General features: G+C 34.0%; 8 protein-coding genes, 2 long non-coding RNA genes, 1 other non-coding gene and 2 pseudogenes across 12 annotated transcripts; 5 read left to right on the plus strand and 8 right to left on the minus strand.

The window, feature by feature from the left end:
• Positions 1–7,028: 7,028 nt before the first annotated feature.
• Positions 7,029–12,249, minus strand: LOC122281957 (FAM10 family protein At4g22670-like). Its single transcript, XM_043093848.1, has 11 exons — positions 11,967–12,249; positions 11,796–11,847; positions 11,549–11,704; positions 11,362–11,449; positions 11,177–11,257; positions 11,007–11,071; positions 10,318–10,458; positions 9,306–9,422; positions 9,015–9,215; positions 8,676–8,733; positions 7,029–7,371 (listed from the first exon to the last, which is right to left on the minus strand). Exons 1-11 carry the CDS (start codon positions 12,074–12,076, stop codon positions 7,274–7,276), a joined length of 1,167 nt encoding a protein of 388 aa, XP_042949782.1. The 5' UTR covers positions 12,077–12,249; the 3' UTR covers positions 7,029–7,273.
• Positions 12,250–21,330: 9,081 nt separating this feature from the next.
• LOC122281906 (non-specific lipid transfer protein GPI-anchored 7-like) lies at positions 21,331–25,107 on the minus strand. The gene is made up of 3 exons (XM_043093771.1): positions 24,640–25,107; positions 23,957–23,995; positions 21,331–21,689 (listed from the first exon to the last, which is right to left on the minus strand). Exons 1-3 carry the CDS (start codon positions 24,959–24,961, stop codon positions 21,601–21,603), a joined length of 450 nt encoding a protein of 149 aa, XP_042949705.1. The 5' UTR covers positions 24,962–25,107; the 3' UTR covers positions 21,331–21,600.
• Positions 25,108–34,361: 9,254 nt separating this feature from the next.
• LOC122280740 lies at positions 34,362–36,469 on the minus strand (annotated as a pseudogene).
• Positions 36,470–47,575: 11,106 nt separating this feature from the next.
• Positions 47,576–53,171, plus strand: LOC122281238 (annotated as a pseudogene).
• A 425-nt stretch (positions 53,172–53,596) lies between these two features.
• On the minus strand, positions 53,597–58,143 carry LOC122281237 (hsp70-Hsp90 organizing protein 3-like). The gene is made up of 7 exons (XM_043092592.1): positions 57,062–58,143; positions 55,115–55,403; positions 54,645–54,730; positions 54,287–54,510; positions 54,116–54,182; positions 53,976–54,035; positions 53,597–53,880 (listed from the first exon to the last, which is right to left on the minus strand). The coding sequence occupies exons 1-7, from the start codon at positions 57,953–57,955 to the stop codon at positions 53,767–53,769; spliced, it is 1,734 nt and encodes a 577-aa protein (XP_042948526.1). The 5' UTR covers positions 57,956–58,143; the 3' UTR covers positions 53,597–53,766.
• A 3,648-nt stretch (positions 58,144–61,791) lies between these two features.
• Positions 61,792–61,865, minus strand: TRNAN-GUU. The gene has a single exon. It is a non-coding gene; the product is annotated as a tRNA-Asn (tRNA).
• Positions 61,866–63,035: 1,170 nt separating this feature from the next.
• LOC122282702 (vacuolar-processing enzyme) lies at positions 63,036–66,116 on the plus strand. Its single transcript, XM_043094684.1, has 9 exons — positions 63,036–63,351; positions 63,487–63,651; positions 64,006–64,162; positions 64,289–64,374; positions 64,472–64,671; positions 65,068–65,116; positions 65,233–65,439; positions 65,539–65,745; positions 65,831–66,116. Exons 1-9 carry the CDS (start codon positions 63,124–63,126, stop codon positions 66,011–66,013), a joined length of 1,482 nt encoding a protein of 493 aa, XP_042950618.1. The 5' UTR covers positions 63,036–63,123; the 3' UTR covers positions 66,014–66,116.
• Positions 66,117–82,350: 16,234 nt separating this feature from the next.
• On the minus strand, positions 82,351–83,516 carry LOC122280568 (auxin-responsive protein SAUR36-like). Its single transcript, XM_043091525.1, has one exon. It carries the CDS (start codon positions 83,007–83,009, stop codon positions 82,497–82,499), a length of 513 nt encoding a protein of 170 aa, XP_042947459.1. The 5' UTR covers positions 83,010–83,516; the 3' UTR covers positions 82,351–82,496.
• Positions 83,517–83,970: 454 nt separating this feature from the next.
• On the plus strand, positions 83,971–85,900 carry LOC122280569. Its single transcript, XR_006229941.1, has 2 exons — positions 83,971–84,488; positions 85,233–85,900. It is a non-coding gene; the product is annotated as an uncharacterized LOC122280569 (long non-coding RNA).
• A 19,086-nt stretch (positions 85,901–104,986) lies between these two features.
• LOC122280726 (NAC domain-containing protein 7-like) lies at positions 104,987–110,316 on the plus strand. The gene is made up of 4 exons (XM_043091733.1): positions 104,987–105,620; positions 107,507–107,693; positions 107,821–108,092; positions 109,288–110,316. The coding sequence occupies exons 2-4, from the start codon at positions 107,531–107,533 to the stop codon at positions 109,888–109,890; spliced, it is 1,038 nt and encodes a 345-aa protein (XP_042947667.1). The 5' UTR covers positions 104,987–105,620; positions 107,507–107,530; the 3' UTR covers positions 109,891–110,316.
• On the minus strand, positions 109,088–112,906 carry LOC122280727. The gene is made up of 2 exons (XR_006230016.1): positions 112,641–112,906; positions 109,088–109,910 (listed from the first exon to the last, which is right to left on the minus strand). It is a non-coding gene; the product is annotated as an uncharacterized LOC122280727 (long non-coding RNA).
• Positions 112,907–128,991: 16,085 nt separating this feature from the next.
• Positions 128,992–131,760, plus strand: LOC122282855 (protein YABBY 4-like). 2 transcript variants are annotated; one of them, XM_043094909.1, is made up of 7 exons: positions 128,992–129,336; positions 129,487–129,642; positions 129,755–129,872; positions 130,733–130,781; positions 130,910–130,985; positions 131,157–131,231; positions 131,310–131,760. In XM_043094909.1, exons 1-7 carry the CDS (start codon positions 129,244–129,246, stop codon positions 131,319–131,321), a joined length of 579 nt encoding a protein of 192 aa, XP_042950843.1. In that variant the 5' UTR covers positions 128,992–129,243; the 3' UTR covers positions 131,322–131,760. The 2 variants fall into 2 exon arrangements, with proteins under 2 accessions (XP_042950843.1, XP_042950842.1); XM_043094908.1 differs by having other exon boundaries at positions 128,996–129,336; positions 131,326–131,760.
• A 4,141-nt stretch (positions 131,761–135,901) lies between these two features.
• On the minus strand, positions 135,902–140,796 carry LOC122281856 (monocopper oxidase-like protein SKU5). The gene is made up of 9 exons (XM_043093671.1): positions 140,441–140,796; positions 140,075–140,184; positions 139,716–139,986; positions 139,484–139,622; positions 138,540–138,906; positions 137,885–138,250; positions 137,702–137,780; positions 136,470–136,669; positions 135,902–136,384 (listed from the first exon to the last, which is right to left on the minus strand). The coding sequence occupies exons 1-9, from the start codon at positions 140,579–140,581 to the stop codon at positions 136,282–136,284; spliced, it is 1,776 nt and encodes a 591-aa protein (XP_042949605.1). The 5' UTR covers positions 140,582–140,796; the 3' UTR covers positions 135,902–136,281.
• Positions 140,797–144,179: the final 3,383 nt, after the last annotated feature.

Here is a 144,179-nt window from a genome sequence, read left to right on the forward strand (position 1 = left end):
CTTTCAAAGTGGAAACTACAAGAAATAATTAATAGACCAGAAATGGATCACTCCTACCTATCAAAATTTACATCTCAAGTTTGCTAAATATTAAAGAATAAGTTTATAATTATCGCTAGCTCCAATATATAGTAGTTTTATAATATTTTTTGGAATGCATTTTGGAAGAACATGTTGTGAAACCAACGATGACAAATAAAATAAAAATAAACACAAGCAAATTATCAAGCATTCAATCATATGATATAGAATTAAGGTGGTTCTGTAACGTTCCTATGTCCACAGAACTACATAGTATTTTATTATGTTGAGAAATTACAAAAGACATTTTAGTGTAAAATTTTACTATTCAGAATGCTCAAAACCCTCATTAAATATATATATAGTGTCATATAGCGAAAATTTTAATTTTTATTTTTTTGCATAATTTGCTTTAGCGACGTGTCGAGTAAGTATCGAGCAAACTCACTGTCTGAGTTTTGCTCGAGCAATCTATCAAATGAGTTTTGAGTGAACTTTATGCTTAACGCTTTTTCTTATCGCAAATAGTGCCAAAAGTTTTCGGCCCAAACCGAAGCGAACATGGCACAAGTCTCATTGGAAATCCATCAAAAAACCATAACGCATCCTTGTCGGATCGAGTCATCAATTCGGACCAACACACCAACAAAATCAGGCTCACAAACCAATCAGAACATATATTCTTTCTATTAAGTGAACCCATGCAGTCTGCATGAAAGTGCGGTAGAAGAATTAGGATCGCTAATATGTGCTGCCAACCACCAGATGAGATCTTACACTTTTTTTTATAGAAGTTTTTTCCTCTTTGCCTAAGCAAATCGTGACTTTAACCACGCCAACTCGATCACATACACATGCGTGCAAATCTTACTAAAATTAAACAAACCCCAAAAATGGTTTTACTATCTTGGACACGGACCACATATGCGCGCATATGTTGATTCTGGTACGCAACATTACAGGTTGTCTTCCACGAACACATAATTCTACGTTAACTGATTGGTTTCATATATAATTAGAATCCGATTGCATGCAAAGCATTGATTCATGCAATTTTTATAATATTTGATCGTACAGATCACGAGGTTCACGACAATATATCAAATAAGAGTTTTGCAGATAAACCTAATGTATATTGCATGCTGATTTAAGGGGATGTTTGGAAAAGTTTTCATCTCATCTCATCCCATCTCATCAATTTATTTCCAAACATCATTCAAACACAAACACTTTCAAACTAATCATTACAATATTTTTAAACTAATCATTATAAGTTTTTCAAACTTTTAAATAAAAAATAAAAAACAGTTCAACTTTTTTAAATTTTAAAACAAAAATTATATTAAAAAATTATATTTTAACAATATTTTTATTCAACTAATTTTTCTCTCTCTCCTTTTCCAAAATACAATAAATACTTAACTCAAACTGTCTCACTACTATTTACAAACTATCTTATTACTATTCATAAAATTCTCATATCATGATGTCATTCTCCAAACATCCCTTAAACTTGATATAGTATGTACGTAAACTCTCAGCTTTTAGTATCACGCACGTGTCGTGCCAAGAAGCACATACACCTCGAAACATAATTCAAGTACTACAACTTATTTTCTTCAATATTCTCATCAAGTTGTTAGATTTTACTATATATATAGTATTGGTAGAATGGGGGCAGCAGATAATCCACATTTGTTGGTCATTGACTTGTATCTCTGTATGTAGGTGGGTATAGTTCAAAGTGGACCGTTTTCCCTCCAAACTCAACATATAGCTGAGGTTCGCGATTATTATGACATTAGGTGTCTCTATACATATAAACCAATCATTTTTATAATTAAGTAATTGGTAAAAGGTTGTGGATGACTCGATCATAACGATTCTCATCCAAGTTTTCTTTGCCTTAATGTAGTTTGCAGTGCCAGGTGGTGAAAACCAAATGGAAAAGTATTATATGACTTGCAAGACAGTACAACGTACAGACAATATTGTATGCAAATTCTCTTCACCTATCCAGACATCTAGGTTTCTGTGCCGTATATAGGAAACACGTAGTTTCCCTATGCATAAGGAAGAGGAATACCATTCATGTTTTTCAATAATATTTTACGTATAATGCTCGATCTTCAATATTTTACGTGCATGTTCACCAATAAAAGCCACACATGCTGGGTTCTCATGATCTCCCAACAATTCTATTAATGCAAACACGTCCACATTGTAGAAACTCTAAGATCCCAATATCGCACGCGCGTATACGTTGGCAGATCATCATGACCTTTGAAGTTTCTTTCTTTTTTCATATATATTATTATTAGATCAAAAGACTTTGTTAGATGTGATCAGAAGCTGGAGTAATTTATAGGTTTTAGATCAAAATGTTGTCTTGTCGTAACCAGGAAACAAAGTGTGGCATGTATTACTTGTAAAGGTCGAACTGATTGGTTTATTTTCTGTGCACGACACCGGCCACGACCTACATGTACGTACAGTACCTCCTGATCTTCTTTGTACATGGAAATTATAGTCAACCATATGAACGAGGATTCCGCTCCGGGCAATTGTTCTCTTCTCTCTCGTCCACAGAAAAGCTGTTATATATCATTTGCGTACAAATTAATTTACAAGGACGTCTGTGATCGATACAGGGTATATATATTTCGAAAAGATAGTTATAATTATGATTTTGTAAGCGTTACGTAATCATTTTAAAAAATATAAAAAAAATATGAAATTTATAGAAAAAAATAATAATATTAATTAATTAATTAATTAATATTTTAATAATTGACCCATTATTTTTTAAAACAACTATATGGTATTATTTATACATTTCATGACTATTTACAGTACTACTCTTATATATATATTTTTATATATATGCATACAAATAATGATTTGAGATGCACTTTAATAAAAGCAATATACTACATGTTTAACGCAAAAATTTCAGGCCACACAATATTTATGACATCAGTTAATTTTTAGTCAAACTAGCTCATCACTCTATCTACATGATTATTAATTGTGTTGGTATGTAGATCATCGATCCGTTTCTAAATTTTATTAATGGGTCCTAGCTAGCTAGCTAGCTAGATTAATGTGACACGTGAAAAATAATTAATTATTGTTTTTTAATGTATTTTAAACCAATTTGTTTAATTACACAGTAATACTTGAACGGATGATCTATCCCACTTTTTGTTGATGACCAATTAATTAAAGCCTGAATCATATCGTACTCATGCATCAGGCAACATCAAAAGCACATCCAAAAGTGACTTCCTATCCACCAAATTGAAATTTGCAAAACATTGCGATAAAATGTTATCTCCACTATGTATACTTTAGTATGAATGCAAAGTCGACAATAAAAACAAATTCCTTAAAAGCATCTATCTATAGAGTAGTTGCATACGTAAGTATAGAGTAATGCAGTCGTCATTAAGGCATGCAATTTAATTAACATATAAAAGCACTACGGAACAAAGTAGTAGATGATCATGGAGGTCTGTCCACGCCAAAACTTTAGTTTTCAGACATGGGATATAATATATATTTGGCATGTCATCATGTATATGCATGATCATATTCATGATTCCCTGTAATTATATGTTTGCCCCAAACATTTTCTGTAATTAGAAAAGAGATATATATTCTGTTTTGTAGCGATTATATATATTATTTGGGACTTATAATTAATTGTAGAGAATTAGTTTAATTATCCGAACTAATTAATCAAACACTGAAAAGTCGAAACATTCATGCATTCAATTATAGAAGAGAGACCATTTTTCAGAAATTGAAAGGTCTGATGAAAATCAATATCTTAATTAGTGGTCTAAGAATAAGACATCCGAAGGGTGGAATATCTTGATCTATTTGAATAAAACCCAGATAGACGTATTGCTTTTAACCCTACAAGACATCAGATCAGGTCGAATAAATGTCTAATATTTGGAGATAAAGGTTGGTAGGAAAGCTGAAAAGTTTGTTTGTTGTGTATTTGTTGAATTGTAGATGATCACCTGATAATGCCATGCATGCCCGTTAATCAAATACGATCATCAGGGCAAGCTAGCAGCCATAGCGCAGAGGCATATTGATATGGACTCGTGAAGCTGATCTGAACTACTCTTTGCATAAACTTTAAATCTTCAGCAGTACTAGATCATGGAATTGTCTATACTTCTAGCTTATGTCTTGATCTGTTGGCGGCAGCCAGCTTGGTCACAAACATAATAACCCCACGAAAGCAAAATTTGATCTCACGATTATTTATATTTTATCTTGATAATCATTTACGAGTTTCCGTACTCTTAATTTCCTCCCAAAAGAGTGAACGCAAAGCCCTGATCTTGAGTAAGATAGCTCACCTATGGGGCTAGCTGATCATCGCAAACACAAATCATGATGCATCAACAAAGCACTAGTTTGCGCAAAATTAGCTGTTCTCAGTTCAGATTCAAAGACAACATATATTAATTTGTGGGCAACTCCGGCAAATTCCATGATGGGTAAAAGCACAGAATATTACCAACCAACTATCATAGTCAAGATTAAATTAACTTGAGGCCAGCCGTCTGAAAACGAATTGGCTTCCTAATCAACCCAGAGACAACTGGTAAGGGGAGGCTCTTTTTACAGCTTTACATGACTACATGCAATTGACGAACGAAGGAGATCAGTAGGCATATTTTTTCTACCGAATGAATGGGCTGACAAACAGAAAAAAAGGGGGCTTAATTAATTAAGTTCGTTACATTTTTTTTTTTTTTTCTCTAGATGAAAAGAAAATTTTCCAAAAAGTGGGTCGACTGTAGAGTCATGCGCAAGGCAATATTTTCGTTGCCGACATTATGACATCCGTAAGCACTTTCTTGACAATTAAAACAGGTTAAGATGAATTTCCCCTTCTCTGAAGGCTAATCATCATTAAGCCTCATTACTTAGCTTAAAATGGTGTCAAAACTTTCATTAAGTGGGACTTATGGGCAAAGACTGTACGTACCACTTTAGAAGGAAATGACGCTCGATTGCATAGACAACAGAATTAACATTCACCGACAGCGTATGACAATAGAAACTTTGAAGATGAAGATGTAGAAAACAGTAGCTGCCTAAATGAGACAGAAAATACAAGTTGGTAAAGTCCCCACGGCCGTAGCCATCGGCAACAAGATGATGGATATAGGCAGACACCGTGCCGGGTGACCGCATGGATTTAAACAGGCAAACCAGATGTAGAAGAACGACAGCACATTCACGAATCACGGAAGAATAGTATACAATGACAGGTCTACAAGTAAATTAGAGTCATGGAATTTGATCACAGAATTAATATTCGTGTCAAATTTCCGAATCTTCTCTCTCTCTCTATGTATATATATACGTGCGTGTGTGTGTGTAAAATATAATATACATGTAGAGTCTAGACACAATATTTCCTTTGTAGGTTCATCAACGTATTTAGGGGGGCCATAGGTTGGGCAGCCTATTGGCGCCAGTGACACACACCGGCATGACCAGATTTGGGCCTATCAAATATTCATAGGCTGTGACCTAAAGCCCAAAACACGGGACAGGCTGGGCCTGTACAAACCAATCTATAAATGATCACTGCATTCGTATGTCGGCTGAAATTATTGTTGCTATATATTACAATAACGAATTATTAATTTACTGAATAATTAAGCAAAATAGTAAAGAGTTCTCTCTTCGGCTCTCAGGTCCACATTGCCGCATCCGTCATCCCTGTTTAATGTATCTCATTTCCATCGACTGAAAACGCTGACCATTAAAGGGGTCCAATGGAAAGCTACAAGTATGTCCAACAAATAGTACTGTTCAACCGATCAGCCCGAACCGAAAGTGCAGTACTCAGACCCGATCCGAAAAAGTAACTTACTGACTTAGGTTGCGTTTGGATATTTAGTGATCTCAAATGTTTTTTAAACAATAAGAAAAAATGGTAAAAAAATAATAATAAAATATTAAATAATAATAAATAATAGTACAAAACAGTAAAAAATAAATAATAAATAATAATAAAATAATAAATAGTTAAATATTCTAATAACACTCCACTACCCAAACTAAACCTAATCATTTGCGGCCAAGCATATCAACTGAATATAAGTTCAAAAAATCGATTTTCTGCAATTCCGATTTTCTAACCACACCAGTCACCAGCGGTCTTGAATTTCAGATTTTAATACCTTGTTTAATTACACAGCTTAAATTAAGTAAGATATTTTGTTAAAAATTGAATAAAATATTATTATAATATAATTTTTTAATATTAATTTTATTTTATAATTAAATTATTTATTATATTTTATGTAAAAATTTTAAAAAATTATAACAATTATATGAAAAAAATAATTTAATTTTACGTGAGCAAAGTCTCCTTTAATTTTTTTTATTTTTTTTGCCTGAATCTGCTTTTATGTTGATCCTGACAATCAATAAAAAAATAAAAGGAAGTTGTACAGTTAAACCTCAAAGCATGTTCTACCTGCCTGCATACCTCGCTATTCCCATAAATAATTATGATCTTCACGGTTTAAACTTTAAACCACTCCTTCCATATCTAATCTCGCGGTTTGAGCAAGCCATATAATATACACGAGACCGGAAGGGGATATATACGTGTGGGCTCTGGAGTAGCAGATAAAAGGCATTGAAGGGTCATGTGATGGCCGGGAAAATTGCCGAGGCTTGCCATCAATATTAATGCCACTGTCTAACCATCCACTAAAGGAGAAGGGTAATGGTAGGCTTTACCACCCTAACCTTGATCTGAGTTAATCGGATAAATTGGTACGTTGTGAGGGGAGTAGCGATGATGAAAGAATATCGGACAACCATGTTCAGGTATCAAAGGTAATTATCAAACCGAACCGGCCACAAACGAAAAGCTCCCATCTCGACCCATGTTGTTTCGGATCAGGTTGAAAATTCCGAATGGGTCAGGGGGGTGCACTGGTTAATTGTACAGCCTAACCAACAAACGCATTCTTATTGTATTAATTACGCAAACTGCCTTAAATTAACATATCGGCACGATAGATCATCAAAATCAACACTCTCGAACAAATTCTAAAATCAGAAACAGGTAAGCAGCCACCAACATTTTGGATGTTGGAATGATAATACAACCTCATGTGTATCAAAAAGATCTTGCCTGCCTGAACTTGCTGAAAGTTTATCTCCCATCCCACAATAACAATTTCAATAATAAAACAGTTTACTTTGGCCCTCCAAATTTGCTCATCATCTTTGCAATTACAGGAGCCACCTTGGGATTTGATTGATGCTTCGCAAGATTCGCAGGGTTTTTCATTACTGCAAAGACATCAGCCAAGAACAGGAAATGACCGTCAAACAAGCTATAAAGCGTTGTACATGCAATTACATTCTGAAGGAAAAGCGGGGGTTCTAAATACTATAGTCTCTGAATTCCCCTCAACACCCCCCCCCCCCCCCCTTTTTCTTTTTCTTTTTCTTTTTTTTTTTTTTCCCCACACCATGTACCCTTCTACTCAGTTTTCAAGCACGCAGAAAAACATAATTTGCCTTCGATGAGCGCATGCTAACCAAAGATTATGTTACATTCACACAAAGTACAAAATGAAAATAATCACACGTTTCCGAGTTTTAAGTTAAGGTCATAAGATTTTTACCCACTCAATATTCAGGACAACAATGACACAGTATTTACAATAGGAAAGGATTGCAAACATGTATAGTAATGTCAAACAAACAAAAATACTACAGTGTCATCTCAAGGAATCCTATTTTGACTGAAATTCCACACTTGCATTGGCCATTAATTTGATCGGATCATTCAACATGGATCAGGCATCCTCCCGCCTTCACATTTCTTCCATCTTCTCTCCTTATTGCTTTTGGGAGGAGAAACTTCCCACAAATGCTCCAACTTAATGTTATGCCGTCTTTATGGCAATATCAATATCAAATCCACCTACGCCAATCTTCTCTTATCTACTTCTTTTATCCCATGTAATAGATTAATACCTAATTCTTAAATTTTACTGCCCTAAAGAAAAGATATATATATATATAAACTGACAGTGTGGCAAATAAAACCCCCCCCCCCCCCCCCCCCCCCCCCGGGCGGAAAAAAAAAGGGGGGGAGGGAAGAAAGAAAGTAAATAAATAAAAGACAACGAATGATGGCATAAAGCCCAAAGCAAGAGAAGCTCATTTTCTCAATCTCCACGAAATGCCATTCACGAAAGAAAACTACCATCCTACCAACAAGGTAGAGTTATCATTCACACCTGCCGTCAGCTAGCATCTACCTTACAAATTGCAATGGTAAACCTAAGCTCACCTTGTTCCATACAAAATAAAAATAAATAAATAACTCGCTCCTGAAAAACTAGCAAGCACTAACCCTTACAGTACGAAAGCCTAATATCAAGCAATGGAATAAAGATGATGCACTCCCATTGAAACTTATATAGACTAGAATTTATATCTATTTAATCCAATCTTCTTCTTAATACTAAAACCTATTTGATTCAAGATGAAAAAATCTATCAGATGAGATAAATAAATAAATAACTAAGAAAAAGTGAAATAATCATAGCAGAAATCAAAGAATATGAGAATAGGAAAAGCACCATCTTGAAGAGCAGCCATGACTTCTGGATCACTAAATGCCGCCATCATTTCAGGGTCCTAAAAAATAATAAGCAAAATACACATCAAACCAGTCTCTGAAACACATCCTTTTTAAATTCTGTACTGTGCAATATAATCCTATGGAAGAAGAGAGAATATATGCAGGAAATTTCATTGCATTATATATTTTTCTGTATTTAAGCCGAAAATGAAATAGCAAAACTTAGTAATACCTTGTCAAATGTTCACACCCGCATATAGGGGTTAGCTAGAATGCATCACCAATAGTCATGAAAAAATATTTTTTAAAAGAATCCTACAAAATCCCATCAACTTACATTCAGTATTTTGCTAAAATCAACATTTCCAGGCATCCCTCCTGGCATGCTACCAGGGAAACCTCCAGGCATACCTCCTGGAAACCCTCCAGGCATGCCTCCTGGAAACCCTCCAGGCATCCCCCCTGAAAACCCTGGCATGCCTCCAGGTTTCTGACTGGAGGATGACTCTTCTTGCTTCTTGGCCTTCTCATATGCAGCCTTGAACAGAATGCACAAATAAATTATTAGATCTTATAGCAAAAAGATGGCTGGATAATTTTGTTAGGAGCCAAATGTAAAACAGGTTACCTGAGCTTCAGCACGGCGACGTTGTCTTTCACGTTCAATCTTTCTTTCCTCTCTTTCCTTATGCAACCTTTCATACTTCCGACGATGTTCCTCGATCCTATGTGCATTTGGTTCAACCTGGACATGAGAGAGAGAGAGAGAGAGAGAGAGAGAGAGAGAGAGAGAGAGAGAGAGAGAGAGAGAGAGAGAGAGAGAGATGCCTAAATAAGTCAAAAGACTAACACAACAATATGCCATGTCTAATATGCCATGTGCATGCATTGACAAATAGTGATCAGCATCTCAAAGTACATAAAATACTATATGCTTCGTATGCAAAGAAATTTGCACCTTCTTGACGTACAAAATCTTAGTTCATCTTTCAATAGGCAACATATAGCTTCTCAAACCCAAAACCCAGTCAGCTACAGATAAGTAGACAGTCCAATCCTTCTCTAAGAATGACAACGTTAAGTATGCTTACGATGCAAGAAACCACTTCATCCAAAAATTAGAAAAAGTAATAAGCCTAGACCTTCATCAAACTCATGTAGGGTAGTAGGTTGGGTCCATTAACAGAGAGATCCAAGTGGACATAAGATATGTGAGCAATAGATGAGGGTATGTAAATTACATCTTATGAAAAATATTGCATATATCTGTTGAAGAGCATCTAAGAACATTTGCGATAATATAGTCCTAATTAAATCTTTATTCTCCCTCGGTGAAGAAACATGGCCAATAAGAAAATATAAACTTCTTATCAAAAGAAAATATTAACTTCTTGCATATACATAAATAATTATTTAGCACATGTAGTCCTCATTCTTCTAATTTATAATGGACATTGAAGTGTGATTACCACGACATGATTCAACTACACAAGAAAAGAACCACACAAACTGATTTTTTCATTTTTTTTTCTATCCATAAATACCACACCAACTGATATCAACATAATGGTAAAATGCACATTCTAAAACCAAAGTCAGCTACTCAGATGATACTAATTTGAATCAGAGAGAGAGGAAACCTTCTTAAGTACGGAATTGATTTCCTCATCATAGTCTAACTTTGATGCCAGATGAAGATCCTTCGCAGCATCTTCCCACTGACCGAGCATTGCTTGCGCCATGCCACGAGTCTTGTAACCTTTAGCAGAATCTGGATTAATCTGCACAATTTAAAACTAACATTCTCAGAATAATGTACCGCACATTGCAACTAGCTATAGAGACTGGAACACAGAGTTGAATGCATGGCTTCTCTGGGCTTACAAGCATGACTAAATTAAACATACTTCCAAACAAAATCACCATAAATCCAAATAGATAACATTGTGTATAACGTTGTGCAAAATTAGTATAGTTTTTCTTTATTTTTTTCTCAGAAAAAAACAATGCACGTCACCAGATGCATTGATCAGAATGCTAGTAACAAGAGCAAACAAAATTCATTGTGATTGAAACAACATGATACATACAAATGCCTAATCATAATTTTGCTACTATTTACAAAAGTAATACAAAAGTCTATTCATCCAACAGAATAAGAATTACATATAGGCATACTCACAAATATGCTACATTTTAGATTAAAAACAACACTGGTCCTGCATTAAAAACTTTGTCAAACAGCATATATACAACCAAGTACATAGTGTGTGAACCATAGAGAGGAGAAAAAACATTTTTCATAGCGTACAACGAAAGCAATACCAACCTCCAAAGCTGCATTGGCATCACGAATAGCCGCATTTGGTTTCTTCATCTTGACATAGACACTAGCTGTAGAAAAAATCATACAAAATTAAATTAACATTTTCTAAAGCCAAAAATACCTCGGGGAAAAAGATGGCATGCCACACTCCGCATACTCAACCCAAATCTCACCTCTGGTCGCATACATGATGGCTGATGTTGGATTGAGTAAAATCGCCTCCGTGAGATTCTCGATCGCTTCCTCTAAGTTTCCTACATTCCACAAAACCACAGCATTCATAAACTGCCTCGCAACATAATTGTTTGTTAGACACAAATGTAAAATGTCTAAGTTAAAACATATACTTATTATATACCTTCAGAAATGGCTTCCATGGCTTTGGCCTTAGCAGTCTGCGCAGCATCGCGGCTCTCCTCAGAGACCTCAACTGAAGAATCTCCCATCTGCAAGTATATTGGATCCTCCATCAATGCGATACAGAAACACCCCTAAAAAAGCACAATGAAATTAAAAATGCAATTTAGACTCGAAGACAAAAATACCTTCTGCGGAGGATCATTATCAGGTTCCACCGTCTCGCCCTCGAGCTCGAGGTCGGACTCGATTATCTCGTCCTCTTCTCCTTCATCGTAAGCATTCCCTTTCCCGCCATCCGTGTCCGCCATGTCCTCGTCGCTCTCCTCCACGACAAAGCTCTTCTGCACTTCCAAGTATACAGATTTACATAGATATGGTTGCATATAAATAAATAATAAACCCCAGAAATTATAAAGAGCAATCAGAGAGTACGGATTTGGAGTCGTCATGCTTGTACGCGGAGGGTGGGAGCTGGGCACCGAGGCTGAAACGAATCGTTTTAATACCATCAAACAGATAAACAAGGATTGAAACAGAGAACTTTGGATTCTTGTTTATGCGAAGAAAATGCAAATTAGAATCGGAGTTAAAATTATGTATTACCTCTCGAGATAGTCGCGGAAGAAGGAGAGGGAAGGATCGCTGAGAACGGAGGGATTGGACTTGCACTGCTCGATGAATTGCTTGAATTGGTTCAGCTTCGACGCGTCCATTCTCTCAGCTGAATTAGATTGGATTGGGAGGCTCTTGATTCTGTGTGTTTGAGCTGAATTAGAGTGTTTCTGAGCTTTTTCTTTCGGTTTCCTTTTCCTTTTTCTAATGTAGAAGGAAAGTAGGAAGACCTAGGAGTTTCCCGACTGGCCCAAGCCCCCTTCTAGCAGCTTCTATTGGATAAACACGGATGGATAGTTTGATCCGAATTTTATATGAATTATAAAATTTTTAATTAATTAAACAAAATTCTTAAATAACCTTAAATATTTTAATATTAGTTTTCCGGTTGTGAGCATGCTTTAAATTTAGAGTTAAAATTTCTGAAAGCAACTCATTTTATTATTATAATTTTTAAAAAAATTTTATATAAAATATAAATAAATATTTTAAATTAATAATAATATTTAATTCAACTTTTAATTTTTTTTTTAAAAGTATTTTATATTATCTCATTTTCTAAACCCTTCCCAAGCCTTTTTTGGATTTCGTTTGGCGGGTTGCAGTATACATGTCTGCAAGGATCATGCATTTTGTACTTATTTCGAAACAGTCCTATGTAACTATTCTGATTTTGGTTTTTGTTTTGGTTTAACTTAAGATTTCAAATTTTATATAATTATATATTTATATATAAATTTTAATGATAATAAATAAATTTAAAAAATAAATAAGTCACAAGTTTAAATTGTTTACATAATAAAATCAAGCACATCAAAAAATTAAGTATAAGTAAGAAGAAAATAAATTCACATTAAAGTAAATCTCTTAAAAATTTAAAATTATGATTGAGACTCAAAATTAATATTTTATCATAAAATATTAAAATATATTTTCCACATGTGAATATTTTGAAAATTTTGAAAAATGATTGATTGTCATTTTTCACATGTGCATTATTTATTTGAATATTTTCAAAAATGATTAATGTTCTTTTCTACTTATGCAAAAAGTAGATGATTTTGTTTGAAAATTTTGAAAATATTAAATATGATTAATTATCATTTTTCACATGTGCGTGCTTTATTTGAATATTTTCAAAAGTGATTGATTTTTTTTACTTATACAAAAGGTAAATGATTTTGTTTAAAAAAATTGAAAAGTAAAGTGTACTCCTTTTGTCATATGCTAAAAGTAAAAAGATTAGGTTTGAAATTTTTAAAAAGTGAATAATGTTGTTTTTAACACATGAATCTTTTTAAATTGGCATATGAATGCCTATAAATAGATCATTTGAGAGTTTTAAATTCACAACACCAAAAGCATACAACATTCATTCAAAATTTTCATTCTCTTCTCTAAGCATTGAGTCTTAATCCTTGTTTATTTTGAAAAAGATATAGTTTGTACTGTATTGTTCTTATTTCACTCATTGATGAGTGTTCTCTGATAACCTACCAACTATCAACTCTTGTATCAGTAAAATTGTGTGTATACCCTTGTGTGTACAAAGTGTTTTACATAGGGAATAGTTGAATCACCACATGTAAGGTGATTGCAAGTGTAGAAGGTGTTCTATACGAATCTTTTGTAGCGGTATTGTTCAAATGTGTAATAAGTTTTTATTTCCATCTGAATGAAGTTGAATAATGAATTTGGGAATTCTCAAGGAGTGGCTTGAGATAAGGACATAGGTAGTGGAGCCAAATCTCGTTAACATACTGAATTTGTTTCTCTCTTACACTTATTTTTTATATTTATTGATGCTTTGTATTTTATTTATATTTTATATTGTGTTTGATTTATAATTGTTAATTTTTAAATACAACTCAATTCACTCTCTTCCTATGTTAGTCATCTGGGTAACATTTTGTTTATTGTTTTATTTATTTTGGAAACGATGATAGAAGGGCTTAAAATTTTTGTGGAACAAATGTATCAAAATGAAATTTACTAGGCATGTTTGAGGCACTTTTAAATATCAAAGTTTTGAATATTATACCGGATGTCCTACCAGTTAAAACACTAAAACGAAATATTTCAATACCAGTATCGTTTCGAGATAGTCGATATATAAATAAATTATATATATAAATTATATTTTAAAATAATAGTCTATATATAAATAAATTATATATAAATTATAAATAATCTAATAGAATTAGTAGTTAAAAGTAAATTTGTAGTTTGAAAAAATGAAAAAAATAAAATAACGATCGAAATACCTGACAATACGAGCTGGTACATAGGCCGTTACGGCTGATACCGATACAGTATTTAAAACAATGTTTTTAGAGTAATAAGACACTTATCACTCTTTTATTACTACTTTATCACTTGTAGTGTATTTATTTTTTTATCATTTTCTTTTAAATATTTTTTTAACATCCTTAACCATTAAGAAAAATTTTAAAAATATATAATTTTAGTGATAGTCACTTGCTTAATCATTAAGTAAAAAAAATTAAAAATTAAAAAATTAAAAAAAATGATAAAAAAATAATAAAATAATGATAAGGTTATCATTATTCATGTTTTTAATGTTCTTCTAGATGGAGTGACGGCACTTCGACCAGTTGAGATGGGCACAAATATTAAAACTGACTCAACGGTCACATATGGGAGATCTGATAGTGCAATTTTATTTTTTTTTTCTTCGTATAATTTTTTTTAGTACTTTTAAATATTTAAAAAAAATTATAACATATTGTAAAAAACTTTCTTAATTTTTTTTCTCGGCAAAAAAAAAAATATTTCTTAATTACTAAATAAATAAAATCTACAATCACTAATCAGAAATATTTTAACATTTCTTTTATATAAATAATAGAAAATTTCCTCAACAGTGTCAAACGTAAAATTGGGGTGAGCGATTTCTGGGATAGGATTTTGTCTTTTCTGTCATTTATTCTCTCTTCATAAGGGAGAGATGCCTTTCGAGATGTAAGAGATTATTTGAATAGTATGATAAAATAAGTTGATTTTAAATTAAAATTAAATAAAATATTATTAATTTTTTTTAATATTATTATTTTAAAATTTTAAAAGATTGAATTAAAATTTAAAAAAATTAAATTATTTATTATATTTTATTTACAGTCACCCACCAAATATGTTGCATCAAGACTGTGAATAGATATCAAAAAGCAGCCAAAGAGGGTATTTTTGGAAATGAAAAAGATTTTCTCTTGAGTTTGTGGATACAATATTTATTATTTATTTAATATTATTAAAAATACTTATACAAATAATAATAAATATTATAATACTTACCTTATGGGTAGACAAAAAAAACGTAGAAGATTAAGTAATCTGTTATAAACTATCTTAAATTGTATGACCACATTTATCTAGTCGTCAAGTGTATAGTGTCAGCATAGTACTGCATAGTAACTGGCATAGTAAATGACCGATATAGCACAATGCATAGTGCCAGCATAGTACTGCATAGTAATTGGCATAGTGAATGGTCGACATAGTACAGTGCATAGTACCAGCATAGTACTGCATAGTAACTAGCATAGTGAATGGCCGACATATGCACAGTGCCAGCATAGTATTGCATAGTAAGATAGTATAGTTCCCTTTGTACGCCTATATATATCGTTGAATTCTTTAAGAAATTCATAAATTTCATAACTTCTCTGAGTTCTATCTCTCTCTCCTTTTAGAAAGTTTTATAATAAATCTATCTCTCTCTTTACTTTTTCGATAGTTTCATAACACGTTATCAGCACGAAAGTTCTGACGATTTTGAAGCTAGTAGTCCTCTACTTCAAGTAAGTTTTTCAATATATTTTTATATTCCTGATTTATATATGTAAAAAATATCAAATCTTACAAAATTGGAATTCGTTGCTCATGACATTTCTGGAAAAAATTATTTATCTTGGATCCTTGATGCTGAGATCCATCTGGAAGAGTTGAACCTGGGAAATACAATTAAAGAAGGAAATCAAGGGTCCCTGCAAAACCGTGCTAAGGCAATGATTTTCCTTCGGCACCATCTTCATGAAGAATTAAAAACTGAGTATCTAACGGTGAAAGATCCACTTATTTTGTGGAATGATTTAAGGGAGAGATATGAACACCAGAAAACTGTAATTCTCCCAAAAGCTCGTCATGATTGGATGCACCTGAGGTTGCAAGACTTCAAGAGTGTAGTGAGTATAACTCTGCACTCTTTAAAATTAGCTCGCTATTGAAATTATGTGGTGAAAAAGTCACTGATGATGACTTGTTAGAGAAGACATATACTACTTTTCATGCCTCGAATGTGCTCCTGCAGCAGCAGTATCGAGAGCGAAAGTTTAAAAAATATTCTGAACTTATATCTTGTCTTCTATTAGCTGAGCAAAATAATGAGTTTTTGTTAAGAAATCACCAGTCACGTCCTACTGGTTCTATATCATTTCCTGAAGTGAATGGTACTAGATTTACATCATTCCCAGAAGTGAATGGTGCATCTTTTCAAAGAAAACGAGGGTGTGGACGTGGTAGGAAAAACTATGGAAGTGGAGGTCCTAGAAGTGATCACACTAAAATGGACAATAATATATATACACCGTACCACCATAAGTGGTTCAACTCAGAGAAGGGCAAAGGTCCCCAAAACAAATTTTTAAAGAAAGATGAAGATGGATGTCATAGATGTGGTATGACTGGACATTGGGCTCGTATCTGTCGTACAGATAAGCACTTGGTTGATTTATACCAATCTTCTATAAAAGAAAAAACAAAGAAATTTGAAACAAATTTTACTGAACCATCATATGCTTTAGATTCTATAGATAGAGAAGATATTACAAGTCTTGATGTTTCTGATTTCTTTGAGGATTCTAGTGGTAGAGTTGATCATGAAAGTGTTCATTTTTAATTAATGTATTTCCTTTATCTTATTATAAAATATTTTTATATTCTACAATGTTTTGTAGTAATGAAAGTTTTATTTATTTATACTTGTTATAAATTATTGATGATATGATTTATCTGATAATGGAAATGGAGCATCCCTGAAAGATCGTCCTAAATCAATAATTTTATTGAGTATCTCATATGAGTAATACTTGTACCAAAAGCTCATTATGATTTATGCACCTGAAGTTGCATAATTGAAATTGTGGAAATAATATATATATTTGAATGAACGTCTCGAATGTGTTCCTGAAGTAGCAATATCGAGTATGCTCCTGAAGTAACAATATAAAATGTAAACGTTCACAATATATTATAAATTTGTATCAGGTCTTTCAGTGACTGAACAAAATAATGAGCTTTTAATAAGAATCATTATTCACGTCTTACTAGATCTACATCATTCCCTGAAGTGAATAATAATGAATTTATATCATTCTATTCCCTGAAGTGAAAAGAATAATACGTTTTATTCAAAGAAACTAAGAGATTGGACGTGATAATGAATATCTTTTCGGGCCAGAAGATCGTATTGGAAAAGCTGTAAGTTTTCTCTTTGAGATGATATTATACAAATTATTGAATCAAATATTATGATGCATCAAAAGGTGATATGATTCAAAATATTTATATCTTTTCATGGTTATCTTGATCATCCAAAATCAATTACGATAAGTCGAATTATTTTCATATGGACGTCCATAAAAGAACCAGAATATTCTTTTACTATAAAGTCTTACCACCAGAAGTGGAAAGAAAAATTTGCTTGAAGCAAATAAGATGAAATTATTCAACGTTATCTTGATTATCATATGTGAACTAGAAGTTCAGATGATAATTAAATTTTGGATGCAATAAGATAAAAATGTCTCATATTCTAGCTGCTAAAATCCCAGCGAGGATTGAAGTCCCTGTAGGACAATTAAGAAATTTAGCAGTCTAAAAACATGTATAAAAGCATGTGAGACTTATCGATACAAAAGATAGAGTATCTCAAAAGAGAAAGGCACAAATAATTTGGTGCTCCTGAAGAGGTCATACCCACAAAACAAGCAATAAAGTCCATCCAAATTCTCTGTATAAAATTCTCCTATATAAACTCTTGAAGAGTGCCTCCTGAAGAGGTTTTTCATGAAAATGTCTTCCCTTGAAGAGGGACAGGTACCTGAAAATAACGAGATCTCGTTACATTTCATGGATAATGGAGAAATTATGGATAGAAATAAAATCGTTGTCGACAACGTATTTCCATATGAGATGGCAATTGACATTACCAGAAGTAATGGAGAAAGTGAATCAAGAACCGTCGAAGAATACCGACGTAAAATATTGGCCAATATTTGAAAGAAATAATTCCTGCAGAATTGATTCACTAGTAAAATATGATGCATCGGGACTTATAGTCCAAACACCTAAATAGGTGATGCTTGTTGAATGTCAGTGGGTATTTATGGAAAGGGAATAAAAATGTGATATATAAATCACGAGTCAGTTTCTCAATTCCTGCAGAATTGATATCACTAAGTAAAATGTGATAAATATGGACTTGAAGTCTAAACACCTAAAGATGTGATTTTTGTTAAATATCAGTGGATATTTATATACATGATATAAAAAGCCTAAAACTTTTAATATGAAAATGTGATATAGAAATCACAAGTTAGTTTCTTGAAAAAACAATATTGATATGATTTTAAAGTTGTTGAAATCATATTGAGATTTTTATTAGCTTGAAAGTTACCGAGAGTTTGGATATGCATGTTTAACTGCATATTTATATGGATCATTGGATCATGATATATATATATATATATGAAAATCCCTGAAGGATAGAAAATGTCTGAAACTTCTAATATGAATACATCTGAAAATATGTATTCTATCAAGTTTCAAAGATCCTTATATGACCTAAAGCAATCCAAACGCAAATGAAAACAAGCTATTATTGCAGTTTATATATATGATTTAAATGTCATTGAGGCTCCAGAAGAGCTCATGAAAACTGCACATATTTGAAATATAGATCTGAAACCCTTGCGGCTTCAAGGGGAAGATGAATGATGTTATTAGTCATGAAATACCATCTTTTAATACAATTAATATTTCAGATTTATATTATGGGTTTGATATGAAGTGTGCATTATTAAAGAAGAAATAAAGGGGAGCACACAGAACATCTACCAAAAGATAGAAACACAAATATGAATATTCGTGAAATATTATTTTATTATCTTGAAGCAAGAATTACAGAAATTTAAGGCACTTTGCCTCATTCTTTAAATGCTCTTGTTCTTCAAGAATCTGCATGGCATCCCTATCTAAAGGGATGGGCAATCGAAAATAAGATTTAAGCAAGGATTTTAAATTCCTATTCTCTTGCTTTATTGATTCTATCTTCATGTTGGACTCCAGAAGAAGTCGCTGAAGTATAGCAATATTCTCGTAGAGATTGTCAACTTCACAAGTTCTGGATTGCAGTCGCTGAGAAAATGCGACAATGGATGATGAGTATTGGGTACCGAGACTCACAAGCTCATAGATAGCTTCATTATCTGACCTATGAGTCAGATCATTATATTGCATAATAGCACCTGTGGTAAAAGCAGGTACAGCTGATGAACGAGATGCAGAGTACCTCATATATTGGCCATGAGAAGATCGCTGAGCCATTGTAAGATAAGAATACAGAAAGAGATTGCAGAGTAAAAATGCAGTATGATTACAAAAAAAAATTGAAGAAGATGAGATGCGAATGAAGATGAGCTGAATATCTCTTTTATAGAGAAAATTATGATACAGCATCTCTCGTGAAGCAAGAGAAAAGAGACGAAATATAACTTCATAGCTCTGCGGCGCCTGACAGCTGCGGTGCCTGACAGCACGCCTGACACCTACAGAGGAGTTGAAAATCCGCGGTGCTTGTCTGATCTTAAAAGGCTGGCCACCGTTTTTATTAAAAAATGAGGTTAGCGGTTTAATATTGATGAATTCTCCACTAACTGTGTTATTTACAAGAACTCCAGAAGAGTACAAATCCAGAAGAGTAGTGATGAGCAGAAAGATCCATTGTGATTATTTTATCAACATGGATCAAGTCCACAGTTAGTTGGATGTACAGATGCGAGTTATCTTTCAGATACACACAAGAAGATCATTGCAATTCATGAGAAGAAAGTTGAAATTGATATCAAGAAGGTACGGTCAAGTAAAAATCTGGCAGATTTATTCACTAAAGCACTACCAACTGCAACATTTAAGAAGATTATGCAGAACATTGGAATGCGGAGGTTTGAAGACCTGTTATCATGCACTACCAACTGCAACATTTAAGAAGATTATGCAGAACATTGGAATGCGGAGGTTTGAAGAGCTGTTATCATGCATTTTTCAGGGGAAGTAATGTCTTGAAGACTTGTGCTGATTGTACTCTTTTTCCTTCGCTAAGGTTTTATCCCACTGGGTTTTCCTTTGCAAGGTTTTAATGAGGCAATCCTAAAGCACTCGGCGATACACATGAATACTGTACTTTTTTTCCTTCGCCATTGATTTTTTCCCACAGGGTTTTTCCTTGGCAAGGTTTTAACGAGGCATATTCTTTAAATATGGTCATCCAAAGGGGAAGTGTTATAAACTATCTTGAATTGTATGACCACATTTATCTAGTCGTCAAGTGCATAGTACCAGTATAGTACTGCATAGTAACTGGCATAGTAAATGACCGACATAGCACAGTGCATAGTGCCATACTGCATAGTAATTGGCATAGTGAATGGCCGACATAGCACAGTGCATAGTACCAGCATAGTACTGCATAGTAACTAGCATAGTGAATGGCCGACATATGCACAGTGCCAGCATAGTACTGCATAGTAAGATAGCATAGTTCCCTTTGTACGCCTATATATATCGTTGAATTCTTTAAGAAATTCATAAGTTTCATAATTTCTCTGAATTCTATCTCTCTCTCCTTTTAGAAAGTTTTATAATAAATCTATCTCTCTCTTTACTTTTTCGATAGTTTCATAACATAATCCACTTCTTTGATTTTAATTGTGCGCTACAATTTTGCACTAGCAATATTTTAAAGGAAAATGATGATATGTTTGATGAATTTGTCCATTCATTTTGACCGTTTATATATTTTAATTTTTTTTTTATTATTTAAATATTAATATATTAGTATATTTTTATTTTAAAAAATATTTAAATATGTTTAAAAAATACAGAGAAGAAAAAAAAAAAAAAAAGTGACATTTAGCGTATGAGACACGCCGTGACCGATGGGTGGGAGAGTAGCATTACTCTATTTTAAAACGAGGATATTAGTAAAATTGAGTTATTGTCTTTTTTAAACGTATTCAATATAGATGTTTCTGAAAAGGAATATGAACTTTGTTTCAAATGGTATGCCAAACAAAATGCAATCAATTATGCGTCCAAACGTCGATGTCTTTAAAAATAACGCAGTAGTTACAGTAACTAAAGTTTGACATAAACATGAACAAGTAAATTATTAAGGGTAATAACACTGGAATAATCAATTAAATAACAGTACAAGTTAAACACGTAAAAGAATTGTAACCAAGATGTCGGAAGGCTGCTGCTCGATACCGAAATGATCGCAGCATTATTTTCAGTCCGATAACTGTCTCTGTTCCTATATGTAGGCAGCCTAATAAAACATCATTGAAGCCAGGAAGAAGAATATAGCAGAAAAGCCAGTCCACCCTATCCTGCCTGCTGCATCTTTTCCAGGTACTCCTGCAATGTTAGTCACAATATTAGTAGGACAAAGTTGAGTGTACAATTTGCTACATATCTATGTGGAATACGTAATTTTTTCCTGTACTTGAGACTTCAGATGTAAACATATGCAATAGAACTTGATACCGCAATCTAGTGCAATCGAGATAAGATGCCCATGAGGATCACGATACTACCAAGCCACAAGGGAATTGAATGTTTTTTTGTGTTTGTGTTTCATTGAAAAACGATCTATCTAAGAAACATTAGCAGTATGATCTACAAGACTCCTAAATGACTTGAAATTGTACTGCCTACCAAAAATGACTCTACAGTACGATCTATCTAAAATTGTAGATGTGACTTTAAACCCTTGCCTCCATTAGCCATAAATGATAAAAATGAGAAATTGCAAAGTCTGCTTTGCTTTTGAGAATGATTAAAGGGAAAGCCTCGAGAGATTCTGTACTTGGTTTATTTAAATTAGAACCATTATGGTAGAAGATCTGAATGCAAGACCATCATATTTTCAAGAGGTTATCAAAATCGCAGTTGCCAGAGTTCATTACCAGTCTTACGGAAGTGTTAGTTACCAAAAGATTGCTGATAAAAAACATAGATACTTGAAGGCCAGTATTCTATTAGTCAGTGCACAGGGTGGCAAGAGTGAGTGCTATGAAAGGCTTATAGGAGAAGCAAAATATTAGTTGTGACTCTAAATTTTTTTGATGACGAGGTATCCGAGAACTTTCACTGTTCTAGAAAGGCTCTGGTTCTCGACTAATCCCCGAGGTAAAAGACGTCTCCGCCAGCAAATTTGTCACCTTCACTACGGTGCCTTGTTTTCAAGGACCAGAGATCAACTAGGACCAACCCACTTGTAGGGTCTCATTTTGATGCCTTCCTCACCTGGATTGGGGTCTCTGAGGAGCCTTTTAACCTCCTGCTCATGAGGGTTGTGACTCTAAATAAGAGAGGTAAGCGGCCCGGGCACCCCCACCTCTCTGAATTTAGAGAGGGAAAGAACCCAGCAATTAAGAACATGAAAATTAGAAGCCAATTTATTTTTGAAGTAAAATTAGAAGCCAAATTATTATGAGATAACAATGTGTCAACAGAGACTAGGAGCAATTTCTTATAATTTTGCAAGTGTACTCATACTTTCTCGCCTGACTCCCCTTTCATGTATATGCCAGATATTCTAATAGAAATAACCAGGTCTAGCTAGTCTTGACATCCATTTCCAAATACTCGAGAGCACCAAAATCTCTTAACTTTTCTGTTGTTGTTGTTTTTTAATTCACTTTGTGCTTAAACACGAACAAGTTTTTACCACTTAGATGGCAAAAGCAGCACCAGAAAGGGAAAAGGCCATCTCATATTATTCTGAGGCAAATCCAGAGGGTCAATCTGTCACTGGGTACCTATTATTTATCTTGCAAAATGGAGAGGACCAGAGTTCTAAAATGGTCCCTTTGAGTTGCTAAAAAGGACTCTTATCAACTTATATCATCTAACCATTAAAACTTTCCTAAATTCTCACATAAAATATAATAAACAATTCAATTTTTTCAAATCCAAAAATAATAATTATATTAAAAAATAATATTCTATTAATATTTTATTCAACTTTCATCTCAACTCAATTCACTATCCAAACGTCACCTAAAACTAGCAAACAATGAGAGAGAGAGAGAGAGAGAGAGAGAGAGAGAGAGAGAGAGAGAGAGATGTTTTAACACGATTATGTATGACTCTCGTCATCAAGAAAGCACAGAAAAATAAAATCCGACCCTGTTTCCCTCCTCAATTAGCTGTAATCAGACCATAGATAATATTTTATATCATTCTAAATTTTATAAAAACGAAAGAAAAAAGAACTTCGAGCAACCGAAATAAGGGCACAATGGAAAACGTCTTCCCAGGAATTGAGGATTCAAGGCCCCAACTCCATGAGCACTTCTGAGCTGGCATCACCACCTATTCCACTTAAAACATATTTAAGGCTTAAACTATTTTTGGCACATAATTTAACAATTGAGCAGACCCATCAGCAAACTTGAAAACACCCAAAAAGAATTGTAGGACAGAGGTAGCGGATGGATTTGGATTCAACCTAACTTCCAGACTGTCCATTACTCTTGATCAGTTCTACGGACATGATTGATCAATACGTGCAACGACCATACACAAAGATGATGATATCCGCTTGTGCTTAATGGTGATAACTACGTTTATTGTTCAGTTTCTTTTAAAGCAGCATAAGCACGAAAAGAGATCGTTACCTGGGGTAGGCTGCACAGATGTAGGCGACGGAGCTGTGGCTGTGGAAGGAAAAATATTGAAAACAAATAAACATGAAATTAGTTGAAAAGCAATTTGAGCATAAGAATAGGAAAAAGCTAGGGATTCCGCTTTACAGCTAAAAAAATATTAAATAATATTATTTAATGATTTGTTTTTTTTATTTAATGATTACAGTATCACATTACAGCTAGGAAAAAACATGAAATTTGTTTTTTTTTTTTAATTTAATGATTAAAAAAATATTATTAAATAATACTGTAATTTTTTTTTCTTTTTAAAAATATTTTAAAATATTAAAAAAATAATGTGATAAAAAAAAAAAAAAAAAGGTTTGGACCTAGCCCAAGCGGTGGGTGTACCCACTAGACAATACGAGAAGAAACGTAGAAATTGAGAAATTTTGATAGACAAATTTAAGATCCAGCCTTTCTATTATCTTTAACTTCCATTTATTTGATATTAAATTTCAGTGAAATTTAATTCCTTTCGCATCACAAAAATTGTGAGGGGCCGATGCGATCTATTTTCTCGATTTCATTGGAAGAACTACGAAACGGGTGCACCAAATACCTAAAACTTGTGAAACCTGAACCAATGAAATTAGTTCAAGTTCATCAACAAGAACCCATAATGAGTAGAGGAAAAGAAGCAAAAATATTACCATTGCATTTAGTGAGATCGGTATTGACATTACAGGCACGGGAGATACGTAGAGCCTCCGCAACGGTGATGCCAAAAGACTGAAGCACGCCGGGGGCGTTGTACAGGTTGCAGAGGCAGGTAAGCTGGTTGGTCACGGCGTCTTTGATGGAGCTGCAGCAGTTGGCGGCTGGGGGACTGGTGGAATTGATGGAGCTAGCGCATGGGATCAGGTTCTGAGCGCAAGATGTGTTACCACTGTTCTGTGCCTCTGCCAAGGTTGTCATACCCACCATGAATACCAACATCATGGTCATCGACACGGGCAATTTCCAGCCACCCATTTTCTTCTTTTCCTCTCTCTCTCTCTCTCGGATGTTGTGTGGGTTTCTGTTCCCGATCAATGGGGTACAATGGTCTTTGCCCGCTTTTGTTTTCGTGTCCTCTGTAAGCTTTCCGGTTTCGCACCTGTGCCTCTCTTGTTTCTGGTCTTATATAGCGACAGGGGAATCGTGTTGCTTTTGCTTTCCCGTTTCTGTTTTTTTCGTCTGCGTACAAGTGTTATGTATTGGTTTTGAATAATAGAAGAGTAATATTAAACAAGTGAATCTGCGTATTAATATATATATTAATATTAATAATTTTATATTTAAAATTTAAATTGATATTATTTTTAATAAATTCTATTTTCTAACTAATTATAACTAAATTTTTCCATAACAAAAATTCTTTAGACAGAAGCTCCGTTCTCATGCGTATAACGGCCACAAATAAACTGATGACACATAAGCAATTTTCATTACAGAAATGATTTGTGCAATCGGAAAATGCAGTCAGCGTGCAGTCAGCTGTAAAAAAAAATTAATACAGGACCTATATGTAAAAAAAAATTATTTTTATAACTTTTTATAATTCATGTAGGTCTCCCTGAATATAAAATAATTTTTTTGTAATTTTTTTTATTCATTCCGTATAACCGACTGTACGCCGACTGCATTTCCCGACTGTATGTAGCAAAGTCCCATTCGAAAAATCAAACCCGTTATCCACTCTACCCATGCCACATCATGCCGCACGACCGTACCGACGCAAGAGCTCTAGACCGGTGCACCCGTTCAGACAATCGCACCTCTAGACCAAGAGATCCCTTCAAATTATCAAAAACTATGACGCCGTGTCTTCTCTGACTTCCTTGATATCCTACCTCGTTGAGACATCAACGATGAATTGGACTTACTTTCCTCATCTCCATTAACAAGGTGATCCTGAACCTTTGTAGGGTCTGTATCAGTAATAGTACTACTTTTGTGTCCATTAACAAGCTTAACATGGAGGACCCAAATTCTTTGCCAATTAGTTCTGATGAAAACAGAGCAAAACAAAAATCTCTAATCTAAAATTCAGATCATTTCTACAATTCATCAGAAACCCAATTCACTCAATTGCCTAAAAATTAAGAACCAACAAACCGTACCCCAAAAAATTTCAAAAATTTGAGGTTGATTTGTATAAATTACAGCCTTTTCCTAGTGCTCCGTCATCTTCACTGCACCATCCATCCCACCTTTAGTTTTTTTTTTCTTTATAAGAAGAACCAAACAAGCCTCTGTCATCTCTTCAGGTATTCAAGTCTTCTTTAACTCATTCAAGTTACCGGATTTTTTTCGTACGTCAGAACCCTACATCACAATAAACATACAAATAGCCACTTGAATAGACTAAAATTGCAATCCCAGATTTTAATTTTCTTGGTGTGAGAGAGAGAGAGGCTTCGCCTGACAGGAGAGTGAAAACTTGTCTCTATATATTGCGGTCATATTGTTGTTAAGATGTAGTATCTACGTGACATATATTTATTAGAGGCCGTTATTTGAGAGAGATCGGTTTAGCCGGTGAGAAGTTATACTCTTTGAATAATCCTATTTATTATTTGTATACACCATACATGTTATCATTTTTTTTTTCATTTTTCTATAATAAATATCGAATATATAGATAATAATTAAAATAATTTAATTAATTTAATAAAAATAAAATAAAATAAAAATAATATTAATATATAAAATATGTGATGTATAATGATAAATAACATCTTTCTAATTTTGATCCTGTCAACTTAAAGTAGTCTTGTCAAATTAAAATGGGGATGCAGTCAAAATATAAAAAATTCTTGACGAGTCCAGAAAGAGAAGTCCCGAAAGAATCGTAAGAGAATAAACTTATTTGTAAATTCTCATTTGAATTGTTTTGAATTTTATACAGTTCTAGAATGATCTATTCGAAATTATTTTATAAATGCTAGTTATTTTGAATTAAGCTAAAAGGCTCTCAACCATTTCAAGTGAAATGGATATTATACATTAAGGAAAATATAATGATAGTATTTCTCATAATTTTGCTCCTTTATTTTAACCGTTTATATTTATTTTTTATTTATTTAATAATTAAGAAAATATTATTAATGTATTAGTGTATTTTTAAAAAATATTTAAAAATATGTGAAAAAAAGAAAGAAAGAAAGTGGCATTTAACCTAAAGGGCACTACTCCGTATACATGAAATGATCAAAATACTCTATATTTTAAATTAAATGAAAGAATAATGATACTATGCCATCCATATATGAGCACCAGGTATGCCCCTAATGTAATATTGGAAAACTACGCAACAAAAGGACTGCAATTTATTAGAAAAAATCTTGCCATCTTCAGCTTTCAATCAGACAATCAACACACTATTTTTCCCAATTATTTTTGTAGGAGAGAGGTGTGAAAGTGCCACTTATTCTTTTATATTGGGCAAACTTTCTTTTGTGATAGAATATAGAGTCAGTATTCGAATTTATGATATCTATTTTGATATAATGTAAAATTATAATTTATCTAAAAAAATTAAATTAATTAATAGAAATAACAAAATTTAATTATTTGTATTATAATTTTAACAAGTGAGAGTTAGAAATTATTTCGGTATTCCAAAAAGCTTTGAGTCATCATTTGGAAACAAAATTCTAAAGCCAACAATCAGAAAAATTAATTAATCTCTATTCAAGACCATACAGCATGATTAAATGGGAGCGATTATTCCTTAATTAAATCGACATTTTGATACATTGTAATTGGGCCTTTATACTTTTCAAAGAAAATGACCAAAATATATACACACACACACATATATATATATATATATATATACTTGGTTCTCATAACTCAACAACCACATTAGAAGTTTCAAGTTCCGTAAAATATTTAAATTAATCAATCGTTGTGATTATTCAATATGCTTTGATGGTGGAATATGGTTTCGTAATTTGACATTAAAAACATTGACTAATTGTCTGTCATTCTTTTTTCTTTTTTCTTTTTCAAATAAATATGCTAGCGGACGCGCGAGCAATGGGCCTCGAGGCATATGTGGAAGACTATGGCGGAAACATATTGACCAAATACGTACGCGTCGTCCATATTCACAATCCGGCCCTAATGACGGTCTGAAACTTCTTTCTGATTTTTTATTTTTTCAAGGATTAGAAAAAGGTTTTTGATAATAAGAATTAAAGGTGCATATATGAAGCTAAAACAAATTGGCAGTCTGGAATATATAGATAGATATCATTAGATCACTCGTGTGAAAGATTGACTAAACTCTATGATTTGACGCATGATTGTCAAAGAGTCAAGACATGAGGCCGGCAATGCCTTATGATCCATTGGTTGCGGCCGGTAGTACTGTTGATTTCACAAGCAAATTAGGATCGATCCAGATTGCTTTTGGGATTTAATAATTCTAGACAGATCCACCCATCACCTAAAAGGTGTGAAATGTGAATGCATGACAAACGTACACCTTCCCAAATACCTTTCTAAAAGGTCCGAAAATCGGGGGAGAAAAAAAGTGGTAACTTGCTTTCACACAAAAGCAGTACTCATTCAACACGCACACGCGGTTATTAAGCTAGCTAGTGCGGCACGCCTGCTTCAAAGTTTCCCCATTACAAATGGTGCATGCATTGAAGCAGTTTCAAACGAACGACACGTCGTAACAGTTATTTGGACTGTAATAATCTTCGGAAAAATATAATTGTAAGTGCACTAATTTATACATTAATATGATGTGATTGATAAAAAAATAAATTTTATTAAAAATAGTATTAATTTAAATTTTAAATATAAATAAATTAATATTAATATACAGATTAATACGTAATTATATTTATATATAATAAAACTCATAATCTTCTGACTGTTTTTTTAGATAAATTATTTTCATTTTTTTGCCTAAAAGCTGCGCACGTAAATTGATGTGAACGAATTATCCGTGGTCAACAAGAGAAAACGAAAGGTAGTGATAAAATTCAACAATCGCCACCTACTTACTGCGGACTTTTAGCCATATATGTTTGTCGTAATCAGCCAAACTTTTCTCTCAGTGGGAAAACTCTTGTCTAAGTGCCTCCAATACGTGGCACAAACCATGCCTACCAGCAAGTTGTCATGTTCATGTTGACAGATTTCAATTGAGGAGCCAATGAATGTTTCTTACATCTAGATTATTAAAACCCTCAAAGAACTTTGTATTGAAACGGTCAAAAGGAAGGTTTGAGCTGGCTATTGACTACCAGGTCATACCAGGTTGACAAACTTCGATCCGGGTCCAAGAGTCCAACGACTCTAAATTAGAAGAATCATATATTCATGTCTTATCAATATATATATATATATATATATATTATATTCTATAAATTAATTTTAATCTAATTTATTAAATTTTTCGTGTCAAAATTTTAAATTTTAATATGATACATTAACATAATGGATCGTGTCATATCAACTCGTTTTGACCTATTGGTAAATATTATGAAATAAGTTAACACGATACAAAATGACTCGTTTGAAAATATTTATGTAAATGGATTGAATAGACCTGAAATTAACCCGTTTAACCAGAATAAATTTAGTATAATTTTATATAAATGTTAAAATCATAATATATATAAAAATTATAAAACTAACTATAAGTCCAAAATAGTAATCCAAATAATAAAAATATCGAAATTAAAATTTTAACAAATTTTAACTTTCTTAAAGTGTCTTAACAGGTTATAACGAGTCAAAGCAGATTGACCCGTTATTAACTTATTAAGATATCATGCCTTAACGAGTCAATCCGTTTTGACCCAAACTTATTAAGATTAAATCATAATCCGCTATTATCGTATCGTGTTCGTATTGAATTAACAAGTTGTGTAACATATTGCTATCCCTATTCCAAACCACACACGTACGTACAAGTTATCTCATTAATTGAAAACTCCTGTCTAGTCTAGCTGCGCGCCCAATATTGATGAATGATAAAAATTATATCATATATATATATATAAGTGCGTGCACGCGAAACTTTTGTAGGACACTGGTCAGAGACAGAGATGATTTTAAATAAAAGGAGAGATGAAATTTAACATGGTTTAGTAATTGCTTACGTCCACAGCTGCTGTAACTTCACTATGAAATAATTTTTATAAAAGCCTCTCTCTGTAAACTCTATCTGCTCACCCACTCTCTTTCTCTCTTCTTTCTCCCCCACACACACTACTCTGTACAATTAAGATCTCCTATTTATAAGAGAGCAACCCACTTTCAGTGCAGCAATTTGCTGCATCAATTACGTGAGTTATGTGTGTGCCTAATAAACCATAAAAATAAACAGTGGGTGGATGCCTTTCGGTGCATTAAATAAGCATATGCAATGCATGACCCACTAATTATTGTCTCCATTCGTAACAATTTCCTACTTGGAGACAAATGAGTCTACATATCTTCATAGCAACCATCACAGCAACTTCAAGTCATACATTTAAGTACGGAGACCAACTGAAGCTACACAACTTCAGTTTGTCAGCAATAACTACTTTTGTGAGCATGTCTGCTGGGTTTTCTGCTCCTCGAATCTTCTCAAGTATCAGCTATTCACTATCGAGAAGAGATCGGATAAAATGATATCGCAACTATATGTGTTTCGTTCTAGAATGAAAGGCTAGATTCTTTGCAAAAAAAATAGCACTCTGACTATCACTGTGCAGAATACATTTTTCATTCTTCATTCCCAATTCTTCCAAGAATGACTGCAACCAAACCATTTCCTTCCCTGCTTCAGTTATAGCAACGTATTTCGCTTCTGTAGTTAAGAAAGCAACAATCTTCTGTAACTTAGAAGCCCACGATACAGCTGTACCACCCAGCGTTTACACAAATCCAGTAGTATTTTTTCTGCTGTCAACGTCACCTACTAAATCAGCATCTACATATCCCTGTAGTTTTAAACCTGCTTTTGTAAAGCATAGTGACGTATCTGAAGAGTTTTGTAGATATCTTAAAATCCACTTAACTGCTTCCCAATGCTGCTTTCCTGGATTACTCATGTACGTGCTCACAACTCCCACCGCTTGTGCAATATCTGGCCTTGTACAGACCATAGCGTACATAAGACTACCAATAGCAAATGCATAGGGTATTCTGTTCATGTATTCTTGCTCTTCCTCCGTCTTTGGTGACTGATCCTTAGTTAGTCGAGAGTGACTAGCTAAGGGTGTGCTCACTGGTTTCGCCTTGTCCATGTTAAACCTTCTGAACACCTTCTTCACATACTCCTCCTGCGAGAGCTTAAGAGTATCATTAGCCCTATCTCTAATAATTCTCATACCAAAGATTTGTTTTACAGCACCCAAATCCTTCATCTCAAACCGCTTTGACAACTGCTTCTTCAGTTTATTGATCTCCTCGATACTTGACCCTGCAACGAGCATATCAACCACATACAACAGTAGGATAATATTAGAGTTGTCAAAATTCTTTATATAGCAACAATAGTCAGCCCATAGTCTTGTAAATCCATTACTACACATGAAGTTGTCAAACTTTCGGTACCATTGTCGTGGAGCTTGTTTTAGGCCATACAAGCTCTTCTTCAGTTTGCAAACTAGATTCTCTTTTCCCTTCACTAAGAATCCTTGTGGCTGGTGCATATAAATGTCTTCCTCCAAATCACCATGAAGGAATGCAGTCTTCACATCTAACTGCTCAAGATGTAGATTTTTTGCAGCCACAATTGCCAACACTAGCCTGATCGTGGTCAATTTTATAACTGGGGAGAAAATGTCTATGTAGTCGACACATTCCTTTTGTTGAAACCCCTTCACGACCATTCTGGCTTTGTAGCACTTGCTACCATTGTTCTCTTCCTTAATTTTGTACACCCATTTGTTGTGCAAAGCTTTCTTGCCTTTTGGAAACTTAGTTAGCTCCCATGTATGATTTGACATCAGTAACTCCATCTCATCTTGCATGGCTTTCTCCCACTTGATCGAATCTTTAATTCGTAGAGTTTCATCATAACTTTCCGGTTCACCACTATCTGTTAACAGGATGTAGTGTAGAGATGGTGAGAACCACTGTGGTGGCCTAATCGTCGTTGAAGATCTTCCAATAACAGTGAGTGGTGTACTTTGTTTGATCTGTGTATCATCATTCTCTTGATCCTCGTTCTGATTAGTGTTGACTCGAGTAACATCAAAGTCAACAACCTCAGGTTTCTTTGGCTGCTCCTCAGGTTTAGCTTGTGACTTAGCTTTGTATAGAATCTGCTCATTAAATATCACATTTCTATTTCTGATGATTTTACGATTTTTATCATCCCAAAATCGATAGCTAAATTATTCATCACCATAATCGATGAAAAAACATTTTCTAAATTTAGCTTCTAACTTGTTACGATCAGTATAATCTATGTGAACATATGATATACAGCCAAAAACTTTCAAATGGGAAAGATTTACCTTCTTTCCGCTCCAGACTTCCTCTAGTAGATCGAATTTTAAGGGAACTGAAGGTCCACGGTTAATCAAATAGGTTGTAGTGTTAACTGCATTAGCCCAAAAACATTCAGGCAATCCTGAATTCAGCCTCATGCTTCTGGCACGTTTATTGAGAGTTCTGTTCATACGTTCAGCTACACCATTCTGCTGCAGTGTCCCGGGAATAGTCTTCTGAAATCTAATCCTATTTGCAGCATAGAATTCTTTGAACCCTTCGTCGATGTACTCTCCGCCATTGTCTCACCTCAGACATTTTAATTTCAAGCCTATTTCATTTTCAACCATGGCTCTCCACTTCTTGAAAGTGTCAAATGTGTCAGATTTATTTTTCAAAAAATAAACCCATACTTTCTTGCTTCAGTCATTAATAAAGGAAACATAGTACCGCGATCCTCCAAGAGAAGCGACTGGGATGGCCCCCACAAATCTGTGTGCACCAACTCCAACTTTGTAGACTTTGGAGTTCTGCTATTTTTCAAGAAACTAACTTTTTTCTGCTTCCCAAAAAAGAAGAGACGAAATTTAACGTGGTTTGGCAATTGCCTACTTCCATAGCTGCTGTAACTTCACTATAAAATAATTTTTACAAAAGCCTCTCTCTGTAAACTCTCTCTACTCACCCATTCTCTTTCTCTCTTCTTTCTCCCCCACACACACTACTTTACATAATTAAGCTCTCCTATTTATAGGATAGCAATTCGCTTTCGGTATAGCAATTTGCTACATCAATTATGTGGGTTATGTGTGTACCTAATAAACCATAAAAATAAACGGTAGGTGGGTGCCTTTCAGTGTATTAAATAAGTATATGCAATGCATGACGCACTAATTATTATCTCCATTCGTAACAACTTTTAGCTACAAGTTTGAGATCACGTACGCCATGAGGACCAATTAACAACGAACGTACGTAGTAACGTACGCTTCACGTTTCATGCACATTCAAGGTAGTAGTTTAGCCGCCCATTACTGATGATCATGAATGAGAAACAATATATACGTTACAGCTAAATGCACCAAAGTTTTAGCTAGGAGTTTTAGATCACGCCATGAGAACCAAGCACAAACGCTAGCTTCTCGTTTCATGCAACTTGACTTCTGATCAATATTTTCGGATTTTTCGTACCAGACAGTTAACGTACGTACACCGGAGTCATGATAAAGAATTCTCAAAGAAAATGCTTAATTGTTAAGTACGTGGTAGTTTCCGGAGTCTTACAAAGTACTGAACTTAGTACAGGTGACGTTATCACCTAAAATCAAGTTGGAAAAGTAAAATTTCAAAGATAATATATAACAGGTAGTTGTTTATTTTTTTTTTTTAATTTTTTTATTATTTTTTAGTTAATGATTAAAAGAATGACTATTAGTAAATTATATATTTTTTTAATTTCTTCTTTAATTATTAAGGCTGTAAAAAAATATTTAAAAGAAAATAATAAAAATAAATAAAAATTTCAAATACTATATAAAGTAATACATAGATAATAGGAAGTAGTAAATTTATCATTATCTCGTACATGTATTCGCCCGGGCCCAACTGATCGAAATAATGGGATCCCCTGCCCAAAGTTGTATGCCTATATAAAGGGAGTTTTGTTACTTATTAAATTAGTCTAAATAACGTTTCAAAAAAAAAAAAAAAAATTAGTCTAAATATATCGTTTACTCAATAATGGTTATAAAAAAGAAATATTAAATGAATAGTTTTAAGGTAGTTGATCATGTAGCAGACTAATTACAACTAGATCACTAGCTAGTGCGTTTAACATGTTATATATTGACAACCTTTCTAGTCATATGCAAATTAGAATTATGTAAAATTAAATTAAAGCATCTCAAGCATTATATATTATTTAGCCAAGATCAAGAAATTAAAGAAAGGATATAACATTGAAGTACATATAATGCTTAATTCAATAATTCACAGGCAGACAATTAATGCTCGGGGAGCCACACGTACAGTACTACAAGCTGTGACACGAGAAATTAACTACGCATGCAACTACATAGTCAAATGGATATAAAGTTATTCTGTGTAGAGCTCAGATGTAGACAGCCTTGGTGTTGGAATTAAAACCGTTGGCTTCACTTTCTTAGTAACCAGACCGAATCTGTCTGATAAATCCTGCTTTGTATCCTGTGGCAATTTCCACTCGTATGCATGAAAAAATGAAGCTATTATATATTTCAGCATCCTCTCCGCTAGTGGAAGCCCCACGCATATTCTTCTTCCGGACCCAAATGGAAAATAGTGAAAATTGTGGCCAGAATATTCCACCTTGACAGAATCATTTAGGAACCTCTCCGGTTGAAATTCCAAGGGATTGTCCCAAAACTTTGGATCCCTGTGTATAGCCCAAACATTTAACAAAACCCTAGTACCTTTGGGTACCCAGTACCCACCAAGAGTGCTAGATTGGCTTGGACAACGAGGTACTATGAAAGGGAGTGCTGGGTGTAAACGCAAGGTCTCTTTTAATGACAACATCTAAATAATGTAATTTGGACAAATGGGATTCTTCCACTAAGTTGTCCAAACCCACAACTCGTGTCAATTCTTCACTGACTTTTGTCATTACCTCTTGATGCTGCATCAGCTCCGCTGCCAGCCATTCCATCGTCGTTGTTGTAGTGTCCAATGCACCTATCACTATATCCTATATATTAACACCACTCTAGTGAGATATTCCATAGAACGGACAAATATTAATTAATAAATTACCTCAAAGCTAAGATTTTGTGTCTGATAAAAATTTATACTAGAAATTCAACTAAAATCAAACGCTAGTTTTACTCCCTAGATGGGACTCAATAGATCAAGCACAAAAAAGAAAAAAAATCGGACATACCAAAAGCAAGGCCTTGACTTGGGTCATGCTAAGTGATGTTGCAGCATCCTCACGCTCCGTTAGCTCCAAGAGAATTTGCAAAAAGTCCTTCCTTTGTTCAGTCGTTCCAGGCCCCTCTTCTAATTTGGCCTTAGCCAAGTTCATCCGTTCATCAATGGCACAATCAAGAATGCGCTCACACCATTGGAAAATCTTCTTTGCTTCCTTTTCAATCCCTTGTAAATCAAACCTTGCAAGCACAGGGAAAAGGTCAGAAACATTTGGTTTTCCAAGTAGCACCATTAGCTCCCACAACATACTCTTAAACTCGGACCCAATATCTGTCCCTTCCTGATCTCCATGCCGCGTGCCACCCCATACCATGCTCATGATGGTGTTCATCACCGTCACGAACACCAATTCCCCAACATTTACTGGGGTGCCAATTTTGTCATACACCTTTCTTATGGACTTCTTGACCTCTTCTCTCCGAAGAGTAAAAGAACCATCCAGATTTGCATTACTTAGCAGGTCTCGTGTGAATATCTTGCGCAACTTCCTCCAGTCAGGACCATAAGGTAAAAGTGTAATATCATTTCCTCCATACGTTACAGCTAGACCAGCTATATAAGAGTCGTGGTTTGCAAATATTGTGTCCTGGTCACGAACCACTTCTTTCACCAGTAATGGTGAGCTGACCACTACCCACAATTTATTTCCAAGCCAAACCTTGTAGATGGGGCCGTAGACCCCTGCGAGTTCCTCAAATTTCCTATGAAGATCTGTACCCAGAAAAGGAAGGTACCCGACTAGTGGGAAACCTCGGGGACCTGGCGGCAATGGAGGTATCACCTTCCTTGGTTTCTTGGCTGCCCACAGGAACCAGAACACCGCAAATACAGAGAGTAAAGCAGTAACAATTGCTCCAGCAAGTTCTCCTTTCTCATCGTTTGCATGCCACGGCCACCACGACCGCTTGGCAGAGACGCCTGTATTCAACATGCAGAGATTAATTTGTGAATGGAAGACGTGATTATAAGAAGTAGATAAAAGCCTTTAAACTTCTTGGGATGCTTCTATGCAAGTCTGACACTTGATCTTCAGGTATGTATATATTATCTTGCCCTTGTTTTAGCCTTTATAAGAGGATACTAGTGTACTTGGCAATAGTTATTTAGAGATAAGATTTTAGAAAAGGTTTATATGATTTAGAATATAGCTGTTACAAACAATTGTACAGAAAAAAGCATCCCTATCCATTCCGCGAAAACTAGAATATTGGCTGATGGACGGTGCTACAGGCACCTTAGGCAAAAAAATTTTTTTGTCTTTTTGATTTTTTTTTTAAATTATTTTTTAATACTTTTAAAAATTTTAAAAAAATATAAAAAAATTATAATAATATTATAAAAAAATTACTTAATTATTAAAAAAAAGAAGAAATTACAAAAAATAAAATATTACCAGCGGTGGCTCCCGCTTAGCCCTATCATTTTCCATGGGCTGATTTGCATGTTTTTTCTCAAAATTGGCAAAAAGCTAGGTTGCAATTGGGGTCATCAATCATGCACCGTGGGAAAAAAATGTGACATGACATGCTATAGGATAAGACTAATGTAAGTCCTGTTTAGATACACGAGTTGAGATAAGTTTATATTAGATATTTTAAATATTAGTGAGATTTTTAAGTTAAAATGAGTTGAAATAATTTATAAAAAATTATGTATTTAGATAATGAGAAGATGAGATAAAATAATTTTTAATTTTTTATATTGAAAAAGGTGTCAGTCCCACTACTTTATAAATAGCCAAATAGTATATTATTTATGTATAGTTTTGCACTGTTTACGTATTGTTCACTATTAGTTTTTACTATTTATTACTGTTTATTTAATATAATTTTACCATTGGCTATTATATATTGATATTCAATTTATTTATTTGCAATCTTATTGCTCTATATATAATAGTCAATGGCTCTAATAATGTATACGTATCCCAAGTAATATAAAATAGATATATATATATATATATATTTTATTTATTATAATAAGAGACGGTATAACCAGTCTAATAAAATAAAAAAGAAAAACAAATAATAAAAGACGGTAGAACCTACACTTTGCATAAATAAAAGACAGAATATGATAAAATAGATTTCATTAAAAATATAATATTTACAAGAAGATTTATTCTCAAAGAAATTGAGAGTAGTTGACATGAAAAGAGACTTAATTCACAAGATATGATATTTTGGGAGTAGGAAGAGCAAGATAATGAATGACTTCAAAAATTCTTAATGCATTTCATTACTTAAAAACTATTTATTTATAGACACTAGTATAGTAATCGTCAATAATTTATCCTCGACATCTTTCCTTTCTCTGGCAACTAATAATTGTTGAGTTTCAAAGATAGAAAAAGTCTTTTAGACTTTAGTGAACAATATCTTGAGACAAAGTCATTTGTCTTTTCTTTGAATAATTCACATCTATCTTGACCTTTGAACAATATCCTTACAATGGATAATAATAGACACGATCTTTGAATCTGGACGTCATCTTTGAATCTTGACAATAATATGATAGTAGATAATAATCTTAACAATAGACAAAGTTGCTTGTCTTGTTTTTCAATGAGATAATGTTGCTAACATCTAAAATGATAATGGTTCTGACAATTTTAGCTTGTCATGATGAATAATTGGGAAATCGATATTATTCTGAAATCATATAATTTGAGAATTATAATTTGAGAGTTTCGGATCAAATAGATTTTGAGAATCCATCCAATATGGTGGATAATTTAAAAAAAAAAGAGGCATGTTGAGAATGAGAGGCCTGATTAATTGGTGATGATACTGCTGCTTGCTGTAATAGAGATAATCTGACCTGTTGTTGAGGATTTTCTTCATCATCACTGCGTGAGACCTATGACATTGTTTCAGCTAGTTTTTTCAAATCTTTTTTGCTGGTAATTAATGTTAATTGAGCCTGAAATCTTCTTCTCTGGACTAGAACTTTAGGGCCCTTGGTAATCTTTGAAAATATTTTTACAACATAATCATAATTGTACTTTGTCCACCATTTGACAGAAACTTGGTGGGTCAAGAATATAATGTGTTTAAGAGAAGGATGAGGTTTAATGATATATTCTCACTTCATAATCTAATTTAATTTTGTTTTAAGGAAGAAAAGAAGTAGTGGACAGTGTGATAAGGAAGATAGATAATCATTTTATAATGTAAAAATATGGAGACTTTCCTGGAGAGGAGTAGGAAGAAAGAGAAATTTTGGTCAAAATTGATCTCACCATAGCAGAAATCATCGTGGGAATGTTTTAATTTCCTATAATTTGTCAAAATGAAGAAACCAAAAATGGCGCAAGTTTTTGTTCTGTCTTAAAAATGTTTTTGTCCATGCCTGCTAGTAATCATAATAATCAAAATATGGTGGATCATATGGTTGAGAAAGTCTTCTTGTCAAATTAGGGCTTTTTCCCCATTATTCTAAGGTAATGAATTATTTAATAGTAATTTTATGAAAAGTAATAATCGAATATGCATGTGGATAAGGTTGAGATTAAAGATAACAGGGGATTTCAGAAATAATAATATAATGTATATCTACTAAACTAAATTCATAAAAAATTTAGATTTTTGGAATGTTCTGTGAAACATAATGTCAATCTAGTAATAGAAAGACATCAAATAATTTTTTAGGATCAATAAAGTGCTGTAATTCAGATTCAATGTGAAAGACTGGGTGCCAATGAGTTTTGAGGATAATAGGAGTTATAGAAGGCTGAGATATTGGTAGAGAATTGATAATTTGGGAAGGAGTAGAAGAAGAAGTAGAAACAACTTTTGTAGCAGTCAGATTTTCACATCTTTAATCAAAACTTTCTTAATTGATTTATAATCTATTCTAAGTAAAAACTTTTTATTCAACAAATCGTCTTAAAATTTGGAAATACATAATACAATAACTAGCATCTCTTTTTTAATAGTATTATAATTCTTTTGAGCAGGATTCCAACATCCTGAATGAAATCTAATAATTTATTCGGAGTTATTTGATAATTTTTGTTTCATAATTCCTCCATAACCAAGATCAGAGGCACCTATTTCACAATTTTAAAAGAATGAGGAGATGGAAGTCCTAAGCATGGTAATTTCTTAACATAAGCTTTTATCTGTTTTATAATATTTGTATACTTCTCTGTTCATGATGGTGGATTCTTTTTTAATCTTTTAAATAATGGCTTCCATAATGGTCTGAGAGTTTGATAAAAATCTGCAACATAATTAAGACTCCTTAAAAATCTTTGTAATTGTTTCTTATCTTTTATTTCATCAGAAAATTTATTAGCAAATTCTATTACTCTACTAATTGGTGTAATAGTTTCTTGGTAGATATCATGTCTAAGAAATCTAATTTTATTTTAGAATAATTTTATTTTTTTTGTTGAGACAACTAATACGTTTTGTTTATTAATTTGAACAAAAGTATTTATATGTTTCCAATGTTGTTTAATAGATGAAAAAAAGATTAATACATCATCTATGTAAATTATTGAAAAGTGAGTAAAATGAATAAATATTTTATTCATAATATTTTGAAATTCACTAGGGACATTTTTTAATCCAAATGGCATAACATTCCATTCATAATATCCAAATGGGACTATAAATGCCGTTTTGTATCTATCTTTTTCAACAATTTGAATTTGCCAAAATCCATTTTTTATATCAAATTTTAAAAATATAGTAGCATCATAAAGTCAAGATAATAAATCTTTTTTATTGAGAATATGGTACCTTATCCATTGTAATACTTTATTTAATGTCTTATAATTTATGACTAATCTAGAAATACATCTTTCTAGTTCTACTTATTTTTTAACATAGAAAACAACACAACTCTATGGTGATTTACTTGTTCTAATTAATCATTTTAATAATAAATCATTAATTTCTTTTTTACAAAATTCTAATAATTCATTATTCATTTGAATTGGTTTAGCTTTAGTAGGAATATTCTTTTTAGAGAAATTTTTTTCATAAGGTAATTCAACTATGTGTTATTTTCTATTCTAAAAAGCATTAGGTAATTAGAGCATACTTCTTTTTCAATTATAATTTTAAGATTATTAATTTTTTGAATTAATAATGGATCTTTTAATTATTTTTCAATTCTTTTGTATTTTAATTCTTGTTTTAAAAAATTAATATTATTCTTAGTTAAAATATTAATTCTTTAACCAATTAAACTTCTTTTAAAGCATTAATTTCTCTTGAAACTGTGGAAAATAGAAATTTAAATTGAACTTCTTTATCTATTAATATTTTTGTAGAAATTCATTTCTCTATTACAGATAAATGATAGCGTAAGGTAAGGAAAAGATTTCCTACTATTACTCTGATGTTAATATTTTTTACTCAAATAAATGTTGTTTTAAAGCAAATTTCATTATTGCAAATGTGTGCATTTGATAATTTATAATTTATGTTTAATTTTGCTCCATTAGCTTGAGATAATGTTTCTTTTATGTTTTCAAAATATTTAGAATGTATTATTCATGAATAGAGATAATTACTTCAACATACCATTTTTAAAAATTTGTTTTATTAATAATATTAATAAAATTATATGGTTCTTCTTTAATAATTATTGTTGAGCTCTCTCCTTGTTCTTTTTTAGAAGAATTAATTTTATTATCAATTTTTAATAGAATAATTTATTGTATCATGGTTCATTTAAAACTTCTAATTTAGTATTAGAGACTTTGAGATTTATAATTTCTTTTTTAATTTCATTAATTTTTTGTTTTAGGTCTTTTAAAGTAATTTTTTTGTGTTTCTGTTTTAAATCTATTTACTATTTTTGAAAAATTACATAATGAAGGTGTTAGGGTAGGTGATAAAGTAGTTTGATTGGTAAAAGTATCTTTTAATTTTTCTAAATATTCTTTTCTTTCTTGTGGATTACTAATTTTATCTATTAGTTCTAATATAATATTTTCATGTGTTGATAATACATTAATGGTTTTACAAATACAATTATTTTTATCTAAACAAGAAAAAACATGTACCTCATTCTCTTTTGATTCACTATAAGAAGATTGTTCTGAGGGACTTGATTCTTTTAATTGATAAATTTCTTCTTCCCAAGAAAAGCTTTCCTCTTCTTCACTTGAATTTATTATAAAAATATTTAATAATTTTTCTTTTACTGTTTCAGGTAAATCTAATTCATTAATTTATTTTTTAACCTTACAATTTGATGAATAATATCCAATTTTTTCACATTTACAAACAATTTGTTTTTTCTTTTCATTAAACTTTTTTGTATTTTTTATAGGTTTATTATATATTTGTTTATTATATGTTTGTTTATCTTTTGTATTTTTATAAGGTCTTTTATATTTTCATTTTTTATTTGGGTAATTTTTATAATTTCTTTTTACCTTTTTCTGTCTTTTAGATAGTTGTAATAATATAGTATATCCAAACTGTTCACAAAAAGTACCTAACTCTTTCTTAGAAAATTTCTTTTCTTTATCCATTTACTTTTTTAATCTTAAATCATTATACATAATTAGACCTGTTATGTTAATAGTAGTTATTATATCATCATTTGTGAGATTAATAAAATCAATAGTACTATTTAGTTTTACTAATAATTCTCGTACCTTTTGGGTGAAATAATATAGAAGTCCAGTTATGAACTTTTCCTTCCAGTATGATTGTTGGCAACCATTTCTGATCATAACTTTAGTTAGAAATACATGTTTATACACCTAAAATCAAATAATTGAGAACATTTTAAATTAATTAATAAATCACTAGTTCTTTCTTTAAATTGAATAGGATCACCATCAAAGTGCTTAGTTAGTATAAATATTAAAGTATTAACATCTTCTATAGGTTGACCATCTTCTGTTTTAATTTTTTGCATATTTTCATCACGTTTATATTGCTTTAATATCCTTATTCTTTATTTTTGTGAGAGATAATGATCCTACCAACCCTTTAATTGGTCAGTAAAACCTATAACCAGAATATGTACTACTTGATGATCTGTTATTCTTAGGGGTGAGTTCGGTCCGGTCCGGTCTAGGGAGGTTTTGTGGACCGGACCGGACCGAACTCCATAAGGACCGGTCCAGTCCGGTCGGTCCATTCGGTCTAAGGTTGACTTTTTTTTTTTTTTTTTTATCTAATGACATTTTTTTTAATATTTATGTAATTATATTGTAATATATTTATATATATACATATAGTATACTATTATATATATATTAGTAATATGCTAATACTATTAGTCTATTAGTAATAATACTATAACTAATAAATATATGTAATAATAACTATACTATAACTAATAACTATATATAATAATAGTAATAGTGATAACTATATATGTAACTATATGTAATACTAATAACTAATACTATTAGTCTATTAGTATTAATAACTATACTAGTACTAATACTATAACTAATAACTATATGTAATGATAGTAATACTATATGTAATACTATATTAAATAATAGTAATACTCTTATTATTAATACTCTATGTAGTTATAGTGATTTAATACTAACATATTATATATTAAGCTAACTATACTAATACTATTATAAATTTACAAATATATGATATATTATAATTTATTCTATAACTTTTATAATATGTTAATACATTAATATATATACTAGTATTATATATATATATATATTTTTGATCGGTTATACTAGTACTATATATTATAGTTAATAGTTATACATTAAAGAATATAGTAATACATTGATACTAAATATATATAGTTATAGACTTATAATGATTTAGTTATTATGAATTTATGATTAGTATAACTATATAATTGTATTAGTATTAGACTATTAATAATTCAATTTGGCTACATTATATTAGTAATATTAGTTATGTTGAATCAATTAGTTAGTATAACTATATTCTACATCATTAGTATTAATATAAATATTAGTATTAGTTATAACTATATAGCTTATATCAGAATTGAGTTTTAGAGTATATAATAGATTAATAGTATTAGTACAACTATATAAGTATATTGTATAGCTATATATTAGTTTTAATTATAGTGATTAGTATAATTATATAATAGTAGACTATTAGTATAACTATATATTAGTATTAGTTACTATTATGGTGATTTAGTATATTATAATTTATATATTATATTTATACTATAACTCTTATAATATATTAATATATACTAGTACTATATATTATAGTTATATATTAAATAATATAATAATACATTCATACTAAATATATATAGTTATATTTCTAGTGATTTAGTTATTAACTTATTATGATTAGTATAACTACCCAAATTATAATAGTATTAGACCATTAATATTGCTATATATTAGTAATATTAGTTATGGTAAATCAATACTTTAGTATAACTAAATAAGTATTAACTATAATGATTTTTATATATTCATTAAATATAAGTATAGTGATATTTAAATTATATTAATTAAAGTGATAAATATACTATATAGCTATACATAGTATTAATTATAGTGATTAGTATAACTATATAAATTATATAATAGTATATTAGTATTAATAGTAGACTATTAGTATAGGTCACTATAGCTATTGTTGAAGTATTAGTTATAGTGATTTAGTATAACTATATTAGTATAACTATAGTCTATATTAGACTATTAATATTTTTTTATACCATATATAATTATATAATTAATAATTTAATTATATACAACTATTATATAAATAATATATATAAATAATATTTATTTATTTTTATTTCTATTCGGTCCGGTCCGATCCGGGGTGAAAAACTCCCGGACCGGGACCGGACCGAATCTTTTCGGTCCCTTAAAAATGGGACCGGACCCAATTGGGTCCGGTCCAAACAGTGCCGGTCCGGTCGGTTTTGCCGGTCCGGATCGGCCGATGCTCACCCCTAGTTATTCTGCTAGCTTTATGAACATTAGCTACCATAATCATTTCTTGGAAATAGTTTAATATTTCATATTCAGACAATCCATTTATGTTCCATTCATATAATACATCTGTTGAAAAAGTAGATCTTACTATATGTTCAATTTCTTTGAATTGCATATTCGGTAGGGTAGGTCTCGAATACCAATTACGAGAAATAGAAACATGATGTTTAGAATCTCTAGCAGAGAAGGCATTAAAGTGATCACCTATAATTTTATTAAATTGTAAATTCTTAAATTGATTTTCAATATTACTAATTTCAGAGTCAGATAAATAAGGTGAGTCTGTTTTACTTAATACATTAATATGATATTGTTTAGAAGTAGATGCAGTATTAATATTTAGTTTTTCTAGTTTATTAGAGATTTGTTCTAATAAATCATCTTTAACTTTAAAAAAATTAAATTTTAAATGAGAATGAATTTCATAGGAAATAAATAAAGGAAGTTCTTTTGTTTCCTTGATGGAAGTATTGATAGAAGATATTTGATTTTTAATTCTTTCTAATTGTTTACTCTTGGTTTTTAAATATTAATTTGTATAATTATTTTGTTGGATTATATTATCAGTATTTTTACTTTCTGATATAGAATTATATTTCTTTATTGGTGAGGCTAATACTTGAGTTTTCCTTTGGTTATACTTAATAGCTTCAAAAGGGAGTATTCTTCATGAATAATTTGATTATTATCTTCTTTAATCCATTGATTAGTAGTTCTATTTATATTTGATAATTGGTTTGATTTATATATTTTAAACCATATGAAGAAATGTATATTAATTTGTACACTTTCTAAATACTAATAATATTTCTTTTAGATATAATCTCTTTTTAATTTTGTGAAGATAGAGAAAACTATTAATCTTTTATGTTTATTTTCTTCTTTCATATAATCTTGTTTTAGATGATCTATATTAATTTTAAATTTTTCTTTACTCATGGTGAATATTTGAGTATCATCTCCAACTACTTATGAATAAGTTGGAGAAGAAGGTTCTTTACTTTGTTGGAGATTTTGAGAGATGGATGCTATATCAGGATGATTAACAGTGTATGTTGGTGTATCAATAATATTTTCAGGAATAATTTTTCGTATTTGGATATCTAGATTTTGAGATTTAGTATCAAAATTTTGAGATCTATTTCTAGAAACTGAAATAAGGACAGATCTAGGTGTATGATAACTAGAAGGTATTGGTGAAGAATAATGAGATTGTGATAATGATCTCCTAAAAGGTTGAAAGATAATTTGGACTATTTCATCCTTTTTTCTTTTTTTTTTTTATCTATGTAATCTAAATCATTTTTAGAATTATTTTATATTTTAGGTAATTAAATATTATTTTCTAACTGTCATTCATTAGGGAGAGTAATTTGATTCCAATTTATTTGTTTAGGGATTTGTATATTAGAATTTAGTGTGCTAGATTGTAATAATAATGCGTTGCCTTTTAGACTAGTAACAAGAGCTTGTGGATCTAATGTTATTTTTATCAGTTTATAATGAATTCTATTTACTACTGTTAAAATGTGTGATCCTTTTATCATATAATAACCATTTTTTTTAATGTTTAATGTTAAATCATGTAAAATATTAGTATCAAATAATGAAAGTGAATAATTAAGATAACAATTAAAATAAATTGGACCTTGAAAAATGCTAGATTCTACCATTCCAAGTAATGAATCATAAAAATTATAATGTCTTTTGTCTCTCAGACAAAATAATACTGAAGCATTTAATCCGCTTCTGGTGAGTGGTTTTATAGCCACTTGTACTAATCGAATATGTATAAAAGAATATTTTTGTTCTTTATGGTGTTTAATAGCTTCTTTTGTTAATAATTTTAATGATTCATAATTATTATTTAGACTAATAGTTTTTTCTACTGTTTTAATGGTATAATTAGTAAGAAATGATAATTTAGAAAAGAAAGTAGATTGTTTGTATATTTAATTCTTAGAAACATTAGGAGTAGTCCAGTCTTGTAAATTTCTTTTTATGTCTATTATACTATAGTCTTCTTGGTTAATATTATTAGGTTCAGATTCTATAGTTATATTAGTAGTGGATTCATCTGACTTAAATAAAGAATTCATTGAGACAAGTTTTTAAAACAATGACTTCCTATATTCAAAGAGAAATAAGTAGATCAAGATATTAAGAGAACACCACCTCGACCACTCTTAAAGCCTTCTTGGCACGAATAGGCTGACCAACGGATTTTCATAACTTACCAACATAAGATTCCTAATATATTTTATTTTCTTTTATATAGGTTATCGTTGTTGAAAAATCCGTATTAGTAATTATATATATATATATATATATATATATATATATGAAGTTAGAATACTTAGATGATATCTTATACTTTTAATTTCTTTCTTTAAGAAGTTGCAGTAATTTTCAAATCTTTCTATATCAACTTGTCTACTTTGATATATATTATATATTTTCATCATTGAGCAATAATCTAATCTCATTTTTAATTGTCTTTCTTTAAGATCCTTTATTCTTTCCATATAATGTTTTAATTCAAGTCTTGTATTATATTCTTCACATCTTAATTCATAAATATTAGTAAAACCGACAATATGAACATAATATTCCATTATGAAACTCAAATAAAAAATAGCAATAAAGCAATAGATTGCAAATAAAATAATTTCAATATCATTAATTAAGATTAAGATTAATATTTATATTAAATATATATTAATATTAATTAATATTTATATTTATATATTATATATTAATTACATAGAATGATACCATTTTATAATCCATAATCCAAGAATACCCTCGTATATATTACTGAAGCACTAACAATTTTTTTTGGAACTACGTGGAATGTGCCATTTGTTATTGGAAAATGCTACACATCATCTCACACCACACACTTTATATATTAAAATAATATTTTTTATTTCATTTTATTCTTATTAAACTAATTAAATTATTCTATTTATCATCTACACACTACATATTTATTATAGAAAAAATGAAAAAAAATTAAAATAAGTGTAGTGTGTGAAGTGTGAGGATGATAAGAAGAATTTTCCTTTGTCATTTAGCTAAGAATCTGAGGGGGAAAAACTCATTCTGTTCAGAACGACCAAAAAGGGATGGAAGCCAAACCATCAAGTCTTTCCTTTATCCCAGAGGTGACACTGAGACAGCCAGCCCAAAAGTAGGAAAAATAACGTACATATAGTCTCACTCACGCTGTCACGCAAGCAAAAATGGTGGCAGAGTCAGTGAGGGTACAATTTCAGGGTAAATGGGTCACAAAGAAGGTCTACAAATCCGCTCACTGGGGCTCGGTTTCTGGGTTTTCGTCTTCCTCGACGACCGCCCTCTTCGTCTTTCGCTTCATTATCTTCCTCTTCTACCCATTTCTTTAACGCTCTGATATTCAGCTCATTATCTTCGACGCCCTCCACTTGGCGGAGCAGCAGAAGCTTTTCTGTCTTCGCCATGGCAGCTGACGGTCTCTCTCTATCTCTTAGTCTTAGCTTCTCTGACTAGTGTAGTTTGAAGTTTAATTTTCTTGAAATGATTTTCGTCTACCCTGTAGGCAATTTTTTTAATTAATAGTCAATGAATTGTTGAATTACTTGTACAGTTCAGTTTATGTTTGGTTTCGTTTGCTTCCCGCTTAAAATGAATCAAATCAAATTCTCATTTCAGAAAAAAGTTTTCATTTTTGGACTACCTCGTCCCCTCTTTTGTGTACAAGTTCTTTTCTGATTTGTTTATGTAATTTATAGTTTCTTTCGAGTTCAATGGACGCTGACTGTCAATTTCCAATTTTAGTGGTCAAAATTGGTGATTGGTTATATTTTCTTGTTTTAGGTTTCTTAAAGGAAGGCATTAGGATGTTATGTGGAGATGAAATGAATCCACTTCTGCGTCTATTGTATTGCTAAACAAACAATAGAATTTTTGGAACACATTTCAAATGATATAAAAATAAGTTAGCCTCTACATCATCTGAAATAGTACCATTTGGCTCCTTCAAATAGCTGAATACGAACACAGTATAATGTGTAGTCAATTAAATATCACATTTTGTGAAAAGAAAAATAATAATAATAATAATAATAATATATCTTGTGGAATGTAATATATATTCTTTGACCAATTATCATGCTACAAAAATACAATTTAGTGTTCCCGTGCATATTGGAGTTAAATACAAATAATAGTAACCCGGCCTTGTCTTATATCTTTTGATCAAAGTTCTTCATATCGAGGTACGGTTAAGTGAAAAATGTTCAAGGATGTAAGGGGCAACCAGGAAAACAAAAGAAAGACTATAGAAACTTCAAGATTGTTCAAGAAAGCGAGATAACAGAATCAAGAATCATGTACGTACTTCAATTCTTGAAAGAGAGTTTTTGAGGAACTCTGAACCTCCACATGAATTTCTTCTACAAAACCTTTGATGCATGTAAGGGTTCTCATATACATAATAGAACCCAAAATGCACCGTTACAATTAAAAGAAGGGTGGTGCTCCCGCTAATGCATTCTATCATGTCTTTTTATTTTTCTTTTTTGTTTTTTTTTTTACATGATTTTTTTAACATCTTTGAACATTTTTTAAAAAAGAAAAAATTCACAATTTTATTAAAAAACAATTACTTGATCATGGAGTAAAAAGAAAACTTTAAAAAAAAAAAAAAAAACCTAGTTAGAGCTACTAGCTAGCGGGAGGCATAGATTTTTCCTTAAAAGAAACACAAACTGTTACACATAAAACGCACCCACTACGCCCATTCACTTAACATGAAACGCACCGTTTCATTTATTCTCTCAACACACCGTTTAACTAACTCACTAAACGCCCCGTTTCGCAACTCTCTATTCCTTCCAGCTGTTAATCTCGTCTAGCTCTTCACATAACAAAGGAAGCTTGGCTATTACGATTCCTGGTGTTGATATTCCACACCAAAAATTCCCATTTTATGAGTATCAAGGAAAAAAAAAAAAGAACAGTTTCTTTTGCTATGTGTAAATGCAAAAATTGGTTAGGATTAGATGATTAAATGATAAGGTTTATCTTATCATTATTTGATTAAATTTGAATGAATGATAAGATTCATCTTATCATTATTTGATTAAATTTGGATGAATGTAAAATAAGTATTGATTTGTATCTAAACAATATTGAGTCTATCTAGAAGTCTTAGGTGTTGTTTAGATAAGTCTTTGAGGTTAAAATCGAGTTCTGGAAGTTTGGTATTTATCAAGAAGAAAGCTGAACAGAGTTTAAGTCAAAAACAAAAGATATTATTGCGAAATGTTAGCAGTCCGTCGGAACACGTTTTCGTGTCTGTTGCTAACCGTCAGCAGAGTACTACTACGACTAAAACTCTTTTGAATAGAGTTTAGTCAATAACAGAAGATATGATCGCGAAATGTTAGCAGTCCGTCGGAACACGTTTTCGCGTCTGTTGCTAACCGTCAGCAGAGTCCTACTGCGACTAGAACTCTTTCCAGACTTTCTATTTAAAGGGATTCGGTTTTGTATCTTTTCAAGGACTTCAAGCCACGAATTTTACAGAGGAGATTCTGAGTATTTAGGAGAGAAAATTCACTTGAAAATTTTCATGGGATTTTTCATATCTTCTTGAGTGTGATCGTGCTTTGAATGTGAAGCAACATCGATTGGATTTCAGCCTCTGGAGTTCCAGAAGGGAAGTCAACATTTGAAGATCGCCAGAGGTTCTGGCTGCTACTGCGGTAGAAGACAAACGGGTCGTTTGTCTAGGCAAGTAAGAGAGTCGAATTGCAAAGGTTTTGTAATTGATTATTGCTTGTAATTGTTCTTCAAATAATAAGATTGACTTTCTTGGGTTTGGCTGCCCCGTAGGGTTTTACCTTTAAAGAGTTCTTTAAAGGGTTTCCCTTCGTAACCAATCGTTGTATTTTGCAAGTTTGATTATTTATTTTAAAGTATTTGATTTGTTTCATAATCTTAATAATTGAGATCTAATTTATTTGTTCAAGGAAATTGGTAGACAATTTCATGGTTTTACAGGGGTGTGTTGGAAATTTCACTATGTATTGGAAATATGTTCTATATATGGTAGTGGCTATATTTAGATTAGTGTGGCAAAAGCCAATTTTTCTTTCATTTTATCTTCAGAAAATTCAGCTCAATTCTTTAAAATGGAGACAAGAAGTTTTGATTTGACCTGTAAATGGATTTATGTAACTTAGAAAGCTCTTTGTAGTTTGGGCAAGCTTCTGTTTATGAGCTAGCATAGCAGAGATGAATTTCTTTTGTCCTTTTGGCAGAGTCAAAGCGTGCAGTACCATTGAAGGATTATCGCAATATTGGAATTATGGCTCACATAGATGCGGGGAAACTACTACAACCGAAAGGATTCTTTATTATACAGGAAGAAACTATAAAATAGGTGAGTTACATGAAGGTACAGCTACAATGGACTGGATGGAACAAGAACAAGAAAGAGGGATTACTACAACATCTGCTGCTCCTACTACATTTTGGAACAAACATCGGATTAATATCATTGATACTCCTTGCCATGTCGACTTCACTCTTGAAGTGGAGCGAGCTCTTAGGGTATTGGATGGTGCTATATGCTTGTTTGATAGTGTTGCTGGTGTGGAACCACAATCTGAAACTGTGTGGAGGCAAGCTGATAAATATGGTGTACCCAGAATTTGCTTTGTCAATAAGATGGATCGTCTTGGAGCAAACTTCTTCCGAACAAGGGACATGATGGTGACAAATTTGGGAGCTAAACCACTGGTGATTCAAATACCAGTTGGTTCAGAAGATAATTTTCAGGGAGTCATTGATCTTGTGAAGATGAAAGTTATACTTTGGTCAGGAGAAGAGTTGGGTGCTAAGTTTGTGTATGAGGATATTCCAGCAGGTCTTCAGGAGCTGTCACTAGAGTATCGGTCACAGATGATAGAAACCATAGTTGAGTTAGATGATCAAGCTATGGAGGGCTACCTTGAAGGAGTTGAACCTGATGAGGAAACCATTAAGAAATTAAAGAAAGGGAACCACTGGAAGCAGTTTTGTCCCAGTCTTATGTGGCTCAGCTTTTAAAAATAAGGGGGTTCAACCATTGCTTGATGCTGTTGTGGATTATTTGGCTTCTCCAATTGACTTGCCAGCAATGAAGGGAACTGACCCAGAAACCCCAGAAGTGACGATTGAAAGGGCTACAAGTGATGATGAACCATTTTCCGGACTTGCTTTCAAGATCATGAGTGATCCATTCGTGGGATCCCTTACATTTGTGAGAGTATATTCAGGGAAGCTAGCTGCCGGATCTTATGTACTGAATGCAAACAAAGGAAAAAAAGAGAGGATTGGTAGACTTCTAGAAATGCATGCAAACAGTAGAGAGGACGTTAAGGTTGCTTTAACAGGTGACATTGTTGCTCTTGGTTGTCTAAAAGATACCATTACAGGAGAAACATTGTGTGATCCTGAGAATCCTGTTGTGCTCGAACGCATGGATTTCCATGAACCTGTGATTAAGGTTGCAATTGAACCCAAGACTAAAGCTGATATTGATAAGATGGCAGCCGGGTTGGTCAAACTTGCTCAAGAAGATCCTTCTTTCCACTTCTCGAGATGAAGAGATCAACCAGACAGTGATTGAAGGGATGGGAGAATTGCACCTTGAGATTATTGTTGATCGGCTCAAGAGGGAGTTTAAGGTTTATATGCAAAACTCCATATATTTGGTTTTCAGTACATATATTAGCTTCTCAGGCTCATAATGTGGCCTTGGACACCTCGTAAGATGTTTCTTTGGGATATTACTTTAACCACCACGCGCATGAACAAACATGTCAAACACCTCTATATTACCCAGCTCCTTGATAGAATCTTAAAGATCTCTTACAACTGCATGGTATCGCTTAGTTTTCTGTCAATCTGGCTGCATTTGTTTCATGCCAACATTTATGTCAGAACGAGTTTAATGCATGATCATCGTGATTTATTGCCTCTCTTGATTGTAAATCTGTGCTTGTACACTTTTATCTTGGGATTTCAATACCAAGTTCCAACTTTTCTGAAGCCAGTATCCCCTTACTCCACCCCCACCCCTGGAAAAACAGATGGAAGAAAGAAAACGAATAAAAAGAAATTTGACACGAGGGAACTGCCAATTGTAATGGTCACTTTTCATGGGCCCTTCTTGCGGTGCTCTGGACTTTTTCCCCTCACAAACGAATGGCTTCAAACAAGAAATAGAAAGCTGATCGGCACTTGATAATAAACTTCGTTATTTTCTTCTGATCCATTCTTTTGAGGTTTTAATATCCCTTTTACTGGTGGTTTCGGAATGCTATTGCAGGTGGTTGATGCGCTGGTCCCTCTGGCAGAGATGTTCCAGTATGTTAGCACACTCCGAGGGATGACAAAAGGTCGTGCATCATTCACCATGCAATTAGCCAAGTTTGATTTTGTACCTCAATACATCCAGGATCAGCTCGCTGCCAAGGAGCAACAGGTTGCTGCATAAATTGTTACCCCTATTCGAGAACAGGGGAGCTATTTTGGGCATTTTAGTATTTAGAATGTTCAATTCCCCTTCACATATTTTTTTTTCACCCTTTGCATATACCTGTCCTGTACCATGTCAAATATCAATCTCGTTGAACTTCCCCCAAAAAAGAAATACGAAACAAAAATTGTGATGAAAACAACCTTGGTAATGCTGTGATTGGATGGATATGCTTAGGCTCGTACCTATAAAGAGACATTGTACCTCTGTACACAATTGCAGTCCATTAGCACATGCAAGCACGATGAGAGGATTCGAGATTGTTAAATAAAGCAGTGCTGTGGTTTATTGATGATGCTCCAACTCCAGTTGGATAATGAATTGGTAACATAAAGCCAGCAGGATTGCACGGCTAGTTCGATTTGTTAGTTGCATTCATAGCCATACTGGGTAAGCATCTGTGCTGTGCCATTCACGCACTCCGACTATGGGGGCCAACAGCATGTCAAGATATCTGGTTGGTTTTCTCCCTCAAGCTTACACCGAGGGACTGCTCTCACTGATATTTCAATGTACCGAACATGGGGGTAGTTAATGTGCATACTTGGTGTAATTGAACCTAGAGTAAGTCCACATGCACTGCCGGCCGTTTAGAATGTGCCTTGATACAGCATGCCCAACTATAGCTAGAATGTGCATCTGGCGAAGAGAGAGAGAGAGAGAGAGAGAGAGAGAGAGGTGGCCAAAAACACAAGAAATACCTTCATTGATCAACTTGAAAGCGAGAAACATCTCGAAAGTTTTTCCAACTAAAAGTAGTTTTTCTTAATAATGAAATAATCCACTCAATTCACACAAGTACATTTTGAGTGACGCAAAATCTTTTTCTTGTTAAATATTTCCTCATTTTCATCTCATCTGAACAATTCCAGCACTAATCAGCTTTTGTATCTTGCTCATCACCATTGGGTTCTTTGTGTGTTCCTGAGCAGACTTGGGATTTTCCTGGAAATCCATCAACACCTGCATTTATCACCCAAAGTATTCAATCAAATATTGCAGAGAAATCAGTAAAGTATACAAATTCATTCTTAAGGCCAAAATAGAAGTCCGCATACCTGTCTCATAACGGGGTCTTGGAGGATGTTCTGAATTTCAGGGTCCTGCATTGCCTTAGCCTGCAAGATGGAGACTTTATCATGACCACATTCAACAAGTTTCACGAATCAATGTTAACAAGCGCTTGAAAATGTCGTACCCGTCTCTCCTCCAATTCCTGAGGGCTCAAATCCCCACGACTGGCCTTATTAATTTGTTCTACGCATCTGCACCAGATTTTGAATGGCAATTAATCAAAGCTCTTTTAATTCATGCATGCGTGGACGGAGACAGTCCAATTAAGAACCAAAGATGTGCCCATGTTCCATACCTCCTAACACCATCAAGCAATTCGGGGTTGCTAGGATCATGTTTCAGCCCCATCTGATAGGTTTCTAAAGCTTTGTCATATTCTTTCATGAAGAACTGGACGGCACCTTTTCTATTATATCCCTTGGAAAAGGTGGGATCGAGCTCAATACACTTCTCCGCATCTTTCAATCCCTCAGGCAAAGCCCCAAGTTTTGTGTAGCATGCAGCTCTATTACTATATGCCTGCAAGGCAGCAAGTGTTTCAAGGGATCCGTGGCATTAGCTCTAAAAAAATTTGAAATAAACCATGATATCCATAGCATAGCAAGTGGGTATCCAAGGAACTAGTAACTAAGAATGGTCTAAGTGCCTCTTACCTTTGGATCTTTGGGATTCCTTCTCAGGGATTCGGTGTAATGCTTCACAGCCTCAGGATACTTCTGCTGCTTGAAATACTCATTGCCTACAATGTCAATGGTACCATCAATAGGCAGTCAACCACAAGATATTTGTAAAGGATGCACTGGACATATTCCAGTGATCGCAGAAAGACAGCCCCAAAACCTTCAACCGAATAACAGCTGAATGCAAAAATCACTTGGGCCCCATGTAATAGAGGTGCGAATCGAATTTTAAAAGTTATGAGTGCTGCCAGTTCAAAGCAAGCCCATGGTTGCAACTAAAGTCAAATGAATATAGAATGGCATATAAGTAAATAGAATTGAAATGGGTTCACAAGTCTACGTTATATGACAAAAACTATTTGTGGGAATGAAAATAAATCAAGGAATAAACGGCAGCATCATGCAGATAAACACATCATGTTAAGTATAATAGAAAGGAATACCTTTCTCACGCTCCTCATCAGCAACTTTGGGATCGAAGTACTCTTGTTGCTCCAGTTCCTTCTTTGCTTTTTCAGCATCATTTAGTTTCTTCAATGTGTCTGGGTTGCGATGCTCTGTAAGAGCTTTCTGGAAAGTCTCAATAGCAGGTTCATAGTCCTTTGAGCATTTCGCCATTTTCATCAGGGCAGTTCCCTTCCTAGTTAAGGCTTTTGCTATCATCTTAAAGTCTGATCTAAGCTCTCTTCCCTTTTCAATGGCGTTTTCACAATCTTTAATACATTCATCATACTGAAGCAGCATTGACAGCAAGGATTAGACTGTAATTAGCTTTTTTTTTTTTTATTGGTAAACAAAATCTTATTGAAAATAATAAGAGGCAAAATCCAAATACATGGGCCATATGCAAGAGCATAACCTTATGCTAGATCATTTTTTTATCGGTAATGCTAGAATAAATCTAAAATTAGATAAATACAAATAGCAGAAAGCTTAATATAACCCAGCATAATAGTTCATATGCTTGCTGCACATATGCATCAAACTATAACAACAAGAAGGGGAGTTGTCGGTACAAATTTTAGACTCAACCTGTTCATCAAACATAGACAACAATAGTGGTTGCAAAAGCTAGGGCCGTTGATGATGATACACAGTGCGACAAATCAATGTCCATGAAGCCAATTATACCTAATATTTAAAAATTATTGTTTCAATATGGCTCGAATTAGATCAAAATCAGCATATTTATTCAGTCAAAAGTGAATTAATAATCAGTACAACAATCCTCAGTTAATCAACACCTAAGATCAAAGAGCATAAGCTACTTGTAAATCATATAATGACCACCAACATCTACAAGGCATAAACCGCAACTCATTATACCAAACAACCCAATATATTAGCAATTAAATACCGTAAATTCTACCACTTTTGTCTCCTCTACCTTCTTCATTCTCAAGCCTTAGTAAAACAGATGCTGCATTCAGATGGATTAATAAAATCTAAACGGAACACATATAACAAACCCAACTCTCAAGTTGAGAATACATGATATTGGTTGAGAGAGAGTGTGTGACCATGGCGGGACCCATCCCCTTAATCGACGTAGAAGCTTCAGATTTGGCATGTTAAGAAAAGAATTTGTCACAGCGCTTTATGACAAGCAAAAGAACCCCGCAGCTATCCACTGAGTCATGCTCTTACAAAACGTAATTAGCACTAATCACGACTATATTCCTTAACGATACCTATGGTATTTAATAAAAAAATACATCCAAACATAAAGAAAAGAAAACGGAAAGCAAAGAAGAAACATAGTAGAAAAGGTATGCCATACGAAACCTAAAATTTAAAATAGCCACACAAGGAGAGAGAGAGAGAGAGAGAGAGAGAGAGAGAGAGAGAGAGAGAGAGAGAGAGAGAGAGAGAGAGAGAGAGAGATCAAACCATATATTGAGGTAATGAAAAGCTTATGGTTCTGGGTTGATCTCCCATTATCTGAGTTGATATGTCACAGTAACGTTTTGTAGGTGCCATTACAAATGTGTTTGAATATATATAAATAAATATGTGTATCAATAAGATTGAGACGGATTACAAATTGAAAAAAGAGCAATGTCATTGATGATTTGAGATGATTTGAGGTTATCTTGAACCAAGCATAGCCAAGCGGCCAATAGCTTCGTTTCAATGTAAACATCCTCGAACCATTCAAGCACTCAGTCAAAGTATTACAATCAATCACAATTTCAGTTTAAATAAAATCTAAATAATCCAAGCAATAACTTTTCTTTTCTAAATCAAAATTATAAAATTTATAGTGTCTCTCTTGTACGTCACAGCTGACAGTATTTTATAGGTGTGTCTCTTGTATACTAACGTTGCGTTTTGAGCTTACCAATAAAAATCTTTCTACTGATCGGAAAAAATAAACCAAATTTATATACCTGTCCCATTTCCAGATAAGTGGCAGCCCGGTTCATAATATAGGAAATGTCCTCGTCGTCCAACTCCATCGCCTTCGTATAATGCGCAATTGCCGTATCAAAATCCTTCTTCTTGTAGGCAGCATTACCCAATTCCTTTTCCTTCTGCGCCTGCCCCTTCCTCTCCTTTGCCTCCTTTTCCTCATCCGTCAGATCCATCGGCTCCGTTTCCGGCTCTGGCTCCTTCGCCGGCTCGGCCTCCGCGGGTCTCTTTCTCTCAGGCGGCTGCGGGGATGGAGAAGACTCCGGCATCTCCATGTCATCCGAAGTAGGTGTCCGTAATTTTATGTTAAGCAAAACCCCAAGCGCTTCCATAACCCTCTGGTCCTTGAGATAGAGGTTCAGATTACTAGGGTTTTTCTGAATATCCTGCATCATCTTCACGAAATCGGGCTGTTGAAGATAGGCCCTGGTGCTTGGATCGGCCGTGAGCTTGGCCCACATCTCGGGGCCGGAGAACGCGTCGCCGAAGGGATTGCTCGGCGGCGGCGCCCGGGACCTGGAAGCGGCGGACTGGGCGTCAGCTAGGCCGGACTTGAGGGCCTCGTTGTTGGGGTCGTACTCGAGGCCCTTCTTGTAAGCAGAGACGGCATCGTCGTGGTGACCCAAGCCGAGGTGAGCCGCGCCGAGCCGGCTGTAGCCCTTGGACCAGTCGGGCTTGAGCTCCACGGTTTTCTTTGCGTCGGTCAAGGCATCGGAGTACTGGTGCATAGAGGCATAGGCGGCAGATCGATTCGAGTAGAGAACATGGTTGGTTGGGGCAAGCGAGATGGCTTCCGAGAAGTGATGCACGGCGCCTGAGAAATCACCGGCAGAGAAGGCAGCGTTGCCCTTGGCTTTGGCTTCATCGGCCATGGTTAGGAATCAGAGAAGAATACAAAATCGCAAAGAGAGGGGCAGTAGGGGTTAAGCGGAATAGAGAGCTGCGTACAGATTGCAGGAGGTTGTAGAAGAAACTGGAGAGCTGCTGAAAGGAGAGCGAGCTTAGCTTATAAAACCCAAAAAAAGGAAAATTCAGTAAAGGACGAGAGAGTTCCGGTCTAAAGGGTTCTGGAAGGTTCCGTTCGTGCAAAAGACTCATCTCCAGCGTTTGGTAACGGAATGATTAACGTCTTCATTAATGGATAGCCTGATTAATATGAATCTTGATTTTAAATTTTAGGGTAAAAATTTTATAACCAATCATTTTTATATACTCTCTTATGCACACTATTCATATGATTTAGTTGAATATTAAAAAAATTAATTTAATCAATCATATTAATAAAATATATATAAAATATATAAAATTAACCGTATATAATATTATTCATTAAAAAAAATATTTCTTCACAATTAAGAAAAAAATAAAAATAAAAAATAATTTAATACATCTATTAACAATTAAGAAAAAAAAAAGGCACCTATCGGTGCAAATGCTTTGGTCTACCTAACATTTTTCTAATTTTTATTATTCTTCCTTGACATATGTTAATATATATATTTGAAGAGTGGCATATTTTAATATATTTAATCACTTAACTTATATTACATAAAAATTTTATGTTTAAAAATAATAAATTCAAAATAAATTATATTTACTTGTTTCTAAGTTTATGTTAGTTATAGATATTAGATTGTGATTATCAAGTATATTTTGTCATGACATAATTGTATAATTTGTACAATTCATGCTTATAAATATTCCTTATTCCTTTTAAAAGCAGTATATGCTTAAAAATATAAAATTTGTTGAGTAGGCTAGATCAAATATTTTAATTAGATAAATATTTTAGCCATAAAAAGATTTTACAAAAATAAATTCATAAATTGACATGACTTGATGTAGTAAATTAAATTGTAAACTCACTTTTATTATAAAATAAATCTAATATTTTATATCAATCCAAGTTAATTTATGAATTTATTTTTATGTTATTGATAATTGAACTTCTCTTTAAATTAAAGATATAAAACAGTCTATAATGAAAACTTAATTTTGATGGGGTTGTTTTCCATTCTTTGAATAAATCTAATATGGGAGCTATTGACGATATGTTTAGCACACCAATATTGGGCTCGATAACCTGCAATGTGAGAAAGTTGAGTCTCGGGGTTGAAGGGTAACATTTAATGTCTTAGGTATTGTTTGGTTACACAATTCAAATGATATGAGATGTTTTGTTGAAAATTGAATAAAATCTTATTATAATATAATTTTTTTAATATTAATTTTGTTTTGAGATTTGAAAAAGTTGAATTGTTTATTATATTTTATATGAGAATTTGAAAATATTGTAATTATAAGATGAGATGAGATAGTTTAGATTTTGATAAACAAATCTGGCCTTAGTATTCTTATTTGTTAGATGGAATTTCAACTAATAAGAAATTATGTAAGTCCTTTTTCTAACATTATGATAGACTTTTATACCTCCTATCGAGATAATCTTATGTATCCCATGTCAAGACCCTTATCTCTTGTATAGGATATTATAATATTGTCTTTAATGCGGTGTGTTCTCTTTTAAGCCATTCCTCTTTGGAGGTGAGTAGTGCAGCCACCTTCCATGATCTCTTTAAGCCATACCTCTGGAGATGAGTAGTGCAGCCACCTTCCATGTAGTCTGTAAGGGATAAGAGCTCTCGGCATGGTTCTATCACGATATACATCTATAGGGTGATGTTAGGGCATGTAACGTCCTTCCTTTTCATGTTGTCCAATTTCCTGCGCAAGTCCTATATCTTCTTCTTCCTTATACAATTAGTGGGCCGATTGTCCTGCCTTTCAATGGACTTGTAGGACAGTCTTGGCCCAGGACTCCAGGACAGTCTCGGCCCAGGAGAGATGTAAATTCCTTTCATAAGAGCTATTTTATGGAATGAGAATGGTGACATGATCATGGCTATGTGTAGAAAAGAAGAAGGATTTTCTATAACTGAAGATATTGAGGCTATTGCTGCATTACAAGGGTACAAGGGCTACAAATGGTCATACATATGAGACTTCCAGACCTAACTATTGAAGGGAATTCTTTACTAATCATGGGAGTTATCTGTTATAATCAAGAGCAGTTTTCTTATTATAGCCCACTGATAAAGGAGATTAAATCATTTTTATCTTATTTGAAGATGATAGAAGTTATAGCTGTTGGTAGACAAGGAAATGAAGTTACGTATATCTTGGCACACCATGTTAAATTTGTGGATGACACTCGTTGCAACAACCTTTTGATTTTCGTTCTAGCTATAAATACTGCTAAACTTTCTTGTACTTACTTCTATTTGTTTGTAATGTTGAATTATGATGACTACGTATTTGTTCTTTTTATGAATAAACATCGGTTTTATCTAAAAAAATATATAAATATATTTGACAGGAGACCAATCCATCAGATTGGCAATCCTAATTCAACAACCCAGTGATTTTGTATCTGTATATTAGTAGTCTTTGTATTGAGTTGCTTTAGAAGTCGTTTGGATTGAGAAATTATCTCATCTCATAATTATAATTTTTTTAAATTTTTACACAAAATATAATAAATAATTCAATTTTTTTAAAATTTAAAATAATAATAATATTAAAAAAATAATATTATAATAATATTTTATTCAACTTTCAGTTTTTATCTAAAATCATCTCATCTCATTTCAGTATCCAAACAACCATTTATTCTCAGGGCCAGTAGCGAATCTACGTATAGTTTGAGGGGGACCAAAATTTTTTCAAAATTCAAAATAACCCCTAAATTTTATTCATAATTTAATGTATATAGAAATTGGCCTCTCAAAAAAATTTATAATTTCCTTATTCCCATATGCTTTCTAAAATTTTGTAAAATTTAAATATACATAGAAATGCTTCTCTCTCATTTTGTTTTCCTATAATCTCTAGATTTTGTATAATTTATATATTATTTATTTTCAAAGATTTGGCAACACTTAAGTTAAATTAAAACTAAAATTAGGAGAAATAATAAACTATTAACATTGACCACAAATTTTTTTATTATACAATTTTAAGTTTCTTAATATAGAATCCAAAATTAAAATATTAGAAAAACCATTTAATATTGATGATTTATATGAAAAATAGTAGAAATGATTTATCCTCTAAATTTTATTGAGTAAGGAAAAGTTGATTTAAGGTCTTAATTATAGTATTTTGTGTTTAATATGACACAAAAATAGATAGATTTTTTTATGAAATTTGATAAATTAATTTAAATATTAGAATGAAAGATGACATTCTAAAAATTCACTAGATAATTTATACGAAAAAAATAATTTTTTAATATTTCATATTTACAAAAATAATAATAGATAAATATTATTTTATAAAATATTGTCGTAAAAAATATGAAACAAACATTAAGTTATGTTTTTAAAATTTTATTTTTATATTTTTTGATAAATTATCGAGATTTAATTTTATATATGTTTTGTAATTTTGTAATATTTTTTTATTTGGCTCAAGAAAAATTACTGATTCTACCACTGTTCAGGGCCCAAACCTTGACCAGCACGCCCTCGGGCTCTGATGGGTTGAGACTCTGAATCTTCCTTCTGGGTCCAGACCATAGCTTTAGTTACACTAATCGTTCTGTTGGGTTATGAGCCCTACTACTCCTGACAAAATTTGGGCTTGGACCTCTTGATCCGAGTTACACGAGGAATAATTGTTACATGCTTCTGAGCTTAAAAAGGCAGAGCGCTAGAGGAAGGGCTTGAACCTTCGACCTTGTGGTTAACAGCCACACGCTCTAACCAACTGAGCTACTCCAGCTTTGGGGTAGGCAGTTAGTCTGATGAAAATCAATGACAAAGTTTTTACCTAATTTTCATATTTCTAAACGCAGTCGTTTGCCAAGAATTCCTCTCTATCCCTTCATCTATACGCATTATCTTTATTCCAATAATATTATATTGAGTGATATTATATACAGTCGTATAGTACGTAAGTTCTGCACAATCACTTTGAAAAACAATAGAGTCTATTATTAAAATTTAAATTTTATTATGTGAGTCTAGTATTTACTCACTTTTTTAAAGAGATTACACAATATTAAGATACTTCACGATTATAAATATTAGGGTTCAATAATTTCTTCAAAAATATCTTCAACACTGTTGCAGGTGGGTCGAAGTGATTCGTTGATATGGACAATTCTAAGAGGTGGGAGTCAGCATTAGGACAAAGCTGGAACATGTTAACAACCGGTGGAAATATTATACACGTACATTAGACGATTTATTGAGGTAAATAATACAAGGTATTGTCCGCAATTTGGACGGTTGCTAATCAATGCTTTTACCTAATAATTGTCTCATTAATTAATGACTTTGAGTTTGAACAAATACTAATCGTCATCGCCATTCACTAGTTCCCTTTCAACCTCTCGTTAACAATTACACATCACATCACATCACAATGCACACCAAACCAACCAGTAATTCAAGCTAGCTTGAGTGAGGTAGCCTTCAGCCTTTCATACTAAGCAAAACATATATATGATAATATGAGAGTGGAAGAGTTTCTCTTAATTAAATTAATAATATTATTAAATATTTAATATTACTTGAAAAATAAATTCAAAGAATTTTTAAATTGAGTTGGAGATAATGTCATTCCTTATATAGAATTGGAAAGGTGTTAATTGGGTATGGGACTAGAACACTATCTCATATTGCTAAGCCGACAGCCAACCTTAAAACCCGGTACTCTCGTACAGGCTTTAGGTGCAATATACCTCGTAGGTGCAAGGTACAGAGGAAAACAAGATCACACCAGACCTGCCGAGCGAGAACTGGAATAGAGAAAAATATTAAAAACAACAGCTGTTTCAGGAAAAGGGATGTCGGGACCCACCTTTTCCACGCGTGTCAACTTCTTATTTTGCATGGCTCCTCGCACCACTTTACCTTCCCTCTAATATATAAAGTCTCGAAGCTCTCCCCTTTGTCCTCGCACCTTTTAGCGGTTTCTCTCTGCCTACAGCTTCTACAGTCCGTAGCTGATTTTTCTGTAACCGGTTCACTTTTCCATGGCGGTCCGTCACTCTGCGTCTCTCATCAGCCCTGCTGTGCTGCTAATTGTACTATTGTTATTTGATGCTAGTGGAGGAGGTCGAGCTTCTAGGCTGGACCCGTGGGATTCATCGATTCGAATGCCAACAGAGAAGGATGAACCGGAAGATCCTGAAAAAGAACTTGGCACCCGATGGGCGGTTCTCGTGGCTGGTTCGTCTAGCTACGCAAATTATAGGCATCAGGTTTAAAGAACTCTCTCTCTCTGTCTCTCTCTCTGTCTCTCTCTCTGTTTTCTTCTCTAACACTAGCTAGGAAGCTTAAAATTCAGCTATTTGGGTGAAATTAATTGAGGAATTATACATGGATTGTAAGTGCAGGCGGACGTATGTCATGCGTATCAGTTGTTAAAGAAAGGTGGGCTGAAAGAGGAAAACATAGTAGTTTTTATGTACGATGATATTGCTGCCCACCCATTGAATCCGAGACCTGGGATCATCATAAATCATCCGCAAGGTGATGATGTATATGCTGGAGTGCCTAAGGTACCTTTTAATTTCTTTCCTGTTCACGGAATATTCTTTGGCATATATTTAGGATCATCCACTCGCTTGTAAAAAGATGTAATTAGCAAGGCTCTTGTTAACAAGTGTTCCCATCGCACTGTTGAAACGCGATTGGTGTTTCCCAAGCGTTTTGCTCAATATACCCTTTAAGATTAATATATATATATATATATTAAGTCTTGCGCGTAAAGTTAATACTAGGTTCATATATAATAATTGAGCACCTCTGCTTCAGCCTTCTTACTGGATCATATAGCGTTCACTGTTCAGTTCGTGTAATTAAGCACTAACTTTTTGTATGGTAGTGCTGATCACATGGGATGATCGTGACAGGATTACACTGGTGAGCATGTCACTGCAGAAAATCTGTATGCAGTGCTTCTGGGTGACAAGAAGGCAGTGAAAGGTGGAAGTGGGAAGGTTGTAGATAGCAAACCTAATGATAGGATCTTTTTGTATTACTCTGATCATGGAGGCCCAGGAGTTCTGGGTGAGTTTAATGCAATTTCAATAAATTCATTTCCCATTTTGGATGCTGCATACATCTTGAGTAACAAAAAGATAGGGAAAACGTTGGGAGGTAATAGACCATAGCTGATTTTTCATTTGGTTATAGGGATGCCAAATATGCCATTCCTTTATGCCATGGATTTTATCGATGTTTTGAAGAAAAAACATGCATCTGGAACCTACAAAGAGATGGTAAGGAGAATTCTCTTCCTTTTTAAAACTCAAATGATGATATATATGCATATATTGATGGTGATTAAAGGGTAGAATTGTGGTGGCATGGGATCAGGTCTTGTATATTGAAGCATGTGAGAGTGGGAGTGTCTTCGAAGGCATAATGCCCAAAGATCTTAATATATATGTAACAACAGCGTCAAATGCACAAGAGAGTAGCTGGGGAACTTATTGTCCTGGCATGACACCTCCTCCTCCTCCAGAGTACCTCACTTGCTTGGGAGATTTGTACAGTGTTGCTTGGATGGAGGACAGGTACGTTCTGCTGCATTTAGAAAGCCATTGCAAACCAAAAAGGCCAGTGGCGAATTTCGGGATTCTTTGTTATAGAGATTCGACAATTTAGACAGGGTTGCAATCATCTGGTCATATATAGGAAGGATGAGTGAGAGTTTTAGATATGCATTATAGATTTCATTAAAAGCAAATACAAGTTCAGAAATACAAATAGTTGAATTCTTGAGCTTTCTAGCCATGACTGAGGAGATAAGTTTTAATGCTCATGCACAACAAAAATTGCCACAAATTATCATTCAGTGTAGAAATTCATTCACTCATGCATCCCATAGGTAATGCCTAGTTTTTTGGATTGGCACATGATTGTTTCTTCTTTACTTGCATGGAATTGAATTGTACTTGTTAATTGTGCAGCGAGACTCACAACCTCAAGAAAGAAACAATAGAACAACAATACCAGTCGGTAAGGATTTTTTTTTTTTTCATTTTTACTTAAATCTTATAGGCCATATATTGGGGTCAGCATCTTTTCGCCGGCAGTTTTACCTTCGATATTTACTTGAATCTTATTTCGTGCAGGTAAAGAATCGTACTTCCAATTTCAACATTTCCAACGCTGGGTCTCACGTGATGGAATATGGAAATGGTAGCATTAGACATGAGAAGCTTTATTTGTATCAAGGTTTTGATCCTGCCACTGTGAACTTCCCTCCCTATAATAGCCTGCGTTCTCGCATGGAAGTTGTTAACCAGAGAGATGCGGAGCTTATCTTCCTGTGGCAGATGGTAAGCTTCAGCATCTTACCTTTTTTGGTGGATAAAACTCTTGTTAATCTGAAAAGTGATCCAAATTACCTTACCAAATTTGTTTTTGTCATCGAACAGTACAAAAATTCAGAAAATGGGTCAAAACGGAAGGAAGAAATTCTCAAGCAAATCAAAGAGACAACGAGGCATAGAGCTCACTTAGATGGGAGCATGGAATTGATTGGATCATTTCTATATGGACCACATAAAGGTTCTTCCATCCTTAATTCCGTGAGAGAACCCGGTATGCCGCTTGTTGATGATTGGAGATGCTTGAAATCAACGGTAAACAATACATTTTACATATGATTTTGCCCCCTTAAAGTTGTTATATATGCAATCTCATCACTCATCTTCAATTTCTCCGTAGGTTCGGTTGTTCGAGACATACTGTGGCTCATTAACACAGTATGGTATGAAACTGATGCGTGCCTTTGCCAACATTTGCAACAGTGGTGTTTCCCAGACCTTAGTGGAGGAAGCTTGTATGGTTGCTTGTAATGGCCATGAGCCGAGCCAACTGCATCCTGTCAATCGAGGTTATAGTGCTTGATTGCATAATATGATGTCAGTCTTAGTTATATGGTAAAAGCCCTACACTTTCAAAGTGATAAGTTATCCTTGTTTATAAGTACATCAATTTCCTCTTGGCCGAATTTAGACTCAAATCCATGCGGGAGAGCAATCTTAGCGTGTGACTATAAATTGAAATTGATGCCACTTTTAGCACTGCGAATGAGTGCCTGCTGCCAAACAAAATGACATGCAAATGCCTGCTGCCGAACGAAGACACGCAGAGAATATCACTCGTGTTTTTATGGGTAATTAGTAAATTATATTAAAGGAAAAGGAATTGGCATTAGCCAATTCTAGGTAAATCATCATACGCAAAAGCATTGAACGGTAATCAGCAAAGCTGATCTTGGTAAATCAACTCTTGGCGTTAATCAATCTCAACCGCAAACCAAGTTAAAACATGGCAATTATCATTTCTGCGGTACTAGACAAGAGGGGAAAAATACTAAACTTGACAGCAGCATGCAATTTGGCGGCATTTCCAAATTCAATTAGGGGACAAACCAGCAGCAAGCATGCTTGACAGTGCGGCAAGCCGAAAAAGACACTGCAAAACTCATCAATGGACAACTTCAAGACAGAAAACACAAAAGTAATTGCAATACAGTAACTGCAATATAGCAACGCACTGATCAATATTGGACAATTGAAAGAAAAGCTCAGCAACACATCATCGGGAGCAGCAGCATGCAACAATGGCATCAACACAGGACACCAGAACAATGGGCAGCGGCCCATATAATAGCAGCAACGGTACAACATAGCAAAAAGACATATAAAGCACAACTCAGATGCATACAAAAAACTATATTTTACTTCTCTGCTATAAATTCTGTGTTGGAGAAGTGTGGTTAAATCTACTTCGAAAATTATATACGATAATAGATGTCATCATCTTCTTGTTCTTCCAATGGCTACTATTAAGGAAAATATTACAGATCTGTCACAGCTCCAATCAAGCAATAAATCAGCAGAAAATTAGTTTAGAGTAGATCAAGGAGTGTATTTGCTGTTAGTTTTATTATTTGTGTAAATGCTTTATTTCCATAAACAGCATTTGTATATTTCCATAAGATAGATCGGTAGAGCTTGTACTTAAAAACAGAATGTGAATAACAGATTGTGTGTTGCAAAATCAAACCAAAAGCAGTGTGCTTCCTCTCACAATATGACCACTGATCTCTCCAATCTTTCCATCCACTCAGAATATGACGGCACTGATGAAGTGGTAATTGGTGATGGTTCAGGTTTGCCTGTATCTCATGTTGGCTCATTGTCTTTTATTTCTTCTAATCGTGTTTTTCATTTACATGATACTCTTTGTGTCCCCACCATTAAAAAAAATCTTGTCTCCGTTCATCATTTCACCAAACAAAACAATGTCTATTTAGAGTTTCATCCATCTTATTTCTTGGTGAAGGATCGGCTCACGGGGGCGACACTACTCAAAGGTGACTGTGAAGATGGAGTGTACCCACTACCGGCATCCTTGGCCACGGTTTCAAAAAAAGCTGTTGCTTACGTTCATGAACGCACCACCCCTGATGGTTGGCATAAAAGACTTGGTCATCCCTCGTCAAAAATTGTTAATCATGTTATTCGTACTTTTTCTTTACCCACAAAAAATAATGGGCACGCATCTCTTTGTAGTTCATGCTCTCAAAATAAATCTCATCGCCAACCTTTCAATTCTCATGGTTTAACTAGCAATGCTCCATTGGAATTAATTTATTCAGATGTCTGGGTCCTGCTCATGATATTGGTATTGATGGTTCAAAATATTACATTATTTTTGTTGACCATTATACCAAGTACATTTGGCTCTATACTATGCCCAATAAATCAAGTGTCCAAACTCTTTTTCCACAATTTCGACATCTTGTGGAAAATAGATTTAACACAAAAATCAAGAGTTTATATTCGAACAATGGTGGTAAATATATTGGGCTAAAATCTTATCTATCTGTCCATGGCATTGCTCACTATACCACTGCTCCACATACTCCACAGCAAAATGGCATGTCTGAGAGACGACATCGTCATCTTGTTGAAACTGGGCTTACACTTCTCACGGATGCTCACATGCCTCGTTCCTTTTGGCCCTATGCCTTTCAAGCCGCTGCCTACCTTATCAATAGAATGCCGAGTTCCAATTCACAAAATAAATCCCCATTTGAGCATCTGTTTAACCAAGCACCAAATTACTTAAAACTTAAACAATTTGGTTGCTTGTGTTACCCGTTTACACGGCCCTATAACAAAAATAAAATGGAGCCCAAAGCCACGGCTTGTGTTTTTCTGGGTTACTCTCTTTCTCAAAATGCCTATTTATGTATGGAACTTAAAACGCACCGTGTTTATCATTCACGGCATGTCCTATTTGATGAAGGGAACTTTCCCTTTCGGCAGTCTCATTCTCAAAACCGAGACCCATCTTCTCTGCCCTCAAGCGAAAATCACTCCCATGTCCAGATTTCTTTGCCCCAAATTCCTTTTCCTTCGGTCATTCCCTCCATGATGTCGACACAGGACAGCTTCACGGATCACTCACCTTTGGTAGGGTCTTCACCGGCACCGACCTCCTCTCAGGTAAATATTTCTTCCCCTTCTCCTATGATTGCGCCAGAAATAAATTTAGTTTCTATTTCTGAAAATAATCAATCGGCTCCTGTCCAAATTGAACCCGTGATGCCCTCCCCTGCTGATTTGCGCACTCATACTATGGTAACCCGATCGATGAACAATATCTACCGACCAAAAAAATCCTTTTTGGTCACCCACCATCCCATTCCTCCATCCTTAGAACCCAATTCGGTTTCTGAAGCCATCTCTGATCCCAGATGGCGTGAAGCCATGTCCTTGGAATTAACTGCTCTCATGAGTCATGATACTTGGAACCTTGTTCCACCACCGAAAGGGTCTAATATAATTGGATGCAAATGGGTATTTCGGGTCAAGCGAAATGCAGATGGTTCAATTGACCGGTTCAAAGCCCGACTTGTGGCAAAAGGATTTAATCAGAGGCCTGATCTGGATTACAAAGAGACTTTTAGTCCCGTGGTCAAACCTGTTACAATTAGAACTGTATTATCTATTGCTGTAATGCAGGGATGGTCACTCAGGCAATTAGATATCAACAATGCCTTTTTAAATGGGCATCTTACTGAGAAAGTTTTTATGAAACAACCTCCAGGCTTTCGGGACTCAGACAAACCCGAGTATGTTTGTTGCCTTAATAAGGCGATATACGGACTAAAACGAGCACCTCGTGCTTGGTTTTCAGCTCTTAAACATGCCATGCTTGATTTTGGTTTTCTGAATGCCAAGTCTGACTCATCTCTATTTGTGTATCATCATGATTCTGTTCTTATCTATTGCTTAGTGTATGTTGATGACTTGGTAATTACTGGAAACGATTCAAAACTTGTGGAACAAATAGTTGATCAGCTTGGTAAAAAATTCTCACTCAAAGATTTGGGATCTCTAAACTTCTTTCTCGGCATAGAAGTCATACCCACACAAGATGGCCTCTTTCTAAGTCAACACAAATACATCCGAGAGCTACTTGAGCGAACAAGCATGGACGGTGCCAAAGATGTCACTACCCCTCTGTCAACATCAGCTTGCTTAAAACTTGATGATGGCACTCCTTCATTTGATGCTACTGAATATAGAAAAGTTATTGGCGGGCTGCAATATGTAACAACCCGCTAAAAATTCAATTGTGAAATTTCTTTTGACCTTAAGAACCTCGTGAAAATTCCGTAAGTTTACACGAATCGACTAATCGCATAAGTTTTAGCCTGTCAACATAGTTAGTGTTATCACTCACTATGGTGCCAGAAATGCAATTTTAATTATTTGAGATAGTTAGAAGTGTCAGAATACATTATAGTCTACACCACTAGGCTTAATTGAATATTTAAGATTTTTCAGTACTAAATTTATTACGTTTATTTTTGGAGTGAATAGTAATCTCGGTAAACGTACTAAACGCAGTGTTTTCAAAATCACAGTGTGAAATGTCCAAATTAGGTTAGCGAAATTTTATTTGGATACTTGGCAAGATCTTAACCACACATAATGAATAGTATTAGATACTTAGCACAAAGAGAAACCATTAGATGGAATTGTGAAGGAAATCAAGGTGTGAGATCATGACACCTAAGCAAAATACACATTTGGAAAATATCTTAAGAACATAGATTTAAAATACACATGGAAAGATTTTAACCACCTTACTCTTCCAAGTCTACTCCACATTTAGAAAATATTTTAAGCTAATTTCGTAGATATTATTGGGTAAAAATATCTTGAGTTAATTTTTGTAGATATTATTAGGTAAGAGAGTCCTACACTCCACTCTCACTCCAGTAAGAGAGTCCTACACTTAACTCTCACTTCGGGTAAGAGAGTCCTACACTTAACTCTCACTCCAGCCTCATCTCTTCTATATCTTATCCACAAGTATCTCCAGCCACCCCTCCCCACGAAATTATCTTCATTTATGCTTTCCATTGAAAGAATACCAAACACTCTCTCTCGGACAGCTTTTAGGAGTTCTTTTGCACACCCATTTCGAAGCTTTTGTAAGTGTTTTATCATAAAGTCTCCTTCATATAAGTTGTTCCTCTTTGAGTCTAGTTTCCGTAGATGTATTTTTCGTATCATTCCATGGTCATTTGGTCGGTCAAAAGTATTTTTAACCATGGAAAGGTCATTCTGGGCGTGAATCTGGAGAGTATGTTATAGTTTGGAGTTTTTGACCAAGCTAATGGATAGATATTGGTCCGAAATTTTTATGGAGTATTGTTAACATGTATATATGACTATTGGTTGAGGATTTTTGCATGATTAAAGGTTTTGATGAAAGAGTTTCTTTGATTTAGAAACTTAGAAACTGGAAGAGGAAAAACAATTTCTGTTTTGAGAAAGTTTAACTCTTTGGTGGTCTAAACCTATTCTAATGACTATGATAATTTTATTGGAGGATCCTAAGCATCTTATATACATGTTATATTATTATTTTGAAGATATTTGATATTAGTTTCAAAGATATGAAATTTTATGTAAAGAGATATTCAGATAAGTCAAAGTGTGAATGTTCTTGGCTAAATTTATGTTTTTGTTAATTTTTAACCATGTGATCTTGAATTAGAAGCTTATATATGTTTTAAGACATCTTTTTAAACCATGTGATGGTTTGGTTTGAAGATCACATATTTATAAGTCATAGATCAAAAGGTTGATCAAAACAAGTTGGAAACAAAAATCAATAGAAATAGCATATGAGAATTTCGGCCCTATGGAGTTTTAATAGTTGTGATTAGTTTTAAATTTTTCTGAGTTGATATTTAAATTTAGGACAAAATTTACATGAGAAATGTAAATTTTGGAAACTTTTGGAGTTAGTATGCAAAATCCTTAAGTTATGGGTAAAACGGTCATTTTCCCACATGTAGAGAGTAAAATAAAAATTTTATTCTTTAAGTTAGTATTTTCCATATTTCAAATTATTAGTGATTTAGTTCTAACTTTTAGAATCACTAATTACAGTTTCTCGTGATCGCACTTGAAGTTTTATAAGAAACGCGGAGATCGAGGTAAGTTAACTTTTAACTTACTAGCAGTCTACTGTGTATGTGTGCTAAGTAAAGGAACTACAGTGTATATATGTGTGTTATCATATATGTCATGCCATGTCAAGTTATCACGTAATTGTTTATTATACAGAATTTATTCTATCATCAATTTTTATCTGTTACATAATATATTCTGTCATGTATTACTGTACCTTACAAGTACGTCATGCTAAGTATGCCATATATTACATGTATGTCAAGTCATGTAATATTCACTGTTGCAAGTATGTCATGTTAAATATGTTGTCTATTATATGTTATGCCATGTTACGAAATGTTTCTATCTCAAGTTGGTCATGTATTCTAAGTTATGTTCAAGTCACGTTATGTTACGTCAGGACTTCAGTCCTTTCGTATTCCAGTCACATTTCATCTTGAGTACATTATGATGTGTAGAATACATGGGGCCACAACAACTGTGGAGTATGTATTTAACTACAATTGTGATGCGTAAAATACATGGGGCCACAACAACTGTGGAGTATGTATTTTTCATGTTAAGTCAAGTTTGTGTAGAATACATGGGGCCACAACAACTGTGGAGTATGTATTTTTAAATGTTAAGTCAAGTTTGTGTAGAATACATGGGGCCACAACAACTGTGGAGTATGTATTTAACTACAATTGTGATGCGTAAAATACATGGGGCCACAACAACTGTGGAGTATGTATTTTTCATGTTAAGTCAAGTTTGTGTAGAATATATGGGGCCACAACAACTGTGGAGTATGTATTTTTAATGTTAAGTCAAGTTTGTGTAGAATACATGGGGCCACAACAACTGTGGAGTATGTATTTACACGTAGAATACATGGGGCCACAACAACTGTGGAGTATGTATTTTTCATGTTAATTCAAGTTTCAGAGCAAGTTCATGCTAAGTCAAGTTTCAGATCAAGTTCATGTCAAGTCAAGTTCAGTTCATGATTCAATTTAAGCTATGTCAATTATGCTATGTTGTACGCTAAGTTATGCTTTAATTATTTATGAATTTGATTATGCATTTATGCTTTTACTGTCATACATGCATCATTAGTCTGTATGGAAGTTTTTTGTTAACTTGCTGAGATTTGTAATCAAATCTCACTGTGGTAGTCCCAACTACCATTCCCCCCGAATGGTAGATCTTGTTACAGGACCTGAAGGAGGATCAGGAGCTGACCAACTAGACACAGTCGACTGAACGACGGTGCGTCGTTAATGTTAATATAGTAGTTAAATTACTACTTGTACGATGGAGTTGCATCTCCAGTACTATTGGATCATAACTATTTTGGAATAGTGCTGTGATCTTAGTTATTCAATGGATCTTTATGTATGAAGTATGTTTTCAGTATTGGGATATTTTCAATTTGGTGCATAGTATTGCTAAAGAAAAAAATTATCCGCTGCGAATATTGCATAATGTTAGATGCATGTTAGGATTATTGCATCTTATATGTCATGAACGGGGGCAGGTAACCTTGTGTTGCATGTCTCGACGCTTCAAATGTCCGTCCGATCCCAAACGGAATTTGGGGGCGTCACACAATATCTCTCCTTGACAAGGCCTGACATCAGCTTTGCAGTAAACAAGCTCTCTCAATTCATGCATTCTCCAACTACAACTCACTGGACAGCTACTAAGAGATTGTTACGATATCTGAAAAACACAATTTTTCATGGCATCTCCATTCATGGCATCTCCATTCGAAAAGCAGCTCATCCATCTCTCTTATGCTTCTCAGATTCGGACTGGGCAGGTAGTTTGGACAACAGGAGTTCAACTTCAGCTTATTTAGTTCTGCTTGGTTCCACACCTATCTCATGGAGCTCAAAAAAACAACGTTCCATTGCTCGTTCTTCTACCGAGGCCGAATGTCATGCATTAGCAACCGCTGCTGCTGAGTGTATGTGGATTCTTTCCCTTCTTCAAGAACTAAAGTTTCCAATCACCACTCCTCCACTCCTGTTATGTGATAATTTGGGAGCCACTCAACTTAGCTTCAACCCGGTTCAACACTCGCGGATGAAACATATCCAAATTGATCTACACTTTGTTCGTGACTTGGTTCAGAAAAATGTGCTCACTGTCCGTCATGTTCATACAAACGATCAACTTGCTGATTTATTGACCAAGCCACTCTCACGGCAACGAACAGATCATCTCAAGAACAAGATCGGTCTTACTGACGGAAGCCCGTTCTTGCGGGGGCGTATTAAGGAAAATATTACATATCTGTCACAGCTCCAATCAAGCAATAAATCAGCAGAAAATTAGTTTAGAGTAGATCAAGGAGTGTATTTGCTGTCAGTTTTTATTATTTGTGTAAATGCTTTATTTCCATAAACAGCATTTGTATATTTCCATAAGATAGATCGGTAGAGCTTGTACTTAAAAACATAATGTGAATAACAGATTGTGTGTTGCAAAATCAAACCAAAAGCAGTGTGCTTCCTCTTTAGCTACAATATTTTTCCCTTTTAAACTGAGAGATTCATTGCCTTGCATTTAATCAAGGGGTGAGACAGATATTAACAGTTTAATGTTTATCTACGTGAGAAAAAAACATAGTACAATGGAATACCATGCATATTAATGCTCTGTCCTGCGCGCCTGCACTTTTGTAGATTTGGATGCAAATAGTTCCAAGAGGAGGAAGAATAAGTACTGGTTGTTGGAAACCACTGGCTAATACAAATATCTGACACTTAAGGCATCGTTCGATTATACTCAATAAGATGAGGTTAGATAATTTATTAAAAATTAAATAAAATATTGTTATATTATAATTTTTTAATATAAATTTTATTTAAAAATTTAAAAAAATCAAATTGTTTATTATATTTTTTATAAAAATTTTAAAAAATTATAATAATTAAATGATGAAATAAAATAAAATAATTTAATTTTGTGTAATCAGTTGACTATAGATATACTATTAGGTAGGGCTGTTCATCTGGGTTCCGAATCGGAAAATCGGGTATACCTAAACCGGAACCCGGATTTGAAATCCGGGCCGAAACCCGGACCGGGTTATCCCGGATCAGATCCTGGCCAAAACTCAGATGAATCCGAGTTTTGCAAAAACCGGATTCCGGGTTCCGGATTGAACCTATTTGTTTTTTTTTTTTTTGGGGTTCCGGATTGAACCGTTTGTTTTTTTTTCTCTCTCTCTCTCTTCTCTTCTTCGAGGTTTAAAAGCATAATTATTTTTTAAATAAAAAATTATATTATATTCAAGATTTTTTAAGAAAAATCAATGTTAAAAAGCATAATTCTCTTTATGTAAAAGCCTATATTTATTATAGAAATTTAAAAAAAAATTGAAAATCATACTTTTTTTTTTTAAAAGCCTATATTTATATGAAAATATTGAGAAGCATGATTATCCTATATTTTAAAATATTAAAAAAAGTGATGAAAATCATAATTTTCGTCCAAGCCATATATTATATAAAAAGTTTTCTAACTCATTAAAAAGCATAATACTAACATTTTCCAGAATAATAAAAATATATAAAAATGAAAAAATAAAATACATCCAATCCACTACATATTACATTATTTTATTATTTACACATTACATTATAATACAAAATACAAAATTACAAAATATGAATTACAAAATAAATCCAGCAAGTAGCAACTTCGAGGGATCTGATTGAGAGAGATCCTACACAATTTGTATACAAAGAAAGTTAGTAGTCTTTAGAGGCTTTAATTGCATAGTATTAATTAGCTAATTTACTACTAATAAGATTACCATTCATTGAAGCTGATGAGGTTGTTGTGATGGATTTGATATTTGCCCATATCTTAGTAGTTGGCATCAACATCATCATTATCTTACTTCTTAATTAGTAAATATCATCTTATAAATAATCATAAATAAGGTATACAGGCTGCATATAAAAGTATTCTATTGATGGAAACTCTTGCCCTTAAAAGTCTGCCTAGTTCACCAGATCTACACAAAACAGAACAAAACTAGCACAGTCATAAAAACCCCATCTGACAGATTCCAAACCAAAACAAAATGTAGAACAAAATAAACAAACCCATACAAGATTATGCCATCCAATCAACTCAACAGTGCACTTAACAAGTTGGCATTTGCCACAACTTCAAATGAAGCAAAGCACATCCAACCAACTACTCTTAACAAGTAACAAGTTGGCATTTGAGTCTCAGAAGTACATGCAACTTCAACTATGTAATGGTCTATTACGATATTAGACATCAAGGTAAAAAGGTGTATCACTCACAAGGCAAAATGCCAAAAACATTTTGAGAATTACAAAAGCACTAATGGATATAGAAACAACGAGCATCAATACCTCAAAGCAATGTAGCAAACATTATATATACAATACCTTTCATCAAGGTTGTAAGCTTAAATACTTCTAAATTCCAAAAGAAAACAGTGATTGAGAGACTTTTTTATTTATTTTTACAACAGTATACTCCATTGGAAGCAAAGTTACCAACGATAGAGGACTATATATGTGACGCCCCCAAATTCCGTTTGGGATCGGACGGACATTTGAAGCGTCGAGACATGCAACACAAGGTTACCTGCCCCCATTCATGACATATAATAAGATGTAATATTCCTAACATGCATCTAACAATATGCAATATTCGCAGCGGATAAATTTTTCTTTTAGCAATACTATGCACCAAATTGAAAATATCCCAAATGCTTAAAACATACTTCATACATAAAAATCCATTGAACAACTGAGATCACAACACTAGTCTAAAATGGTTATGATCCAAAAAGTACTACCCTGTGACGCCCCCAAATTCAGTTTGGGATCGGACGGACATTTGAAGCGTTGAGACATGCAACACAAGGTTACCTGTCCCCGTTCATGACATATAAGATGCAATATTCCTAACATGCATCTAACAATATGTAATATTCGTAGCGGATAAATTTTTCTTTTAGCAATACTATGCACCAAATTGAAAATATCCCAAATGCTTAAAACATACTTCATACATAAAAATCCATTGAACAACTAAGATCACAACACTAGTTCAAAATGGTTATGATCCAAAAAGTACTAGAGATGCAACTCAATCGTACAATTAGTAATTTACGTTAATTATTATATTAACATTGATGTCGCACCGTCGCTTAGTCAACTGTGTCTAATTGATCAGCTCCTGATTCTCCTTCAGGTCCTGTAACAAGATCTACCATTTGGGAGGAATGGTAGTTGGGACTACCAAAGTGAGATTTGATTACAAATCTCAGTAAGTTAACAAAAAACTTCCACACAAACTAATGATGCATGGATGACAGTAAAAGCATAAATGCATAATCAAATTCATAAGTAATTAAAGCATAACTTGGCATACAACATAGCATAATTGACATAACTTAAATTGAAACATGAACTGAACTTGACTTGACATGAACTTGATCTGAAACTTGACTTAAGATGAACTTGCTTTGAAAATTGAATTAACATGAAAAATACATACTCCACAGTTGTTGTGGCCCCATGTATTCTACGTGTAAATACATACTCCACAGTTGTTGTGGCCCCATGTATTTTACACAAACTTGACTTAAAATGAAAAATACATATTCCACAGTTGTTGTGGTCCCATGTATTCTACGGAAACTTACTCTTTAACTGCTTAAATACATACTCCACAGTTGTTGTGGCCCCATGTATTCTACGTGTCACAATTGCTGTGTCTCACGTGGTGTATGCATCACAATTGCTGTGACCCCATACATAAGTAATCAAGATGAAACGTGACTGGAATACGAAAGGACTGAAACTCTGACGTAACATAACGTGACTTGAACATAACTTGAAATACATGACCAACTTGAGATAGAAACATTTCGTAACATGGCATAACATATAATAGACAACATATTTAACATGACATACTTGCAACAGTGAATATTACATGACTTGACATACATATAATAGATGACATACTTAGCATGACGTACTTGTAAGGTACAGTAATACATGACAGAATATATTATGTAACAAATAAAAATTGATGACGGAAAAAATTCTGTATAATAGACAATTACATGATAACCTGGAATGGCATGACATATATGATAACACACATACATACATTGTAGTTCCTTTACTTAGCACACATACACAGTAGACTGCTAGTAAGTTAAAAGCTAACTTACCTCGATCTCCGCGTTTCTTATAAAACCTTAAGCGCGATCACGAGGAACTGTAATTAGTGATTCTAAAAGTTAGCATTAAATCACTAATAAATTAAAATATGAAAAATACTAACTTAAAGAGTAAAATTTTCATTTTACTCTCTGCATGTAGAAAAATGACCGTTTTACCCATAACTTAAGGATTTTGCATACTAACTCCAGATGTTATCAAAATTTACATACCTCATGTAAATTTTATCCTCTATTCAAATATCAATTTAGAAAAATTTAAAACTAATCATAACTATTAAAACTCCATAGGGCCGAAATTCTCATATGCTATTTCTATTGATTTTTGTTTTCTAACTTGTTTTGATCAACCTTTTGATTTATGACTTATAAATATATGATCTTCAAACCAAACCATCACATGGTTTAAAAATATGTCCTAAAACATATATAAGCTTCTAATTCAAGATCACATGGTTAGAAATTAACCAAAACATAAATTTAGCCAAGAACATCCACACTTTGGCTTATCTGAATATCTCTTTGCATAAAATTTCATATCTTTGAAACTAACATCAAATATCTTCAAAATAATAATATAACATGTATATAAGATGTTTAGGATCCTCCAATAAAATTATCAAAGTCCTTGGAATAGGTTTAGACCACCAAAGAGTTAAACTTTCTCAAAACATAAACTGTTTTTCCTCTTCCAGTTTCTAAGTTTCTAAATCTAAGAAAATATTTCATCAAAACCTTTAATCATGCAAAAATCCTCAACCAATAGTCATATATACATGTTAGCAATACTCCATAAAAATTTCGGACCAATATCTATCCATTAGCTTGGTCAAAAACTCCAAACTATAATATATTCTCCAGTTTATCTTTCAGAATGACCTTTATATAGTTTACATAGTATTTGACTTACCAAATGATCTTCAAATGGGATAAATAAGATATCCACATAAACTAGACTAAAAAAGGAACAACTTATATGAAGAAGACTTTATGATAAAACACTTACAAAAGCTTCGAAATGGGTGTGCAATAGAACTCCTAAAAGCTGTCCGAGAGAGAGTGTTTGATATTCTTTTAATGGAAAGTGTAAATGAGATAATTTCGTGGGGAGGGGTGGCTGGAGATACTTATGGATGAGATATGGAAGAGATGAGGCTGGAGTGAGAGTTAAGTGTAGGACTCTCTTACCCGAAGTGAGAGTGGAGTGTAGGACTCTCTTACCTAATAATATCTACAAAAATCAACTCAAGATATTTTTATCCAATAATATCTACAGTTTTGAGCAGACGTTTCGTCCGAAAATATGAAAAAGTGTTATTGCGCCATAAGACCTTAAATAACCCTCCGAGTCTAATGGCACAAACCATAATACATTTTGACACTTCTAACTATCTTCAATAATCAAAAACACACTTCGGATACCATAGGAAATAATAACACTAACTATGTGGTTAGACTAAAACCTATATGATTAATGGATTCGTGAAAACTTATAGAATCTTCACGAGGTTCCTAAAGTCAATAGAAATTCCACAATTGAATTTCTAGCGGGCTGTTACAATATATATAGACAGACATAAGAAGATAAAAATTCAAGTCTTGAAATCCATAATGATAGATTTGGAAGATAGTGCATGGAAGATGCCCATTCAAAAGACTCGTGGATACTGATATCATATATAGAAAATAATGTTAGCCATCAATAACACACCATTCACATCACTATTCAAGCCATAGTGCCTTATAGAACCATGAAGAAGTCCTAGATGTGAAGCCACCCCCTACATGAAAAATTAGAGAATTAATTCACAATCCACAAAGAATACTCAAGCTACATAATGATGTCATGGGATGAGTTGCAAACATAAAAAGATTGAACATACACAAGGTAATTTTGAATGGCACCATAACATGATAAATTATCTTCATCTTTCCAAAGCTTCAATAGATTATTCTCCTTTCTCGATATTACTCATTCAACAAAAATGAAAATTTGTCATTGTGAGAATGGATAAGCCTTTCAGAACTAGAGGCTCAAAATACTATTTATATTTAATGCAAACTTCATTAGAAGCCCAAAGAGGCACAACCTGAGTACACACTACATATGATGTATATAAAGGCTACACCCAAGTAGCAAAAAGGAGGAGAAAAAAAGCAAAATTACTAGAAATCTAATAGGCTGGAAAATATTGTTCAGAACATTAAAAGGCTTGATGCCCCCAATTATATTTATAAAATGATATATCTTGGTGAAGGATCAGTGCATAAACTTTTACCAACACACCCCTTTCACACCTAACTGCAACAACACATTAAATAAGTGTTTAAACAATTGATTGTACTCAATAGTGATCATAAAAATAATACAGAAATGTAAGAACCACTCACCTTAAGCACATAACCTAGTTTCTATAAATTCTTCATCACTGTAATCAACATCAAGGACTCTGGATTTTTCTTCATGTTTCCTAAGATCTATCAAACTAAGAGCATATACTTTATACCCATGTCTAACAAAATAACAAAAAAAAAAACCTAGAACTAACACAGAATGTCGTAGCACAAATCTTACCTGAACAAAAGCTACACAAGCCGTAGCATTTCATCATCGTCATTCTAAGGTATCTGAAGACGCGAGATAGAGAGGGTGAGAAGAGAGAGAGATCGAGGGTGAGAAGAAACATCAGCAAATAGTTTTTTCTTATCGTAATAAAACAAACCCAAATTGGAAAAATCGTAGAGAACAAACCTTGGGTCACGAGGATGAGGTGATTTCGCGTGAAAGAGAGGCCTAAGCAGAGTGCTATGGGTCTCTATCAGGACTCTGCCGGCGTGAGGAACCCACTTGAAGAGAGCTACCTCGTCGTCTTCTACGCACTATGGACTGTGGAATCACGTAGGGTTTTTTTGGGGGGAGAATAACGAGCAGAGTGCTATCACAGATCAGAGAGAGAGAGAGAGAGAGAGAGAGAGAGAGAGAGAGAGAGAGAGAGAGAGAGAGAGAGAGAGAGAGAGAGAAGAGACGGCAGAAACCTTAGTATTAAGAAGATGAATATCGGGTTAAGTTTATACGGAAGGGTTTTTATTTTTCAACATATATAAACCCAGGTACCGAATTGTAAATCCAGAATCCGGTTTCCTTACCCGCAACTGGACCGCATAGGTCTAGATATTATAATCTGGGTTTCAGCCCGGATTAACCAGAATCCGGGCCGAAACCCATAACCAGAATCCGGTTATCCGGGTTACAGACTGAGTCAAAAAAAAATCCGACCTGGATAAACAGTTTACTATTAGGTTGCGTTTTGTTTCGTCTTCTTAATTAAAGAAATAATTAAAAATAATGAAAATGATTGATGAAGTGTTAATTGACCTGTGACGTGTATTTATCAATCATATTTAAGATTAGATAAGATTGCGGCTTGTTTTTCCACCATGAAAAGCCACAGCAATTATTGAAAGATATAGATATAGATATATATATATATATATACACTTCATGATAAAAGTTTAAAACTATTTATTTTCGAGAACGATATAACCTTTTTCTCCTTTTAGTTTTTATTTGGAACTTTGGACTCTTCCGGGCTCTTGAAATCATTTGGCCTTAACCATTATTTTGATATGACATCGTTCCATGATGCATGCATGTTTTTAGCATACTAATGAGAAAATGATATTAACTTAATAAAGATCTGAATTAGGTTTTACGTTATTATTATTATTTTTATTTATAGCCAACTGCCTTTTATTTTATTTATTTGTCACATAAGCCTGTGTTAGTGTTGTTTTTATTTATTAATTTATTCTTACCAACACCACCCATTATTGTTTCAAATAATCATATTATTCGCCTTTTTAAATTTTATATCTTCATAATTAATACCGGTTTTTATATAAGATGCCACTTTAAATATCTCATGTCAAACTGTATAATTAGTATAATATTAAAAATGACAAATTGCAGACAGTATAGGAAAGTACGTGTAAAAGCTTTCATATTATTATAATTTGTATATTGTCGGAAGAGTTCTGTTACGTATAAATAAATTTACATATTGATATGTGTATTAATATTGTAGTCTTTATATTTAAAATTTAATTTGATATAAATTTTATTAAAATTTGACTTTCTTATTATACGCGTATTGATATGTTGTGATTTTTCCAATTAGAGAATATGGGACTGTCCCTTAGTAAAGCTTATGCTGCAACTTGCTAGATGCAATTTGGACGTTAGAAAGTTGACCTCAAAAGAAGGAAGACTGGTATTGGTTATCGGTGAGCCTAATCGGAAATACATTCAATGAAGCTTATCTTTCACAAAATCAATGCAACGGACAAAATAGGATATGGAGTTTGGATTCTCCACCACAATTCATCTAAAAAATCAGTATCATGGACAAAATAATAATAATAGTAATAATAATAATAATAATAATAATAATAATAATAAAAATAAAAAAATCCAACGAAATTTGCGAAAGAAAAATAGCCCATGCAAGCAAAATTCTCACTCGACTTTGGTTTTGATGGAACGAAATTTGCATCCAATATTCACAAAAATCAACAAGTATTTCGATTTCTATCAAAATCAAAATCATTTTGACATGGCATTTGCCCAATCTTCATCAGGACTGAGTTACTACGGTCGACTCCACCTACTGCGGTGGAGGCGTTCACCGGCGGCAATCTGAGTCCGCACGCTCTCAAACTCCGAAACCCCACACGGTATGGTTATCCCACCCGGATGATTGAACCCATATACCTTCTCAGCTTCCTGCAACAGCTCTCCAAACAGCGGGTGATTGAAATATATCACAGGCACCACGTACCTATGGGTGTCGTCGTCGGAATCGCCCACGTACACGGCTAAGTGCCCTTTCGGTACACCCCCAGCCGCTGGCTTTCTTGTTGTTTCCACCGGGTCTTGACCCACTCGGATGTATTCCGGATGCGACTTGGGAAAGCATAGTCCCTTTGCTCCCCGTCGAAAACACCGTGCCAAGGTGAGGATTTTCGACCAGGGGTTGAGGGTTCCGTCCCGGTTCGGAGGGTCCAAGTGGCAGTACCTTCTGGGGTTCTTTCTGGGACGGATTATCCATTTGAAGACCTTCACCAGCTTGCGTCCGAGCCTGAAGCCTCTGGTTTTTCTCATGCTAGTCAGCGGAAAAGCCAAAAACGAAAAAGGGTATGCTTTCCAAGAAGTTTTTCTGAAATGGGTCGGCGTTTTCAGTTACAAGGATCAGTTATAGACATCGCCAGAGTCTACTCCGAAACTGTCAATTAATCTGAAATGGGTTATTTGTGTGGCTTTTATATATAGTTCTGAAGTTGGCGTTGGGCAGTGGTGGGATTCTATGGCCGCGTGCTTTTCGCACAGAGAGAGAGAGAGAGAGAGAGAGAGAGAGAGGCAGATTTGGTCGGCACGCGGTTCGGATATGACTCAGACAAGAAGAAAATGAACAAAATAAAAGTAGCAGACAGGTAGAGAATATATGGGAGAAGTTCAAAGATGGGCAAAGATCAACGTTGGGGATAAGGATTCTGATTTTTTATTGAGGAGAGGTTCTTTGAATAGAAAATGTGTGAAAAATGCTCGATAATTTTAGATTTTTTGTGCCCTCTTTTTCTCGTTCATTGACGCCTTTAAAGGCTTCAATTTAACAAAGATTCCCCCGCCCCACGTATACAATTCGTACGTAGAGTCAAGTACTTTACTGGTACGATTGGTATTCTTTTGATATTTTATTTGTAGTTGCTAAGAGCATTGACCGTACGTTCATGTCATACATGCAACCCATCCCCGATTATTTTATCTGCACTTAAAAAATATATATATATTCGAATACATAGTAAGAGTCACTGTTCTTGTTCATCAAGTAATTGTTCACAAGAGGAATACTGATGACGGATCATGAACACAGAGAGTATTCTGCTCAAAAGAATACTCATGGCTGATCATGAAAGATGGACTACGCACGTAAGTTTAAAAGCCCCCAAAGCATTAAACTCCGACTTCAGCCACACACGTGGTACTGTGGAAAAAACAAAAATGTTTTCCTCGTTTAGGTATATGTATATGGCTCACGTTTGCCTAATTAGAATTGTCTGATATTTGGCCGCTCCATGTTCAAGAAAAGTTAGGACTGCTTTACACTCGGAAAGTAAAAATTCCTAATCCCTTTCACGTGGGAGCGTCATGTGGAACAGTTTAACATGCAGAGGAGGGGACGGAAACGTACATAAAAAGGTGTACTTGCCTACTTGCGGGGACATCAACTAAAAAATTTGTTATTAAAACCACATCACTCATAGCTATCAAATTCAATTATGCTACGGTTAGTCATTCTTGCGCACCCTTCGCGCATCCCCGACTGATTCGGAGGGTAATTTTGTCAACTTGAATTCCTTTAAGGATTCTTGACTCTAGAAGCATTCGTCTTTCCTGCTCAACACTAACCAAGAAGGCAGATACAAGATACCCAACCCCCTCTCGTCTCTTCCATCGGCACGTCTCCGTCATCGACACGTTCGGGCACAACTCTCTCGCCATCGGCACGTCTGGGCACCTCAAATTCGGGTTTCACAGTCATCAAAACGAGGCCTTTGATGATCTCTTGTGCAACATCCCCCGGTAACGATCTCTGACTTTTTCTCTGTTGTGCTCCCTTGCCATGTGGTTCCCTAAGTTTTGCTCGTAGACAAAGAACAAAAAAGGATGAAACCCCGATTGCGCAAGAATGGTTGGCTTTTTCCTTTGTTTTTCTTTGCTCACTATTTAGGATTATTTATGCTTCACAACTGGTTGTTAGGCACCCATTTCTTGTGAGGATAATGGCTGTGTGTTAAGGGAGCATTTTCGACTGTTTCAGGATAATAAGTACATGATGGTGCCACTTGCATATTGGGAATTTACCTCTATCTTTATTTGGTTGAGCAAAAATTTTATGATCTGCAACAATTTGAAACATTCCTCTCAAATCCTAAGTATACATCTGCTAATAGGGAAGTAGAAAATTTAAAAAAAAAAAACAATTCATGCAATTCTGGATAGACTAGAAGATATGGGGCATAAATATGAAAGATAGGTGATTGTCTGCACCTGCTCAGTCGGGTGGTGATAGAAAAAAGGAGTTAGAAATGGATGCCACATTGGTGTTTTCCTACTTCAACCCAAGTGTTTCGTTAGTGCTTCAGCATTAGACCCAGATAAAAAAATCACAAATATAAAATATTAATGACATATATCATGTATTTATGAACATATGCGTACAATGTATAACAACTTTAATGTACAACACGTAAATCTTCTTAATTTATAAGCATCAATTTCCTCAATGCCCATCATGCAAGACTGCTAAAGTGTTTTTTTTCATAGGTATTGTCTAGATGGAGAAAGGTAAAGAGCACGCATCTTCATTAATGCCTACCACAGATCCACCAACAAATCTATTAACCCAGGTGTTCGTAACCCTGTTTAAAATTCAGTATAACTATTTCAGTATAAAATTTAGTTCACTCTTCAACTAATAGTTGGTTTATATGTTGGGTGTTAGCAAGACCCTTTTATCTACAATTCTCAACACCTCATGCTACAAGTCAGCAGGTATAACGAGGAGATGAAGTAGTGTTTAATGTTTAAGTCTTCAACACATTATCAATTAATGCCAACATTTATTCCGTCACTCTCTCTACTCTAATTTTTATTTTTTATTTTTTATTTTTTTTTATATTATGTTCATTTTGAACTATTTAGATTACATTCACAGATGCAACTTGGGGTAGATGAAACCCAATCAGATAGCTTGCCTAACCCCAGATGCAATTTTGAGTTCTAGAGTTTTTGTATTGCATTTAATGTAAAAGCTGCTTAGACTCGAGTTCAATGTATATACTTGCTTAGTAGAAGTAACGAAGTTGACATTTTTGTAAAGTGGTTGTTATATTATATTCATTGTATATAACTTGTGTATTTTGAGTTCCAGACCTATTGTATTGAGTTCAATGTATGTATTATATGTTAAGTGTTCAATGTATTAACTTCCAGACTTGTTATATTGTGTTCAATGATATTTGAGTTCCACACTTGTCGTTAGGCAAAAGCTATTTTTTGGAACAATCCTTGTTAGTGCACGAAATTTTTTATGTTTGTTAAATGAGTAAAAGAAGCTGAAATGTTCTGTACAAGAAACAGATTCTATTACAACATAGAGACCACGTCCATTATAAACAGATTCTATGATAAACAAATCATGCATATTAATATGCTACACATAGAGACTATGTCCATTACAACAAAGTGAGCAATAGTTTACTCGATATAGTACAAAGCTCCTATTATTGTGATCGTATCAAATACAACAAAATTAATCCAGACAACACCCAATAAATACAAAGAAGTGTGCATCATGCCGGATGTTTACTCTTAACTCCTTCACAATCTCTTCCTCTCTTTTTCAAAGCTCTTCCTCATTTTTTAACAATTTAATTTCTATTTTCATAAGTTCTTTCTCTCTCTCTCTCTTCACTAGTATTTGCCCATTTGAAATAGTTGAAGTATGGTAACCCTTGATTATAAATAAATAAACGACAGATTGAAATGTATCTGCCCATTTGAAATAGTCAAACTAATGAAGATTATTACTACGTCAAAAATTTGTACAAACCCAAATGCACGTCAACATTTGTACAGATACGTCAAAGTAGGAAGGTATTAGTTGCAGTACAGTTAAAAGGTATAATCGCCTGTCTAAACAATCATCACATAGAATTTGGATAGCATGCCTTTAAAATCAATAGATTCCTTTGGAACAAGCAACATGCTTATAGTGTAGCAATCTCTATCAATGTGCAGGTAAAGAATATAATTGCATAGTTCTAGGTGAGCCATAATTGCAGCTTGTTGAAGATCAAAAATCAAATTTTAATGTGCAAGGCTATTTGAGTCATAATTAATATTAACAAGTCTTCCAAAAAGATAAAAATATATATTTTTAAAGTATCACCATGAAATTGAGATCCATAACACAGGATAAGACTAAGAGGCTAGTAACATTAATAAGACCTACCCATCCGCTCCATATCATCCTCTACATAATATCAATACCATACAGGGAACTCTACATGATTCTTTTACTTCATGCCCATTACAGTAAATAATTCAAATAACACAAATTCAAAACTATTTCATTGAGTCTTGAGAAATCAAGAAGAAAGCTCCAATGGTCAAAGAAGTCAATGAGAAACTACTTATATCCAGTCTGTAAAGGTAAAAATTGGTTATAATTAGATAAATATATAATAAGACTTATCTTATCATTATATTTGAAATTGTTGGATGAATGTAAAATAATTATTAATTTATCTCTAAACAATATTGAGTTTATCTAGAAGTTTTAGATGTTCTTTAAATAAGTCATTGAGGTAAAAATTGAGTCCATGAGGATCTGTATTTATCCAGAAGAGAAGCTGAATAGAAATTAATCACTACAGTAAAGAGTTATTGCGAAATGTCAGAAATTCGTCAGGAGACGTCCTCGCGACAGATTCTATCTGTCAGCAAAATCCTACTTCAACTGGAACTTTTTTCAGATTGTTTATTTAAGAGATCCTATTGGTTAGGATCTGTAGAGATTCAGATCTACCTATTTTCTAGAACACTTTCTAGTGCATATTTTGGTGAGAAAATTCCTTAGTGAATTTTCATATTTGTGATCTCTCTTTAAGTGTGATCTTGCTTCAAGTGTGAAGAATCATTGATTGGATTTCAGTCACTGGAGTTCCAGGAAGGAAGTCAATAGTTTGAAAATCGGTTGAGGTTCTAGCTGCTACTGCGATAGAAGACAAATGTGTCATTTGTTTAGACAAGTAAGAGAGTCAAGTTACAAAAGTTTTGTAATTGAGAATTACCTATAATTGATTTTTAAACAATAAGATTGACTTTACTGGGTTTGGTAGCTCCATAGGGTTTTACCTTTAAATAGTTCTTTAAAGGGTTTCCATTCGTAACAAATTATTGTGTTATGCAAGTTTGTTTATTTTCTTTAAGTATTTGATTTATTTAATAATCATAATATTGAGATCTAATCAATTTGTTCAAAAAAATTGGTAAATAATTTCGTAATTTTACAGGGATACGTTGAGAATTTCACAGTCCATATAAAAGCCATCATTTCCCAATGCTATTGAACTAAGATTGAAACTTGTTTGCCCTTAAACTTGCCTAGTGAGATTTAACACATGAGCTTGGTACGTACCATTCTACAAAGATCTAGTCAATCAAGAAAAAATTGGGTAAAAGAAAAAGGAGTGATTCAAGAAGTAAAATTCTCGCAACTAGTTACTCATAAGAGAAACAAAAAGTAATTAGATATTATGCTAGTATGGTATATTACAATTTGTATATATGAACAACCACTTAAAATATCAGCAAGTATACTTTAAAATGAAAAACTTCATTTTCAAATATATATATATATATATATATATGATGTATTCCTGAACGAGCCAATTTCATGCCCCTGGTTATGATAAGGTTATCCTAGCCACTCAAAAGCTAGAGCACTAAATCCTAGCCACTAAGCACCTAGAAGTTTTTTAGCAATTGCAGTTTTTACCTAAAGTGGCAATTAGGAGATAACGCTTCTATTTTACTTTGATATTGTTGAAGTTTCTAAAAGTGTCATGAGGTTGGGAAGCCCACAAAGCTATCTCATGGCTATGAGAATTGTGTGACTCTCTTTCTCGTTTCATTATACATCTTGTGTGCATTTTGTTTACCCATTGTAGTAACCATATTCTATTTCTATACCATTTCCTTATTACAACATAGGAGGGAGGAGAGCAGATTCGTAACCATCCTCATACCCAAATAGCCTAATCAACGAATTTTGTAGTCCCAGTTAGTATAAAGACAAAGCATGGTGTAGATGCTAGCTGCCCCCCAAGCAATGGTAATAAAAATACCCATGATGTAACAACCCGCTAGAAATTCAATTGTGAAATTTCTATTAACTTTAGGAACCTCGTGAAAATCCCATAAGTTTTCACGAATCCATTAATCGTATAGGTTTTTGTCTAACTACAGAGTTAGTGTTATTATTTACTATGGTATCAGAAGTGTGTTTTTGATTATTGGAGATAGTTAGAAGTGTTAAAATGTATTATGGTTTGTGTCATTAGACTCGGAGGGTTGTTTAAAGTCTTATGGCGCAATAACATTTTTTCATATTTTCGGATAAAACGTCTGTTCAAAACTGTAGATATTATTGGTTAAAAAGAAATATCTTGAGGTAATTTTCATGAATATTATTGGGTAAAAATATTTTGAGTTGATTTTTATAGATATTATTAGATAAAAATATCTTAAGTTGATTTTTTGTAGATACTATTGGATAGAATATTATGAGATAATCTTTTATAGATATTTTGGGTAGGAGAAAACTACACTCAACTCTCAACTCCAGTCTCATTTCTTCCATATCTCATCCATAAGTATCTCTAGCCACCTCTCCCCATGAAATTATCTTCATTTACACTTTTCATTAAAAGAATATCAAACACTCTCTCTCAGACAGCTTTTAGGAGGTCTTTTGCACACCCATTTCGAAGATTTTGTAAGTATTTATCATAAAGTCTCCTTTATTAAATTGTTCCTTTTTGAGTCTAGTTTACGTGGATATCTTATTTGTCCCATTTGAAAATCATTTGGTCAGTCAAATATTATATAAACTATAGAAAGGTCATTCTGGGAGATAAATTGGATAATATGTTATAGTTTGGAGTTTTTGACCAAGCTAATGGATAGATATTGGTCCGAAATTTTTATGTAGTATTGTTAACATGTGTATATGATTATTGGTTGAGGATTTTTGTATGATTAAAGGTTTTGATGAAAGCTTTTCTTAGATTTAGAAACTTAGAAACTGGAAGAGGAAAAACAGTTTCTGTTTTGAGAAAGTTTAACTCTTTGGTGGTCTAAACCTATTCCAATGACTTTGATAATTTTATTGGAGGATCCTAAACATCTTATATACATGTTATATTATTATTTTGAAGATATTTGATATTAGTTTCAAAGATATGAAATTTTATGCAAAGAGATATTCAGATAAGCCAAAGTGTGGATATTCTTGGCTAAATTTATGTTTTGATTAATTTCTAACCATGTGATCTTGAATTAGAAGCTTATATATATTTTAGGACATCTTTTTAAACCATGTGATGGTTTGGTTTGAAGATCATATATTTATAAGTCATAGATCAAGAGATTTATCAAAACTAGTTGAGGAAAAAGTTTCTGTTTTTGGACTAAATGTAAAACCAAAAACTTCAAATGTTATTTTGTGATTTTGGTGACTTTAGTTTGATGATTTAAAGCATGGTTGATGTTAGGATGATATTATGAATATGTTAGAAGTAAGATTTGATTTTTGAAATTCTTGGAGATGTTTTGATTTAAGGTCAAAACTTGTGATTCAAGTGCTTGGATCTTTTTACAAAAAAGTTTGGTATTAATTATTAACTTTTTCTAAATGGTTGTTTTAAGTATGTTTTTGAACTTATGATTGGAAGATGTTTGTTGCAAAATTTTGATTTAAGCATGAGTTTTGAAGTTGGAAGGAATTGCAACAAAAATCAAGGGAAATGCCCTATGGATGTTTCAGCCATAGTGTATTCTTCATAGTTGTGTTTTGTTTTAAATTTTTTTGAGTTGATATTTAAGTTTAGGACAAAATTTACATGAGGAATGTAAATTTTAGAAACTTTTGGAGTTAGTATACAAAATTATTAAGTTATGGGTAAAACGGTCATTTTCCCACATGTAGAGAGTAAAATGAAAATTTTACTCTTTAAGTTAGTATTTTTCATATTTCAAATATTTAGTGATTTAGTTCTAACTTTTAGAATCACTAATTACAGTTCCTCGTGGTCGCACTTGAAGTTTTATAAGAAACGCGAAGATTGAGGTAAGTTAGTTTTTAACTTACTAGCAGTCTACTGTGTATGTGTGCTAAGTAAAGGAATTACAGTGTATGTATGTGTGTTATCATATATGTCATGCCATGCCAAGTTATCACGTAATTGTCTATTATACAAAATTTATTCTGTCGTCAATTTTTATCTGTTACATAATATATTCTGTCATGTATTACTGTACCTTACAAGTACGTCATGCTAAGTATGCCATCTATTACATGTATGTCAAGTCATGTAATATTCACTGTTGCAAGTATGTCATGTTAAATATGTTGTCTATTATATGTTATGCAATGTTACGAAATATTTTTATCTCAAGTTGGTCATGTATTTCAAGTTATATTCAAATCACGTTATGTTACGTCAGGGCTTCAGTCATTTCGTATTCCAGTCACGTTTCATCCTGATTACTTATGTATGGGGTCACAACAATTGTGACGTATACACTACGTGAGACACAGCAATTGTGACACGTAGAATACATGGAACCACAACAACTGTGGAGTATGTATTTAAGCAGTTAAAGAATAAGTTTCCGTAAAATACATGGGGCCACAACAACTGTGGAGTATGTATTTACACATAGAATACATGGGGCCACAACAACTGTGGGGTATGTATTTTTCATGTTAAGTCAAGTTTGTGTAGAATAAATGGGGCCACAACAACTGTGGAGTATGTATTTACATGTAGAATACATTGGGCCACAACAACTGTGGAGTATGTATTTTTCATGTTAAGTCAAGTTTGTGTAGAATACATGAGTCTACAACAACTGTGGAGTATGTATTTACACGTAGAATACATGGAGCCACAACAACTGTGGAGTATGTATTTTTCATGTTAAGTCAAGTTTCAGATCAAGTTCATGTCAAGTCAAGTTCAGTTCATGTTTCAATTTAAGTTATGTCAATTATGCTATGTTGTACGCCAAGTTATGCTTTAATTACTTATGAATTTGATTATGCATTTATGTTTTTACTGTCATGCATGCATCATTAGCTTGTGTGGAAGTTTTTTGTTAACTTACTGAGATTTGTAATCAAATCTCACTTTGGTAGTCCCAACTACTATTCCCCCCGAATGGTAGATCTTGTTACAGGACCTGAAGGAGAATCAGGAACTGATCAACTAGACACAGTTGACTAAGTGACGGTGCGACGTCAATGTTAATATAGTAGTTAACGTAAATTACTACTTATACAATGGAGTTGCATCTTTAGTATTTTTTGGATCATAACCATTTTGGACTAGTGTTGTGATCTACTCAATGGGTCTTTATGTATGAAGTATGTTTTAAGCATTTGAGATATTTTCAATTTGGTGCATAGTATTGTTAAAGAAAAAAATTATCCGCTGCGAATATTGCATAATGTTAGATGCATGTTAGGAATATTGCATCTTATATGTCATGAACGGGGGCAGGTAACCTTGTGTTGCATGTCTCGACGCTTCAAATGTCCGTCCGATCCCAAACGGAATTTGGAGGCGTCACACATGAAGCCTCTCTAACTACTTTCTTTATCAAACTCTGTTGTTGAACTTCGGAATAAATTAACAGAAATGTTTCGAGTCATTCACTCTCTCACTATGTATTGTCGCTAGATACAGAATGCCTCAGAAGGAGAGCTTTTGGGTAAACGGGGAAGAAGGAGAAGGCATAGAGTTATAAACGTTCTAATATGCACCGTTTCATTAAATTCCCTTCCATGTCATCAGGAATGCGCAAAGGATGCATGAATTTCACTACCAATAGATTTTTCCTTAGAGACACAAAATAATCTCACACAAAAATTTTTACACACTGACCTGTCATTTCATTTTCATTATTCTTTTCATTATTGCACACACAAGTTTTCCTCCCCCTCCCCTCTCTCTCTCTCACTCACTCACTCACTCACTCACTCACTCTTACTCTCTCTTTCAAACTCTTCTCTCCATCTTCATTTCCCTCTCTCTCTCTCTCTCTCTCTCTCAAACTCTTGTCTCTCCATTTTCGGCTACTAGTGATATATACCAGAAACATGAAAAAACTCTCTCTCTCTCTCTCTCTCTCTCTCTCTCTCTCTCTCTCTCTCTCAAACTCTTGTCTCTCCATTTTCGGCTACTAGTGATATATACCAGAAACATGAAAAAAAAAAAAGAAGAACAAAGAACATCTTGTTCTCCTTATTTTGATGCTTCGTTTTTCATCTTGATTTTTCATTTTGATTTTGATCTTGATTTTGATGCTGCGTTTTTTATATTGTTCATGATTCTTGGACCAACGTGAATGCTGTCTTCCCATTGTTCATTAACAAAAATAGTAAAAATATCAACATTGACGATGAAACAATGGTCGTAGACAACGTAAAGAAAAGCATTGGGGAAACATTGTCTCAAGAATGTATATAGGAGTGGGGACACCAAGTGGGAAAAAAATGAAAAAAAAAATTTATTTACCGACTAAATGCAGGGATGACAAAGTGGAAAACACTAAAAAAGTAGGGGCTGGGTTTAGTAGTAGACTGAGGAAATGAGGAAGAGAGGCTAGGTTTAGGGGTAGATTGAGGAAATGGGAAAAGAACAACAGCTAATAGGGAAAAAAATATTAATTGATGTGGTGATACGTTAATTTGTGGGATCATTTGTGTCTCTAGCATAATTCTTAAAAATATTTTATTTTATTTTATTATTATTATTTTTTTAAGTTTTTATATAAAATATAATAAATAATTTAAAATTTGAAAATAATAATATTAAAAAATACTATTTTTACAATATTTTATTTTAATTTTTAATTTTTATCTAAAATTATTTCATTTAATCTAATTATCCAAATTGTACCCAAAATCAAAGTTTTTTTTTTTTTGTTTTTCCAACAAAGTCTACTGCTATTAAGAGAAAATCCACGTTACAAACTATTAGTACCTATTAGTAGGCACAGTATTTTAATTAATACAAACAGACAGGTGGGTCTTTTCCATTATGAAAATTTAATAGACAAGGAGGTACAAAGATTAAAGGTATGTTTCCAAAAATTAATTTGGATGCTGCCTATTGCGCAACAGAGTGCGCGCATCGATTTTGATCTCAATGTATTTTTCTCAGCTGCCAGTTATTTAGTGTACTCAGCATATGACTAATGTCTTGCATTATCAGTTGAATCATCCAATCTGGATTGTGTGATTCTGCATTTGCTGCCATAATAGTATTCAAGGAATCACCTGCAATGATTAGATTTTGTATATTTGCCTCCTTTGCAGCTTTAAGTCCAATAAGTAATGTTGTAGCCTCTCTTTGATTAGAATTTATACTGTGGCTGGTTTGAATAAAGTCGATATCCCTCTCATCTTTCCCAAAATCAAAGTTAAGTCTCTCTCTCTCATTAGCCCGTGTGATTGTATGTTTTTTGTCTTTATTAGTTCACTCCTAGTGATACAAGTATCGTTATCGCTTTTTTTTTTTTTTTTAACCATCATTTTCCTATTTTCACACTCACCCAGGCCCCAAGCAAATATGAAAACTTTATTCACGTTGTCGGAAGTATCACACAAAACATACATGTTCTATTTTGTACCGTTGCCATCCCAATGCATTGATGATAAACACGTGGTCCAATGATTTGCCTCAAAAAGATTTCTTTCGCAGAGGGGAAACAAATGAAGAAGAAGAAGAGGAGGCGGAAGATCGGAAGTTAAGGTGAAACAAAATCATTAAAGGGCAAAAGTTGGCATCTAGACTTCATTAATTAGGATCCAAAGCTACAGTACTGTAAAGTAATGTAAAATCCAGAACTATCGAAACAAGACCCTATCTTTTCTGACATAAAATCTGACCATCCTCGTAACATTGACCAGCCATTCTCTGCATATGATATCTTATACTTTCTTTGTTGTTAATTTACTATCCAATTAATTTTTTTTATTCTTTAAATCTAGATTAAAAATTTAAATAAATAATCTTCTAAAGAATATTAATTTTTATAAAATTAAATTTATTTTAATTAAATTACACGATTATGTTGATTAATTGAATTTATTTTCTTTTAAATTATGTAAAATATTAATATTATGAAACTTTTAATTCAAATTTAAATAGAAAAAAGAGGAAAACAAATAACTAAATAATAAAACAGAAGTAAAGGAAGAAAGTATCATTACCCTTGCTGTATTAGCGTTTCTTTATTTAAATCTAAACTATTTTATTTTATCTTATTATTATAACTTTTTTAAATCTCCATATAAAATATAATAAATAATTCAATTTTTTTAAATCTTAAAATAAAATTAATATTAAAAATTATATTATAATAATATTTTATTCAACTTTCAACAAAATATCTCATATCATTTTATCTAAACTTTGTAACCAAACGAGACCTAATTAACTACATTGTGTGAAAGTTACGATGCAGGCTTGAAGTAACAACTTAATGGGCAACCTTTTAAGGCTAATTAATAGTACGATCTATGAAATTTGATGTCTTTTTCCATCACTCATGAACTTACAACAATTAATAGTTTCATCTTATTTAATAGAATATAAGTGAAATGATAATATGACATATAGAATTTTCTATCATATATATAGATCTAGAATACCGATAGACAATGGCTACTAGTTAATGGTGCGCCCCTTTAAACGAGTTATCTTCTCACGAAATATATTGTCGATGTAATTTACAACAATGTCTGCAATGTGGTAAGACGACTTGCGATCAAAAAGGAAAAATTCAAAAAACTCAGCAGGGGATGCCTCCAAAACTTAAATAAGAGAGTTACCTTTGCCGATGACTATTGAACAACTCCTAATATGTACCTGGTAGTTTATTTTCAAAGATTGAGATATTATATTATGGCAAAACTTTTTTAGAATGATTTTCGGTACTCAATTTAGTTTGTTATCTCTTAGAGTCCGATTTTGTCGTTGATAGCGTCCATTCAACATACGAATATATATTTCGCTTGGATTTATCTCTATATATAGATTCATATCTCGAGATATGGTTAATTAAGTTTCTATGTTAATGACACATTTTTAGGATTTAGCTATGTAGATTGATCCCGGTGTCATAGAGATACAATTAGTTGACTTTATCCATGACTCTATGCGGTGCTTATAATATAACTTTATCATTCGTAAAGCCAGCTTTGCTTGTCTTTTACTCATATTTCCTCACTTGCCACACGTATGTGTACCCAACATGTTAATGCTAAAAGTTGCATGACAGTTTGAAAGAAGAAAAATAGTCATTTCCGATTAGATATGATGATTTGGACCTTGATCAGTGTAGTCTGAAACCCCTGGCGTGGTTCAGTGCAGCTGTGCGTACTCCTATGGCAATGAATGAAAAATAAGGATAATGCTTAGTAAATCGATAGTGTACTGATAATTGACCGATTTTGCCTTTAAAAAAAAAAAATTCTTAATGATTAAGGAGATATTATTAAGTTTATGTATTTTTTATATATACAAAAATATTTAAAGATATTTAAAAAATAATAAAATAAAAACAAAACAAAAAATTTAAATTACACTAATCGGTTGGATTTGTAGGTCGGGACGTCGGCCCCTGTAGCAGTATCCGAAAAATAAATAATAAACATGTAAAAGAGATATAGACACATAGATTTATGTAATTCAGTATATTGCTTATGTCCACGAAGCTTTCGGGAGAGCGAAGAGTCCACTTTAATATGTTTATTTACAAGTTCTCTTAACCTCTCTTTTCTTACTGTATATTAGAGATCTTGAATATATTTATTAGGGAATCTCTTGTTGTTGGAGCTCCTCTCATGAGGTTGAAGAAATGGTTGAAGTCAAAGAAGTGGTCGAATCCCTTTGGAGTAGTCTGGCATTTCCTTTTATATCCCCCATCTTTTTGCATGCTTTTAGACAGTGATGAAGATTAGTCGATTTCTCCTTGCGTGTCTGATATTTTTTCTTCTCTCATATTTTTCATTTTCTTTTATTTTTTTCCCTTCCCCTCTTATCCTACACCCTCCTTTTGTTTATCCCCTCATTGTCCCACTTTCCTCTCCCTTCCTTTATCTTCTAGTGATAGGACCTATTCTTTAAGCTGGGCCTAGTAGAGGCTTACGTAGAGCCTTGTATATTTTATCCCCTCTATAACATATAGTGCATGTTTAGAATTGCGGCAGAAAATATAACTTATAACTTTAAGACTTATAACTTATAACTTAAGTAATAAGTTCTATAATTAAAAAATTATTTACTGTTTGGTAACCATTTATTTAAAGCATTTTTAAATATGTTACGTTTGTTTGGAAACAAATAAAAAAAGTACTTTCTGAGTTAAAAATGATGATTATTTGAATTTTTAAAAATTATGGTCATCTCCTTGAAAGCTGTAATTATTTTAAAATTGTATAGATATTTTTGTCCATTGACAATCTTTTTAAAATTCGAATTATCTTATGTATTATCCGGAAAAGTACGTTTGAAAAAAAGTATCAAAATAATATTTTTCTTCAAACGTACTTTTTAATTTATTTGAAATTAAAAGTGTTTTAATATGAAACATTCAAACCACTTAATTTTTTCATTAAATAACTTTTAAAAATATTTAAATACTTTTTAATACTCTCACTTGCAATCCCCGTCAGGCCCATAATATATCACTAACGAGAGCTATTGATCATATTTTTGTAGCTGAATGGTTTGGCAGCTTAGGGCAAAGAAAAAGGCCTACTCGCTAGTAGCTTGGTCTACTGTGGCCAGAAAAGCCCAACATCAAAACGTGATTTGTAAATGTTGTTGAGTTCATGAGCCCGAATAAAGTAAGCCTTGCTGAGAATCTGAGCCCCAAAGTTATCTCTGTGTTCTAATTAGAATCCTGCCAGATTACCGATCGAGGTCCTTTCGGGCTTTAAAAAATACGGGCCTGTGAGTGGTTGTCCGAGTTGAGTTTTTCTTTTTCTTTTTCTCCTTCCCAATGATTGAAATTAGTATTTCATGATCATTATCTTATTTTTACTGATGTGATTATTGTGATCATAAGGTTTAAAGATGATTAAATTTCTATTTTTTTTAACTAATATTAATCTTAATTAATTAAGGATTATAAATCAATGTCATGTCAGCGAAGGGAGATGGACCAGATGCTGTAGCGTTTAACATATTTTTTTTCTCAGTTCTATGATCTCGTGAATAGTGTTTGACAATTGTTCGTTCACCCCAGCTAATAAGAAATCAATGGGAAATTTAGAAGTCTTATTAGAAGGAATTAAATAAAATAACAAAATCATGATCAACAAGAATTCATCGACTCTATCTCCATTAATGAATATATAAGAGCATTTGCATTGGTATAAGCATATATATGCATATGCAAAAACACATCTTTTGGAGATTAACTTTGCCATTCAAGAAAAACTCCCACATTGAATTATATATTTTTTAGTCAAAATAATAATAAAATATTATTTTATTATTATTAATTGTTTTCCTAAAATTAGTTTAATTTTTTATATATATATTTTACAATTAGCATCAACTGCATACATTTGGCATTAATATTACAAATATAACAAAATGATAAAAAATATAATATATTATAACAATAAAATGAAGGTGAAGGTGAAGGTTTATTGTGTTGTTGAGGGAGAGAGAAGAGGAAAGGGTTGTGAGAGAGAGAGTGATCAAAGGAGAGAAAAAGAATTAGTAAAATAAGATTTATAGAGTGAATAGTGGATCTCTAAATTTGAATAAAGGAGATGGTAAATTTAATGTACTGAAATTTAGGGTCATACTATACAAATATGACTTTGCATATGCAGGATATATATAAACTAATGTCACTGCTCTAAGAATCTATTACGTACAAACACGAGATATTTTGATTATTTCAGTGCCTCATGCATCATGTGCATAACTATGAGAATTCAATAATATCGAAGGGGAAGATCAGTACGTACGTGCACATATAAGGATCCTGTATTGATGAATAATGGGGCAACTAAGTACTTGCCTCGTGAATTTCTGGTACGTTCCGTCCTATATAAATATGTCTGGCCTTACCAATATTTTCTGACCATTGCGGGGGCATGTTTAGAGCAGTATAATATTGTTCACTGATAACATATTAATTATCCATATATTTTTAAGAAAGTATGGCAGCCTATCTTATATCTAGCTAATAGTAATGCACATATATGCTGCCATTGTACGTGTACGTTACGCCAGATAATTTAGAAATAAGGCCGGTTACGTACATGATAAGACTAATTATCCCATGAATCAACTTGATCCGCAAATGGTTCTTGTTCGCCAGTAGGCGCGTACATCTTAATATCAAGTTTCTTACAAATATAAGTTGTTGTCCTATGTATATATGGTACTTCATGCATGCATTATCCATATATGCATGTGAAATTAATGTGAATTAATAACTCTACTGAAACTCAATTCGCTTCCTTTGCATGACTTTAAAAAGGTTTTTGAGTCTGATGCACTCAAGCGTTTTTTATTGCATGTCCCTCTGTTCATGATCATCATCAGCTGATCAAGATCAGCCATATATATTATACACACACACACACGTACTTGTCTTATCACAAAACCACGAACATGTTTATATACACGATCATGATATATATAAATATATATGATCATGTATATCTGCGTGATGTACATACATACATGAGCTAGCATTAATTTATCCAAACATGTAGCTCGGTTTAGATCTCCTGATGAGCTTGCTTTTCCAATGCACTCGGCCGCACATTTCGTTCATGATTCACATACTAACTCCCACTACTACGAATTTGGTGCCCTATAATTTGCATTCAACTACTTAGATCGAGGTGCTCAAGCATTAACCATTAAGACGGTCCACGAGATCAGGCCATACGTACGTTTCTTTCACTTTTGCTGGCAAGATCGTCCACAATAGTCCACACTATTATGAAATCTGTCGAGATAAATTGTATATTTTATATTTTGCTAATCATTCAGAATTCCACTCTCTCACTCTTTAACCTTTGTTTGTTCTTGTCTCCTAAATCTTATTATTATCGGCATTATTCTTCTGAAGTGGACGTACAAACCAAAATGTAATCATAGTAATTTGTTCCCATTAACATTATTCTTGATTATTTCATTTTTTCCAAGCACCATAATTATTTATAAAGAGCTTTAAAATCATAATTATTTATAAAGAGCTTTAAAATCGTACCTAATAATTAGTCATCACCTTGAGCAACAAACAGTGAATGATGCTACTGCGTGCATGTACTGGTTCTATGTCAGGAGTACCACTAGTACTGTTGATTCATAAAGTCAACAGTCAAATCCCGTAATCAAATAATCTTACTTTTTATGATTTATTATGATTATTTATTTATGCAATTTGGGCCTTTTGCAACGGTAACAATAGTTCAGCTTTGGGGTTAACTAAATATATAAAAGAAATATTCTTGTCATAAAGAGATTATACAAAAATAAAAATATAAATTGATGTGATTAAATGTAATTTATCATATTATAAAATTATTTTATTGTAAAATAAATTTAATTAATCAGTTGAATTCATGTCAGTTTGTGAGATTAGTTTTATTTAATTTCTTTATAAATGTAGCAATACTCTATATATAATATTAATGAAAATTAGGGGCTAATTACTTAAAGTACTAGCTACTTGGTAGTGGGTAGGAAAGCATTTTTTTACACGAATTTTCCCACAATTTTGCCGGTTAAATCTTTTTAAATGTAGTTAATTAATGTATTATGATATATGCTTTATATTTATATCTATTATAATATATACTCATTGAATTCAGTGGTGCAGTTTGGTGATATTTAATTATATTTTAAACCAATTATGACCATAATTAATAAGACCATGTTGATGATCATCTTCTACATGAATTATGACAATTGAGTTACTAACAAAAAAGTATTCATCTTCAATTGTGAGCATCCATGATTTATTGTTTCAACCTAACCTTAGTGGAACTAGGAATTGTTGTTGTAATGAGTACTACTGCAAGTATTCCGATCTGAGGGGCGATCGATCGAGATAATAGCAATATTATTACAAATTGTGACATCGTATCCTTTGCGAGATCTATGTTACAACTATCAATACAACAATATTTTGGGTTTTGGTGGATGGTCTGTAATTCTCCCCATTCCCTGTACGTCGACATTAATATATTGCATGTCTGATAAAACATGATGACGATAATCCCAGCCAGATTATATTCATGAAGCTCGCTTTTTTCTTCCATTCTTGGGTTATTATTTGCAGTGAGTTAGCATCTAATTAGAGAATCGATCTGCATATATATATATATATATATATATATATATATACCAAAATAAAATTAAGAGGGAAAAATATAGTTTGGAAATAATGACAGACGAAGGAAATTAACTCGATCCCTAGCTAGCCACCATGCATATATGAGATTGATCAGGTGGTGGCATGCATACTGGAAAAGGAATGACACATGATCAGGTGGTGAAGTCTTAAGGTGTGAGGTGAGCAAGTTTTTTTGTCAAGAAAAAGGTCATTTTGTTTTAATTAGCACGTGCTAAATTAAACTCCTAGATAGCTAGCCATAGGTCGACCCTGCTGAATGTGGGGATTATATCGATCAGTCCAAGCTCTAATAATCATACTTTTGGGACAGTGACAGTTAGCAAATTAATAGTTGAACCGATAAACTAATGCTTGTCTGGAGCGTGTTCTGGCGAATGTACTTGTGAACTGAAAATCAACTGAAACATTCCAGCAGAAGTACTCCTCTTTCTTTGCCTCTAAGGTCACATATCACACCAGATGGCCGGGTTCAAGGTCAGCTGTCTTTTCATGTTTTTTTTTTTTTTTTTTTGGTTTTCTAGCAGTTTGTTCCTCTTTGGTCAGAAGGGTGGATGGTTTGACTGTTCATATATAATCAACTAACTTATAATATTAACTGACCAATTGAATTGAGGGTTGTAGATAATCATGTTGAGGCCATTTTCTATATATAGATTTTTTGGTAATATGAGGACTGAGGTGTTATTTATGCCATTTGAAAATATAACAAGACGCTTAGAGAGAGAGAGAGAGAGAGAGAGAGAGAGAGAGAGAGAGAGAGAGTACAAAAAGTAGAAGTCTTAAGGGCTAATTAACATGTTTCATTTTATTAACATATAAACGATCGATAGATGTACAATATGGGGAGGATGAATGAAAAGGGTAATGATTTGTCTCGTACGTCCATGGTCTTGATCAGGGGATGTCATGTGATCAAAGGCAGTAAATGAAATAGCTAGGAAGAGTGGCATGAGAGTATATAATAATTATATGATTAATATGTATAAAAAAAAATAAGAACATTCATTTCTAAATACATTAATTAATAGGGCCTTTAATTATTTAATTTTCTATCTAGGAGGGAGCTGCCCATGCCACCCAGCTCGATCGATCGATCGGTTAACATATATATATCCGCTTAAACGTGGGGAACCGAAACAATAATGGGTCTATATCAGCAATGATTGACAAAGGTTCCCCACCGGTTGTTGAGCTTCGATCAGCTCACCCACTTGCACTGTTTTTTGTTTTTTCTTTATTCCATAAAAGCTCTTATTTTCACGTTCATTGATATTGACAACAAAACAAAACATCATTTTTTTCCTTGACCAGGCAATATTATTGCTCCGAGCTGACAAACATAACATTATATATGTTCCTATCCTCCCTTGCATGCTGTCAACGACTTTCCATGAACCCTTTTGTTCATAAATATAGTAATTACACTTTATTATATATTGCTTGCATTGTCACAATTGTTTGTTTGAATAATTAGGCTAATTATTATAAGTTAATGGATTCATTGTTGGAAAAAAAAAAGGTTTCAAATTATATAGATAATACTACGTACTGGCGAGTCTGATTTGTTGAATCTCATATATACTAAGCGTGAGTTATGATAAAAGTATCCCAAAGTTAAGTTTCCCGTTGATTCTTTATTTTTGAGGAATGATTTCCATGCAGGAACTTAAATTATAATCTTAACCAAACTATCTACAATATAAATTAGCATACCATGATATATTGATGCAATTAATATTGTTGCATATTCCTATTTTTTGGGATTATTAATATTTGGACTCGAATTAATTATATGGTTGCCAAATACACTTAAAACATAAAGCTATATCAGTCATTGTTATATAAAAATAAGAATTGCTATGGCTACAGAAAGATTGATAAAAATAAATTTACAAACTGAAGTGAGTTCACGTGATATGTTGAATATATTTTATAAAAAAAATAGTTTTACAATCTAATCTATTATATCAAATTATTATAAAAATAGTAACTTGAGATGTTTATGACTTATATATACTTTATGCAGTTGTTCCATTTCCATGGGAGGATGGTGGGGACAAGATGACAATAGTATCACGTGTGAGACTTTTGCTTTACTTGTTACCATAGAACACAAGTCTTTGTATATGTACTAGCTTTTGTCATACCTTAAATTAAAATATTTAAATGCCTTAGCCCTAGGCGAAGAACCGGCCCGATACAGCGGAAGAGTCACAGAGGGAGGTAGCTTAACTCGCCGGCACGCATAAGCACCAAACACAATGCTACACATGGCTTTCCAAATAGGCATCAGCTTCTCGGAGAAAAAAGAAGGAGAAGAGGAAAGGGAGAGGGGCCTGCGTGGGACCCTCCAAACATGGATAACGGGGTGGGGCCCACTTTCAGAACCGGCCTGCACCCAAATCGTGAGCCTAATGATCGTGGGCTAGCCCACGCCGGACCATTAGCCGCCACGTACTGAGTCCCAAACATCATTCCGTTCTGTGCATGGGGCCCGGTCTCCACCACCAGAGGCACAGAAACACACGCACTGCTGGCTGGGCTTAGCGGCTCAACCGACGCTGATTCTCAATATATATATAAAATATTTAAAAAAAAAAGAAAAAAGATAAGTATTTGGAGAGGTGTCCCAATCGTATTGTCTAAGGTCGGTTCTTAGGGGTCCAGCTCGTGAAAGGTATATATGGGAACATAATAAAATACAGTAGACTAATAATAATTCCTGGCCTGTAAAACAGCTAACCAACCAACCAGAGACCGCGTGCTCCTGCACTTGCTTGCTCAGCTTCTTTTCGTTATAAATAAATAAATATTTTCTTAAATATTCTGATCAAAACATTAAAATTGAAGGTATTTTTCAGATCGACTACATTAATTATTAATCACTTGCACTATTTTATTTAGTGGGGGCTGGATCATGAGCTAGCAGCTCTCCCTTCGTTTTCAGTCGACTTGAATCAACGGCATTAACACGGTTAAGGAACAATATTAGTATATTAATGAAGATATTTCTTGTATATATGTACTAAAGCCACGCGCTTTGGATTTTGTTGACACAACAAGCTGCTAGCTAGCTAGGATATTAATTTGGACATCTGCTTTATATTGATTTAATTTGATTATAATTTGAAACAATAGTGTTCATTAATCAAGAAGGTTTATAATTCATCAACTTGTGGGAAGGCTTGGGTAATCATGTTAACTTTATGTATTCAAGGACGAGTCATCTATTTTTGGTTATGAATTATATATGGTCCAACGCTAATGATCCATGCATGTAGATGCTTTTATTAAGCATTTGTTCATGGAATTCTAATGCTTACAAATTCGTGTGTATATGTATTATTTGTTGTAAAATTTACTCTACGCTCTAGTTTTGTATTTTGTTTTTGAGTACTACATCAAGCAAAAGCTTATGTAAGGATAAAAAAAAAAAGAAGAAAGGAGAATTAGGGATCATCTAAAAGGGCTAAGACTTATCATTATTGATCTGATCGTGTACAACACGCAGTCTACATTGAATAGGAAAACCATTGCTAAAGGAAGGGGAGAGAGAGAGAGAGAGGAGAGAGAGGGTCACGTAGCTTTTGGCTTGGAGGATGTTGAGCTCAAGGGTGACCACCAAAATATCACCCATTGATGATTACCTATCATCATCACCACAATACATTTAATGCCGATTAATTTCTTTAAGATACTTTTTGGTCGTGTCAAGTCCATTTTAAGTAGTCCAACTCTTCCTCACCGTTGGATCTTCTTAAATTTTACCATCCTCTCTCTCCTCTCTTCGGCAACCTCAAAGAGCAGAACAATCTTTTCTGGTCTTTATCAGTTGCTGGTGGGAGGTGCTGGAGGTTGTCATCTCTCTCTCTCTCTCTCTCTCTCTCTCTCTCTCAGCGCTTATTATCCTACTCCCTTTCTTGAGCCATTTTAGCGCCTCCCATTTTTCGCTCAAAGCTTTTGCAGCAATCAAGCTCCCTCTTAAAAGATGAGGAGAGAGAAACTATGAGAGGGATGGATTGTTAGGGCATGTGTTTGTTTTTGTTTTTTTCTTTGCTTCCTATTTAACCCTACCTCTTCTCTGTGTTTCCATTCCACATGCCTTTCCTTTTCCTTTTCCCTCACTTTCCCTGCCTTGCCTTGGTTTCTTTTCGTTTCCTCGGGATCTGATCTCCCTCTAGAAAGTACTTTCTTCTTGACGTACAACAGCTGGAGTTCAGTTCAATTCCCGAGGATCACTTATGTTCTCGTGTGCCATCTTTCTTGCTTGATATTTCCTTTGTTCCTCTCGTTCAGTGTTTTTTTGTCTGGTTCAGTGGGCTTGGAAAAGTTAAAAGAGAGTGACGAAAGCAATAATCTTAAAGTCTTTTGGCTTTAAGCTGGTTGGTGGATACGAGGTTGGGTTCAAACGGATCGGAGCAGTTGTGGATTGGATAGGAAGTGCTGTTAAAGATTTTCAAGGTCGTGTGCTGTCTTTTGCTTCTTCTACTTTTGTTTTTTTTTTTTTCATTATATTTTCTGATCTATTCGGATCCTTTGTGTGAATGATTTTGAATTTATCATTTCATGTGGTAAGACATATAAAGAGAGTGAACGCTTAACGCTTTTGTTTCAAGCTCTGCAATGAACAACATAAATATTCAACCAAAAGAACATAAAATGAAATAATAATGTTAGAATTGTTTATATATCTTCTTTTCTCAACTTTTGTGGGTTTCTCAGCAGGTATTTGGAATGGTTTAACCTTGATCTTGGTGTTTCAGTTTTGACACAATTAAGTTTTATCCAAACTTATTTCTCAATCAACTTTCTGTTACATCTCTAGATGGAAGTCGAGAAAGCGATTTTGTATGTTTCTGGACGTAGGTCTTTCTATTTCTAGGTTTGATCGGCTGTTTTGCATTTAGATCTCACTTTTTTATATGATCATGAATTTCATACTCTAGCATATGTTCGTGATGGTAGTACGTACTGATCACACGAATGTGGGCTCACTATATATATAGATTCAAATCGTCAAGCTAGCGCCGTCGTAGATATATTAATTGAAGAATCAAGATGTTTGATTAATTTCCTGCATTTTTATTCCTTCTTTGGTCTTTCTCGAATCTATTTAGGTTGCATTTCTATTCAATCAACGAGGTATATTTATGTCAAGTTGTTGCATTCAACAATCAATCATGTGTTGAATGATCGATCTTTGCTATACGATCTACTATGATGTACGTACCGGCCTTCTTCTTCTTCTTCTTCTTCTCCTCCTCCTCCTCCTCCTCTTTAATATCCCTAATTCTATCTGGAACTCAACACACGTTTCTGTGTTGAATGAAACATTAAATGCATAGATATCCATGCGTACGTATATTTACTATGAGAAAAAGAAAACTCAATTTTATATTAATTTATAAATAACTATAAGCTATTAGTCCTCACAGATCAGAGAGTAATTAGTTTAAATAATTGGCCGCATGTTATGTTTATCCAGAGGTAGTTTAATTAATTAATTTTCCTCTTAATTACGATTTATAATCTTCATTCGAAATTAAAGAACTTAATTGCTAGTCAGTTTATATATTACTTAATTTTTTACAATGGACAAAGGCTTATATAATTATATCATATACACAAGAAATTAGGAACTTACTCCCATTTTAAGACATATGGAGAATTGTAAGAGAAAGTACTTTCTTTTGCATGCATAACGAAAACTATAAGATCATGTTATATAAATATATATATATATATATATATTATTTTGGAACTGTTGTCCACAAAAAGTGTTAGTACAATCTCTTACACCTACGATCTATCGTTTGAGTCTAATCTGGTGTAAAGATATGTTATGATCAACAATGGCGTATCGCATAAGTTTTATGCCATTTAGTTCCTTTATCAGCTAAATTAGGTCCTTTTCATTATACTACATGCCAAATGGTTGGTGGAGATCCGGAACGTAAAATCTCCGTTATGACTTCAAATATTCTTTGTTTATCATGTCGAACATTGATGTATCGTAATTCACATGAATAATTATCGAACAATAAACCTCTAAGGCCCGATCTATTCAATTAATCAGTTATAGATCCAAAAGGGCTAGCTGCATTAATGTTTTACCTGCAGGGCAAGATGCATGCACTCCATGATGATCAGAAGTTAATGTAGCTTCTCCTCTCCCTTTGATCAGCATATTATATAATATGTGACACTTATTATCGTTTCTTTTGTTTCTACTAAGGTTTCTAACTTTGGAACCAACCACATTGTTCATTATAGATCAATCTGCCATCTTTTACCTTCTTTTACATTAAAGGTTATACGGCTGATTGCATTTGGCGTGAAAAATGCAGGTTTCGAGTTATTGGGAGAATATCATGAATACCTTTTCACATGTCGTTCCTCCAGGCTTTAGATTCCATCCGACAGATGAAGAACTTGTTGATTATTATCTCAGAAAAAAGGTTGCTTCCAAAAGGATTGATCTAGATGTCATCAGAGATGTTGATCTTTACAAAATTGAGCCGTGGGATCTTCAAGGTACTGCAATTAACCGTTTAAAACCGGAGTTTGAAATTTGAAAAAAAAAAGAGAGAGATTGAAGATTGTTTAATTAGATCATTATCATATCAACCATTCACGGTGACCGTTTTGGTAATTTGGACAGAATTATGCAAGATAGGAACTGAAGAGCAGAATGAATGGTATTTCTTTAGCCATAAAGATAAGAAATACCCAACTGGAACTCGCACAAATAGAGCTACAAAAGCAGGATTCTGGAAAGCTACTGGAAGGGACAAGGCTATTTACGCTAGGCACAGTCTAATTGGCATGAGAAAGACTTTAGTGTTTTATAAAGGACGAGCCCCTAACGGACAAAAGTCAGATTGGATCATGCATGAGTATCGACTAGAAACAAACGAAAATGGAACTCCTCAGGCAAGTCTTAATTTATCAGCGTTTCTTTCCCTTGAATTGAAAATTTTCTAATTACTTACATAAATATTCTACCAAAAATGTAAATCTGATCATCTATCACGAGTTTGAGTTTTTCTAGAACGTACGGTAATTACAGTACTACTGCATGTATGGCAGCAAGTCTTATTCCTAGGGCACCTTAATAAGAGCATCTGAAGTCAATATCCAAGAAATTAGTTAATGAGATATGAAAGAAATTAAAGTACCTTTGTTGCCAATATTTAAGTCGAAACAAGGCGCTGTACATTTTACGTAACCAGAAATATGTTTCAATATAGGACATATAATGCATGTCTAATACTAATTATATTAAATATTTTATAATATTGTGATAGATATGTATGAAGAACACATACGTGCATGCACCGACTCACACGTGTGCGTGCATATATATATATGAGGTTTGAAGATAAGTTCTTTACCTTTACCGGCCCCGATCCCACTTCAAGGTCGGGAATGACTGAAAATAATTGCGCATATAATTTTCTTTCTAAAAGATATTGATGATCTATATCTTAATTTCACATACATTGCATGTAAATAATATATATGGAAGTTATTTAGAAGAATGTTATTGACCCTTTTTTTTTCTCGGCAAGAAAATAGTTAGCCTAATAGTGAAACAATTTCCTTTCAGTTGCATTGTGAAAGAAAGGCCCTTGCATGCATCAAATTGTGCGTTAAACACCTATATAAAAGCTTATGAAATAAGCCAGGTTGCAAGGAAATTGATTAAGGCCTCAGAAATAGTTCTAGAAAAACTTATACGTACGTACGTACGTCCTACGGGGTCGTTACAGCATACGAATTTAAGATCCTTGAAGATTACGAATCTACTTTTGTCTTGATGTTACTTCCATCAACCATAGTTGTACAACAAGAACATGCTTGTTTTCTCTTTCTTCTAGTTTAGGTGAATATATTATACAGTACTGTGCTTATGGTACTTTAAGATATGAATAAAACATATGTTACGATCGAATGTCCACAAGATGATCAGCTTATGAACTGCATGTGAAATAATATAAATTCCCTGATCATCTTTTACTGCTTTCATAACAAAGCGGCTGTTTTTCGATCCCATGCATTTGTTTTCCAAGACAGTACGTACTAATTAACTCTCTTTTCTCCGAACATTATATTTCGCTTGCACCAGGAAGAAGGATGGGTTGTATGTAGAGTGTTCAAGAAGCGAGTGACGGCAATGCAGAAAATGGGCGAGTATGACTCGCCATCTAATTGGTACGATGATCAAGTCTCATTCATGCCCGAACTTGATTCCCCGAGGCGAGTTTCTCACCCTTTTGCATCCTACAACCACCATTATCCCTGCAAGCAGGAGCCTGAGCTACAATATCATACGTCTCATCATGATGCTTTCCTCCAGCTCCCCCAACTAGAAAGCCCCAAACTTCCCCACTCTGCAACCACTAGCGTTTGCTCAATAGTTCCATATGGCTTTGATATGAACACTGGAAGCACCATGCAGTCCTCAAACCTTACGCAAGAAGCTGAGCGCATACAACAGTGCCATCAACAAAACACGATGAGCTCCTCATTATTTTACTGTAATAACGTCGACCAGGCGGTGGACCAGGTGACTGATTGGCGAGTCCTTGACAAATTTGTTGCAACTCAACTCAGCCATGACCAAGATTCCTCCAAGGAAAGGAATTACTCCAATGCAGTCGTCTTCAATGTGGCAGAACATATGAATATGTTATCAAATGACTCCAAAACTACCGAGGAATATGGCTGACATATATCTGCGCGAGCCTCCTGCTGCCATGCATGATGATGCTATACATAAGAATTAGATGATGCATGATACTAATCATAGGAAGTACGTACAATTTGAAAGGAAAAAGGTAATGATCGATCCAGAATGCAGGTTTCTGTGTACATAATAAAACTAAAATGGTATTGCTTTAATTAGCTATTAATGGACTTCGTTGCCCATTGTATTGATTTGATATTACTGGGCAACTAAGTACGTACTAGACCAGACATATTATACCTAGCTACGACAAATAAATTAGTGCTTCTAAGTCATGAAAGTACTACGGCCGAGAGCTGTTGCAACTATGTAGCTCGGTGACTGTTGAATGTAATTGATCTTCCTATCATATATTACAGCTTAATTTGGATTTGAAAACGTTAATTATATATGTACGTTAGTGACTAAGTCTGTATACACACACATCATCATCATGTACATATGTAACGTCCTAATTGGTCTGAGTATGTTGTCGATCTGGCCTTTATTAATATGAAGAAGCACTTAGAATAAGGATTTCTAGTTTCAAGTACTATTGCCCCCTCCTCCCGCGGCCTCCGTGCCCTATTAAATTTACGTTTGTCTGTCAGTTTAAGCATTAAAATAATTGGTATTTTACAGGGTATATATCTAGACTAAAGGTACTCATGTGTTCATACATTTATATTAAATAGTAATTCGTGTGTTGAGAGGCCACATGCATATTTAGGAGAAGCCTAGTTTAGAGGTACATCTTACATGTGGCCACCAGCTCTTTTGAGACAATTAATATTTACAGAAATTCAGAAATATTTTAAGTGTTCAAACGAGGCCTTAGCTCTACCTCCTCCTGGCCTCCCAGTTATATATATATATATATATACGTACCTGATCTTGAAATGTCATGGCAGAACCTAGCTAAACCAATCAGTACGCGTACTCACTGAAAATTTTGAAAGCTACGTACATGGTACTGTACGTAAACTACTCATGATGCTGCTGAGTTCATTTCTCATGACTAGCTAAGTCGTCCTTCGATCTCAAGAATCACTTACAGAGATCACAAGATTAAGTAATTAAATTAAACCATGCAACGATAGAAGTTCTTTGCATTCGTGGAATTCATGATGTGTGATCAAATGTACTCGATCTAGTTCATGAAATTATATGATCTTCAAAGTCCATACGTACTTTAATTGTGTTAGCTAGATTGGAAGTAATTAAGAATAGATCATCAACGTACTTCAAAGATACTAATTAAAGAATCACCAAACTTTCAATTTGTTTTGAACTGTACTATTTAATTCCCAAATGACACGTGCAAGGCATGCGCGCGCTGTTTCATCCATTTTATCATCAACAACTAATTAACGAAGGGTACAGTGTGAAGCAAATTGAGAGTTTAATGGCACAATATTGCAATGAAATATAACGTTGGTGAGGGCATTGTTTATTAAAATTAGGGTATTAGGGGTATTTTTGTCATTCCATGTCTAAATTAATGAGTACTATATATGTGCTTTTTCATTATTTTAATGCTAAAAACCAATTGTGGGAGTAATTTGAAACAAATAGAAAGTCTAATGACAGAATGTAATAAAAAATACATGAGTTTAGTGCATGATCAACTTCAAAAAGTAATGTGAGTACTTCGATTAAGGTACATACTTACGATGAGTTTTGCATAGAATAATTTTATTTAAAAGTTTTTATACCACATGTCATTCACGTGACATAATTTAATTCGAGAAATAAGTTTTAAAATTTGATTCTTACAAATTAAATTATGTCATATGTATGGTATAAAAACTTTCAAATAGCCCTACTTTTTGAAATAATATCCTAGCAGAAAACAATCATATATATATATGTCAATCGTTTTTTATTAATGTACGTCTAGGAATGTATAGGAGTGCCTGGGGATAGATAAGTCCGATCGATCTGTGTACTAGATCTGGACTCATGCCTTCTTGTAAAAATAAAGGAAATTATATTCTTCCCGTAATTAATTAAAGCATTAATTAATATATATATATAGCTAGGAACATTCACAACCTGCAGAAATCAGAAGAGTGGTGTTGAATTCGTAGTGACCATTTAGAGACCTCCACTTCATATCATGCACCCATTAGGCCGGATGAGAAAAGTTTGAAGGCATTTATCATATAATATGCAGGCAAATGATCAAAATTCAAATGGTACAGATAGATCTTTGGTTAACGAGTCATAGTACTTTGGATACACTTCATTTCTACTCATCAAATGTTCCCTAATTAATACGAAGATCCCTCATCCCATGCATGTGATCATAAAGAATGAAAATATGGCTGTGCTAGCGCTCCTTATGCTATACTCGGGTTGAATAGTATATGACATGCATGCATGGGTGGCTATATATATATACACATATGCAAATGCAAGACGTAGGTCGCATTCATGAGTAGTCATAGGCAACACGGCTGCACATTGGATATAGAAGCTATCCAGTTAAATGGTCACAACAATGAAGCCCTACAGTACTACGTACTTGAGGTGCACAAAAGAAAACAACGAAGCCACACTGAACTTGTTGCGCCTATGGACAGGTTCAGTAGTGAAATTTACTATATCTGCTCATTCTGTACGTGTATATATCATTAGAAAGACATACTTAATAAACGTGTACATGATCTTGTGAATTACTGTTATTTTGAATTCAAACATAATAAATACTAACAACAAAATTTCTACCTTTAGTCCCAATACATACGTACCTTTGCAAGAGGTTCGTTGTAAAAGTTAGCAAGAAGATCCATATCACCGAATATAGTGATTTCCCCATTGGCTTGAAGCTTGAACTAATATCAGATCAGCTGATCTCAGAGCTAGTTACCAAGATAGATCTGAAAGTCCAACCATCCAGGATTTCGCCTGGTGGTTGGATATATTTTCAAGCATGCAACGTAACTGCATCAAGAAGATATATGAGGCACCCATCCTCAGCTCCCAGGTTGAGCTAAGTACGGTTCAGGGGCGCCGGGAGAGAGAGGGGGGGGGGGGGGGGGGGGTGGGAGATAGTTTACCGCCTGAAATATATATTTCAAAACTCTATTTGGGTTTAAATACCAACAAGAAGGCGATCAAAGTTTAGGCATATTACTATGATCCATGGATGTTGGAACTAATGAACAAGAAAAGGATATATGTTTGGTCACTTGAACTTAATTTGACCTCGCCGTTCTTCTTACTTGGGTTGAAGTCAAGCTTGAAAATCCCTTTTACGCAATGAGAACTAAGTTGGGGACAGAACAATTGGGCATGCTCTCATGAACTCATAATGCATCCACTCTTACTTGGAGAGAGAGAGAGAGAGAGAGAGAGAGAGAGAGAGAGAGAGAGAGAGAGAGAGGACTTCTCATAAAAAAAAGGTAGAGGAATTCATAAATGCTTCTTTCTCACCAAGTTTGACGTGTAATTCTACGCATGCTTTCTTCTTGCGCCACTTGCGATTGAAGGAATCTAAAAAACGGCTTCGATTATTTGCCAGAAGCAAGGGATCAGGAGAGAGAGAGAGAGAGGTGGATTCACACTGTCCCCGCAAAGCCTAGAACAAGCAGACCATGCGTATTGATGCGGTATGCCTTTGGGGGTGAATAATTAAGTCATACATATATTAATAATATCGTTATGCAGACCAAGTAAGCAATATTGATAAACTTGTCATAAAATAAAAGATAATCATTAATGACCATGCATGTGGAACAGCTGCATGTGAGGTAGCATCATTCACGTGCTTCCTAATAAGCTCCTCATGATATATATATCCCCGTCTCAACAGTTTCCGGTGTCCCGCGATTTCATGTTTTTCTGATCATTATATATGCTGTCTCGTTTTCTAATCTGAAATCAATTTCTAAATGGGACATCTGAGTGGATGCTGTGATTGCATGAAAAATCTCCATGATAGAATATAGAATTTCAAGTCAATTCTTTGCATATATATATATAACCTTTTTATTTTCTTCATTTTCACTATATTTGTGATAAATGTGTCAACTATTTTATATTCAAACCTGTTACTAACTCATCTTCATGCAGAAATTAATACACGTGATAAGCAGAAGCCCTTATATGATTAATGAAGTAATGAGGACTTGCAGTGCATTAAACGACATCCCAGCAGTATTCTAAACGGCATTCTATGCAGTGCATCAAACGGTGCCGTCTTACTTAAATGATGAGATGAAGGAGAGCCGTTCGATTGATCTTTACTTCATGTATATATATGTGCTTATCGTTTTAGGGTTTGAGGGACTCATTTTTGTACTGTGGTCGTCTGAGAGTTTTGGGGGAATCCGTGAGGTAGAGAGAGAACTAGGGTTGTTGAGGGAAAAGGAAAAAGCCAAATCTTGTGGCTTTTCTTGGCTCGATTGTAGTTCTATATTGTACAATGGCATTTTGGCCTTGCAGATTCATCAATAAAATGATCTTTGAGGTTATTCCTGCCGTGGATGTAGGCCATTAAGGCCGAACCACGTAATCTCTGTTTGTATCTTCTTCTTTCTTATTTCCGTGCATATTTCTTGTTCTTTTACATATTTATTTTGCTTATCTTGTCATCTTGTTATCTTGTTATCATTATCTTATCATTTGTAATTCTCAACTGAGTTTCGGCTTTGATTTAGTTTCTGTTTTGAATCTGTATATATATTGTCATATTGAAATACTTGATTGGATTTCTGTGTTGGGGATCCTTGAGATTATTGTATATTCGGATTTGAAACATAACAATATTAGATGTTGAGCTGATTTGAATTGAATTGAAATGAAAGTTAAAAGTTTAATAAAATATTATTAGAATATTATTTTTTAATATTATTATTATTTTAAAATTTGAAAAAATTAAATTATTTATTATATTTTGTATTAAAATTTAAAAAATATATAATAATTAGATAAAATAAACTGAAATAAGTTGAGGATAGCTTGGGATCCAAACGGCCTGGTGGTACTTCCTGATCTCACCAGCTGAAATATTATATCAACAGAATTTATTTGTCGTAAGTGAGAACAGTACTATACACAAGCGAAGGGAAAACTAGCTAGTGATATTTGCGCTCTATTGCTTATAAAGTTTAGTTACATATATCTAGTTCAAAACCAAATGCACCGCCTTCGTACGTAGTCCATCCATTAATACGACAATTGACACGTCTTTTAACATCAGTTTTACATCCATCTGCACTGTTGCAAATGGCTTAATTAGGTTCACTGACATTTAACCATTTTTTGTAATTATTTTCCCCTGATCTATGTGCAGAACATTTGATTGTAGTTTCCGGTCTCTATGTCGAGAGTGTTTTAGCAGGCAGGGCTTGACAGGGTACTGACAAGGAGGATAAGGGAAGAAAGAGAGTTGACGGGCAAAGAGGGTACATTCCCTGATTGGAAACCGTACTGGAAGTGACCATAAAAGGAGACAACGAATTCTTTGCTTGTTGATTGATGTCTCAATACCTTTGTTGTTAATTGAGTGCTTGTTGGTCCACTTTCAATAAAGGAGAAAAGTAAAGGCTAAGCAACTTTGATTGATCATTTCTTCAATGTATGGTTTCAATTAAACCTATCTTGGGAGTACTACTGGGGATCATAGGGTCCACAATTTGTTTGTGTGCTTTCATGAGACTCAACTTGCAAAGGCTGCATGCTGCTCTTTTACCACTGATCATCTCTTTATATTTCCGACTTCTTTTCAGTTGGTTGACCTGAAGCAATTATCATGTGATCCATGTCCTTTATTGTGTTCCTCTGAAGTTACTGTATAGTAGCTTTGATATTTAAGTTCTAGCACCACTAATATTTTCCGGTTAATTAAATTTTAAATTACTTTAAAATCATATATATGTAGCTTAATTCAGAACTTTTGTATATATATACCAACTGCATGGCCGGTAGATGTTATAAACTATATAATACCTCGGATTGATGATAATGGGAATGTGAATAGAATCCCATAATTGTCTGAAAGATCAAGTCAAGTTCTTGCACCTCATAATAATTTCAAAGGACTTCATGAATTTTAATCTTAGTTGATACTTTTGAAGTATAAATTCCAAATATTTTTTGAATTTTCCGTTCATCGACGTTACTGCATAAACAATCACTTAATTCTAAAAGTAGAGTAAATTGATCTATGATGACTCGAAAACTCTAAAAGATCTTCTAAAAGATCTAATCTTATTTATTAATTTATTTTATTTTGGCAATTCACAAACTCTAAGTAGTGCTACTACACATGCATGAGTATGCTAGCTTGATCTAATCACTACATTAATAACTTAACATATCAATAACTGATACGTAAAGAAGTAAGTTTTTTATAAATTTTTCTTAAGTTTTTCTCAAATACATATATAAGTATTTTTCATAAAATTATTAGCTCTCCAAATTTGATCTTAGTGAGGCAGGATTCCATCCAAGACCTCATTGTACGTCCTAGGTACTACATGACTAACAATGCCAAAATATTATATTCACAACTTGAAACAGCTAGATGCGGTATCATGTATATTATTCTCAGAACAGACGACCATGCATGCTTACAATTTTGGGAACTGTCAACGTCATACCTACAGTACTACTGCAATTAAAACTTTCAAAGTCTGAATTGAATTTGGTTAATTATAGCTGCCAGCCTAGATTCTCAAGCGCTAGCTCCTACTTTGATCATGCAAGGCCAGCCAACCCCCCCAATTCTGCTAAGATGCAAGGAACATTACGACAATATGTATCGGAGACTCATGAATAATTTGAGGATAGCGTGCAGGTCTAATGATGATGAGGTATATACCCGCGTCCACGCCTCACATTCTTGCCATATCTTCCTTATCATCAGCTTTGATTTCTGTACGTAGTTTTGGGCACCAAAAAGTACTAGTTTTTAGTAGCAGCACTACTCAACTTTCCATGCCTGAAATACTGCCCATAAACGTTGGATTTCATTCACGTACTCACTATAACGTACGTACTGATCGATGTACTCAACTTAAAATTTGATAAACTGATCTGATGAGTTAATAACAGAATTGTTTTGATTTCCTTCATCCTATAACTCTCGTCTTTTGATGTACTCAACTTTACTATTTTTTTTTAATATTTTTCATTATTATTTATAAATTATTTGAGATTACCTGAGCACTCAAATGAAATGGTTCTGTTTAGATAGTGAAGTGTTATGAGAATACTTTACTATTATTCATTATTTTATCATTATTTTTTAATTATTTTTTATTATTATTTAATTTTTTTTCTACTTAAAAAATATTTGAAATTATCTCACTGCTTAAATGTAATAAAGGAAGGGGAAATTTTAATCTTGAAAACAGGGAATTGTTTTTTTTTTTGTTTCCCTTATCATACGGTCCATCAACGTGTCCCTCAAATCCACACGCATGTGACAAATAAAGTGATAAGAAAAACCCATAAACAAAGGACAAATTATGGGCCCCCAGTGGCCTATGAACAGCCCAAACTTAAATAAATTTAAACCAGCCCAGCCTCAATGCCCATAAGATTAAATGTACATCCTTCAATCCTTATCGCAGAAGAAAGTCTGAGAGCAACCAGAGACACAGAATCAATCATCGATGGCTGATTATTTTTCCGACAGTCCTACTTTTTAATGGCAAGTTTTGGATTTTGTTCGATGGATTCTTTAGGAGCGATATATAATAATATTGATGGCAGTAGAAAATCGAGTTTTGTTTCAACACGTTGATACCTTTTTTGGTTTCTTTTAATGAGTAATTTCGCAAATATTGAAATAAGAATAATGAAAATACCTCTAATTTCTTTCAAGAGGGTTTAGGTATATGATTTTGGGTTTTTTCTTTTTGTCATCTTATAAAATCGTAAGAGTTTGTTTCTTGGTATTCATTTGTTTTGTATTTCTTTTGTCCGTTTATGTGGTATTCTCACTTGTTAAAGGCAGTGATTACTTTGGCATTGGAGCCTTGGATATTGAAGAATGAATTTGGAAAGAGAATTGCTACCACCATAAAGAGATTCTAAAAAAATAGCTTCACAAATTAATATAGCTATATTTACTTTATAATAAAAGTAGTTTTATAATCTAAAGTACCATATCAAGTCATGTCAGTTTATAATTTATTTTTGTGCAATTTTGTTTAACTAAAAGATTTCAAATTTGAAATTAATTTAAAAAGACTTCCATGTGAAAAGAGCGGATATATGTGATCCTCTTAACGTTCCAAGCAAGTATAAGCAGCCTCCCTGCATGATCAGTTCAATCAGTGATGCTAGATTGTATAGGACCCAAAAAGCCTGTGGAATGAAGAGTTAGCAAGTGTAGTGCACCCTATGGGGCTTGGGTTGCCAAAGTTTCTTAATTAATACGCTAGAACATGAAATTTCCAAGTTATTGAAGAAAAATCGGTTGGAGAAAGAGGTGAAGGGTGAGCAAAGAGTGGAGCCTAGAGCTTTCATAAATGAAGAATGCATCTGCCTTGGAGAAGACCTTCAGCAATGCGGAACAAAATTCCCAAGCATCGATAACTTGGAAGCCATCGATGCTTCTAATATTAATAATTTGAGTAACAAGAGTGCTGACCAGCAAAGCATGCACAAAGAGGTGGCGTGAGGCAATGTAAAGCATGCAAGACAGTCTTATAGGTACTTTTCCAGTTTAATCCGCCTCACTTGCTGAAATCCCTAGATTTTGAGCATTCAAATGTGATTTACATGAATGATAGGCATCCAGAGGATGGTAATGTTTCTGTTGGAATGGAAGTCCTTAATACTTTAGAGGACAAAACTATCGAGTTGTCCAAGAAAGATGGGATTAAGATGTTGCAGAAAATTATATACAATTCCTCCTTGGAGAAGAACTTTAGCAACTCGGAGCCTCCCTCCATTTTGTGGAACAAAAGTTACAAGATTTGGTAAACTGGAAGCCATTGATGCTTCTGAAATTAACAATTTGAATTTTGAGTAACAATGCTAATGAGCATAACATGCAAAAAGAGGTGAATACAGAGCTAGGGCCTTGAGACAGTTTGTTGTTTCTTAGAGTTGCTGATCTGGCAGAGGATACTAATTTAGCTTATTTGCTTACATGGAATTCAGTTAGAAATTAGTTAGGCAATCTTAATGATCATTGGTTGTAATAAGTTTCTCCCTTGCTATAGTTACATCGATGTAGATCATCGCTGCTTTTGTTCGTTTGTTTCCAAAATCCATGGCAAAATTCAGATTTTGTCATGGTGTCAGAGTGATATGATATTCATTTGTTCTGATTCTCCGGATACAATAATTTGATTTTCTTTCATTCTTTTGTATGATGTCTTCTCAAAATTCAATCAATGATCCGTTGAGTCCTTTCTATTTGCATCAGAGAGAAAATCCTAGTTTGATGTTGGTGTCATAGCAATTAAATAGGGACAACTATCATACATGGAGATCTATGTCCAAAGCTCTCAGCGCAAAGAACAAAATATGTTTTGGTAATGGAACCCTAAAGAGACCAACAAATGAGCTGATCCAATGCTTTCTGCATAGGAAATTTGTAATGATATGGTATTATCATGAATCCCCAACTCAATTGCCAAGAACATAACATCAAGCATCTTGTACATAAATGCAGCAGCTAGGATTAGAAAGATTTGCAAGAGCATTTCTCACAGGGAAATCATCCCAAAATATTCCAGTTGAAGAAGGCCATTAGTCTTTGACTCAAGAACAACGATCGATTAGTGATTACTTTATACAGTTAAAAGCATATTGGGATGAGTTAGCCAATTATCGTTAGTTTCCGCAGTGTTCTTGTGGAACCTTAAGAACTTTTCAGAATTTCAGCAAGAAGAATATATATTGCAATTTTTTTATGGGGGTTAACCTTTAAATAACTCTTTTACTAGAATAAGAGGACATATCTTCTTATTAAATTCTTTGCCTTCTATGAATCGTATTTATTTTTCTTGTTTTACAAGAGGAAGTGTAAAGAGAAATTAAAGTAAATCCTATTCCAAACTTTGATTCTATTGCTGCTATGATGACCAAGAATAGCAACAATTCGTACAAGCAATCTGGGTTTCTCAAAGACGGACCTATATGTAGTCATTGTGGATATACAGGTCATACATCAGATAAATGTTACAAAATACATGGGTTTCCACCGGGTTTTAAATCCAAGAAAGTAAATTCTCACTCAGCAAATCAAGTTTCTTCTTCGCCTACAGTTCAAGGAAGTAATGATGTTCCGCAGTTATCATTTACAAAATAACAATGTTAGCAAATTCTTACTTTGATTAATCTTCCAAACTCCATGCACTTTGTTAATCAAGCTTCGAACTTGTCTGTTAATAAACCAAACTCATATTCTGGCATTCTTCCAACTCCAAAGATCCCACATTATAAAGGTCTTTTGGGTAATAAATCCTCCGTTTTTTCACTTTTTGAAAAAGCTACTCTAGTTTCTATCAATTTTTCATGTACTCCTTGGATCATCTACACTGAGGCTACAGATCATACGCTTTGTTCTACTCGTTTCTTTTCTTCTATTACTTTTACTATTCATTCTTCTGTCAAACTACCAAATGGCAGTCTTGTTTCTGTTACTCATATATGAACTATAATGCTATCTAATACATTGATTTTGCATAATGTCCTTTATGTTCATTATTTCTCATATAATCTTGTTTCAGCCAGCAAATTAACTAAAGATACTTCATGTTGTCTCATCTTCATCTCTCGATTTTGTTTTGTACAAGACCTATCTACATGGAAGATGATTGGAGTGGGTGAAGAAAAAGCTCGCTTATATCATCTCTTGCAAAAACCTTTGGTTTGTTCATCATCTGTTGCTCTTTCAGCTACTCAAGAACTTGATCTTTGGGATTCTCGATTAGGACATCTTTCTTTTCCTAGACTTAAAGTTCTTAATAAATCCATACCAAATTTTCAAGCTACTCCAAATTGACTAGCCAATAATATAATTGAAACCTCATTAAAACAATTATAAAGAGAAAGAACTTCTCATTCTTAAGCTATATAGAATCTCATACACTATCTATACTTATCACTTATCAAAACGGACTATCATGGATTGGACATGCACCATTAAATGTGAAACCATTATAATTAAAATCAGATTGCCTTATATCGGCACTCATTAAATGTTGATAATGTGTAGTAACCTAATTATCTAGAGCCTAGAACAGTAAACGCATTCACTTTGAGAATAATATTTCTTCAAGTCTATTTGATTGAAAATGACAAAATTAGACTTTTTGACGCACTCCATGGAGTACTTAACCCTTGAATTCGATGAATATATGCAAAGGGATTTTAAAAATTGAGGGGATCATAGGCCAGGGAGAGTCATGACTGCCATTACCGGTTTTCTTATGTTCCAAAAGATCCAACGCATTAGACATAACAGGTGAAGGTGATCCTATGACAAACGGTTTAAGGTATAATGGATCAATTAAGTACTCCAAAGTGAGATCATATTCCTTTTTTGCGGCCTTTATCCAATTATTTTTGCAAGCGGAATATCTAGGATTGATACTGGAAATGAGCACTCGTGTTCTTTGAGCTAGCTTTGGTTGTAGTAGCTATGCCACTTGCTGCTGCTCCCTGATAGAAGTCTTTGCCATCTCATGAAAATTAAGATATGATACATGTAGTACTACTCTAAATTGGGGACATCTTCCAATTGAGTTCTATCTCATTGCAGCTATAATATATATATATATATATATATATATCATAAGACAACATTTTTATTTCTCTCTAAAAAAACAAGTGCTAGCTTCCACTTTTATCGCTTCTCCTCAAGTTGAGCCATCAATCAATGCCGCAGAATGGTCCCTCACACGTACAGGCTCCTTTTCATGGGCCATAGCCAGGACCAGATCTATTGCAGATACATTGGCCCGAGCATCATTCGGGGGATATTTTTTTAAGAACCTATACAGCTTTTGGGGATCATCTTCTTTATATCGATTATCGCTATTTTTATTTTTATTTTTGCCTTTTTTATGGGCGTTTGTGTGGGGGACCATCGGAGGCAGATAAAACGGGCTACAATTTCAAATACAAATATATCTATCTGCCGCTGTCCGGTAAATTTTCAAACTCGATCTCAATGAAATGCCGACCTTAATTCAGCCTCCGAGGTGATGCCATTGCCTAATTCATACTTGCCAACTTTCTGTATTAAAGCAGAGATAATGGATATGAATGAACTTAACTCTAAACATAATTTACCCCTATCAAATTAAAAGTAATCATATTATAATTAACTAAACTTAATAATTGAATTTTGTTACTTAGAAACAAATTGCGTATCAATATTGTTGTTTATATTCATATTCAAAATTTAAATTAGCACTATTTTTATTAAAATCTGATTTTCAAACTAATCATATTAGATGGATGCGAGTATTCGTACGCAAAATCGCTTATGACAAGATTTTTCCTAATAATTAATTATTTCCCTCAATTGATTTTTTAAACGTCACTTATACAAACAAGTACTCAAACAAATCCTAATCTCGAAAGTCAACATAGACTACCAAACTCATTCTGTTGGGAACACGCCGAATGATAATTGAATATTCGTCGACATATGATATCTCTTAAATAAATTTACACTGTGCACCTTCGCCCCATACACTTCACCAGCTTTGTCCTTATACGGAGCACACCTGATCTCTAGATGACAAGTTGGATGGAAATAAAAAACTTCAATATATATAATATACCGGCATCCGGACTCCTTCCCACCTTGACGATTAATGAAATAATAATTAAGAACCAGTAAAAAACAGTAGTACTCCGTCTACAGGTCCATTCAAGTTGTGTCTTTTGTCCTTTCCCGAGTGGAAACAAAGTATAATAGGAAGACTGATTCAATAAAGTAGCTAGGGCAACAACTCTGCTCCCTCTCTAATCCCATATCCCTTTTGTGGGGGCATGCCAATGTCCTTTTGAGTTAAAAAGGAACAAGAAATCCCTAATGTCCATGCAACATGATGCATGTGGGGTTTGGTATGCAGCTATGGCTAAGCTAAAGGTGATCAACACCGGCCTTTCACCTTCAAAGCTCGTACCATGCATACTGGTCTGGCCGAGAGGCAAAGATAACCCACCGCTCAGGTCGAGAAGCCAAAGAAATATCAGACACCAGAGCAAAATTTCTGTTTCAACTTTATCGGTTTCTACCCATCCACACCACCATGAGAGAGAAATCAGAGAGAGAGAGAGATTGAAAGATCCTCATATCCCCACAAACAGCAACAAATAGCTCCTAGCAGGCTTTTTGCAGTGATTGCTTTTCCTCTTTCGTACATTCAAACATGATTAATGCATCCATGCATCCATCCTGCCACACCATGAATGCATGACAGTATTGTTATATATTGGATGCATCATGACTCATGAGAGATAAATATGTACATATACATTGAAGGACAAAACTCGTTTACGTAATTTTCTTTTTATGGAAATAAATATTCATACTCAAATTTTCTCATTTCCAAGATATACGGCATCATTATTATTATTATTACTATTATTATTATTATTATTATTATTTATTTATTTTTTGGAGTTCGACATTTGGTATATAGATCATTGTGGGACTTCAAACTTATATCTTCAGTATTCCTTTCTTTATACGTACGTACGATTTCATTCCATTATCTATGTAGAATGGTATTTATAATATATGGCTTGCGATAGGAAAATGTACTAAACTTTTCTATCCTTTCCATAATATTAATTTTTTCAGGTAATTTTGGTAAGATTAATTAGAGGCACTATAACATCCTTGCGTGATATGTAATATAATTATACTCAAATATATATAGTAGAAAGGCACATAGATATGCATATTTTAAAGAATATTACCCTATAGCTAGGAATATCCACCATTAATAGAATGATCATCTCATAGCTCTGGTCAATATATATCCACCCATTCAAATAAAATACATATATATATACAAGTGTATTGCAATTTGCAAAAGCTATATATATGTATATGCATGGTTGTCACACGCTGTTTTTCAGCTGTTTCACTGGTCACATGATGATATTATAGTCAGACAAAATGAACACATGACAGGAGGAAGCCAAGCTTGAGCAAGGACTTGTAGTACTATTCTTTCAAAAGCAGCTAAGAACTTGCAAAAATTTAAAATTGTCCTAAGAAACATATATAGATGTTCTAGCTGGACAAATTGATAGCCAGCTGTATTCCGATAGTGCATTTACGAACAGTACTTGTTGAGGATATTGATTTCATTTAAGATCACCTACGTACGCTGGTTCTATTCCACAAACCGATGATATCGATCTTTGATGATCTTGATATCATGGATATACATTAATATGTGTGAGAGATGAGATGTAAAAGTAGCATATATATATATATATATATATATATATCATGGGGTTACTTGTGTACAATGAGGGCTAACCTTTAATTTATCTTCCTTTTAATTAATAATTAAGGTTGTCTACCTGATAATTAAGGTATTACCTTCTTATAAAAACATCTGTACTATTACATAGGAGTTTGATTCGAATTGTTACAGTTTACATTAAAGATGTTAATTATTTATCTATGATCGATGTCGAGCAACTGTTACGCATGATCAGTAGTTACTCATTTCCAAGATATACGGCATATATCTTGTACCTGCACACAGTAGTTGCAGTGACAGGTCCAATTTAATTACTATAGGCTAGCCAATTCAGGCCCCAACAGAATCTAATTCTTGGAACATGATCAGCCCAATTAATAATCAATATCCTAAACAGATACGGTCGAGTTATCAGTTTTATATGTTGTGCAAAGTACACACCAATGATGGCAAACAACGTAAATACAAGCATACGATAAAGTGTACGTACACACGGGACACAATTTACGTGGTTCAGAAACTTTCCTATGTCCACAGAGTTGTAAAAATCTTATTGACTAGAGGAGATTACAATCACTCAATCTCAACTCATACTCTCTAGGGCTTTTTGCTCTCTCGCACAATACGCACTCACTTGACAATTGTTCACTCTCAAAATATACTGACAATCGTACACAACAAGTCAAAATATAACGTATTTATAGCAAACAACATTGGAAACCCTAATTAGTCCAAAATAATTTCGTCGCTCGAGCGAGCAGCCAATGACCATTGGCTTGAGTGAATAGAGCTTTTGTGCCTCGCTCGAGCCCAGTGTCGAGCAAGACTCAAGCGAACTCATGGGTTGAGTTTCGCTTGAGCCCACTGCCCACTGTCGAGCGACAGTGGAGCGAATTTATAGGTTTCTTGATTTTCTACTCCCAAACCCGTCTCCACATGCAACCCAACAATCTCTCACTTGGAGATTGGGTCTTTACATGTTTGCCACTGTTTCCAACCAAACTCTATCATTTTTATAGCTCACAACTCCCATCTTCAAGGTAGAAGATGCACTGAAATCGAGCTCGACTTCAGTCTCTCACATACATCACCCTTAGTCAGCACATCCACTCGGTGATTCACAACTCCCACTACACTAGGAGCATCCAGTCTCGAATTGATTTTGGCAACCTCAACCAACTTCTCCAAGCTTACATGAGGAATGATAAAGTTGACTCCCTTTAGCTTCTTCATATGTTTCACGCAATCAAGTTTGCCTTTTTGCACTCTTGTATTTTCCTGTACATCACTGGACCCTGATTTTAAATACAAAGAGTTAGATCTCTTACCATGCACTAAGACCAGCGCACCTTTAGTGATCTTCCAAGCTCCTTCAGAGAACGCTACTACATAACCACTGTCATCAAGCTATCTCACAGAGATCAGATTTTTCTTTAGATTTGGAATGCGTCAGCACATCCACTCGGCAATTCACAACTCCCACTACACTAGGAGTATCCATCTCGAATTGATTTTGGCAACCTCAACCAACTTCCCCAAGCTTACATGAGGAATGATAAATTTGACTCCCTTTAGCTTCTTCATATGTTTCACGCAATCAAGCTTGCCTTTTTGCACTCTTGTATTTCCTTGTACATCATTGGACCCTGATTTTAAATACAAAGAGTTAGATCTCTTACCATGCACTAAGACCAGCGCACCTTTAGTGATCTTCTAGGCTCCTTCAGAGAACGTTACTACATAACCACTGTCATCAAGCTATCTCACAGAGATCAGATTTTTCTTTAGATTTGGAATTCGTCTGACTTGCTATAAAGTGCACATGCCCTATTTGGAAGTGTAATGCGTACATCACCCACTCTCACTACATCCAATGCCCCTCCACCAGCCATGTACATCTTCCCGAGATCACTAGCAACATGGTTTTGCATGATCTCTCGATGTGAGGTGCTGTGGAACAAAGTTTCTAAATCCAACACCCAATCATCAATCAAACTATGCACTACAAGAGTTAAGACATCATGTATTTCATTAGCCATTACATTCACCGCATCATCCTCAACACTTTCTTGATTCCTACAGTTTCTCTTGGTATGGCCTATCATGCCATAACTCTAGCAAGTGATATGCTATTCAGATCTCATCTTGCTCTTCTCCCTGCTCCTGGAGCTTGACTTGTCATGTCGTATGCCCCGATTGTCAACATTGAAGGCTGATCTCGAACCCGATAACTCACTTGAGTCTCTTCTTCGTACTTCTTTAGCAAGGATCATGTCACATACGTCGTCATAGTTTAGTTTTATCTTGCGGCTGAACTACTCATAGCCATCCTCATCGTCTCTCAACTATTTGGCAATGATTCCAACAAAATCAAAGCTCTAATCTCATTATCCAATTAATCTCTATAGAAGACAGTTGATTTATGATCATATTGAATTCATTCAAGTGTTGGGCCACAGACATACATTCTAACATCCTCAAATTGAACAACTTCTTCATCAGGTGCACTTTGTTATTCACCGATGGCTTTTCATACATACCTGACAAAGTCACCGTGAGATCTGCCATGGTTCTTTCCTTATTGACATTGTGTGCCACTGTTCTGGACAAGGTTAGCCAAACAATCCCTAGAACATGTCGATCTAACGAGGTCCACTCAGCATTATCTATGCTCTCCGACTACTTTCCCAACAGTGGAAGATGGAGCCTCTTCCCATAGAGATAATTCTCGATTTACATCTTCCAATACCCAAAATCAGTGCAATCGAACTTCTTGATTCTGGATGCTTTCACTTTATCTCTAGCCGTTGTTATCCTCTAGATCCTACATTGGCTCTTGATACTAGTTTTTGTGCGAAACGCACACTAACGATGGCAAACAAAGTAAAAACAAGCATATGACACACGATATATATGTGGTTCAAAAAATTGCCTACGTCCACAAAGCTGCAGAAATCTGATTAATTAGAGGAGATTACAATCATTCAATCTCAACTCACTTTCTGAGGCTTTTTGCTCTCTCACGCAATATGTACTCACTTGACAACTGTTCTTACTTAAAAAATGCTGAAAAGCATGCACAATGAATCAAATATTACGTATTTATAGTAAACAGACTGAAAACTCTAATCTGGCAAAAATAGTCCTTCACTTGAGCGGCGTGTCGAGCGTGCCTTGAGCAAACAATCAATGAACATTGGTTTGAGCGAACACTAGGGTTTGTGTCATTTCGAGCCTACTATCGTACGAGACTCAAGTGAACTCACAGGTTGAGCTTCGCTCGAGCTCACTTTGAACGCACCTCGAGCGAACTCACAAGTTTTGCTCAAGCACTAGGTCGTGCGAAGTTGAGTGAACTCTCTATTTCTCAATTTCCCACTCACATACCAGTCTCTACATGCAATCCAACATAGACTAGTATTAAAAACACCTCCAGTAATTTATGTTTTCTCAATTTTCGCCGTCAAATTAATGTCTGTCCATCCCCATTACTTGACTTTCTAGGGCAAACTTGTCCAAGTGTCTCTCATATTCCAGGCCCACTCCCCTTTCTACATATTTAGGAATGGTTTTGGCGAATGTTAATTGTTACGGTCTGGAAAAGGTTAACAGACTCTTATCACTTTTTTTTTTTTTTTTTCCTTTCTCCGATATCAATCAAATCTATTTTTACATAGGAGTTACAAAGGAACCATGCCAGTTTGCGAGTGAATGAATGAGCACTTCTCTTTTACTTTTTGGGAGTAGGCCACCCATAGGAGGCTTAGATGAATATGGACTGTGATGGTTCTCGTTTTTGGAGCATCAAATTTGCCAATGAAATCATTAATAAGAAAATCGGGAACCTCCTTTTCATGGTTAAGGCATCTTTGCAAAACTTACAACGAAAACCCTAGAGACTCGTGGATATGAGAAAAAGGCACGGTAAAAGATTCTAGCCAAATTAGCTAACATAAGCCAGAAAAGAAATAGTAATCTAGGAAAGACAAAGGTGGTAAGACGGGTAAGTCTGCCCAATGAGATGGGTTTTCCTTGTTTTCTTTTTCTTTTTCTTTTTCTTTTTTTCCTGAACATAAATACGTATCTGTCTGTGTGTAAGATGGGCGATATCGAGAGGTCAAATCACAAAAAGTACACACGTAATATAAAATATAAACAATAAAATAGAATAAAATGTATTCAGTAAAGAATTATATTGGTATGATTATGCTATTATGGCATTGGGGTTTCACGAGCAGATGCAGGTGATGAAGAGAAGAGCCCTAAGGAGGGGGAGGTGGAAGCGGAAGGTGAATGGGCTTATTGTCCGGGAGTTACTTGGAAGAATCGTGGGGGCTTGGGTTCGGAAATTGAGGTAAATTTAAAGAAGGCTTTGAAAGCACAGCACAAGACAACACCCTCTTAACTTCTGAAAACAACAGGTGAGTGTGTGAAAGCTATATCACCCCATGCACACGTCCCTTTCTAGCTCCTCTCCCCCACATCTGCCGCCTCTCTTCTCTCTCACACTCTGTGTCTCTCTTATACATTGGGACTGCCAACCACACGTTATGTTATTATAGTTAGCACCATGCGCAAGTTAGAAGTCCCCCAGCCTAGCTATGAAGGTGCATGTATATATATTGTACATGCATGGATGCATCAATGCATGAATGATGAATCCTGCATGTGCATACATTTCAATGACTTATAAACAGCACAAATAAACAGTGAGAAGAGATCGCGCTCTTGTTTCCTTGCCCGTCTTGTATCTGCTAGACCGAACAGTGCGGCCTCTCTCTCTCTTTCCCCTTCACATTTCTTTTGCAACTCACAATCAAGAAAAAGCAGATCCAAGGTGGTGCTGGTGGTTAAGCTGTCAATCCATCAATCAATCAATCAACTTGACCAATCATCAATAAATTTTTAAAGGAAGAGAAAAATAAAAATGTCCTCCTCTTCTACCTTGTCTTTGGACCACCTTCCGCCCTCCGAGCAGCTCTGTTATGTCCATTGCAACATTTGCGACACTGTCCTCGCGGTATCATATACATTTCAGTTGACCCTTTAGTTTTTTCTTCGTCACTTTTAATTAGATGATGTGATTACCCAGAACTATAGGGTTTGTTTATTTCCTCTCAATTTCTTTTTTTTTTTTTAATATTTTATGGGGTTCTTTGGTCTGGTTTAGGTGAGTGTTCCCTGCACCAGTTTGTTCAAGACTGTTACGGTAAGATGTGGCCATTGCACCAACCTCCTGCCAGTGAATATGCGAGGCTTGCTTCTGCCTTCGGCTAATCAGTTTCATCTGGGTCACTCTTTCCTCTCTCCTTCCCATAACGTTCTGGTATATGATGATCAAAAGGGTTTTTGCTGAAAAAAACTGTATTGCTATAATTATTTTTGTGATGACCTCGGTAATTTATAAGTTTGTGGTTCTTGATTGATGCTTTTTGCAGGAAGAGATACCGAATCCAACCCCAAACTTCTTGATTAACCAAACCAATTCGAGTGACTTAACCATGCCTGTTCGGGGAGGAGTCGATGAGCTTCCACGGCCCCCAGCCATAAATAGACGTGAGATCCATTTCATATATTCCTTTCCATGTCCTTCTAGGAGACCCATCTTCCTAGCTATCTTGTAAATTTTTCTGAAACTGTTTGAGCCAAACAGATTTCCCCCATCTTTTGAGACGTCTTTTTGTCACAAAATCTTGAACGTTGGTATCTTCTAAATATAATTATTTCCGTGGAACCAAAAAAAAAAAAAAAATGAAGAAAGAAAACAACAGGAGATTTGCTTCGTCATGGTAATCTATCAAAGCATTTGCTTTTTTGCCCACTTGAGCAGTCTTGATGAAGATCTTCTGGTGACTGGTGTGGTGGATGCGTATAACATCTTTTGATGAGAGCCAAAACCCCCTTATGCCTACCATTCGAGCCCTAAAAAACCATTATATGATGCCAGTTTTGATACATTAATCTGATCTTCTGTTAATTTGTTAATAGCTGTTTCATTGCATAAACCCTAACCGCTGCAGTTTTTGCATATCAATCCTGTTCTTTTAAAACTTGCCAAACATTATAGCGGGTCAACTGATAATCCTTTTTATTCTTACTTATGCGGCATATCCGAGCCAGAGTATGCTAGCTAAAAAGAACACAAAATTGCAAGGCCATTTTGGTTTTTTCAAGTTTTTAATTTTTTGTCGAAAAAGATAAGAGGGTGAAATAGATGATAGAACGGACCTCTTTCTGCCCAGAAATTATAATAAATTAACTCAGATTATTCTAATATTGGTCATATATATTTAGAGAGAAATAATGTCAGAATTATGGTACAGAGATACAAAGAGAAAAATAGACGAAATTCATTGAAAGTTGTCTAGGCTATAGATCTCAGCGTATTCGTGTCTGTGTCTGTCTGCCATGTGCAGCTCCAGAGAAGAGACAGAGAGTCCCCTCCGCCTACAACCGCTTCATCAAGTAAGTAATGATGACAAGCTTTCACATAGAGCTCTCTCTCTCCCCCCCTTTTTGTGCACATCTTTGTTTCATTTATAAATTTGCCAAATATAAGGCAAGATGTGAATGGTCCGTCATTGAATCTGCAGGGACGAGATCCAACGCATCAAGTCTGTTAATCCCGATATATCCCACAGAGAAGCCTTCAGCGCCGCTGCCAAGAATGTATTGTGATCACCGAGAAGCAATATTTTATTTTTCTTGAGAAGCATTAATTTTCTTTCTTTCTTTCTTTCTTTCTTTTAACCAAATTAGCTAGGGTTTCGATTAATTTCTTCAATTTATTTAACTCGATCGTGAGATCCTTTCACAAACCCGTTTTGTGTTCTGTGTCAGTGGGCCCACTTCCCACATATTCACTTTGGTCTCATGCCTGACCAGACTGCGAAGAAGACAAACATGCGTCAGCAGGTACTCAATTAGCCTAGTCATCTTCATCTGATACCACTACTTCATGTGAAATATAGTCTAACATTTCTTTCTTTTGAGTCCTGTGTTTGAGTAGGAAGGAGAGGACGTCCTGATTAAAGATGGGTTTTTCGCTTCAGCTAATGTGGGTGTTTCTCCTTACTAAAGACCAAAGTCTCTACAAGCGTACAGCAGTGGTGGTGGGAGAAAAATTTTGAAGTAATTCGGATGTGTGTCGAAATTCTATGTTCGCTCTAATTTATTGATAACCTATCTGCAAGTTAGGGCTTCGATCTGTTAAGGTTGACACGTCTAGGTTAATGTAGTACTTTCTAGATCGATGATCTTCAGTTTCTACCTCTCTTGAAAAACCTAATATTGTTGGAAGAACCTAATCCTTCAAGTAATTATGGCATCACTCACCAGTACTGTAGGCTTTGTAGCTAGCTGCTAATGATCAACTAGTTCCCCTAATTATCGATATTTTGAACTCTTCTTAATGGTACGTAATTTATCTTATTACTTCTGTTTATTTTCATCGTCTTGATTAATGTTGTGCATGGTTAGCTTGACTGGCCATAACCCATAAATATTTCAAATGATGCAGTTATATATAGTATTATTCAATTAGGAGAAATGATCTTTATAGTTGTGGAGAGTGTTTAAACCCTTGCAATACATATGAAAAAAGTGAGAAAATACGTATGAGATTCACATGAAAAAAATCTAATTTTTTTTTTATAGTCGACACTACTCTTTTTCAAAACGATTATGGGACGCTTATGCATTTCATATCTATATGTAGCATTATTATTGCTATGTAATACTAGGATTGAGCAGTTAAGAAGCTAGATGGTAAATCATGAAGTCTCAGCGATTGCCTAATTGAGAAAAGTTCTTCTGATAATTTATGATGATATATGAAAAGGGATCTAACTATAACATTAATTAGTTCTTTTAAAGTATAAACCCATGTATGTGTGACTTCAATTATGCTTGGATCATTACATATTATATCACATATTAATTAGCCAATTTCAGACAAAAAAAGTCATGAGATTTGAATCATACCATGCACAATGGTCTGAGAAGGACGTGATTATCAAAAGTTTAAGACGAGATCGAGATTACAATTAATACCTTTGAGTTTAGTATATAGGTTTAAGACGTTCTCCTAGTTTATAACAATTTTACAAGATCACTTCAATATTTGTAATCGAATTTACCAATAATTTGGAAATATAAATCTAGATGTAAATTGGTCTTAATTTCTTGGGACGTTATTAGCCATAGTCACACTAATAATTTCTACCATATATGGTGCCCTAGTTGGTTGAAAATGGATTAATAAGAATGAAATTAAGTCATGAACCCAATCTTCTAATATTCTTTTGGCTTTTCTTTTTCGTTCCTTAGAGTACTAATGCTAAAGAAAACAAAAACAAGATTTCCTAGTACTTGTTGATGATCACCAAGCATGAATTATGAGATGATTATCTATTTTGAAAGTAGAAACCCGGCCCGATGGAAATTGATTTATGCTGGATTGTGCAGATTTTTTGTTACTCGATCACTACAAATTTACTAAGCAAAAATATAAGAGATGAAGGGGTTTCTCAAGTACTTGTACGCATACGCGTTTTCTATCATTTATGTTTGAATCAAAGTATATATTATGACTACATATAGAATTTTAATAATTATAAATTAACGATCTAATTCTGGCTGCGGTCTGAAATATACAACTAACTAGCTAGCTAGAAGAAGTAATTAATGATTTTTAATGAATCATTTAAATCTAATAATGATTAACATATGTGCGTACATATTAGTTTCTTTAATATATCTCTCCTTAATATGTGGTTTTATTTCGAAATTAATAATGTAAAACTTAAAAATTAAGGGATCGATGTATATATCTTGAAGGAAAGTCTATTATTACAACATCAAAACAGGATAACTAACATGCAAGTACTGTAAAGTATTTAATTTGATTTATATATATATATATATATATATATAATTTGTGGAATCTGCATGCAGTATTCTTTTTCTAAAAGCAAATATAGTTGTATGCGCTCTCTGATCTAAGGATCAACATGATCAATATTTATAATTTTGGTGGAATTAATGTTGACATATTATATATAAGTAGTATGCATCGTTGTTTAAGTAGTCCTCATGAACAATGACAAGAGTTGATCATCTAGGTTTACAATTTTTGGATCGAACCTAAGACCTTAAAATTTTAGTTGTAATTAGGATATCCCAATTATGTGTCATATATATATATATGTTGGCCCAATGATCACGTGAAGAATTCCCATGCATCATGTTAACGTTTAACTCTTACAACTTACTTATAATAAAAAAATAAAAAATAAAAAAATAAAAAAAAAAAGTTAACTCTTACAGATAAATATTAATACCCCTACTTAAAATACAAATTTACAATATAATAGACTTTATGTGGAATCGGGAGAAAATCCACATATATATTATTATGAAAAATTGTATATATTCTCAAGTCGATATATAGAATACATGACCTAGTAAATTGTTTATATGGAATAAATTTTATTTAAAAGATAAATTTTAAATTTTAAATCTTATAGATCAGATTTTACTATTTAAATGATATAAATGATATGCTCTTAATACAAAAAAACAGAAAAAATTTATTAGTATATATTCACCACCATACTATTATTATATATTGAGATATATATTCTAATCAGTTACTTAAAATCTGGGTGGGTGAGATGAGCTTTTTAAGCTGCCAAAGGACAAGAACCCGAATGTTTAGGAAAAGAAAAGCGACTGGCGAGGCGAAGGACATGGTCAAATCTCGATTCCCCTGTTTAAATAGTTCACGTCATTATTTAGTTTTTGTATGATCGATCAAGCGTGACGCTTAAAGGTACTGTGCATAGGATGCGACCCTGACCCGTTACCAAAAAGGCCGATAGCTATTCATATATATTACCACTGTTTGTAATCCAGAAATCATGAATATTGAACAACAGCCCCACAAGTAATGCTGTATCTCTGCAAAAGGGTGCTATAATGAAGCTGTCGCTTATCCATTTTTCGCCTCTAAGTTCATGGATCAAAAGCTAATCCAAATAAATGCAATCTTCATGATGTGCTCCAACATGCCAACTTACGTAGTGTAAATGTGTGTATCTTAGCACGCAGTTTCACGTATTGATCTAGCTTTGGAGATAAAAGAATGCATTGCAGAGTATCAAAAGCGGAGTCCATATATACGAGCTTGGAAATCTAATTCCATCGACTTAATACTCATCATGTACAGGTACTCATGATCATCTAATGCAATTATATATACTCGTCCAATATTCCACCCTGAGCGATCGATCGACGACTGCCCCAAAGAATGTCCGAGTATTTTTACTTTATATCTTTCTTTTTAATCACAGGATATTAATGTCAATGTGTCATGCACTAATTATTAGTGATTGCACAAAAGGGAAAAATTAAAGTCTTCCACAGTACGTTATAATATCGCACTGATCTTTGGTTTATCAGATAAAATTAAGAGAGATGCCATCGTTTATATATTTGAATAATGATTCAGATTTCCGTTACCCAGAAAATATATTAAGGGATCGATATAGTATAAACCTAGAAAAGCAACTAATTTAGCTATGCAAATTAAAGCAACATGTGTTGGATGATCTATTTCTGGACATATATATAATTGTTGCATTGTCATACAAAATGTGATTGTATGGGCGAAATGATCCCATCTTTGCGACTTCATCGATCTATAGTACCACATAATTTTCCCCTTAAAGCTAATTAAGAGCCAAGTATTGGCATCTTTGGCAAGCAAAAGGCCGTACACATAGCACAGGGGAAATCTAGTCTAGTACACACTACACGAGCAGTAGAAATCCATATATATGGAGAGAGAGAGAGAGAGAGAGAGAGAGAGAGAGAGAGCAACGATCCCATTTGACTTCGAGTAATACTTCTCTCGCTGATGTTAGCATATTTTAAGAAGTTATCCACACAGAGCACAGGAGGAATCTAGTCTGGTACACACTACACGAGCAGTAGAATCCATATATATGGAGAGAGAGAGAGAGAGAGAGAGAGAGAGAGAGCAACGATCCCATTTGACTTCGAGTAATACTTCTCTCGCTGATGTAGCATATTTTAAGTAGTTATCCATTTAAGTGATTAATATATAAAATTGTTTTTTAAGTATGATTGAGAATAATAAATTTCAGAGCAATATAGGCACTACCCACCATTCACGCCATCGAGTTAAGAGAAATTTAATGGACATGACAGTACAAGAAGCGGCACCCAACACACAGGATGGCAAAAGCGACCGCAAAAAATTGTATTGGAGACATGATGTCCACTAGGACCATACATAAGACTTTTTCTCTCCTCTTTTCTGAGCAAGAACATTGAAAATGTAGGGGCCGGCCTGCATATGCATCCTGCCTTTCTTAGTTTCTTTGCGGGGACTGTCACTTTCAAGTTTGAATGGCTAATTTTGTTTGTAGCTTTAGATATTTCCTCATGTTCGTGCGGTGATCATATACGGGCATTTTCAAATAAAGTCGCATGGGAGATGACAAATATCGGATGGTGTCACTTCCAAGTTTAAATGGAAAATTTGTTTGTAGATTCAGATATTTACAGCAATTCCGATTCGTGCATTTGATCATATGAATCTTCAAATAAATCAATAAAGACACATCTTTACATCTTGTCTTCAGCAATACAAAGTTCTCAAAACCATCACGCATGACAGACCAAACTACCTGGGAAGTAAGATGTATTGCAACTTGATGAATTGTCATCAACATAAATTGTAGACATTAAAAGAATGACAGGTCTTTATAAACTTAACGAGGGAAGCTGGCCAACAATTAGGACATTGCAAAAAAAAAGAAATTGAAGGTCAAAATCACCGAAGACTCATATCAACAAGACTAATTTTACAGAACGAAGAACTCAACCACAAACCTCACTAAGAGAAACCAGTGTAGAGGAGAAGCCCAAAGGAACACGCTTAGCGGAAAATGGGAATTACAGCACAGATGATCATCAGCAGTGTTAGGAACAGCGCCGTTCTACTTCCATTGATTGAATTTGCTGAAGAGATATCTTCTGGCCTGCAAAATTAGAAAAAACTGAAAGTCAGGTTTGCCCTCAGATGAAATGAAGAATATTTGGCACAAATTAGTCAAAAGTACATACTTCTGCAATTTGCTAAGGGCACCACAATAGAGGGCATTGTCTGGTAAGGGTAACTCGGTTTTGTTAGTAGGCTCCGGATTGACAACTCGGATATATGTTTCTTGGCCAAGATACCATGAGTCCAGGTTTTCTGTTCTAATGTTCCAGACTCCAACATTGTCAAGGGATATCAAGATTGCCGTCCACGCTCCAGGATAAACCTAGACAACCAAGAGAGGGGTAATAATCAAGTGACTGTTGGTGACATATAACAGGACCATTTTGAGCATACACAAAATAATAAATCCTTAGAAGGTCTTTTAAAGGAAAATCTTTTATTTGTTCTATGAGGTAAATTGTCATGCTCATCAAGATAATTACCCAATTCAGTTTCTTCTATCAAATGTCGCAACAATCAATATGAGGCTTTTGGAGTAGACAGTGATCTGTCCCCTTCTTTTTTTTTTTTTTGGTAAGTTACAGTGATCTGTCCCTTGACAACCAATACTACAAAATAATTAAATTTCAGAATTTGACAAACTGTGACATGGTTAAAATATGTTAATCTCAACTTGCAGTTTGTTTATAACCTTTTAATTATAGTCCACAACACGGGCAATAGAGATCCATCCTAATCCCTCCATGGTCGTTTAAATGATTGGACAATCAGCATTAAACCTCAATGATGATTTTGATCACAAGAGATGCAACAACATGATTCTTAACACTCAAATATGCGTGCCAATCCTTGACTGGCTAGTTATAGTTAGAAGATCACAAGTCAAAACGAAAACAGCAACTAGATGTCAACTCATAAAGGTTTTAATGTTTAGAGGAACCAAATAAAACTAAGGGCTTGTTTGGACACTTGGAGTATCTCGGAATTCTCTGAATAATAGTGAAATGGTCTGTGAATAGTAGTGAAAATAATTTTAGTTCAGATGTCTTTTTGGATTTTGAGAAATAAGATAGAAAAAGTTGAATAAAAATATTATCAAGTTAAAAAATTGTTTAAATATTATTTTTTAATACTATTGTTTTAAAGTTTGAACAAGGTGTATTGATTTTTCTGCTTTGTTTTGAAGTCTGTAAAAGTTGTAATAATTAGATGAAAAGATTGAAGATTTCAAATTAAAAAGTGTTTTGTGTTTGAGTGATCTTTGAGAAGGAAATTGTGAGAAGTTTTGATAATTTATCATCTATCTCATTGCCCAAACATGGTCTCTAGGAGCACGATAATGCCAAAAATATACCTGTGTTGTAGAGCGGGCAATTCCATCCCACTTGTTATACGTGCCCCTGCTATTCTCAGTCCACTCACCATAATCCATCCTGCAATATATCAATCGAACTGCAGGGTCAAAAGCATGGTAAAGAGAAATACTTACGTAGGGATGTTAACATAATGAAGCAGAACAAAAATGACAGATCCCTACCCCACAACAAAAAATGCATATCCATTCATGTGATAGCTCTGCATCTTGGTGTCATTGTTCTGTAGTATTATTTCCATAAATCCTCTAAATGTCCCATTAATAACTGATGTTTCCATCCGAGATGATCCTGTAAGTGGCCTAGTTGGGAAATCAAGCTTGTATGCTCCCTTCACTTTGAACCAGTCAGCAAGCCTGATTGGTGTGGAAGGATTGACAAATGAGATTCCACTTAGTGTTGTCCGTCGTTTCCCATTAATCATCACTGGTGGCTTGTTTTTCAACACATAAATCTCAGTCACGTTGATTGAGCCATATCTGAAAGAACCCTGTGGATTAGGGCGAGCACCACTAGCAGATACATTCCATCTGCGGAATTTAACAACAGAATCCTCAAAAATCAGTCACGGGAAGTGATTCTCAGATCTGAAAGTTTCTAGTCTTAAGTTTGAGTTGAGCTATTATTTGTTATGGCCTTTCCTGAATTATCTGGTGCTTTTGTACTCTTCCAAATGATTTCAGAATAACAGAAACAGATCTTATTAAACAAAGAATTCATGCAAGTAAAAGAATCCCAAACCAGGTACTTGTTAAAAAAGTTGTCCCTGTGATAAAGACATAGGAAGACCAGAAAACATTTAACTAAACCATAACAAACCTGATGGATCTTGCTTGGTTCATTGAGAAAGTCTTGTCAAATTCGTCATTTGGTGGGTCTGGAAGGGGACCTTTTGCCTTTCCTTTGGAATTCGTGTAATGCAAGATGCCAACACCAGTAACTCTTTTCCAGAGTGATTCATTCACAAACCTAGGGCTTGCTACAATGTAGTAATCAGTACTTGCATTCTGATCCATGGTCACCAGAAACGAATAGGATTGTCCGACATGAATATCTAAGCTAGTGTAGTTTTGTTGCACTGTATATGATCCCTCTGTCTCAGCTAGAAGCAGATTATGGTTCTGGATCCGGAAATTGAGACTAGTTGACACTCCAACATTGTGTACTCGAATGCGATAAGTTTTCCCTGTCAAAAATTATGAACTTGTCATTTTAGGAGTTTGAATGACTCAACCAAGGAAAAATTCAAAGAGAAAAATGGCAATAACCAAATAAAAAGTGATGACATCGGGCAATGAATACTGAAACACACTAAAATAGGGGTAAAACCGTCACTATCACTCCTGCATGATAGAGAATTTGAATGGCGAATTGTACGTTCAAGGTAAAAAAGAGTCATCTATACATTTGGAACGAAACAAATGGAACAGATCCAAAAATGCTATAGAGAATTGCAACAAATCTGATCATGATGCTAAAATTAAGCCAAAACCCAGTAAAACATGGTAGAATTAACATGCATGGAGCACTCAACTATCAGGGATCATACTAATTAAGAAGGTTAAAAAACAAGTCCATCGCAACACCTCATAAGAGGTTCAGCTTTAAAAAGCATACATTCTGTTGGCACTGGCTCAGTCATACAGGCATCAATCAAATATCATGATCGGATTTGCTTGCCTTTCCAAACATTGTATGAACGGTATTAAAACGCTTTTCATCCAGTACAAAAATAAAAATAGATTCTTTGCTAATCATGTCACCTGGGTGGACTTCAATTGTTTCATAATCAATGCCATCTGGGACAAGGGTATCATTATATCTGAAAGGACCCTTCCCATTAATAAGAACTCCATCTGGCATTCCAAGATCTTTCCCAGCATCAAGAACCTTCCTCAAGGCCTACATTAAAAAAGAAAACAGCTTGAAATCACATAAACTTGTAATCTCTACCCGGCACCAATTGGGATATTCCGATTATCCAATAACACTGACCGTATGATTCCGGGTGTACCAATCACCAATAAAAATGACAACGTCCCCATCTGGGGTTGCAAAAGGAATTGGAATTATGTCCCTGTTATTGATGATAAAGCCGCCATACCCTCCGGAAGCTCTCTGGAAATTGAGAGATGGAAAATAGAAGAAGCTCCCAATCTGATCCTTAACCTGAAATTGGTAAGTCCAATTCCACTTTGGGGGGATAGGACAATTCGTTCCCAGAACTCCATCCTGCCATGAACTACGCCGCTGCTGAATCCCGGACCTGTTACACCCACAAAATTCCATACAGTGATTTCCTCAAATATGCAGTTTTTCCTATCTAAGTCCTGAGAAGTTACAATAAATCCTACCAAGAAATGAGGAGATTCTCGTCCAATTTGTTCCGGACATTGACAGCGACGTTGTTATTAGTAGTCACATTAATAGTAGGACCAGGAAATTTTCCATTAACAGCAATAACCTACAAAATAATCCAGACATTTGGACATAAAACTCAAACCTTACAAGCTGATAGCACTAAACAGTATAACTCTAGGCTCAGGAAATGGAAATGCAAGAACATTTTGTAGATCTGGAGCTAAAAATTTGAACTTTCTTAAATCTAAAGCAATCCATTTTGTCACCCACGAATATTTAACAGACCCACATGAAAAAGATTACTGAAAGCAGTGAGAGAAAGTAAGTACTCCAGAGTGAAAGAGATCTGAGAAACATACTTGTTGGGGGACACCCAGAGGGGAGGCGGTGATGTAAGAGACTTCAAACTCATAGCTCACAAATGGATCCGCAGCAAAACACGAGCTCACAAATAAGGTAATGTAGATGAGGAACACAGATGAAAAGCTACACAAAACCATTTTTGCGACTTTTGAATTCGTGCGCTAGAAATTTAGAGCCAATCTTTGTCTAGCTTTTCTGTGATTTTTACATTATCAGAGAGGGGGAGAGAAGTTACCAGGGGCTCAAAGCAGAGTATATGTGTGTGCTTGGGAGGGGGGAGAGAGGAAGAGTGTGAACGGCTCTATATGTCGCTCCGTCTCGCGTCCTGTTCTGTGTGCAGTTGTTTTTGTTTTTTTTTTTCCCCCTTAATTAGTTAAGAACCTGACTTGGGTGTATAATTAAGAGAGAAAAAGCACTTTGAATGGTTTTTTTAAGACTGATTACATGCTTTTGTAGGTCCCCGGTCGTCATTCATACGGTACGAGCAAGGGAGAGAGAGCTTTTAGAAAGAGAAGTGACAGCGAGTAGCCAGTTCACACATCGCGTACATGCACTCACCATTGCGCATTGGCCAACGTATCTAGGCTTTTAATTTGACTGTTGTCTGCTCAGAATAAATGTTAAGAAGGAAAAAAAAAAAAAAAAAAAAACTGGACTGTTGTGTGACTCAAGATCTTATAAGAAAATAAAAAGGAAGAAATACACGAGTTTCGTATCTCTGGGAAAGGGCCAAATGATTTCCAGCCGAGCCCCATTGTCCACGCGTGGACCCCTACCCATAAATACTAGGATGCCTGCTGATTACAGTTACAATTACAGTACGCACCAGAAACGACCCTTTTTCAAAGATTATGATTTTCTGAATTGCAAGGATAAACTCGTTACTTTATCATAAAAATCTTAGAGACAATAATGGATTTTCCTTTTTTTTTTTTACCAAATTATTAGTCTCGAGATGCCAAAGGCAGATAATAAGTATACTGCTTCGTAGAGGAGGGGCTTTTGGTAGTGGTGGGAGTGCAATGTCCAGTAAATTCAAACTTTTTCAGACACTTTTTGGAAGGCAACATCCAACGGATAAGGTAACGATTTGTTTTGAGGCGTAGGTACTCGATTACCCACCTGGATTGCCACGTTATTGGTTTATTTTAAACAACTTCTACCTCTTAGCTGAGTTGGCAATAAGGCGGATATAATATAGGAAACTCATCTTATTAATTTTTTTTTTAATTTGAATTGCATAGTTTATTAATGAAAACCTCAATAAGGAATGGTCTTAGATAACTTTCTAAATATGTGACGAACAATTAATTATAAAAGATATAATTTTAACAAAAGGCTTATAAATTAATTAATGTCTATCTAATCTTAGACTTGAGTAGCGCTATATTAAGGTGTCATTTAGAATCTTGGATAGGAAAAATATTTTACTCATCTTTTTATTATAATTTTTTTAAATTTTTACACGATATATAATAAACAATTCAAATTTTTTAAATATCAAAATAATATTTAAAAATAATATTTTGATAATATTTTATTCAACTTTAATATCAATTTATCTTATCTTAACTTACTATCCAAACAATATCTAAAAGAATGGTTAAAAAGACGCCCCAAGATAGTCAGCATCACGGCTTGTCCAACAAAGTTTTCTATCTTCCTATGCAAGAAAAACCAAAGTGATATAGCTAAGCCAATTGAGCAAAAACTATTGTAGCCACAAGCAAGAGATATGAGCAGCTCAATTTTAATCCACATCTCGACTTAGAGATCCACGTCAGCAATGATCAATATATATAGACATACGTACCTACATATAATATAGTAAAAATGAAAATGAAGAAACAATATTTTGTTATATCCCATGAATAATTTGAAAGGAATAAACCAAAAATAATTTTGTCTGTAGTCCTTGAATTTAATTTTCGTCTAAAACCCAAAACACCTCTACGGGACACAAAACAATGTGAGTTTCACCTAATTAATGTCGACAAGAGATTCATCCAAAAAGAAATGAATGCAAGGAAACATCGGATAACTATGAGTAGTTTCAGTGGACTTATTTTATGCTATCTTTAACCAATGTAGAGACTTGATCAGTTAGAGAAATATTGGATTTCCAACAAAACAAACAGATTCCTTCAGTGGTCGGTGGTCGATGGTGGTTGAGGAGAAGATCTAGTTGAACACCGGCAAATGCAGCTCAAAGTAGGTGGATCGGTGATTGAACTTGAAACGAAGACGAGAATGGATCAGTGGTTGATAGAAGATGATGGTGGTGAAGGACACGACCACTGTGACTCCGTCGGACACAAATTGGGGAGAAGAGGAAAAATTTTCATATTTTAAAGATCAACTCCTTTCCATTTCTCGTTATTTTATTACTTTTTTAACAAAATATAAGAATTAGAAATGGTATGGTCATTCACATAAAAAGACGCGCACGAGCATAGAATTGCAATGAGAGTTTCTATTCGACTGTACATAACAGGACTCGTAAATGAATGATAGCGTGACTCCTCCATTGAAAAGGGAAAATGACATATATAGTTACCTAACATTACCTAAATATCATGATTGTCCAAAATAAATAATATAACATGCACTCTTATCATATCTTTAATATCATATAACACAATTAGATTTAGATCTTTTTCTTAAATTTTTACCCGAACACGCAAAATCATAAACAATCAATATTATAAGATTCATTTTCTATATATATATATATATATATATATATATTCTTTTTATTTTAAATTCTAGAATTCAAGTATGAACTTTATATATCCAGTCACAATTCTTCCCCACCTTAGTTATATTTAAAAATCATCAAACCAAAAAGTAACTTTTATACTCAATTCGACCCCTAAATTTGGTTAAAGCTCATTGACGCCGGATATAATAGCGATTATCATGCAGCTTAATTCCAACAGATGATTCACAGGGAAAAATAGGAGAAAATCATCAAAAAATACAGAGAGAAAAGTCTCTAGGATTTAACTGAATATTATCAAATTAAACAATGTCGAAAATCAGTCTACAAGCCGGACTGTTATAACTAAAAATCGTGTTTATCCAAATTTTTTAAAAAGTAGCAAAATCTTAAAAATTACTCCACATTGAAATTCAAAATAAAATAAGCAATCTGTAAAAAATCAGCCCAAATCAGGTTTAAATTGACTTCCTAACTGACAAACGAAATATTATCATAAATAGTAAAAAATAATTAAAACTAGTAATTCGGAGGGAAAAACAGCAAAATTTGAGGTCCAAAAAAGGGCACATGGAGTCACGCTCAACATGTACAGTGTGCGCGCCGAAAATAGATTTCCAAATTGGGGTCTTATGCGCGATTCCGATGCCCATAGCCGAAGTTATGGCTATAAGACTAAAACGCACTCAAAACGAGCATAATTAGGAACATATTACAATCGATTCTCGCCTTTGTGCTGATCTGCCAACTCATAGTATCTCAACGTCATCAAGATGCAATCTAACAACTCAATACCATCTGTCTCGGATCCCCCTGCATCACTCCTTCATGCATTGATGAATGTATTATATATATAGTTAATAATATAAGTATATAATCTTTTATAAGTATATATGTTACAATTACTTATACCTAGTCATATACTCTATAATTATATGTTTTCTTAAGCATAATTATATGTTATTTACTCAAATACTTAAATCATTAAATTATAATAACTATTTTATAATTCGTAC

This window comes from Carya illinoinensis, chromosome 11 (genome assembly GCF_018687715.1).
Source record: "Carya illinoinensis cultivar Pawnee chromosome 11, C.illinoinensisPawnee_v1, whole genome shotgun sequence".
NCBI classification, from domain to species: Eukaryota; Viridiplantae; Streptophyta; class Magnoliopsida; order Fagales; family Juglandaceae; genus Carya; species Carya illinoinensis.

Excerpts from the sequence above, each read along its gene's own strand:
- LOC122281957 (XM_043093848.1), bottom strand. The coding sequence starts at position 12,076 with ATGGACGCGTCGAAGCTGAACCAATTCAAGCAATTCATCGAGCAGTGC. Across the intron at positions 11,705-11,795 it reads AGCATGACGACTCCAAATCC|AAGAGCTTTGTCGTGGAGGA; the intron begins GTACTCTCTGAT and ends TTGGAAGTGCAG. Across the intron at positions 9,423-10,317 it reads TCAATTCCGTACTTAAGAAG|GTTGAACCAAATGCACATAG; the intron begins GTTTCCTCTCTC and ends TCTCATGTCCAG.
- LOC122281906 (XM_043093771.1), bottom strand. The coding sequence starts at position 24,961 with ATGGGTGGCTGGAAATTGCCCGTGTCGATGACCATGATGTTGGTATTC. Across the intron at positions 23,996-24,639 it reads CGATCTCACTAAATGCAATG|CCACAGCTCCGTCGCCTACA; the intron begins GTAATATTTTTG and ends TTCCTTCCACAG. Across the intron at positions 21,690-23,956 it reads ATCTGTGCAGCCTACCCCAG|GAGTACCTGGAAAAGATGCA; the intron begins GTAACGATCTCT and ends CTAACATTGCAG.
- LOC122281237 (XM_043092592.1), bottom strand. The coding sequence starts at position 57,955 with ATGGCCGATGAAGCCAAAGCCAAGGGCAACGCTGCCTTCTCTGCCGGT. Across the intron at positions 54,511-54,644 it reads GGAATCCCAAAGATCCAAAG|GCATATAGTAATAGAGCTGC; the intron begins GTAAGAGGCACT and ends GCTGCCTTGCAG. Across the intron at positions 53,881-53,975 it reads AAGACCCCGTTATGAGACAG|GTGTTGATGGATTTCCAGGA; the intron begins GTATGCGGACTT and ends TGATAAATGCAG.
- LOC122282702 (XM_043094684.1), top strand. The coding sequence starts at position 63,124 with ATGGCGGTCCGTCACTCTGCGTCTCTCATCAGCCCTGCTGTGCTGCTA. Across the intron at positions 63,352-63,486 it reads ACGCAAATTATAGGCATCAG|GCGGACGTATGTCATGCGTA; the intron begins GTTTAAAGAACT and ends TTGTAAGTGCAG. Across the intron at positions 63,652-64,005 it reads TATATGCTGGAGTGCCTAAG|GATTACACTGGTGAGCATGT; the intron begins GTACCTTTTAAT and ends TGATCGTGACAG.
- LOC122280568 (XM_043091525.1), bottom strand. The coding sequence starts at position 83,009 with ATGAGAAAAACCAGAGGCTTCAGGCTCGGACGCAAGCTGGTGAAGGTC.
- LOC122280726 (XM_043091733.1), top strand. The coding sequence starts at position 107,531 with ATGAATACCTTTTCACATGTCGTTCCTCCAGGCTTTAGATTCCATCCG. Across the intron at positions 107,694-107,820 it reads TGAGCCGTGGGATCTTCAAG|AATTATGCAAGATAGGAACT; the intron begins GTACTGCAATTA and ends TAATTTGGACAG. Across the intron at positions 108,093-109,287 it reads ACGAAAATGGAACTCCTCAG|GAAGAAGGATGGGTTGTATG; the intron begins GCAAGTCTTAAT and ends CGCTTGCACCAG.
- LOC122282855 (XM_043094908.1), top strand. The coding sequence starts at position 129,244 with ATGTCCTCCTCTTCTACCTTGTCTTTGGACCACCTTCCGCCCTCCGAG. Across the intron at positions 130,782-130,909 it reads GCCTACAACCGCTTCATCAA|GGACGAGATCCAACGCATCA; the intron begins GTAAGTAATGAT and ends TTGAATCTGCAG. Across the intron at positions 131,232-131,325 it reads AGACAAACATGCGTCAGCAG|GAAGGAGAGGACGTCCTGAT; the intron begins GTACTCAATTAG and ends GTGTTTGAGTAG.
- LOC122281856 (XM_043093671.1), bottom strand. The coding sequence starts at position 140,581 with ATGGTTTTGTGTAGCTTTTCATCTGTGTTCCTCATCTACATTACCTTA. Across the intron at positions 139,987-140,074 it reads GAGAATCTCCTCATTTCTTG|GTCCGGGATTCAGCAGCGGC; the intron begins GTAGGATTTATT and ends TGGGTGTAACAG. Across the intron at positions 137,781-137,884 it reads TATGCATTTTTTGTTGTGGG|GATGGATTATGGTGAGTGGA; the intron begins GTAGGGATCTGT and ends GATATATTGCAG.